General features: G+C 40.1%; 3 protein-coding genes across 5 annotated transcripts; 2 read left to right on the plus strand and 1 right to left on the minus strand.

Moving 5' to 3' along the window:
- Window positions 1-19,641: 19,641 nt before the first annotated feature.
- On the plus strand, window positions 19,642-53,178 carry SLC9A2 (solute carrier family 9 member A2). Its single transcript, XM_080603646.1, has 12 exons — window positions 19,642-19,948; window positions 25,483-25,946; window positions 31,269-31,519; window positions 38,352-38,569; window positions 39,852-40,054; window positions 41,788-41,877; window positions 43,305-43,375; window positions 44,868-45,029; window positions 45,655-45,751; window positions 46,962-47,093; window positions 48,992-49,085; window positions 50,881-53,178. The coding sequence occupies exons 1-12, from the start codon at window positions 19,657-19,659 to the stop codon at window positions 51,249-51,251; spliced, it is 2,445 nt and encodes an 814-aa protein (XP_080459772.1). The 5' UTR covers window positions 19,642-19,656; the 3' UTR covers window positions 51,252-53,178.
- A 1,133-nt stretch (window positions 53,179-54,311) lies between these two features.
- TMEM182 (transmembrane protein 182) lies at window positions 54,312-103,549 on the plus strand. 3 transcript variants are annotated; one of them, XM_080603659.1, is made up of 5 exons: window positions 54,312-57,216; window positions 79,262-79,361; window positions 81,239-81,337; window positions 90,011-90,148; window positions 102,046-103,549. In XM_080603659.1, the coding sequence occupies exons 1-5, from the start codon at window positions 57,136-57,138 to the stop codon at window positions 102,267-102,269; spliced, it is 642 nt and encodes a 213-aa protein (XP_080459785.1). In that variant the 5' UTR covers window positions 54,312-57,135; the 3' UTR covers window positions 102,270-103,549. The 3 variants fall into 3 exon arrangements, with proteins under 3 accessions (XP_080459785.1, XP_080459786.1, XP_080459784.1); XM_080603660.1 differs by lacking the exon at window positions 54,312-57,216 and adding an exon at window positions 77,615-77,629; XM_080603658.1 differs by lacking the exon at window positions 54,312-57,216 and adding an exon at window positions 78,498-78,842.
- Window positions 57,444-68,302, minus strand: MFSD9 (major facilitator superfamily domain containing 9). Its single transcript, XM_080603654.1, has 6 exons — window positions 67,283-68,302; window positions 64,362-64,449; window positions 62,938-62,981; window positions 61,533-61,662; window positions 61,024-61,233; window positions 57,444-60,506 (listed from the first exon to the last, which is right to left on the minus strand). Exons 1-6 carry the CDS (start codon window positions 67,367-67,369, stop codon window positions 59,716-59,718), a joined length of 1,350 nt encoding a protein of 449 aa, XP_080459780.1. The 5' UTR covers window positions 67,370-68,302; the 3' UTR covers window positions 57,444-59,715.
- Window positions 103,550-144,179: the final 40,630 nt, after the last annotated feature.

Genomic DNA, 144,179 nt, shown 5'->3' on the forward strand with positions numbered 1-144,179 from the left:
AAACTCTGTGTGAGATGAGGAAGACTAATGGAATGACTGGAGTGACATGGAAAGGGACTAGACGCATTATGAAATTGCAGTTTTGTCAGGGTATTTTTGAAAGGAATGCTTAAAACTGCCTACCATATTCTCTATTAAATGCCATAAAAGCTGTTGAGTATTTATATAGCTACACATAGTAAGTAGGGAGCAAAGGATTCAGCTTGCAGTGGCCATTTATATTAGAACTGGAGAAAAATTATTAAGTCTTTCTAAAATACAAATAAAGCTAGTGCACAAGTGGAGTCACAACTCCCACTTTTGGTTCATTCCTAATCTTTCCTCTTAAGAAACCAGTGAGCCAGAACTGCAGAGAGTGTGAAGCCACAGAGCATCCAGCAGTTAATAGAGCTGTCCCTACTTCTGTAGTCTGTCCCCCAAACTTGTTAAGTCTATTTTTGGTTTGCTTTCCTAGCAATTAGAAAGTAGGACTGGAAGAAAATTTCTTTCTGTGCCATTAGTCACTGTTAATGGGCATGCTGGCCATTAGCCAAGAAACCATGCTGCAGATGCATGTATAAAATATGCTCTAGTATATAAAGTTGCACTGCTTATTTCTTTTCACGGGCATTTCATACTTGTGAAAAAAAAGGATTGTCTTCAAAGAAGCAGATTACTTATGTTTTAAATGACAATAACTACAGTAATATTTCATTACAGGCAACTTATTCTGTGCCTATAGACTCACAGACCTGGTCCATAAAGAAAACCAAACTTGTTTAGGGCATGAGTTGAAACCCACTACTGCCTTGTAAGTGCTTGTGTGTGGGCATTCCTAAGCTCCAACCTGGGTCGCATCCAGGAAATTTGTGCTGGTAAATTTACAAAGGTAAGTCAATTCAATCCAAGATCTCCCTTTTCAGACTGGTACAGCTCTATTTACTCAGGAATTTAAATTGTGCTTTGATTTAAGGTGAGCTGACACAAGAAACTCATGCCCAGAAGGTGAGGTATCAGTATTCAAAATCCAGAGAACAGAGACTGAGGGAGTTAAAACTTTTTTCCTTGGGGCAGGAGGATAGTACAGAACATCTGAGTTTGACAAAGGGATAATAGTAATGAAAAAAATGTACCTTGTACAGAAGAGATAAAGTAAAAAGACACACTTGAACAGAACTTGCTAATCAATAAGAAAAAGAAGAAAATAATAAGAACAGTGATAATGGGGAAATAACAGCAAAAGCAACAACAGTTGAACAAAATATTAGAGAAAGAAGGAGAGAGTTTCCAAGGTCAATAGTACATTATAAGCAGTTGACAATACTTTCATATTTATTACATGGCACAATTAGCTGTTGGATCCTGTTATTCTTGCTGCAGCTGTTACTCCTCAACTAATATCCTAGGCAAGTAGGAACTTGTAATAAAAGGAGAATCTGTTCCGTATAGAGCTTACAATTAAAGAAACAACAGCAAGGGGTGCGTGGACGATCAAGGCATGACAGCAGAGGGCAAGGAGTGCCCAAGCTGTGACCTCTCTCAATTTTCAGAAATATTTCTGAACAGAGTGCACTGGAAGAAGACACCACTGTGCTCCTTCTCGCATGGGAAATGGTGCCCGCTGGAAATTTCTGCAATTGTGTAATCCTGGCTACCGTTTTTTGTAGAGCACCTGTGGAAGCAAAGTGCTGGCTGCATAATGACACCAGCAAACAGGACTGACAAAGATGCTGTGAAAGGATTTACAAGTGGTTCAGGTGTCATGCTAGGGGAGGACATCACTGAAGAAATGCTGAAACAGGTGGAATAATTTGCTTCATAGCATAGTTGGGAACTAAAGGAGCAGGACTGCTTTGATCAAGGACGGAGAAGAAAAGCTGTAATAGGTGGAAAATAAAGAGTGCCCTGATGGGATCTTTGGATGCAGTGATTTACGGTATGGACAGAAAAGTGCTATGCATGTGGATCTAGTGAGCAGGCCAGCTTAAAAGACAAAAGTAAGTTAGGGTGTGTCTAGAGCAATTAAGGAAGGTTAGATGAGATTCAGAAAAGTAGGCTAAGGTTTCAGGCTGGAGAGACTAGCAGAGAAGTAACTGATCATTTTCAGCACAAAAATGATATCTTTATTTATATTATGAGTAAGATAGTCAGAAACAGAGTTTAAAGAGCATGAGAGGTATTTGCAAGTGAAATAAACAAATTGCTATTGCTAAAATAGTTGGCTTTTAACTAACAGAAGATGAAAATAATTGTGAAGGGATTCTTATTTTCTTGCTGGTACGTGGGTTTTGAGGCTTGACATTTTCAGGGTTTTTCCTCTAGCATCAGACCCTGAAGCTCACTTCTTATTGTCACATATGAATGGAAACTACTGTTTAAAAACCTGTGTGAGACTCTAGAAAATATATAAAATATTTCTAATCTTCCTTTCTTCATAGCTACCTTTTCTAATTTTCTATCTACGTGTATGGATAGAACTCAAACATTAAGAGTGGAAAAACAGATTACCTTATCTTTATATTTTGTTTGCTTTTTAGGTAGGACAATTACGTTATTGTTTTGTCAAACTCACCTTAAAATGAAAGGTGTAAGGTAACATGAGTAATATTCTGAACCAGTTTAGAGGACTGGAAATCTACTGAGCTAAGTTTTATTTATTTCCTTTTGAGAATCTGTCTTCATGTTAACCACAAGTGAAACCCCTTTTTCTTTTCTGCTCTGGTTTCACAGGTGTGAATTTTCACAAGTTATTAATAGTTCTTGTTTATTCCTAGTCCATCCTTCCCCCAGAACAATTACATTTTCTACTACTTTTTGATCACAAGAAATGAGACAATCAAACTGAACATTATCCCTGACTTCTTTCCCACCATCCTTCTTGCAGGAGGAAGCTAGGCAAAAAGAAATGCCTGTCAAGAACAGCCACAGTGAACTGGGGCACAGATAGCACTCACTCACAACATCACTTTTCACTTGCAAACACAGGTGGGGTTTAGACCCATTTAGTGTTCGATGTTTTCCCATCAGACACTTATTCTGCTAAATGCAAAATTGTCATAACAGAAGTTTGAAGTCAAAAGTTTTTTGGTTTTTTTTTGCTGGCATGTATGTCAGGTACTAAATTAGATTCATTAGTAGGTACTGGACCTAACGCCATTTGCTCCTTGCTTTGCTGTTTTATTGGCAGTGATAAGGAGCGAAAACAGTGAGTTAGGCACAGATGTCAAAATAACATTTATTTTATTTTTTATTTTTTATTTTTTATTTTTTATTTTTTTGAAGATATCTTGAAATAAAACCTTTAGCCTTCTAGCTAGCTTTATTCATACCTTTCATTAAGGGTAAACTTCCTATCACAGAAGCTTGCACTGTGTGAGTAAAAAAACCAAAACCAAAACACTATAAACACAAGTCAGCTGCCCAAACATATTCAGCTTCAATTTTACACAATGATGAATACTGAGAACACTTGCACTGGAGCAGTGTCTTCCAGATGCTGCGTGCACACAAGCCACAGATAGCTCAGAGGCAGGGCATCCTGAGAATTATGCTGATGTTAAAAGCCCTTGTGAAAGGTGGAGAAATCTGCACAAAGCCAATCAGCCGTGTGTGCATGTCATACAGGAACAGTGCCAGGAACCAAGCATGAGACCCTGATGCTATGTCTACCTTTACTTCCCTTAGGTTCCATGTTACTGAAACATACAGAAAAGAACAAAAGAACAGGGTGAAGCTGTCCCTGCAGCTTTTCCTACTGAAATAAAAAAAAAAAAAAAAGAAAAAAAAAGAAAAAAAGAGGATCAATCTGAAATGGCATAATTTATGCACTGCCTGAAGATATGACCTGCTGTTTACAAATATTCAGCATCCTAAAAAACATCGTACAATTGTGTCATATTCAAAATCTATGTATAAAATATATGTAACATAAAGAAGATGCAATTCTTCACTGATTTTCCCCAGTATATTTGCAGTTGTTCCTTTCCAAAAACTACATATATTCTGCATGTTTTCCATAGTGAGAAAAAATTGGTAAACTGAAGGGGCTTGTAAGGAGTGAATATATGGTGGGAAATATACTTTTTCCTTTGAAGCTGGAACAGAAACTCTTGGAAGTTGTTTCTCCTTCACTAGTTTGGACCAGTGAGGAAGGGAGGCTGTGGGTGTTTGGCACAGATGTTAGACCAAGGACACGTCTCTTCAGCTTTCTATGCCTCAGTTGTCTCACATGTAAAATAGTGATGAAGACACTCAGGAATAAGTCATACACAGGTACCTCAAGTCATTGGAGCTGCTAGGTTTGGCACAGAAGACACAGGAGCCCTCTGCTCTCTGGATCAGCATCTGGAGGCCAGAGAGGCCCCTTGGGGCACTTTTATGGCAGCCGGACTGCACCCCTGGGGATGGAGTCTGTAGGCAGCCAACAGCTCAGATCAGTTGAATAAATGTGAACAACTGCCTTGCAGTGATCTGACAAGTAATTTAGACTCCACCAGCTCCAGTGGGAGCTCAGACACCTACCCTACATGTAGACATTTTAACGGTGAACATCTAAACACAGCTGTCTGCATCTGAAGTGGAAATCCGATGTCCCGATCCTTTAAGCAATTTTGACATGAATGAATTTAAACGAAAAGCACCTTTTCAAAGCCAGGCATTATGACTGCTTTAGCTTTGAGGTGAATCTTCTTTTCCTGCTCAAAAAACTAAGGTATTTCTGCTTGTACACAAAAAAGGTAATATATTTTTATCAGTGTCTCACTGTGAACAACTCCTCTATTTTGTTCATTTCTAAAGGAGTCTGTCTGCAGATGTATTTGGCTCAATCTGCTGTAATGGGTTTAGCAATAGGAAACTGCAAGGCTCACGTTACGGCTGGCTCAAAGGGACCCTTTGGCTTGAATTCCTCTTAATGATAAATATCCCCAAATCTTTCCTCATCATTTCCATAATTATGAAAACATAGATCCAAGTGAAGGTGTTACTGCTGACAAATTTGTTAATCAAGCCACAGCAATTTGAATTTCAGGAATTTTTCTCTTATATTCTTCCCTGGTGCAAAAATGCGTGATACTGATCTAACAAGAGCTGCAGAGCAGATATAACAGCCAGTGCCAAGACCAGATTTGCAGGTCTTGTTCGTAGGTAATGAAGAGAAAGATAGATGTAGTGACAAAGCTCAAAATATCACTGAAATCAAGTTTGCATTAATTATGTCAAGTTCCAAAGCTCAAAAGAAACTTTTTTTTCACTCTTTTCATCATTTTCCTCTTTATTATTATTTTTGATTTGTTTTTTTTTTCAACCTCACACTGTGTATAAATTTTCCCATACCTGTCTCTAAAGGGTAAGCTAAAACTCTGCCAGATGAGAGCGTTAATTGTCCTGCTTTATCTGCTGGAAAAGGCATGCTTTCACCAAAGAGGAAAAGAGCGGCAGTGACCTCTGTTGATGGAATTAAGCAATGTATTTAAAGAGAAAAAAAGAAAAGAAAAAAAAAAAAAGGAAAGGAAAGGAAAGGTGACACATTTAAAACTTGTGCTAGGATTAAATAATGCCAAAAGTAAAGGGTGTAAAGGGGTATGGTGGCCAAGTTGCACATGAAAAAGAATATTTCCCAACACACCCTGAAGTCATATTCCTTCTCAGGATGGTTACCTTTTAAAAACAATTTTTAGACAATTAGTTTCTTTTCAGTTTGGAATTAAAAACTCTCCTCGCTATTGGCATAAAAGAGAGGACTTAACACACTAGGAGGGGTGTTTTTTTTTTCAAGGGTTATATTACATTCCAGTAGTTTGCATCACCAAAAGGAAAACACCATGACTGTATGTGTTACGTGACCTGAATTTAGTGACCGGCTCACTGTGCCAGCCCAGCTCACCGGATTCTTGAAGTTTTGAGGCAAAGAAGCTTTCCAGTTGGCCGGCAGCCTGTTTCAGAGAGAATTGTCTAGGAACTGTCATGCCCTTATGGCCAAGAATTTGGAACATGTCTTTATCTGCTAGTTCTGATCCAGGAAAATAATTAAACACAAAAATACCCACAAGGATCTGAACCTTAATGCTTAACTTCAAGGTTGGGAGTAGTCTCAGTAAACCAAAGCATACAAGAATTGATCCTGTAAAACTAAAGTTGTTGAAATTAGTAAGAAAACTTCCATTAAGAGCTAATTAGCTTGTGGAAATCAGGGTATTGCGTGCTTATTTTTTTAGTCATGGGCTTTGCTAAGAACTACTCAGTGTTAAACAGAGACATAAATGAGGAGGATCAAGTTTTTGTATTGCAAAAGTTATTTTGTGCTTCCATGCTGACTAGTACACAATTGGAAACCATGCTGTTTGGCTTTTCCAGGGACTACAGTAATACAGATTTTGTATTTTCCCCCTATACGCAGTGTTCTGGCAGTTCTGACAATGATCAAAAATCTGGGAGTTTTCTCAGTTCAGGTATTTTAATTTCTTAGTGCCTCTACTGCAGCCTGAGAAGTTTTATTTTTAGTGTACTTTTCAGAACCAGTGCTCTCCCTCTGATCCTAAAATGTCCTTCTCACAAGAGACAAATTCATATTGATAATGACACTTTAATAGTAAGACGATCCATTATGGTATCTTCATTCAGGCCTTGTAAAGAATAATTTCTGCAAATGTAGGGAGGACTTTGTGCTGTCAGGAACCGAGGAAGTATTGATGCAACTTCCATATATAATTAACCATCGTGGCAAAGACCTTTACAGACTCCTGGGGAATTATGTCTTTATCTTTTGCTCTGCATAAGTCTGACAATATTTATTTTTTTTTTTGTGGTGAGCAATCAGGATGGGAAACACAACCAGATGGTGGCTTGGATCAATGATTTCTTTGACTCAATATTTTTAGCATCCTGCAAAGACCTCTACATGTAAGAGTTCTCCAGTTACCCACTCACTCCTATAAATATACCCCAAGACTCTATTCCTGGAAGAGTTTATACATTAAGTAAACTAATTCTATATTGGAATAGCATATTAGAACCATTCTATATAAAGAATAGTTATTTTCTGCTAAATTTACCTTGAGATAGGATACTTTTTAAATTTTTTTAGGCTGCTTGACATGATTCCAAAATTAACATTTATGATATTTTATATAGCTGTAACTTACACTGAAGGCTGAAACCACTCATACTCTGATTTCTGTGCTAAGGCTGAGCCCCAGTACCACATCTTTTAACGTAGCTACCTCAACTATGTTTTAGGTAGGTTAGGTAGACTAAAAAGGAATTTAAATATTGTCATTTTTCTACTGTTCATTCTTATTACCCAGCATTTAGGCTTTATAATTTAGGGTTTTTTTCTTTGGTTGTGGGTTGTTTGTTTGGTTATTTTTCCCCCAGTTTACTCTTTCAGTATGTTTATGTACAAGTTCCTGAGTGGTTGCTTATATACCATTCTTCAGAGGCCAGCTCTTCTGGCTTATCTTGTAGAAAAGAAAGGAAAAAGTCAACAGTCATCTTTTTTTACTTCTGGAAAAGTATCTTTTTTCATACAATTATAACTCAAACTGTTTGACAGGAATTTGCTCAAAGTTAAAGAATATCTTTGGATGAAGATTAAAAATGGAAAATTACATCTTCAGAGATGTACTTTTCTTTAAATTACTAGTATGTGAAAACTGTTTTGGAACTTTAATTGCTGCTACATACTTCCTACAAAATAAACTTTGCAATAAACCTTGGCTGGTCCTTATCTATAACCAAAAATCTCCACACTGGCAATAGTGTAATGTAGGGCGAAATCATGTTTGGATTTGGTATATTTGCCACTGGATTCAACAAGGCAAGGTTTCCAGTTTCCAACAGCCCCAAACTTCTTCTCCTTTTTGAACATAGAGATTATCTCTATCCTGCAATAATTGCTAGTTGGGTAAATTGCTTGATTTTTTACAGTGAGGAGAATTACATACTTTCTGGTTTTGGCTTCACACAGAAATATTTGGGCATGATTTCTCAGAGTAAACTGGACAGTCCAAAACCAGAGTTTGAGTGACCTCCTGAGTTAGAAGCCAGCTTCTCTGCTTAATGCCAGCTCTAAACCCTAACAATTATGCCTCTTTCCAAAAACTGCATCTGAACCTGCCATTTTTTACCATTGTGATTTTGGCAATTTGCTTCTCTCTGCTCATGCTGTTTCGAAAAGTTCCAGGTGGGACGAACCTGAGGTTTAAATCCATGAGAGAAGGCTTCCTTAAAAGCTACAGTAGCAACCACGGCAAAGCTGATACATAAAATATCTTCTAATCACTAAGTCACAGATGGTTGAGGTCGGAAGGGACCTCTGGAGGTCATCTGTTCCAACCCCTTAACTGTGGCTCTTTTCCCCTCTTGTGAGTAGTCTCTTGGAGAGGACTTGGGCAAAGTACACAGCTACATCTCCTCTTAGCAATGACCAAAACTCATATTTCTTCCCAATGCTGTAGGAAAAAAGCTATAAAAAGTGGTACTTGCAGTGAAGAATGAGGGAAGAGGCACCTTATTTAGCTTGGCCTTTGATTGTAATACCTGCAGCAGGAAAGATAATGATTTGAAGTCCACCACATCTGGCTTCAGACATGTCAACCCTGGTCTCCTTTCAATCTCAGATGTAAGAGTTAGCATCTAGGGGCAGTGTTTTATGGGCCTGTACTGGGATGCAATAAGCAGACCCTTTTGAAGAGCCTGCTGCTCTCCAGGAGCTCTAAATAGAGCCCAGGATGACAAGCTGGGACATAGATGCCATTGCTAAAAGACAGGTGAGCCACATGGAAAATAAAATTATGACTATGTTTTCCCGATGAGTTGAAGAGGTTTTAATGGATTTTTGTCTTTCCATAATCAGCATCTGTACACATTTTCTGTGATGCTAGGGCCGGACATGTAAGTAGTTGTTAAAAGCATGTTAATACTTGCTGTTGTGTCTTGTACACAGATACTTGAATTACCTCTGAAAATGCAAGTTCCAGAGCAGCTGTATCAACGTCTGTATTATGGGCCCTGTGTTCATGCCCATCTAAGAAGCCCAGCTATTTTGCCCTAGGAACTTATCTGTCAACATGTGAATTGTCCTGAGCTAGTCTGGGAATCCCTCTGCCAGGGCTGCAACACATGCAGGATCAAAAATTGTAGTCCCTTGCTGCTGGACTTCATGTGGGCTCAAATTTTAAGTTTTAACTTCTGCAATAGAAAACACAGGTCAGACTGATTTTACTTTCCTCCCTGAGGTTTTTCAGATCACTAGCTGCTCTGGTTTATTTCAAACACTGTGGGATGGTTTTTGCTACCATTACAGGACTGGCACCACTGTGCTTGTCTAGATGAGAAGCAAACTGCTTATGTGACAAATTTCCTTCCCCACAAGGCAAGCCAAGGTTGATTGCACAGAAGAGATATGCAGCCTCTGTTCCTCCCTTTGGAACTGCTATTATCATTTTTATGGGATTTTCCAAGCTACCTGAAAATGGAGAACTAGTGGAGAATTAGGTTTATTTATCTTTGTGTATTAACAGTTAATAACCCTTTTGCCAAAATTACCATTAGAAATTTCACTAATTCCGTTTTTTTTGTTTGTTTGTTTGCTTTTTTTTTTTTTTTTTGGCATTACATTCCTTCCTCAGGAGCTGTAAATGGAATGTCAGTTAGGAGAAGTTAAAAAAAAAGGCAATAATTAGTGACCATGAACATAATTGCTCCACCTTTTTTTCCATGAGGTAATGTTCCAAGAAAGACTGTTGCACAACAAAGCAGTCAGAACCAGGGTCAAATACAAGGAAATGGACATAACCTTCTCAATAAAGTAACACTGTCTTGACATGGCTCCTCTGAGCGCATTTATTTGTTGTAAGCATTGTAAGGCACCATTCTTTTGCACACTCCTGTTTTACTTATTAAAACAATGACTATGACTGAGATTTCCTTAAAAACACAAGGGATTTCATCACGCACATGCCGTTACCTTTAGGACAGCCAGGAAACTCAAGATCCACAAGAAATCAGTATTTCGCTTTACACAATTATATATATAAGCATAGTTTAAAAGCTTTATATAAAAACCCCTAATTCTTCCAAAATACATTTGTTCATACTGAAGTCTAATATTATCCTGTCTTAGCTGACAAAGTACTTGTCCTGTTCTCTAGATGCTCATACTTTTGAGACTACGCTCTGGGAAAGATCATGCTACTGTATTTTAGGTTTTGTTCTAAGTTCACTCTCCAACTGACTTTTACTAGAAGCGGGCCAGGTCTATACTCCAGCCCATGGTTAGATTTTTTTTTATTTTTTTTTCCTGTGCAGCCTTTTCTCTGATTAAAAGGTATGCTCACATTTTGATCCTCATATGTAATTGTGGGATCGAATCCTACTGCTTTTTTTTTTTTTTTTTTTTTACCTTGCAAATGCTTGGGATTAAGTCAGGAACTTTGACATTTAAGTGTCTATACACAACTAAATATTTTAAAAATACAACGCGAGATTCCAGTTGCAATATCATCATTCATGAAGAAAGGGAGGAATCATTTAAAATGTAGGAGTGCCAATTAGAGCTAATTATATGGAGGATGTATATGACAAAATTTTACACACATACTGTAAAGATATATATATTTATGTAAAATATCTATATGTAAAATGAAAAAAGTCTGGCTGCTACATCACGCAGAAGCAGTGAACTTGTTCTATACCTGACTATAATTAGCATGCCTGTAAGATCACACCCAGAGTATAGGTAGATACAGAGGGTATGAGAGCCCAGGTGATACTGATGATGACCAAAAGATCTTGACCACTGAGGACATGACAAAAACTTATTCTGAAAAAAAGTTTCATCATATCTTTCCAGTGTTATGTTACATGTTTTGCATTTCACTGGTTCATTAAATGTCACTGAAGTTAACTGAAGTTATTTCTCTGATACAAAAGAAGTTTGACATCTTCCTCATGGTTCCAGTATGCCCAGCTCATTCCTACAACAACCAGCAAATACTAGTTAACTACATTTTCAACTCATATGAAAGCTTTCTTATGATGTGCCTGCATTTTCTATTCCTGAAAGTTCCTGCATACCTTTCCCCCCCCAAATGTCATTAAAATTCTTTGAAAAGTTTCATAATATTACTAACTTGTCCTATTAATATTTTATTTTATTTTGTTTTATTTTATTTTATTTTATTTTATTTTATTTTATTTTATTTTATTTTATTTTATTTTATTTTATTTTATTTTATTTTATTTTATTTTATTTTATTTTATTTTATTTTAATTTAATTTAATTTAATTTAATTTAATTTTTATTAATATTTTTATTTTTTATTTGGAAAACTCTGATCATGATAATATTTTACATTTTTCTTTACATTTTTTTTGAAAGCATGGGTTTCAACCATGTCATCTCAGAGTTCAAGAAAAAGCTCTTTATATATTAAAAAAAGGAAAGAAAATTTTGATGCTTGGCTGCTGCTGGCTCTATCTCTAATCACTGAAACCATGAGTATTTTCGTCTGAGGACCTGTTACGCCCAAGTATTGATGCAGTTACACCTGGCACAGACAAAAGCACTAAAGTCGGGTCTGCAGGTTGGGGATGGTTTTCTTTGCAGAAACTGGTGGAACAGCTTGCTGCTCCTGAACTTCCTCCTGCCTCTCCCCACTGCGTCTGCAGGACCCTGCCTTCCCCCTAGCTGCTTAGTCCCTTCCCTGAGCTTGCCAGCTTTTTGATTGTTCGGTGTTTCTACCATTTAGTGATGTGAAACCAAAGGTTTTATTTTAACTCTCACAGTCCCAGCATCTATGTTCTCACCCAAACACTTCATCCTTATGCAGCAATGTGAAGGGTAGACATTTCCATGATATTTCTTCTTCATTGTGCTAATGATATTGTCCCTCTACCTTTTCAAAGAATTCATTCTGTTAAGGTGTCCTCCCGTTCCTGGGTGATCATCAACACAAAGCTAATATTCCAATGCAATTTCCACTTGACCTTGGAACAATGCTAAACTGGACTAATTTTTATTTTTTATTTTTTGAAAGCAAGGCACATATAACAATCTGTGTAAAATTTAAAGCCAAACTTCCACCAAGTCATGTGGAAAACCTATGCTCACACCAGCTGTCTGCTGGTCATAAAACCAATCAGCTGAGATCAACAGTTAAAGGTTCTGCAAGAGTTTATTAACCCTCTGCAATGAAAACACAGTGAGATGAGAGTTGAAAGAAATGCCTAATTAACTTCAATGAGTAGAATGGGTAAAAAGAAATAAGAAGTGAAGAAAATTGGAGAGAGATAAACAGGGCATAAACTTAAGCCACTGAAAAAAGAAGTAAGAATTCGTTAACTCTTGAAATGTGCGTATTTCTGAACCCCAAAAGAAAATTATGCATATTGTAAACAAAATATCATCTACTATAGGTTTCTGCTTTTCCTGAGAAAGAGGCTGAGGTATAAAGTGACCCTGGAAAGCTGATTACAGTGTGATGTTCTGTAAGGCACTCTGGTAGATGTTTCTCAACTCTTCCGAAGATCTCAGGCTTCTAATAAAAATACTTATCAAGGGCCTAAATTTAACCTATACACAACAGCTCATGTCAGTGGAGGTGGAAACAGACTTTAGGCTGTGCTTATGAGCTGGGTGGCAGCAGACAGAAGAAAGCTTCTGGGCCAGAGGAAATGGTCGTTATGGGTGAGTCTGGGAGTAAGGAGACAGTTGATTTGATTCAGGACAGACCACACCTTGGACATAGTTTTGCTTGCTACAGAACTGCTTAATAAACATGGTAATTTTTTTTTTCCCCTAATATTTTTTCTTCAGGTGAAAAACAAAACAAAACAAAAAAAAACAAAACAACAACTCTGCATTTTTGAAAGAAGCATTAATTCACACGCTTGGGCCATCAACCTGGTGGCAAAAAGCAAGTAGGAAATGCAGCTTAGCAGATATCTTCCTCAGACTCTAGGATAGAGTCAACCTTCACCTTGCCCTGTGCAAACAGAGATTGGCCTCTATGCTTTAAAGGTTGCCAGAGTTATAAATGTAAGCTATAAGTACTCAAGGAAGAATCTCCTCAGTCACCAAATCCAACACTCGAACTCACAGGAAAACATTAAAAATACATATTTAAAGCTGTATCAAATTCTGCTTTCCAAGAAAAACTCTCGCTGTTGGTTATGATGCCATCGTATGACTGAAACTGGAGGCACTTTCATTGTCATTTTTTTTTTCTCCAAGAAGTTTAACATTTAAACCAGTACTTCTGTACTCATGGCAGTGACAGGTACTAGGCTCGAGAAAAGTGCCTGTTTTTGACACCCAGCGTGGGGACACAGCCTCAGAAATCATTCAACGACCAAGTGTCCTGTTGCAGAATGAGCTAAAGAGGGAATTTACAGTTTAAACATTAAACCTGTTGTTTAGCTATTAAACAATGAAATTGTTCTAATCCCTTAGGGATGGAGACCAGCCTGTCATCTCTGGTTTTGGGTTTCCAGCAAGTGTGCCCAACAACGTAATTTTCCAGTGATACCAAGGTCACCTAGAACACAAGTAATGAAAGAAATGAAAAACCGTACAAATCTCTGCACAGGTCATCTCAATTTTGCCTGTGTTATCATGAACAGAATGAGTACACTTTTCTTTCAAAGAACTGGAAAAAAATTACTTCACAGGTTATTATCCCTCTTGGGTTTTAAGAGTCCCTCTGGAGCTAGAAACATCACTATTACTTAGCCCTCCTGCAATAGCTGATGGTGGGTCCCCTGTTTGGAATGACATTTAATTCTGATGCCCTGCAGCACTGCAAAACTCTCTCTATTTGGCATGAGGCATGAAGTGCTCTCTCAGAGCTTCCTGGCTGAACCTGCTAGAGGTGCTTACTCATGGCAGCCAGAAACCATGAGTACCTAAAAGCCAGCTGGGGAAGGCCTTAGGAGAAGTCTTTAGGAGGGTGTTCAGAGGGGTGTAAATGCCCTGACACCAGATTTGCTCTGCCCCTGGGGAGGTGGTTGCCCATAACCCACAAAGGATGCAGTATGATGCTCGATCAGGGCTTCATGCAAGGAGCCCTGGTACTGCGGCTTGCAGTGCAGCCCCAGGAGACCCTGGAGACTCAGCTTGGCTGCGGGCTGCTTTTGAAGATTAAAAAAGATAGCTCTGCTCCTTCCTGCATGCTCCCCGCCTGAAACCACATAGGCTGCTAGTGCTTTCACTCCCCAGCCTCTGGCAAATTAGGCAGCTGCTGGCACCCGTGCCCTTTCTCAATCTTTTCCTCTTTAAATTTGAGGTTGTGCAGACACAATTGTTAATGCCGTAAGGGCATTAAAGCGGCTTACCAAAGTTCAGACCCACACATCCAACCTGCTGTCATTAAAGTGACTATCTGGGGAAAGCACAGCACCTTGGTGGACCTGGTTTATGGGGATGGTTGCCAAGCAGCCCTGGAAAAGTCTGTGGAAAAACACACCCTCAATGGGCTATTGATTTCATAAAATAAATCACTTGATAGCCGAGATATGCTTTTGCTAATTAATGGATTTAGAGACAGAGTTACATGGTCAAGGCCCTGATGGGGCAGCCGTAATAAAAAGAGTCTCACCTCTAGAAGAAGAGAGATTTCAAGAAATGTTTGCTATAATGACTGTGCAGATGTGTTGCCAATGCCCCTCCTCAAAGCAAACAACTCTCGGTCAAGCACGTTTGTGTTTTATAATCCTCAGATTTCCATTGAAACTATTTCTAAATCAGTAAAAAAGTCTCCCTCACCTCTTTGGTGTTTGTTTTCCCATAACTCTCTGAACATCTCAGTTACATGTATCACAGGCACATCTTTTCTGTACATACTGTGGTTCCCATGCAGCTGCAGGTGTCAAAAAAATCTCCCTTTATACCTGAAGTAACCCAAAAACCTCTTTCTTTGTTCTTATGCTAATACTGTCAATTTTTACAAATCTATTTTAGTAACACACTAATGCATTTTAGAAAAATGTTTAAACCTCTTGTACTATATTTTGGGGAAAATTGGAGAAAATCTTTCTATCTCTTTTAGAGAAATGGCTAAGAAGGATGAAATGTACACCTTTCTTCTGAACCAGTAACATGGATTTATAATATGGTTATGTGTACTGTCAGAGAAATCTTAGTAGGAAGCAACCTCAAAGTTCCTTTTTACATAGTTCATTTTAATATTTTTGTCCAAATAATGTCAACAGCAGCATGTCTTTTTTTTTTTTTTCTTTTAATATTTTCAATCAGCTGAAAATGTCTGTCAAATTAAAACAGCAATGAAAATTAAGGACAAATATTTATTAATATATTTATGATTTCCCCACAGTCATTTTAACTTTTTGAACACACTTGGAGAGCACCTATAATGTAGTTCCTAGGAGAAACACTTGTTGAAATAGTCACAGTAGTATTTTCCAGAAATGTTTCCTTGATACCAAAGAAAGATCAGAAAATAAGTATGGAGATATGATTACAGACAGTGTGATTTTAGGAAGTCCCTAAAAATGGAGTCAAGTTTATGATAAGGTGAAAAATCTCAATTTATCAAATAGTCTTTATTTTCTTTTCATTGTGAAAGCAGTTTTGACAGTGGCAATAAAGATAGGCCTTTTCCTACCATATAGATAAAGCCGGATTAATATTAACAGATGACGTACAACCCTATAACTCAAAGCCGTATCTACAATGAAAAAGTCCCAACACCAACTGCATGCAGCAAAAGTAAAACCAAACTCTCATAATCCAGACCGGTTCGAAGCACCCGTATGAGCTACCTGAACTGCTGCAAACCTGTGGGGTGTGACCCCCAAGACCTCTTTCCCAAACAGCACATTGAGTAAGGAGCCCGAGCAGCTCCTTGCTCTGGTGGTAATTTATAGTAGTAATCAATATATGGACCGCAAGGTAAACAGAGTGAATTATCTGAGTTACTGTCTCGATGTATAAAATAGCTTGCCCTTTGTCACGTGAAATGCTGTTAGCACCGTATCTGCTGAAACACACAATGCCCGTGAGTAGAATTAGAGATGAAAGTACACACGGGCACAGATGGCACAGCCCGACGTGGGCAATGAAGCATTGGTGGGTGTACTGTGGGATACAGCGTGGCTCAGCTGCAGGCAGGCGAGGGCAGCGTTACGTGTTTTCTCTTTGTGCTATCCCTGAAATGGTGCGGAGCGACCCGACACAAAATTGTTCTGGAGCAGGAGCGGATGCATTGAGCTGTCAGGGGCAGAGCCATGACGAGACACCGCGGCGCCGGGGACACACCTTCACATCTCCTCTGCCGCTCTCCCTGGCCAAGGGGGCCTGCTCCTGCCCTCCCCGGGCTGCTTTGAGCCTCGGGGACATTGTTCCCCATGCAGTGATGTCCCCAGTCATTGCTCCCAGGAGGAGCTGCCTGGCTGGGCACAGCACAAGTGGTGGTGGAGGGGTGTGAAGCCGCACGCCCCACACTGATGCTGCTGTCTCATATGACCAGGGTGAAGCAGAGATAAAAGGAACACTATACCCCACCCTGCTCTCTCAGGCAGATCTGTGCCCTGATTTAAAGATCATTCATTGGTGGTAAAGCCCTTCAGCATCTATGGGACCTGACAGGGAACCGAGCTTCAGGCTGGTGGCAATGAAAAAAGCATGTGCTGCAAATGCTGAAACTCCACAAGATCCTCAGCATCTTGCACTATACTGGGCTCCACTGCATCCATTTCGACAAGCTCCAAAGTCAAATATTCCCTGCTCTACCATGTTATGCAGTAGAGGCAATCCCCATTCCAGTGTCAGATATCCTCATCTGCACAATTTATCTGCAAAATAGGTCATTTATTTTGGTGTAACAGTAAACAGTAGCAACTCTAGTAATCGCTCTCCACCCCAGTTTTCTTCACTGTCCCTGTCTTTTGAGGTCTGTGTCAATGTATTTACAATTTCCCTTCTTACTACTGCAATGTAAGTCACCAGTGTCAGGATTAATGATGTCTTTCCCTTGCTTGATTTTTCTTCCCATTTACCAGCTTCTCATTTTCATGATATTTTTATTATTAATAGTAATAATATAATAATAATAAAATGGTCTGGTACCCACACCAGTGTCAGAGCTAGAAAGATTCCTGTGTTGTGTGCCCTTTTGATTTTGGAGAGGGGACAAGTGGTGGCAAACATGTGGTCGGTGCCCTGGGAAAGTGCCCATATTCCTGAGTCTGGGATAAACTGTGACTAAAGGAACCAAAACAGTGCCCTGCCTCTGCTGGCACACAGCAGCCAGTCTCTGTCATCCCTCACTGCCTGTGACAGCAGCAATGAAGAACATTTTCCAGGAGAAGGGCTCTTCCATCAGCTCTGTGTGCTTCAGCACTTTCCCACCCAATGGCTCCTTCTTTCCCCTCTTGTGGCAAATTGAAAATGCTCAGCCTAGTGTTCAGAGGGGAAATATGAAGTGATTTTAGACAAAAGGGTGGATGGGAGAATATTTGAATGATTACGCTTACAATTACACTGTCAGCTTGCTCTTGCCAATGCTTTCTCATTGACATTATTGTCCAGCGTAATATCCTGAAGGCACAGGTCAGATAACTAGAGAGCTCTGTAATGTTCTTAGGACAGCAGCTATTTTAAAGTTATGATTTACAGTCTGATCTGCATGTGAGAGAGAATGCCATCTCCTTCACCCAGAGGCTTGACTTCTTATGGGTGGTCTTCTGCCAGGGTCCAGGAGATTCAAGAACTAGATATATTCTTTCTTTCTTTTTCTTTCTTTCTTTCTTTCTTTCTTTCTTTCTTTCTTTCTTTCTTTCTTTCTTTCTTTCTTTCTTTCTTTCTTTCTTTCTTTCTTTCTTTCTTTCTTTCTTTCTTTCTTTCTTTCCTTTTTTCTTTTTTTCTTTTTTTCTTTTTTTCTTTTTTTCTTTTTCTATATAAAGGAAATGTCCTCAGAATTGGTAATATCCATTTCCCTCATTTCAAGGAATATAATAAAACAAAGAAAACTGCTTGTGAAGATACCCCATGCAGCTAGAGGGCTAGATGGTGTGTACCCTGGTTAGAACTTCAGATGTGTTCTCCTCGCTGCCTTGCACATAAACCAAAGAAAAAATTTTAATTGGCATCATGTTTAAGAATTTGTCATTAAAGTCATAGGTGTAGTGACCTGTTTTCAGGTTATGGGGTAAATGACAGCTACAGATACTCAGCTAATTGATTCAGAGCTTTAGCTTTAACTCCCTATAGAAACAACAGCCACTGGCTACTTTTAGCCATTTGGGGAACAAAAAGAAATGTCTCATTGCTGGCTTTTGGTTTATTTGAGGTCAAGAAAGATATGCTTTTCCATAAAGGTGTGCAGAGTGGCATGCCATAAAGATTTTATTAGTTTGAGCTTTGGAATACCGTATTACTCATAAGTGCTGAAGTTGTGAGTAAACCACGACCGTGATTCTATTGTTGCAGGAAAAATGGAAAGCTGGTGCTCAGCATTAGGCGAAGGAATACCAGCCTTGCTGAAACGTGTGACACATTTCCAGTGCCTTCTGCAGGAACAGCATTTTGCCAGTGACATGTTCAGTATCGACAACACACACGTATATATATATATATATGTATTTATACACATATGTATATATATGTGTAAACACATTTATACTGCGTGTTGTCAAATGTCTAATGGGGGCAACATGAAGATAACATACATTCATATATAGTATATGTTATATACAATATAGAATGTATATACGTATATACGTACCTCATGTATTATATTGCTATATACTATATAAAATGTATATAGGTATATATATACCTACACATCTACATATTTATACAGAGTATGTTCTTCAAACTCTAAATTAACAGAATTTAACTCTTAATTTGCAGGAACAGAATGTCTTCTCTTATGCATTTAGCAGAAGCCCCTTTCCTGCATTTGATAATGGCAATAAATACACACATGTATATATATATATGTATGTATTTATGCACATACATATATGCGTATATGCATAAACATAGTTATACTGCATGTTGCCATATGTCTGATGGGGCAACATGCAGATAACTTGTATGTTCATATATATAATATGTTATACATTATATGTTATATATGTTATATAGAATGTATATATGTATACACGTAGGTGCATGTGTATATATGTATACATTTATACAGGTACATTTATACAGAGAACGTTCTTTTAACTCCAAATTAACGGAATTTAACTCTTAATTTGCCGGAACAGAATGTCTCCCCTGATGTGTTTGGCAGAAGCCCTTTTCCTGTAGTTGATAACGGCGATCTATAGGCATACGGGCTCACACGTGCGTGTATTTATAGAGATGCACATTGACACAGAGCGACTTCTGTGCACGTACGGCTAAAATACACTCGCTGGTGTGCGTGGAGGTGCACGCACACCGACCTAGGCGCGCACCCACAGGTGCCTGCAGCGCGTCGCCCCCCTACCCCCGGCTCCCCGCCTGCCGTTCCCCCCGTGCGGGGCCCGCCGGCGCGCAGGGGGCGGCGCGGGGGGGAGCGGAGCCGGGTGCCGGGGCTCGCCCAGTGCCCGGCAGGAGGCGGAGCCGGCGGGGCGGCGGCGGCGGCAGGTGCCGGCGGCGGGATGGTGGCGGCGGCGGGGCCGTAGGGCAGCGGCGGCGGGGCCGGGAGCGGGGCGGCGGGGGGCGCCATGGGAGGGGGCGGCGGGGCCGGAGACCCCCCGAGCCGCTGCGGGCCGCGGCTGCTGCTGCGGCTGGTGCCGGTGCTGGCGGTGCTGGCGGCGGCGGGGGCGGCGGAGGCGAGCGCGGTCGCGGGGAGCCCGGCGCCCGACGGCACGGTGATGGGCGCCGGCACCCCGCCGAGCCCCGGCGGCACCGCCTCCGAGGAGACGCGGCTGCACGTCTTCACCCTGGACTACCCCCACGTGCAGATCCCCTTCGAGATCACCCTCTGGATCCTGCTGGCGTCCCTCGCCAAGATCGGTGAGCCCCCCCCCCCCCCCAACCCCCCTCACCACTACCCCATCCCTTTTCCCCTTCCCTCTTTCCCCGGGGGTCCCGGGGCTGGCGATGCTCCCGCGGCATGGACATCCCGGCGTGACTCGGTGGTGACAGCCGGAGGGACTGGGCTTGGAAAAAGGGTCGCGGAGAAGGGCGATGCCCCCCCGGCCCCGAAAGCAGCGGGGCCGGGAGTTCACTCAGCCCCTTCCTGCCTCGGTCGTCCCCGCTGTCATTTGAGCGCTTTCTCTTAAAATAACGCCGGCTATAATGACAGCTTCCTAACAGAACAACAGATCGATGGAAAGCAAATATTTATGAGGAAGCCTTCTCGTTGCGCTTTCCCACCGTTCACTCATGTCCCGTGAAAGATGAAAAATGCGGCGCCGAATGAGTGAGAAAGGCCACTTATTCCCTCATGTGGAAATTATTTGTATTGCATAGTGTGACTGTTTTGTGAGGTTTATATAGCATGTTTTTAATGAACTTTCTATGGCCCGGGCAGAAGAATAAGTGCAATATACTAATGTGAAGAATGTCAGGTAGAGGCATCCTACAGAGCTATGTAAAAATCAGTAAAACTATAAATGATAAACTCTGTGTCTTCTTAACAAGAAGATAGCCTTAACGTCAGGGATAAAGCTGGGGGAGCCAAATAAAAAGGTGTGCTCTTACTCTGGGTATTTAAATCAGAAGCCAGACCTGGCAGCACAGATTTCAGTAAAAGCTCCAATCATACTCACTTTGATGAAACAGTTTGATACAACTTAAAACTTTGACTTCTGCCTGTGGCATTTAAATGGACTGTGTCACGTTATTTACGTATTGCAAGACAGGTAATTGAAATTCTGAAAAACCAAAAATTTGTGCTTACCTCCAGCACCCAGTTAGTGTTGAAATTGGAGGCCCGATCCCTTACCCCAGTAACTTGCTGTAGCTTCATTACTTTCCGCAGATTTATTATATGCTGCATCCGTTAAGGTTGCATGTATCTTAATTCATCAAATAGGCTTGTTTAGCCTTGAGTATGTAATTAGGCATTTGCAGAATCAGGTTGTAGTTCAAATATGATCCTATCAAACATATCATGAACTGTTATAGCCAGAAAATACAGAGTTCGGTACAGAACTAATCTCAGCCGATTAAGTACTGCAAAATTGCTCTGGCTTCTGAGTCTAGATACAGCAAGAACTCTTGAATAATCTAAGACTAATGACAAAAGTTTATGTTTTATTAAAGATTACAGGCAATCCATTTGAAATATGTAAACACATACAATAATATATAGATTCTGCAGGACTGTGTACATTATAATTGTCATGATATTTTGCTAGTGTATAGGCATCTAAAAAGTAAAAAAAAAGGAGACTTGGCTACTTTTATTTCCCAGCTGACTGCAGTGAAATAAATATGCAGAGAGCATAAGTGAGGAGAAATGCCTATAATTTAAAAATGTTTTCATTTATACCAAATGAAAACCGATGTGGCTAATCGAGGGTGTTATCCTTGCTGTTACGAGTGTGCACTAAGCAATGAGGGCTGGATCCAAGGGAGGCCCTAGGTGTGGCAGCACTTGGCTCCACCACACCTACCTGCAGGGGCCCTGACTCCGGGACAGGAATTAGGAACATCCAGTTCTTGCTGCCGGAGCTCCTTTTGCACTCCCTTATCCAGCCACTGCATCGGGTCACTACACCTGCCCAGCGCAGACTCTCATCACTCCTAAGCCACATTCCCATAATGTTAATTTTGCACTCGCTTGTGTCCTCTTTGATAGGTAGCCCAGACAGCAGAGTTCTCTAACCACTGAGACACAGCAATGTTGGCTCTGCCACATCCTACTGTGTTTCTAGGATTGGGCCATTTCAGTTCAATGGGATGGAGAGGAGTTTCTCAGCCCATCTCTCTGAGCCTGTGAGAGAGGCTGCTCTCCCTTAGATTCCTTTCTCCAGCATTTCCTGCTGGGCAGCACAGGCATCTCACCCGTGTCATGCCACCTTGAGACTCACGCACTGCCCAGGAAACTTAGGTGCTTAATCTGGCATCGCAAATTCCTTTCTGGGGCTAGGCACTGAGCGCTTACGCATGGCACTGCTGAACAGCAAACCTTTATGAGCAGAGCCCTAAGTTCTTCTCAGCTACAAGGAGCTCAGAAGATATGGCCAAATTTAATAACAGCTCTCACGGTGTGTGTAGGATCCCAAAGACAACTGTATCGCAGCACCTGCTTGGTGCCTAGTTGGAGCCTTTTTGAACAAATGTGATTTTGCAGAAGAGCAGTTTCATCGAAGCAGAAAGTTTCCAAGATGTGCTTATTGTTACAGATCTGAAAGGTTTTTCAGATCCTGTCACTGCAGACTACGTTTAGAGAGAGCACAAAACGTAGCATGAGAAAGGAAAACTTGAAGTTGTCAGGCAGAACTTAAGTTTTGATGAAGTACATTTTCACAAAGAAGTTAGGAACAGTCTGTGTATATTCCAAGATAAAACAAGAGCACATTTTGAAATGTAAGAACTTGCCTTGAACAGAATTGCTAATTTCTGGCTACTTCTAGTTATTTATTATCTTGCGTGGTGATACCACAAATGAGGTATGTTACTAACATGCCAATGGACTCCACCGGTGCTTTAGGTGGTATCCAGTGCACCCCAAGCATGCTGTGGTGCCTAGGCAGTGAGGCTCGTCTGCTTACTTCCCAGTTTTGCTGAATTCCTATGCCTCTAAACTTACAGAATGTTCTCTAACTCATCCAGATTCCCATTGCTCCGTTTAATCACAAATACATGATTAGAAGTGCTGCTTCTGGGAACCGAGCTGATATCCTTCCAACACTTCTTTCCTGAAAAAAGGTTTAAACTGTTCAGCACCTGAACTCAGAGTGCCCTTGGAAAACTCACACATAATCATAAGTACATGTCTCAATAGCATTTTCAGCATCAGAAAGCATTGGATTTCACCCAAGAAGTGGGAAACCAGGGCTCTAAGGACTTCCATTTTGAAGAATATTGAACTTGCACTTTAGGCAATGCCCAATGGCCTGAGGGCAAACATCTTCCATGCTTCCACTGCATAGTCAGGAGTCCAAAAACAAACAGGGTCAGAGGAGGAGAAAGTAGCTATGGTCCTGGGTTCAGCGTAAAGGGCCACATAGTCATGTGCTGCTGGGGATCTGCTCCCAGGACACTGCGGGCAACATGGCTGTGGATCTGTCAGAGCAGGGAAGATGTCCCTCATCCTGCAGGACAGCTGTGCCTGAGTTGGTGTGCACTGGATGCCATCTCCTGGCTATCTGCCCGTAAGTGTGGACCACAGCTTGTTCCTGAGATCACCTGTGAATGCCTTTCACGGAGGCAGGTAGTCTTTTAGGAGTTTTGATGTGGCTTACATGGATAAAAAGCACATTTAACATAGTTAAATATAGTAAACATAAGGAGCCCTTATGTTATCTTCAAGGATGAGGTAAAGTCCCAAAAGCTCTGAGAAGACATGAGCTTTCCAAACAGTGACTTGTAAAGGAAAAAAAAAAAAAAAGTTATATTCATAATAGACATTTCATTGCCTTTGTGTTAGAAGTGGCTGGGAGTTTTTTGTTTGTTTGTTTTTCATTGAAAGCAGTATTTATACAAATTCTCTTCTTTTCAATTTTTATTTAGAAAATTATTGAAGATACTTTTAGAAGACTTTTAAAAACTTTTCTTCTAGCAAAACCTACTTAGCCAGGAGAAACTTCAATCACTGCAATAGAAATTTTGGCATCCTGCCACTGCAGAAACTAAGGCAAACCATAAAATGTTTAAGTGGAAGTAGCTGAAAGGTGAAGAGTCAAGTGTCCAGAAGGCAATTCTTGTGTCTCCAGGGTCATTACCTATTCTGCCCATGCAATAGATTGGATATTGGTGATTCCTGTTTCGAGGAACAATAGTGAATTTGGCAGTCCTTCTGACACATCACATAGGCTATGTTTCTAATTTTTAAAAACTGTATTCATCCAGAGAGGAAAAAAAAAAAAAAAAAAGAAGTTTGAGTTGCTCATTTTTAAAAGTAGCTTTAACAGTTATTGAATATGTAAGTAAAATTCTGTAGATTAAAACAGCTCCCCCCTTAGTCCTTCTTAACCATTTGTTTTTCCTAACTATAAACTCAGGCTTTTTTTTTTTTTTTTTTTTTTTTAACCTGGAAAAAATCTATGATGAGAGGGGAATTAACAAAATCAGTGTCACAAGATACAGAAACCTGGAACTGGTAAACTAGATGTGAACTATTCCAAGTTTGCACTAATTTAACTGTTTCGACTACAGGTGTGATTTTTACTGAAATAGTTTTACTGAAATAGATGCCCGTTATTACCACACCCAGTGTTTCCGTGCAGCTCTCATTTAAAATAATTTAAATGCTTTTTAGTTAGGCAAGAATTGTAGGATCTTGTGGGTGTGGATAGTTTTCTATATAATTATGTGGGCCAAATATAGATAAGGAGGAGCCTGGAAAAGATTGGTATCGCCAGGACCTGGAATGTGACCTTGGTGCATACAGTTGGCCATTCCATTAGATTGGCCAAAGTAAGTTCCTTTGGAACATCTCCCATTCATCACACACACACACACACACACACACACACACACACAAATAAATAAAAAAATCACCTCTACAGTAATCAACTTCTAAAAGTAATCAGAATCTTTAAATCAAAACTGTTTGGCTTTGAGAATTTTAGTGAGCTATGGAACAGTCAGTCTTTAAGTCGTCATTCAGAATTTTTTAATTCTTTTTGTTTTTTTTTTTTGTTTGTTTCAGTACTCTGCACAGTCTGCTTATGAGAGACTCTTGACACTACCATAATTCATATAACAGAGAAGAATGAGTATAATAGTACAGGTTGCAATTTATTGTTACTTCATGAAAAACACATGTTTTTTTTTTGTGTGTGTGAAATTAATTTGAAGGCTCCACTAAAATTAGAAGAATGTGTCTTGGAGTGCTCCTCATGGTCTCTAATGAAGTGACCGTGGGTGAGTGAATGCAGGTCAAATGTGCTAGTTCCCCTAGCTTTGAGACCCTAAAACACACCTAAAAATAAAATGAGTGTGTTTCTTAAGCTACTTTGTGAAGCTGTGCATGGAGGAAGGTGTGGTTACTTTGATTTTTTTTTTTTTTCTCTCAGATGTAATTTGCCCTGTAAAAGTCTTTGGATCATATTTCTGGGGTATTCCACTTTATGTAAAAAACAAACAAACAAACAAAAAAAAAACAGTTTCACAAACAGGGCAATAGTTGTTCTGTTAGCTTGAAAATCTAGCTATTAAATTGATTCTCCACCAAATTAACTGAATTAACTGCTGTAGCTCACAAATTTACATTCACCTGTTGTAGTGGTCCATTTCAGTCTTTGCAATGAAAATGTACTTGCCCTGCAATTGCTGTTTGTTTACTATAGAGACTAAGATAACAGAATCCAGAATAGTCTTGGATTCTGTGCAAACAATTATTTCACTTTCTTGTGTTTGAATTTCCTTTGAAGGCTTTCATCTTTACCACAAGTTGCCCTCAATAGTACCTGAAAGCTGCCTCCTTATTCTGGTTGGATTGCTTCTTGGTGGCATTATTTTTGGAGCGGAGGAGAAGTCCCCACCTGTAATGAGCAGTGATGTTTTCTTCTTATATCTTTTACCACCGATTGTACTCGACGCTGGATATTTTATGCCAACTCGTCTTTTCTTTGAGAACTTCGGTACTATATTCTGGTATGCCGTGGTAGGCACACTCTGGAATGCCATTGGCATTGGGATTTCACTTTATGGAATTTGCCAAATCAGTGCATTTGGTTTGACTGATATCACATTGCTGCAGAATTTGCTCTTTGGCAGCCTCATTTCAGCTGTGGATCCTGTGGCAGTGCTAGCTGTTTTTGAAAATATTCATGTCAATGAGCAGCTTTACATCCTGGTGTTTGGAGAGTCATTGCTGAACGATGCTATAACTGTGGTAAGTTACTCGATAAATGATGAGTTGATAAAAATGATAAATGATTGTTTGCATGTCACTGTGTTATATCTCCTTGTATGTGTGTGGTTATTGCAGTTTGCTAAAACAGGGAAGTCAGTAAGTGCTAATGCATTTATGTAATTCTCTAAACTTTATGTTTAGAAACTATAATAGCCTAACTACAGCAGAGCAACACGTAATGGTAGCATATTTGCTCAAGTGATTTTACTACCTGACCTCTTTAGTTTCTGTATCTTTTAATTCTGTTACTTCCGTAATCCTAAACTGGAGGATTTCCTCAACTGCAGAAATGTCGTTGGATGGGAGAGGGAAAAGGGCCAATGTGGAGTGTCCCTGCAAGTTCGCAGGGAGAACAGGCCAGTCACTGAGCTACCACAGGCACAGGATCCACTTGATGCTAGGCATTTGCATGTGCCTGTCCAGTTGGAACTGCACTGAGACCACCTACATTTCTCCCAGGCTACAGATGAGATAGGACAGCCACCCGGAGGTAGCCGTTTCTAATCATTAACTAGCTGAACTGGGTTTGTGGTGCTGACCTGAAGACAGCAATCTGCAAATTCCGCTAACACCCCCAATGCCCCTCGTTTGTACCTGATGACACCATGTCTGGAACATTACTTCCATTTAGTCATGCCTAACTTGAAACCCTGCCCATGTTAACTATGTCCTGGCATACTTTCTGTTTTCTAAGCAATGGAAATCCATATTTATTTTTTTTTATATTCCAGAAGGATCATGAATGTACATGAATTGGGTCTGCACCATCCCTGTCTCTGTCACTGGCATCTTATCTGCTGTCCCACTCCATGCAGAACTGTCCTTTGGTTTTCTTCCTCTCTAGGACTTTGCCTCATCTGCTTAACACATGCATTTCTCAAATATTTAATCTGAGCCTTGATACCAATTGTTTCTTGTGTGCCCATACTGTTTTGTTCTCCTAGGCTTCATGTTTTACCTGACTCTGCTGCTATCCAGTCAGCTGAATCACATCCCCTTGCATGGCCTTGCCTTAGAGCCTAACTTTTTGCATTAGCTTACAGCTGAAACTACCTGTTCTGACTAATCTGTTACCTAAAGCAGTCGTGGAAAACAGTGGGTGTAAATACCATGTTTCAAATAACTTGGCAGTTTAGCCATGGTTGTGTCTTGTCGACATTCACTCTTAATGACCACTCATGCAAGGGAATTCTTTCCATATTATTATTATTTAAGGGGAAAAAGGGCTACTTTTATGTTAATATAAAGGTTTTTCTTCTTGATTTTTTTTCCAGCTGAAATTGCTTTTTCTAATCACAAAATCAATCACCTTTCCACTGGAGCAGCAGTTAATCCAGTTTTGCTAGCAAAACACTGCATCCTGATGGCGGATGTATTTGTGTGTGACATGGCAGATTACTTCAAGGCACCGTTTTTATAGGCACTGGCATGGCAATTAAATAACCATGATTTGCAGCTTTCCTGTAGACATCATTATAGCCTTCTTTAGGGTCCTTTCTCACGCACTGCCTTCCCAAACACCCCAGCACGGGGGGAGCTACTCTGAGGAGCCTGTAGGGCCAACTGAGCATATGGCACTGGCCATACATATATTCATGAGGGAGTGAGAGGGATTTGGAGTGTGTTTGGTCTTACTTCCCAGCTATTATTTGGAGGTGGTACTTGGCAGCAGACCAGGTGGTTTCCGCATGCTAAGCACTGGTCTGCTAATGGCTCCCTGTTATGGTTTTGCACACCTGCAATCATGTGCTTAGACTTAAAACATGACCTAGGCCATCGCATGAGTTCTCTGTGGGGTGTGCTTAGTGGACTTTGCCTCCTGTCCCCACGGAAGTGCTGCCAGAGTAGTTCTTGCTGCAGTGTGGTCAGGGTAGCATGGGTGCCTTCAGTGGGATGTGGGGATGGGGTGGGAGGGATGTTGAAGTCGGGCTGGCCATCAATGTGGACTGCCCAATTCCTGCCTGCAGACACCAGCCACTAAACCACAAAAGTACCACAAAACCCAGGGGCTACACAGGCACGCAGTGCAGTACAGTGTGACTTCAGTAACCATGCTTTCTAAATACTTTAAGCCCTTCTTCCTGCTAACCTGCTTGCACTGCCAGGCTGTTCCTAATAAAAGCTTTTCTTTTGTTAGGAATCTCAGCTCTGCTGTGCTTCTCAGATGATCTTGCATTCCTGATAGGTTTCATGATAGGCCTGTGCATTTGGATGATCCATTTATCCTGCTGGTGGGATTTCTGAGCTTGAATTTGGCTGAAGGCAATGTTTGCCAGTCAGCTGTAGTGCTTCTCATTCGGGGTTGGTGCTTTACCAGCCTCCTGGGTCAGTGACAACTACCATGATAATACTAAACAGCAAGATCACAAATGAAGCAGAGTGTTAGCAGTTCAAATTTCAGTCCTGGGCTTAAAATCACAGAGACGGAGCTAGTGTCATTGCAATAATATTATTCCCTTGTTAGAAAACATTGCAGAAGTACTCTGTATTCTGCCTCTACTGAAAACATTATTTTAGAGTGCTTTAGAGTAATTTCAGAATTAAAAACTAATAACTGAGAACTGATGAAAATAAGCAATTAGCGTCTAGGAGGAGCAGAGATGCTCTGAGACATGATTAAGAAAGGAGACGTGATTAAGAAAAGATTGGTGACTGATATTATTTGTTGCAACCTTCAGCGAGTTCAGCTAAAGGATGTTGAGTAAATGCAAATCTTGAACTTGAAAAAAACCGGTTCTCATACCAAAAGCATTGCAAAATGTGTCTAGTGTTGCTGTTGTTTAACTCACCTGAAAGCTTAAAGAGAGCTGTAAAACTGAACTACCTGTAGAGTAAAAGGGAACTGAACCTGATTATGATCTCATGTACAGTAGTGCAGATAAAGAACAATAAGAACAAGATTGAAATTGTATTTGTGACATTCCATAGTGCTAGCTGCTGCTTCTAGCACGGCAGTCTGGTTTTGAACCATGAACATTGCTTTTCTTCCTTCAAATAACTTCTGGCAACAGACTCAAGATTTGTAGGGATATCTGATGGAACCAGGCTCCGTTCGATTTGCAGTGTGAGTACTTTGCTGTGAAGATGAGGTGATGTTGCATGAGGAGGTCACAATTACATGCTTCTTTACAAGTGGCTCTCAGTGGCCTTACCTCAGAGACTTGCCATACATATACATATATTTATATAGTTTTGAAAATGTAAAACAATTTGACACCACTTAAAGAAAATAGTCATCTTCCATAATACATACGAAGGGACTATTCTACAAGGTCAAATTCTGTAAATGTCTTGAAGAATAACGCAACCCTGGGTCACAAGTCACAAATACCAAGAAATGGCTTAAGGAAACTCCTCTCCTTGCTTGACACAAAACAGCAGTATTTTTTCTTCAGCCTGTGATTTGGAGAGCCCTGGGAGTCTGTGGACTGGAGGGTCTTTTTTTTTTTTTTTTTTGGGTGAAAAATAAAGGCACAGCTATTGTCAGGAGGCTTGATTCTGTTATGCTTTTCTCCATGGAAATTCATAAGGTCCACAAATCAAAACAGGTTGAAAATTACAGGAGCATATGCCATTACTTTCCTGTCCTGCACGGGACACAGTAGCAAGGAACAGGGCAAAAAAAGGCTGGTAGTCTGCCTCAGAGCAGCAAGGTGAATGGGTTTGCCGAGGTGAAAAATGACACTTCTTACCATGTGGACTCATCGTGAGGGTATCGTTCTTAGGAAATGAACAGTTTGTGCTCCTGCTCTTGCCCTTTTTGTTGCTTTGTAATGAAAATCAGAAATTACCGGTGACCCTGCTATGTTTGATTTAACCTTCTTTTTTTTCATGCTTGCACTGGAATATATATTTTTTTCTTTTCTTTTTCAGTTCTTTCCTTTCACTTAGCCTAAAGGACCCCTAATAGCCCATGTCTTCGCATTAGTCTTTAGTGAGGACTTTTACCTGTGTAAGACCTCTCAAATTTTGGCCAAGAAGAGCTGTACAACTTTCTTTCTGTCATGTGAGAGAGAACAAGACTGCAAAGGTGACAAATCCCTCCCAGTATTCAAATACCTACATTGTTGGCACAATGCAAGTACTGATAAAACATTGTTCTCTCAAATAGCATTTCTGATAGAGAAACCTGTCTGGTCTACTAAGAAGCCCAGAAAGAAAGCAGAGGTTTAACTCCTATAAACTGTCCAAGCTGCCTGGCCTGGTGTTTGTTATGACCAAGGTGGCTTAAACTGTGACCCCAGTTTACACTTCTGGCTTAGATGCATTCTGTAATAGGAGTAGGACCAAGCTTTGGGCTGGACAAGGAGACCACATAGCCATCATGGTATCGCATGGCTGGGAGCACACATACAATGATTCTGCAAGAGGGGAGACCGTTTAATATTTCTTTAGGAGTGACTGATTCCGTTGTTGTCTTTTAAGTAGTAATTAGCATACTGAATGTTAGAGAAATTTGGACTTTATATCATTCTGTTTCCTGCGTAGAACAAAAAAGATTTCTGGCCAAGAAAATATAAAAATCTCATTGACCTCATTTGTTTAGGAGGACTGTTGTAAAAACTTTGAAAACGAAACTGGGCAAATAACATGTTAAGAGGTGTTCTAATGGAAATTAAATCCAAATATCTAGAAATAATCTCAAATTTGAAAAGTCTTTAAATCATTGGATTCCTAACAGTTAGAAGAGAAAGACCACTTCATGGATATGCTATGTTTCTTGTAATCTTTGGGGTGGTCAGAGTCCATCTCCCCCATGCCAGACAGATCTATGGTCTAATTCAGTGCTGCAGCTCTTGGTGTCCTATGTAGCTCAAACGCGGTTGAAAATAACATGAATTTTCACCAATTATGAAGCTGTATTTTTTCCTTCTCCTTTTTTATTTCTTTGCTTCTGGGGAAAATCTGAAATAGCCATTTGAGGGGAAATTAGAAGATCTGCAAATGAATGAGTTTAAAGAAAATTTAGGTGGAGCTTTGGACAGGTCTTTGAATCAGCCTGGTAAGGAGTCCAATCATGACTATGCTCCTGGCCTGCAGAATGATGTCAGTTGAGACATTGCAGTCTTTTGTCTCCATTTGCAAAAATGGGAATAATTATATTTACCCTTCTTTGTATATCTCCCTGATATTTGTGGAGGACAAGTAATATGTCAGAAGTAAACAGCAGCATATCTCAAAAGTGTGTTCAAGATAGATAGAGAAATACAAAGTCCAGCATTGAATCAGAGGAGCATGATAACACAAAAGGAAATTAAGAAGAATTCAGAAACATGATGTGCTTTTTTCTTTTTCTCATAGGTCCTGTACAATTTGTTCAAGTCTTTCTGCCAGATGCGCACAATTAAGGTTATTGATGTATTCGCTGGAATTGCTAACTTCTTTATAGTGGGGATCGGTGGAGTATTGATTGGAATCCTTTTGGGATTTGTAGCAGCCTTTACCACCCGTTTCACCCATAAAATCCGAGTGATTGAGCCACTCTTTGTCTTCCTGTACAGTTACTTGTCATATATAACAGCTGAAATGTTTCATCTCTCGGGCATCATGGCGTAAGTACCCCAACCTTCAACCTATAGCACCCAAATAAGAATGCCAAAGGGAACTGCAGAGAGGACCAGATTTTTCAAACTCTGCCATATGGCCTCATTCCACTGTGCATGGCAGCAAAGCTGGCTTGAGGATTTCCGGCCTCTCCCCTCCTGCTTCCATCCCATTGTCTCAGCTTGCCACCACACCAGCTGTGTCACTAAAACTGCCCGTGGCATCACACCATAAACCATATCTTTGAAACGTTCCAAGTTAAAAATAATCCCTTGTATTTTTGGTGGGGTTATTCATAACCCAGATCGGTTGGTGACCCAAGTCCTCATATGACCCTGCCACCAGTCACAAAGGCATGGCTCAGGGGTGGCACAGAGTGACGTGGGGGCAGCAGTGGCCGGCAGGGAGTGGGAGTGGTGGCTGAGAACCTCATGAGCTGGCTTCGCTGCTGATGCCAATGTATTGTGAAACTGCATCTTCACACAGTCATGTGAGCAGCCAGTAAATGCCATTCAACGAAGACAATGCATGTATCATCTAGGCAAACTCCTGCTGGATTACAAGTACAGTAAGGATTGGATGAATGTAGGATTTGCAGAATCTAGTCCTATGGTAGTATAACACCTTAGTTTAATATATTCATACATGTGCCTGTGTATTACAAGGCTGTCTGCGTACATCATTATGTACAAAAAATATTATTCTTCCCACTGCTAACACACAAAAATATTTTCCCTCCCTGGGTTTTCACTCCTGGGCTTCAGTAAAGATAGAGTACGGACTCTCACTTGGTGCTGTTTATACTTTAGCAACCTCAACTTTAGAAAGAGCCTTTATGACACCTGATATACGGTTTTCTTTGGTTCCAAGTAATATTTTTAAAGGCTGACCTTCCTTAATGACTTTGTATTGTTCTAGTGGCAAATGTGAGTCATTCAGGCATTAGAAGCATAGCTTTTTTTGAAAGCTCATATGTTACTTCTGAGTACCACTGATACTTGATAATACCTCATTTGATGATTATGGTTTAAGAAAGTGAAGATAGGTTTGATATTGTAGTCCTGTCAGTATAAGGTTTTCTGGGGCCAGGAAGCAATTTACAAGGAAACTCGTAGCTGATGATTTCAGTAGTATAAAAATAGAAATACGCCATGAAACGAGAAGGGTTAGTACTTTAATATAAGTAAAGATGTAAAGATTACATGGGTTTCTTTCTCTGATATGAGCCTAAATAAAGTAACATATGCATCCACTTTGACCGAGTTCATAAATGAGCCATCTCTTTCCCTAGCTTCTATTCATAGCATTTGTGTGGTTTCTAGTTTCCTCCACTTCTTAAGTCAAATGTCCTTGACATCCTATGATCAGATACTTAAAGGGCTTCTAAACTAAAAATGTGTGGCTAAACTGTGCATGGAAAAAAAAATGTATCAGTGTGCATGAAAATACTGAATTGGACATTCTGCATCCAGGATAAAATGGAAAGAGCACCATGGGTCTGCTGGTGGGTAAGTGGAACTGGTGTATGCCAGTGCCTGGAACCAGCACAACATTGCTTCACATGGCACAAGGAAACTATTTGTTTTTATTCTATTCTATTCTTTTATTTTATTTTTATAATGGCATCGTCTGAGTGGGTGCAAAACAGTAGAGGATTTGAGGATTATTTTGAGGATTATTTTGTTTGTTTGTTTGTTTCCCTCCAACAACACAACAGAAAACAAGTTACCTTTAAAATGTCCTATATGCGTTTTGACTCTGTATTTGTATCTGAGCTGTATTTGTATCAGCTGAGGGAGCTGGATACCTCAGTGGCACAGGTGGGAAGGAGGAGGGCTCTCTGCAGAGGTGTAGACTCTCTGCTATCATGAGACATATAGCATGCCCCCACCCTGCAGGGGGGCCTTACAGCTCCTGTAATCCCCACATCACCTTGGAGTAAATCTTACCTCACGCTCTTTGCATTTCGTTAGGCTCCGAGCTAGGGAGAATCTCTTGCCCTGTGTCAGAGCACAGTATGCACCAGTACCGAGCCCCTTGCCACGTTTTGCAGCAAGTGATTCATGTCACGATGACTCTGTTCTGACTTCAAAGGCAGCCCTGCTCTGAGCAAGCAGCTGGATCAAATGACCTTGGGGTGCCCCTCACAACCCAGCTCGTTCAGTCGTTACATGATTCTGTGGCCATTTGCAGTTCAGCTCACAGGGAAAGGTCCATATTTGCTTGAGTCTGCTGAACTATTGATTCCCTCTTCCTTCATAACCAGGTTCTTAAAGATACTCCACAAAGCCTTGCAGGTACACACTGTGCCACACTTCAGGCACAGGACATAAGCAGGAACGTGCAGTGTTATTGCATTAATAAGATTTTTGCATAAATATTATGACACACAGACTGCCTCCTTTCTGTGCAAGTAGAAATTTGCTGCCAAAGGAGCAGAGGGGAGTAAGAGGTGCCCTCTTGTCCCTCCCCTGATAAGTCTGTGTATTCACCCTGGGGACAAATGATTCGTGAAGCATCCATGTGAAAACCCTGCACTGGGTTACTCAGCTGAAATAGCTCTGGGACTGAATCACCCTGCCAGCTGCTGTGTGAAAGTCCTCTCCAGAAGGAGAGGAAGGAGGTCCTCCTGTAATTAGAGCCTGGCTTGCGTCAGATTCACGGGTGTGAAAAATACAGATGTGAATCTGAATGTTATCTGCTTGGTTCCATTTGTAATTATAATACTGCATTTGCTGCTTTTGCTGCTTCTAATTTCTTATAAAGGCTGTGAAGCAGCAGAACTTTTTTTTTCTTTTTTTTTTTTACTTTTTTTTTTTTGCAACAGTGAATTAGCAGTCTGAAAGGAACAAACATTGAAACTACTGTAAATTTAGTAGGTCAAGGAAACATGAGGATTGAACCCAGTGGCCTAGTTTATTTCAGTCATGACAGAAACTCTACTGTTTGTGCAGGAGAATTTCTATTCTTCAGAGGCACAGAAAGCTGCAGGTTAATTGCAATTAACTGTTTTTTCCCTCCTTTTCTTGACGAAGGCAACTACTTCAGGTCACAGAAATGGAAGCTAGAAGTAATGTGTGAGGATAAGAAATGTAAAATAAAACATACCTAAGCTTTTCATTTGATCAAGATGACAGTAAAAATTTAGTCTATGAAAAACATCTTATAGTGATCTACATAAAATCTTAATAAAAATTTAAAGGATTTGCTTTTATATTGAATCTTAAAGGATTTGATTTTATATTGTATTCTAACACTCTTATCTCCATACCATTTTCAAATTGAAGAGACTTCAATTGGATTTTTTTTTCTAATGTAGATAAATATTCTGAAGAGATACCAGATTCATAAAATAAACAATGATTTGCAGTGGAATAGCATTTATCTGAAGAATAAGAGTGAATCAGCTCAGCTGATGACACTAATTGGATGAATGCAAAATGTGACTGAAAAGGATATTTTATATAGGAGTGTAGTCCCTTTAAATTCTTGTGGTGGTTAAACATGATAGGTGTTTTAAATTACACCTTGTAAAGATCACGATTAATCTGGTGGCAGATTCTTATCAGACATCTATTTACAGTGTCTCCATTACCTCAGGATCCAAAAACAAACTGTGTCCGGTGTATGCTTCCCTACTCCCCAAGCTACAGGGCTTTCCTAAATTACTATAATCACAAAAACTATTTATTTTAAGAGGGTAATAAATAGCACTGAGTGTTTCATTTTGTCTTTGAGGCAGACCTGACAGCCGTAATGCGTCAGGCAGTAAGCTGCAGCTTTGAGACCCTGAAAAGACCGTGTGTCTATAAGGGTCTGTTTTGCAGCCTGCCCATGGCATTCTTACTAGATTGCCCTTTCTGCCCCTGCATTTGCACCAGTGCCGTCTCTGCTGTGTGTACAATCGATTGGAGGTGGTGAGGATGTGACTGAATTGCTATACCTGGGCAGATAAGCTGTGCCTTCACAGGAGAGCTGTCATGGGCCGTGACATAACCTGAGATATCTGTAGGTCTATCAGTGCAGTCTGTGGCTTGACAACAGCTGATTTGACCCTGAATATGAGAGTTCTGGAGAGTGAATGTGATAAGTAGAATTGAGACCCTTCTTCACGTATACTTTAGAGGTTGGTCATTTGTAAACTGAAGAACCTGGCAATGTTTGCCAGCTCCCAGGCTTGGGTGTGTGTCCTGGCCAAGTCATCACTCCATGTCAGGACAAAATCATTCATGGCCCAGTTCCTCTCCCACTTTCTTCCTGAGATGTGCAGGCATGTGTAATGTGGGATCTCTGACAAGTCCCTAGTTTGGGTAACTGTAAAATCAGAACGAGGAGGAGTCTGTGCTGGCAAAAAATCAGGGCCTCGGTTGTCCTAGTCATGCTTAAACTAGAAATGTTACGTAAACAACTGAAAGTTGCAAGGAGGAAGGTTGCATACTCATGAAATCTGCATCGTTTCATTTGTGCTGGATCCCATAGTAGCCATGACGAAATCTGCTTCCCAGAGAGCACACTAGTCTTGGGCCACAGAGGATCTCTCTGTTCAAGACCATGGTGAAATCAGCTGACAATGAGAGATAGCTGACCGTTATGTTCGTACTAAATGCAGGTGAGGACCTGGGACAGTTTTTATCAAGCTTTCCTTCTACTCAGTCTTGAGGTTTGGTTAGGGGTGGAGCTAGTCCTTGGATAGAAATGGCCATTTTGTATTGTGCAGACTGGATCTGCCTCTGTATCACCGAGTGTAGTTGTACAGAAATCTAGAGCGAAGGCCAAGTTAGGTGCACTGTTCTTTTAACACCTATCCACTTACCTTTCTAAGCCACTACAAGCAACTGTCCCCACATCAGACCCTCTTCCCTGGCTTTTATTCACCCTGATATGCCTGCACTGTTCAGCAGAGGTAAGAGGAGTAGTCTGTGCCCTCTCCCAGTGATGTCCCAGGTTCACATGGCAGACCTAATGCTTCCCAGTCACTTTTGGGGCTGTGGACTTGTTGGTTGGGTCAGAGATCTAGAACTACATATCATATTGTGGTCATTGTCCTCCAAAACGGGTCATGTTGGCTCCACATAAGAGAAAGAAACTTCTGGACAAAACTAACTTTAATTAAGTTATTTAATTAAAGAAATGTTTTCCGAGTCTACCAGCCTCAACTACAGCCTCAGTCTCTGTTAGGGACAACCTCTTGCAAAATTTTAAGAAAGTTTTTATTCTGAGGTCCTTTTGAAGTTACTACTAATTCTGATATTAAAAAAAATAATAATAATGAATCCCTTCTTTTAGAAGAAAGAATCTAGACATGTTTATTCCAGTCAGTAGGCTTGTTCTGAGTTTTCCCTCTGCCTTCTTTTCCATTTGCACTTACAGTCAGGGACAACTGAGTTGTTCAGAGATGGGACTCTCAGCTTGCAGTGAGAACGCAGAATTAGATTTTCTTCACTGGAATATGCATGAGACTTGAGGAAACATTCCTCAGCTTCTTTCCAAGGAGGGTCTGGAAAACTTTTGATCTTCTTCCTTCATGAGAGAGAGCAATGTGGACATTTCAGTAGGAGGAGATATACCCTGTGTTGGCAAATAGTGTTTATAAACTGAAAGCTGGTGGTACTGGGGCAAGTAACCATGGGATAAGTCCTCGTGGGCTATATTCAGAAAAGCAACATAAATACACCTCTCCCTCACTCTTTAGGTTTAGTCTATATCATTTGACTCAGAATCAATGCATGGTTGTGTATAATATTGTTTTTAACTGGGAAATCAAAAAAGACATGGCTGCAGGGAGGGAAGACATGCTTTTGCCTTAGGTAAAAGAACTAAGAACGACAGCTGTTTCTCAACTCATCTTGCACTGGTTGCCCACCTTGATGATTATTAGGCAATTCAGACTGTGCTTCCCTACTCCGAGGCACCACTTAGAGGTTATCTTCTAGCTAGAACTGCTAAACATCTTTAAGTCTGAAGACTTTGCAGCTGAATAGTCTCAGCCATCCCTGCACTGTGGGGATACATCACCATCCTGAGCAAATGACGTACAGCCAGTAATGCCATTCTTTGCTTTGCTCTTCCTGCTAATTAAGAGTCTGCATTTACTAACAGGCCTAGAGGAAGGACCTGTAGACATAGTAAGCCCTGTCTGTTCTCTCACATATCAGTAGAGATGTGCATTTCATTCATTTGTGAGTGCTTTATATGTGCAACAGCACCAGCATGATTTCTGGTTGTGTTTTTTACTTCTGAAACCGTGGTCAGCTCTGTGCATACACAAAACAAGCAGAGTCCTAGAGTGGAGGAGAAGTTTTCTGTAGCTTACTGCTTGCTGCTTACTTTGCCAGGAAAGAGGAGCTGGCTACTGTCACTGCCGTTGCAGGGGGAATGGTTTGGTGGGGAAACTACTTATGGGAAGGGAGTAAAGTCCAGCCCCAGGGCCTACAGTTTCCATCCTGTCTGTTGATGTCTGAAGGACATCTGTCTGATGCCCTTCAGCAGCAATAGGAGCAGCAGTCCCAGTTCTCTAGGGCTGCGCTTGGCTCTCCTCAGCTCTGCCTCTCTTAAAATACACAGTTTGAGTGACCTTGCACAGATCACATGGATTTAGTATGTGAAAAAACTCTCCATATACTGATGTCTTCTCAGAAAACTTCCCACTGTGGGGAAAAAAAAAATCCCATGCCCCAAGCTGGAGGTTCACTGAGTCCATAACTTTGACATTTAGTGGTGGTAGAATAAGTTGTGCTTTGCACTTTAAAGAGGACTATGGAAAAGTGGATAGTATTCTGTAGAAATGAGAGAGGGTAGAAGAAATCATACCAATGATACAGGATTATGTTTGCCTTTCAGGATTACATCTTGTGCCATGACCATGAATAAATATGTGGAGGAAAACGTTTCCCAGAAATCCTATACAACGATAAAGTATTTTATGAAGATGTTGAGCAGTGTCAGTGAGACCTTAATCTTCATTTTCATGGGAGTGTCCACAGTTGGGAAGAACCATGAGTGGAACTGGGCCTTCGTTAGCTTCACCCTCCTTTTCTGTTTAATATGGAGGGCACTGGGTAAGCAAGTCTCAGACTGCACGTCGTGTTCTTTAAAAGAGAAAACTCCTACCACTTTTCCTCTAGCAGAAAATGCCAAAATTTAGGCAGAGTCCCATCAGCTTGTGGAATTGTCTTCTTATTTATAATGTTTTCTAGATCTCGGGGTCAGCTTCCACCTTTTCCCAGAACAGAACCTAAACATCAGTTTGGTCTTGATCTTGCCTGTCTGAAGGCAGAAGCAGTAGGCGTGGTAATCGGAGTACATATATCTAATTACACATTTATTTACAAATAAACTATTTTTACTTAAAAGGATGATCAGTTCTGCAACAATAAAAAGATTTTGTTTTTGTTTTAATGCTTACTAGGCTTGTGTTTTTCCCCATCATTGACGTTAATAGCATCAAAACAAGAAATGCTATATTGGTAGTGCTGTTCAGGCATATGATGTGAGGAAAGTGCTTGACCCTGCTGCGTTTGCAGTATTAGCTCTTTTTCATTTACCTTGATACCAAAGTAGATGTCAGGTTCATAGGTCTTCAATCTCATTTTGCTTTGGCCCATCTGTGCATACGAGCAGTTCCTGTTCTGGACTGCCTACTCACTCCTGCTTCTAGCTCCCAAGTCTCCCTTCACTGCGCAGATATGGACTATTTTCCCTCCACTACATGTAACCGCACAATTAATACCTTATACTGAAAACCATCCTGACTGCCCCTCAGCTCAGGGCCCTTAGGCTTGCTCCCTTCACCTGCCTTTATGCCTTTACTCCAGCCTGCCCCATGTCTGGAGCCTGTGCCTTTGGTACACCCCCATTCACTGATATCTTCTCGTTCCATCCCCAGTCCTCCATCTTTTCTGCCTATTACAGTAAAATTAAGAGATTGACTAGGATTTTGCAGAATTCAAAGCACAGATTTGACAAGGCAATGTGTTCCAAAGCACTTTAAATCCCATTTGAAAATATAATTTAGGTGTCTCAGTCTATACTGACACAAGAATTATTGCTACTTTAGAGGGGCATAGTGGCTGTCTCATGGCTATCAATTAGGTGCTTCAGGTCCTAAATCCAGCTGACCTGAGGTGGATATGTTTAAGACAATGCTCCTTGGGAATTAAAAATTTTTCCTCTTTGGTGTTTTCGAGCTGCTATATAACTTCTAATTTCATCTATAATGAGTAAGGAAGAAGCAAATAAAGGTGTTTCAAAACAAATATTAGTATTGTGGGGGATTTCCATGCAATTTTAATTTCCCTTTTTTATTTTTCTCTTCTTTGTATTTCCATTTTTTTTCTTCAGGTGTTTTTGTTCTGACTCAGATCATTAATGTGTTCCGGACAATTCCTCTCACTTTTAAGGACCAATTTATTATTGCTTATGGTGGCCTCCGAGGAGCTATTTGTTTTTCACTTGTGTTTCTGCTTCCTTCTACTGTGTTCCCCAGGAAGAAGTTGTTCATCACTGCCGTTATTGTGGTGATATTCTTTACTGTTTTCATTCAGGTAACGCCTTTCCTCTTCTGGATCTTTTCCTTCTCAAATATGTTGCAAATAAGAAGTGGGTAGAAAAACAGGTGTCTTAAATTACTGGAAGGAACATACTTGAAGGAACATACTTCTGTATTGCTCCATGGTCATACTTACAAAAAAATATGCTATGCAGTCAGCAGACAGGTAGCAAAAGTATGCCAGATATTAAGTACTTATGCGAACATGTAAGTAGCATTAAGCATTTAAAACCCTATGAGGTTGTAGGGGGGGAGGGGGACGAGCTGCTACACAGGAGATTGTTAGCGTAACTGTTAATTAAACTGAGGTTTAGACTGGCCTTTGAAGGATTGTAAAGTGAATGAGGAAGGAGCTGGCAATTCCTCCTCTATAGGGAAATAGAAGCACAGGGCCTCTGAGGGTCTCTAGTCCAGCCCCATGCCCACAACAGGGCCACCTGCAAGAGCTCGATCAGGTTGCTCAGGGTGATGGCCAGTTGGGTTCTGAGTATCTGCATGGAGATCCCCCAGCCTCTCTGGGTACCTGCTCCAGGGTTCGACCATCCTGGACAGATGAGGCTGATGAGATGGAACTCCTCAAAGGATGGTTCCTGGCGATGGTTTTGTTTAATATTCTTGTTATTGACCATGACATAGGAGCTTTTTGGTGCTATGGTTTTTGATGACAGACCTCGGAAGGTGACAGCCTTATGAGGTAGCAACTAGGAAAAGGAGAGCGAATAGGGACCAATATGATAGAAATAGAATGAAATTTAACAGGAGTAAGTGCAAATGTGTTCTTGCAAGGACTTTCTTCCTAAGGAGTTCTCTTATGAAATGGGGACCTTTCATTCTGAATTAAAAAATAGGGAAAAAGACATAGGTGTACTGATTGATAATGGGGTGGGGTTTAAGCCACCAATGCAATACGTACAGAAGAAAGGCAAATGTGATCTCAAGACATACTGAGACAGGTATTTCCAGGAGAAAACAATGTCATGTTCTAGACTGATCATGGGGCTGGTAAGCCTGTCGTGTGAAAGGAGACCAGAATGTCTTGGCCTCAGCAAAATGAAGGAGAAGAGGGAATGTAATTACTGTTTATATCAGGGAGTGAACACCAGAGAAGGAGGAACACTGTTCAAGCCAAAAAGACAATGTTGGCACAAGAACAAAGTGGTACAAAGTGACCATGATGTAATTAAGAAGCTGCTTTCTAATTATCAGAACAATGAGGTTCAGGAGGAGTGTTCCAGAATGAGCAATGGGGCAAAGAAACCTAACTACTTTTGAGATAAAGCTTGATTCATTTATGAATAGAAATACATGACATGGTTGTCTAGGATAGTAGGAACTGATCTCAACACCATTAGATTCATTTCTCTCTCCTGTGTCAGTGTGCCTATACAAATAAACAATGATGAAAATTCTTCCACAAATAATGGTTCAAAATCATTATATCATTTAGGGGTAGCCAAAACATTTGTTCTTTCTCTAAGAATAGTATAACATGGATACATATTTACCAAAAATCTTGGTGTCATGGGTCTGGTCTATAGCCATTCAATAGCAATTTTAGTGCTAACTGTTGAGACATATTTGCGTAACTGAGTTAAGAAAATTTTTGGAGCTAAAAAAGCTATCCACAGCCATTTTCACTGCTCTGACAGAGATGCAGAAGACCAAAAGGCTTTGTTTTTCCTTTATGTTTATGGAAAAACACAGAAATATTTGCTGTTTTCTTCACAGGGAATAACAATTCGTCCACTGGTGGAGTTTCTTGATGTCAAAAGGTCAAATAAAAAGCAGCCTGCTGTCAGTGAAGAAATTTATAACAGGGTATGTTGTATCTTCAGTGTTACAGATGAAACTTTCATATAGATAAAATTGCTGGTGGCTTTCAGTATGAGAGATTTAACATACAGTATTACAGAGATACATACTCTAAGATTTCTTTTCTAAAGCTGTTTTAAGCACAATAATTGTAAAGCGTATACTTAAATTCTGATCATTATAAAAATTATCATTGTTATGTATCATTATTTGGGAATCTTCACCTTGTTTTGTTACTTGTTGAGGTAAGTTATCCTCTTGTAATTTGTTTCTCTTAGGAGATGTGTTATTTTAGAACTTGACTACATTAGGAAACCTTTGGCAATTTAATTACATTACATTGTGTTTGAGTTAGTCCAATTAAACACATGTAAACTTCTTCTAAAGACACATTTAAACTTCCTTAACTCTCACATCATCAACCCCTCACTGGATTTGTATTTAGTATGTGTATGTCTAATTATTGTGGCTCATTAGCTGTGCATGTTCTTGAATGTATTTCTCCTTACAGCATACCTGTGGTAGGTGGTTTTAAATTCCAAATTGAGGAATAATAAGGGTGACATTCAGTAGAGAACTGAATCTAGGCAACTAAAAGTCAGTACTTCTAGAACTTATGCTTTGGACATATCTATCAGGATTTCCCTCTGAATTTTATAGACCCCCTCCTATGGTACTTGAATCAAGAGCAAAGCTGCTTGTGAGCCACCTCTGGGGATCCAGTGAAATCTTAGATGGACTGGTTCGTCCTTTTGTAATTGGTAATAGAGTAAGGAAGAGCGTGGTTCCAATACTGGGGGCTCAGGATATTTTGAGGTGAAGTTGGACCACAGTCCTCTGAAAAAGGAGCTCAGGACCCGGTGCTGGCTATTGTAGCTCTATTCTGTGCATACAGAAGGGGCAGTGCTGGCACGGGGACCTGCTGCCCATTCCGGCTGTCTCCTCCACAAAGTCATACCTGGCTCACTGTGAAGCCTGGGGGAGTCCCTGGAGAATGCCCAGGCATAGCCCCAACTGGTTACAGAACATAAAAGAAATGAAAATATAGGAAAAATAAATTGCCTCCAGATTTAGGTAGGCGATCAGCAAGATTGACATGGAGATTGGCAGCTGAATTCTGTCCTTCTGGGGCTGTGAACTGATGGAGCTCCAGGGGGGGAGAACAGAAACCAGCTCCAAGTTCATGCTGCCCTCCCTGGCATTTGAATGGAGGCAAGGACGGACCCCTTTCAATATCCATAAGCCAAGCCTGCACTTGTTTGTTTAGACTGCCTTTAGTTAACATTATTTAGTTGCATTTAGTTAAAGTCAAGCACCATCCTGAATTCTGAGTAAGCTTTTCTGTTTTGAAGTAAGTTGAAAAATAGTAATATCTAAGTGCAAGCTAAATTATGTCTATAAGTTTATGTAATGATCCAACATTTCTCCTTTAGTTCTTCGATCATGTGAAGACGGGAATTGAAGATGTGTGTGGACACTGGGGTCACAACTTTTGGAGAGATAAGTAAGAATGGCATTTAAAACTCTTTGTTATACAGGGGAGACTAAACTGGCTCTGCAGCAACAAATAAAGGATGTTGGGCATCAGATTTCATTTTCAGCATTTTATTCTTGAAAGCGGGTGGTTGTTTTTAGAATGTGTGGGTTACAAAGAGAAGGCAGAAAAGCAATGTCTTTTTAACTAAACCACAAGCAAACAGGACAAAATCTCCAGCTGGGAAAAAGCACAGCCCTCTGATCCCAGGGTAAAGTATTCTACCTTCTGAGGGTGAGTGTAATCTCCCTATTTCTGACAGTTTCAGAGCATTTCCTGTGTGTCTGCTGAGCTTTTCATCCCGAGCTGGCTTTCCTGCTCAGGATGCTGCTGCAAATTGTATGCCTCTGTGGTGTTAAGTGCGGTGTTAGTTCCCTAGCTGATGAGAAACAAACAAAAGCTTTGGGACTTCCTCTAGGAAGATCAAGGCACTGGCTGGCATGAGGTGCATGAGAGATCTTAATGGCAGACAGCTCCACATTTCCTGATGGTATTATTTAGGACTTAGTGTCAGTTAAGAAGATTACCACTGGCAATACCTGAATCATTCGTGTGTTCAGTTTAGCTGCTGAATCATCATCATCATCATTTGTTTGGATCTAACTCTCTTTTCGCGGAAGTACATTCTTTTTCACCCAAATCCTTCAGCCCCAAAGCATGGGCATTGCTCACCCACCTTCTAGTCACTGCTCCAATAAGAAATTAAGTGTTTTGTACCGAGGAAGGAGCATCAGTGGGAGAGGCTGAGAAGATCCCTCTCCAAATGATTAGAGGGCATGACAGAGGATGTGTTCCTGAAAGATGGATAACATGGGTACAACTCTTTTTTACTCAGCCTGGTTCTCCTCCAATCTTTGTGAGATCTTTAACCAACAGATTATGGAGCAAAGGAGAGTCCCACCTCTTTGTGACCTTCAGAAAGACTTCTGACTGAAATTCAAGAATAATTTCAGAATGACTGGAGGGCAGAATATTTTCTGACAAACAAAGTCACCCTGGCTCTAATCAATGTTTTTTCACTAAGCATCCAAGAGAGTTGTGGTTGCTTTAGAGAAAAGGAGAACTTCTGAAGTTTTACAAGAGCAAGCTAAAATTTCAAAGGAAAAAGCAGTGGGTGCAAATGTAGACCTTTTATTTGTTATTACAGTAAATATTTAATGTTCCCTTTGTCTCAGTGAAAATGGAGAATTAGAAACAATATTGTCCAATAACACATAGTACCTAAAAGTCAAATGTTGCTGCCAGAGACATGTGCTTTAACAGATGAACCAAAACATAGGTTAATACTATCTGAAGCAAAGATGAACTTGACCCTTGATTATGTGTTATCCAGCCCTAAGTTCTTAATCTGCATGTATTCCATGGGAATAAACTTCACAATTGCTTTAGCTACAGTATAGCAGCTTTCCTCAGCTATGCATAGTTGAAATTAACTGTTTGGGTTGGTTTTCCTCTCATACAGGTTTAAAAAGTTTGACAATAAATACCTGCGAAGACTTCTCATCCGGGAGAACCAGCCCAAATCCAGCATTGTTTCTTTGTACAAGAAGCTGGAAATAAAGCATGCCATCGAGATGGCCGAGAGTGGAATGATCAGCAAAGTCCCATCGTCGGTGTCTCTCAGGTAAGCCAGCTAGGCCAGCGTGGCTGAGCATTGCGGTGGGGTCGTGTAATGTATTTCACAGTCCATAGGCAAGATAATCACTTTAACTTAGGGCACTTTGTGTCCACAAACAGTAAGCAGACGTGAAACCGGAGCGTTTCACTTGCAGCTCACATAAAAAGTACTCAGTGAGCCTCAATCTTCCAGAGCGTGTAGTTTTACAAGGGCAGCTGCATGCAGCTCACAGGGAACGTTGATTTGCTGCCTAGAACTGAGCTGGATTTAAACCAGTGCCTGCACATCTGCTACAAGGAGCTACAAGGGAAGCCTGAGGGACATTTTGAAAAGTGTCTTAGTCGAATTTACTAAATTGTGAAAGCAATACCAAGTTTTGGAGAGTGGGTTTTGAGCCTTAGCACTTGACTCAAATGAGATCAAGGTTTCATTCTTACCTGCTACATTTTTACCTCTTCCTCAGTTGTTTTAAAATGCTGTTTCCAACTCTAGCAAAGAAAATAGTTCAAATATAATTTCCAATTGTAAAAATAAATATTCTTTTCCTCTCTTTCTCTTCCATGTATTTTCTTTTTTTTTTTGTGTGTGTGTGTGTGTTTTTGTTTGTTTGTTTGTTTTTATTCTGCCACAGTGAATATCATGAAGGAAAAATAAAACCATTGTCTCCCACTGAAATGGAAAACATGCGGGAAATTCTAACAAAGAATCTCTACCAAATACGACATCGAGTAAGAATAAAGCTTTGCATACTTAAATACCCCACTACTTTTTGAATATACTTATTACCTTCCTGCTTTTTCAGTCTTCCTTTTGTACACTCCATTTACGGTACTGTCAGCTCAGGTGCTAATGAAATATTAGAAGACTGTTGTGCAGTGAATTTGTACCTCTTGGTCTTGGGTTCACCTTTGAGCAGGGTTTGCTCCTGAAGCTTTAATGCACCATGAAGCAGGCTCCCCAGGGCAGTGGTCACAGCACCGAGCCTGCTGGAGTTCAAGCAGTGTTTGGACACTGCTTTCAGACATAGGGTTTGATTCAGGTAGTGCTGTGTGGAGCCAGGATTTGGACTTGATGGTCCTTGTGGGTCCCTTCCAGCTTGGGATATCCTATGGTTCTATGACATCTTTGGGCCAGCACAGCATCTGCTGTACTATAGCTTAATAATTAATCCTGTTATTTACTTCTGTTGTCTGTTAATCTGCTGTCATATGTAGAGCAACATATTCGTGATCCTTTATGCAAATTGCTTACTTGATCTTAGACTACTGATAAAGCTTCATGTTTTTCTCATATTACCTGCAATATACTTCCATTACTTAGAAAGGATCATAGGTGCAAATTCAATCCAACCTTGTCCCACTTCTATTAGTATTTTGGTCACTTCATGATATGGGATTTGGTTTCCCATTTGCCTCCAGTTGTGAAGTTGTTTGTATTAAGAACAGAGGTGATGAGCTGGAAAAACAGTGAAATAAAAGCAAAAGGACATTTCACATTTACCCTCCTATGGCTAAGTAGTTTGAATGTCTGCGCCCTTGGAAAACATTCAAAAGTGGAGCTTGCTTCAACTTGCTGGAGGTAAAAATGACTTCCCTCTAAGTGACTCATGTTACCACTTTCAAATGTGCATCCTCCATTGACATTGACTGAGCTAGTACAACGTGGGGGTAAACACTGTATTAAGTCAGCTTTCTGCAATTTCTGTTTCATTACAAATAGCAGGCTTAAAAAACAAGCAGCTGCTCACGAAGCCTCTGACTAAAAAAATGCCAGCATAATTATTGTCCTTGTTCTTAATCATCTTTAATATGATTTTATTTGCAAGGATTTATGGTGGTTATTAAAATATTAAAGCAAAAATCCTATTTTGTACTATTCATATAGCTCAACATTTGACATTGCTTTTTTCAGAATGTAACCGCTGCTTTTCTGTTTCAGACAATGTCATATAACCGACATAGCCTGGCTGCAGATGCAAATGAGAAGCAGGCCAAAGAAATTCTTATCCGTCGCCGGCACAGCCTTAGGGAGAGCCTAAGGAAAACTAACAGCCTGTCAAGAGAAAGACCGGTACTTGCATTTTCGTTGATTTATAGAAAACAACTCTCAGTAGCTAAATGCCACGCAGAACGAAATCTGAAATGCAGAAAAAATAAATCCCAAATCTGAAAGACAACAGCACATATAATGTCACACTTACACCCTCAGTTGTGCACTTGGGCCCCTTAGTTTGCATTGATCCCTTCAGAAAACCTTCAGTGCTGTGGAATATGAGTGGGATGTGCTGCTATGTTTTTATCTCAGAGGAGCTGAGCAGGTTCCATACACAGCATACTTCTATGGCATGGTCAGAATTCTCTGTCAGCATTTTGATGAAGAGTGGATGATCGAGGTAGAAAATGACTTTGGGACAGTCAAACTACTTACAGTATGCTCCAAAATATGGGAAAGAGGAGAACTTTTGGTCAAGTTTGACAGGGGGAGCACTCCATTTGAAAACTGTCATCATCTCCTTAGAATTCTTAAAAAGTGGTAAGGACTTCAGGTTTTGACACAGGATGGGAAAAACCCCTCCATCTGCAAGAAATGGCATGTCATGTTGACATTTGACTCTGAACCAATCCTTTTATGCCATCATTGTAAACTTCAGACCTTCCAAACAGAGCAACAATAGAGAAGCTGATACTCCCATTTTAGCTAGGAGGGAAATTAACCACCTTATAAACATGTATTTTCATGTTACAAGAACACTTAGCGACTTCATTGATACATTTGTCCTTCAGCTACTGAGGCTGCTGATAATGATGTCTACAATAAGTGCTGCATCCCATTTGTGATCATTACCTGGGTGACCTGTGGCATTAGTTATAGCAATAAGTCCGTTTCTGAATGATCTTTGTGTTGTTGTTCTCAACCACAGTAACGTATGTTGATTTTTTAGAAGGAATACTGAAGACACTTAGCAGGACTGAGTCATTTTTGGGCAGGGAGAAAGATGATGTCTGACAACTTTTTAAAATGCACAGGCTGTTATTTTAAAAATAATTATCCTTGAATAAATCCACCACACAATGAAGTGTTATCTGTAACTTTGTGCCCGGTGCACGTGGCCAGACTACAGAAGTGGTCCTGAGAAGCACAAAAATATCAAAAGATGAAAAATGTCTCATGGAAAGTAGATTTTCCTTACACACTCCCTTTGAGCGTGCAATGATGAGTGATGCAGGCAGGGGAGAGCTGGTAGATTATAAAGGTTTTAAACAGGTCTTCATATACAAACGAGAGAAAGGATACCCTTGAGAAATCTCTGACTTTTTAAAAATCACCCTGTCCTGGAAAGTACCTCGTATGCTCCAGGAAGTGTTTGCCAGAGTATGCCAGAGGTGTGCTCTGCACCCAGGGACTTTAGAGCTTAGTCTTGGGAAAACAAGGCTTTTATGCCCTGCACTGGTAAATGGTCACACTGGTGCCTAACTTCCTCGTCAACTAGTGTGACTAGTCAACTGTAAAAGTCATTTATATGTATAAGGTGTTTGCAGGATCAGAATACAGATTACTTCTTGTGCCCAAGCTTCAGTCTCAAGCTAATTTTCGTAGCTGACTAATAAGGTTCCAGACTGGAATTGCATAAAATGATGCTTTGCCTTCCTCTGAAAAACGTGTACAGGTAAGGTTGAGGTTAGAGAGCATATATTTATTAACTCTGATCTCAGAGGGCATAGCACTAGGCTTTGCTTTGATTAAGCTGCTTGAGAATACCCAGTCCTTACCTTAGTTAGCACAGACCTCAACCAGCAGTAAGTGTTAATTGAGTGTGGAGTAAAAGATCACGTATTAGCTAATCCCAAACTACTCTCTAGCCCTTTAGCTACCTAAGTCTGTTCAAGCCTCGGTTGTTTATCTTAACATACACTATGGAGGTACTTCAGTCTGCTGTAACTTAATATTTCCTTTATTTCTTTACACAGGCTGCTGCTGCAAATACAAAAAGATTTCTTTCACTTCCTAAAAACACTAAACTACCAGAGAAACTACGTGTAAGAAATAAAACATCTTCCAGAGGTAATGGAAATTTTTCTGCTCTCTTACTGTGCTGCACTCATCTTGCCTACATAGAAGGAAAGCTTTTCCAGGGACGATGTAAGGAAGTCAGCATGTTAATATTGAAATAAACTTTAACTGCTTCATGTGCAAGTGCTTTCATTCTAGAGTTAATACCTTCATAAAATATTTGTAGGTGCTGGATATTTAGCAGGGGTCTTAGAGCATTAAAAGTGATGGGTTCTAAAGCAGGTATTTTAGTGTGGAGAAATACCTCAACAAGCAGTCTTGTGGGGCTTTCTCAGTTCAAATGCTGTAGCAGCATGGTCCTCACAGTGCATCTCCTCATGTGAGCAAGCAGTAGCCTGAGACACTTGCACCAGAAACTCTGTTCATTGCTTATTCTCCAAATCTTTATTCAATAATATACAGATCTCTCTCTTGGATTGTGACCCTATGTGGTTTCCTTTCTTACTGGGGTCAGAGCAGACGACAGTGCCCTGAGAACCAAACCAGCGAGGAAAATGAGGACATGAGGTCTGATTTATAGATCTCATGAAGAACTTCTCAAAAGTCTGTGGTGTGCAACCTAAATGTTTATTTATTTATTTATTTTTATGCCTGAACTCACAAGTGGTTCACTTTAGAGTTCTTGAATTCTAAAAAAAATTAAGAAAAAAAAAAAATCTGGAGGAAGGCAACAATTTGATGTGAAAACTTAGCCAACTCTATACATTACTTTTATTTGCATTACCATGCTTATACCATGCTCAGGAACGTTCCCTTTCATGCCAAGCAATCATCAGGATCTCTAGTTGAGAAGTTTAAATCTCTACATATTCACTAAAATTTCTGAACAACACCCCAGCCCAATTAGTCTCCCACTCTTCCAAATTAATTTAGCAATAGACCACGTCTTTGTCTCTTGTTAATTACATCTTTGCCCTCCTGAATGTAAGATGCGTTTTATTCTATAGCTATGTCTACAGAGGTCACCTACTGTCACCTAGAATTAGATATTAAAGAGGAAAAATGCCTCCAGATTATTCAATTGTCAAAAATATATATCATATGACATATTTAGGAGAAGAAGAGCCTACAAACACAGTATGATGAAGACCTTCCTTGATATAAAATTATCTGGGTGAATGGACAATTATATGGTGATATATTTTCTTGACCTCTTCCTCACCTTTTTAAAAGAAATAACATGTAGTTTACTAATGGAAGTTGCTCTTATGACAGTTGCATAATATGCAATTCTTTGCTTTGATTCATTTAAAACATTATATCTGACGTGAGCCTAAGAACAAATCTGAGTCATTCATAAACGATTGTTAAAATGATTACCAAATGACTGAAGTGCGCAAGTTTGATGAAGATGTTCGTTAATTAAAAAGAAGTCTGCTGGGGAAAATATATTGCACATGCACACACCCAAAATGTTTCCAGCTGAGCTTACCTGATAGTTATCATTTAAGAGTATTCCCCGAATAGTTATGCCAGCTTTCCCTTGGCCATTTTCTACCTTGCTGTGAAGGGATGAAGGAGTCTGTGGCACTTGCAAGCTGTGAGATTTGCCCTGTATTTTTTCTTTGATATCTTATATTTAGGCATATTAAGAATGGGATGTTTCCTCCCAGCTGGTCATTGCCCTTGGGAGATCCTTTGCTTGGTGGAACATTGATGTTACTTTTCCAAAGTCAAGTTTCTAGAGTCCCTGTACGTGCAGTGCCCTGGAAATGCCTCTTATGGGATGTGAGGGTGAGAGTATCTCGTTTCTGTGCCAAATTTTAATTTTGTTTTCAATCAACAGTGGGTGACAGCAGTGACTCTGAAATGGATGCCACTACCACGGTGCTCAATTTAAGACCCAGAGCAGGGAAAATCTTGAGAGAACAGAGATTGAGGCAGCAGCGGCCACCATCTGAGTTAAGGATGGAGTGGAAGAATGAAGTCGATGGGAGCCAGAACGGACGAGGAGAGCAGCAGGAGCCAGGCAGCCTGCCTCAGCCATCCATTGGGTTCAGGCAGCCACTGCTGACGAGACCAAGATTTGGCACTTTGAGCAGGGAAGATTTGACTGCAGACCATGGGTCGGCAAGACCTACACCACCACCACGATTGGTTAGGCAGGCGTCACAAGGGGAAAGACAGAGAAATAAGCCTGAGAACCAGCCGTATTGAACACAGCAGAAACTGAACTATTGGTAATAAGCAGTGGGCATATCAAGTTAGGATTCTAAACTCTCTGATCAGACAGCGGGATCCATTAAAGAGAAGAGAAACCTTAATGTGGATCTAAGCATTTCCATTTGGACAAAGTCAACGCCATTAACTAAGTGAAAGGAATACTGGAGCAATTGCAAAACTGAGGACATTAAAAAAAAAATCTCTTTTATAAATAACTTATGGCAATGCTTTAATTACATTATATCCACTATTAAAATAGGATGGAAATGTGCCTTATCACATCATCTCCTGTGGAACCAAGTCATGCAAGTTCAATACCCAGCTATCCATAAAAAAATCATGAAAGTCCAGTGATGAAGGGGTTCTTTACAAAAACCTATATCATTTCAGGTTTTATTTATGATCAAATAATACTTGTTTTAACCAGAGCTTTAATATGAGTAACACTGAAAATTGCACAATGCACCTATCATATAGACTTCGTAAGAAGAATAAATATATTCCTGGAGCCCAGTTTGTTGGAAGAGCTGTGATGTGCAAAAAGAGGAAGAAGAGAAGGAGCAAGCTGTTGGAGCAGAATTGCACAGTTTATAGAGAGAAGCTGCAACAGAGACGAGGCCTGAATAGCTTGAATTTTTACTTTTTTTTTTTTTAATTTTTGGCAATATGTAGCCTTTGAATGGTACTGCGAATCACCAAGGGAAATCTGAATTCTCACTGAAATCTGAACCTTGATTCTGACTAATGTCAACATGACTAGAGCACTTAATAGGACACCAGAAGCCCTAAAAAGAGACTTCAAGTAGATAAAAAATGTTACTGTTCAAAATTGCTTTTCGCACCTTAGCTTTTCCATGGCAGTGCAAACACAGCAGTAGAACAGTTGTAGAGCACTGCACATAGACAAAACCAGCAGTGCCCTGTTTGAGTTTTGGGACCACTGAGGTTCAAGAAAGCTCCTTCAGTCATGCTTGTGAACCTGGTCAACTCATTTTAATTTTGTTTCTTTATCTGTAAAGGGGGAATGATTATCTTTTCTTTGGGCTGTGCACTCCAAGGAACAAAAATGTTCCTTCTCGTACAGTAAAAGTAGGACCTGGAAAAAAATAGCTCTGGAATCAGTTGCAGTCACTGTGCACCTTACTAATACCCATAGAAATGCAGACTTTCTTCACCCCAGCATAAATGGCTGTCATCTGAGCGCCTATGAGAAGGGAGGGTGCATTAAAATAAATGATACTTAATAGCTCTCAGGAATTTGCACTTTCTGTCCCACTTTATCTTAAGTTTTGAGCTTGCTTCAGCACAGATACACATTTCAGCACAATGCAAAAATCATTTTCATTCTTCTTGTTACAAGATTCATAACTTTCAGTTAAGAATGTACACTGTGAAATCATAACTTCTCTTTTTTCGTTAGCACATTTCTAAATCTGTGGGCAATAAGATTCACTTTTTTATTTAAGCTCGTTTTGAAATAACTATTAAAAATCAAATTTGCTTTTAAAATCACAGGGTAGATTTCTTTCAAAGGTTTGTAGGCCGGGATGGTAAATGAGTTTTATAAATAGGGATAATGACTTTCCTTCACTTAAGCTTTTCCAAAATATTCATTTCATGTATGTATTTAAAATGTCAAACCTGCCTGAACTCTCTTATTGTCACGTCTTTTAATCTTTTCCTCTGTTCAGGCTATGTAATCTCTGCTGTTTGTCAAATGCAAATTTTAAGCTGCAGAGAGATGGCTAGGTGAACCCTAGAAATCTCAGTCAGCTGTTCATGGCTATTTTCAAAAAACGATTTTTGTGGAAGGCAATATTTGTCTACCCTTTAATGATCATCTCTTGTTTGGAAATAAAACTGGGTTCTAAGAAAGCTAGTAAGCTTTAAAAATAAATTTGAATGTCTTTCTACAGGAAAATGTTTCAGCTGTAAAACTGCCAGCAAATACTGTCACTACATTACTGAGATCATGATTAAATAAGAAGCCTTAAGTTTGGATTTCAGTTCTGAAACTTCTCTGCAGATGGGACTGTTTAGACTAGGTGTTTTATAGCAGGCCCATCTGAAATCTGACCAAATAAATAAATGCAAAATGTTGCACATCGACACTTAGTTTACTCCCTGTGGAGCTTTCTCCTTCACGTGCTGGTAATGACCAGGTAATTGGCTTATGTCTGGGGAAAGATGTCATGTTTAAAAAAAAAATGTTTGTTGGTTTTATTGGCATAATTTTAAATAATGAATGCAGGTTTCAGGAACCTGACAGCCTTGCCTGTGTTGTCCATTAGTACAGCACCTGCTTAGATCATTGGTACTTGAACTGGGTTCCCCACTGTAAAAACACAAAGGTAGAGGTTGTTCTTAGGAAATATGGTCTTAACCTGTTGGCGCTTCAAGACACACCAGCACTTTGTTGTCTTTTCAAAGCACTTCGAGAACTTCAGAAGAGGAGCATCGAGGTAAACCTCCAGCATGGTTACACTGCAATGCGGAATCACATCTCCTGGGACTCTGGCTCCTTCCAAGTGCTGCCTCCCTCTCCCTCTCCTGGTCCTCCCACCTCCTCCAGGCTCTTTCTTTTCTGGTGCTGCTAGGACAGACCTCGTCACCTCTGGGAACTGCTTCCCTGGGTGGTCTTTTCAGTAGCAAAGACAGCTGCAGGTGACACAGGCTATGTCCCAGGTAGCCCCCTCATTCAACTCATACTCTGGTTTGGGTCTGAAGTTTGTCTCTCTTTTATTTTTCTTCTTGTTTTTCTCTCCTGCAAAGGGTAAACAAGTTCAGCAGCACTTTTGCCTCTTCCTCGAGTGCCCATCTAGCTTCAGCTTGCGGAAGAGACCTTTCTTAATGTTGTATCAAAGAAAGCTTGTCTGCTAAAGAACGAGAAGCCCAATAAATCTGTCCTCGAGCACCATCTGATGGAGAATAATGTGTATTGACTGGGGACACGCTTTTCACTTCAGAAAACCACATCTCCAGCATTGACTGGGAAACTTGCCAAATCCACACTTTTCGTTGTTGTTGTTGTTTGTTTCCAGATGGACTCCCCAGTGCTCGCTGTAGTATCAATATTTTACTGCCTTGGTAAATGCCCAGCTGTCCAAATTTAGGGATAAGACAGTAGAAAATATATGTTACACTGTGAATTAGGGTTCTCTGAGAGTTTCTTTTCCCCTTCAGCTTCCAAGGCCTGTAAAATTGAAAGCAAATAGGATAAGAAAGTAGGTATAGCAAGGGCTACAGTGTAGATAGACATCCAGTTATCTGTTTAAGCATATATTTGGAAGAGAAAACAAGAATAATTTGCTATAAGAGACCAAATTTTAAGGGACGTACTGCTTGGTATTCGGGTGTAATTCAAGACCCACTGAAATGACAGGTGTTTAACAGAAGATAACCCTGCGGCATAACAATTTAGAAACTTAAGAATATCATTCTCTGTTGAAGCCACATAGAAATCACATAGGGGAACAAACTGAGTTGAAAACTTGGCCAAAATAACATGCATGCTGTTCTGAATAGTACCTTGGGGTCTCTGGAAGTAAATACATTGCACTCTGCACCAGCTTTTTCAAGAGATGCCAAATCCATCAGTTCCAGACACCAGAAACCTTTTAAGGCTGACACTGCAAGAAGTGCTTCAGCTGGTCACCATTTCCAGAATTGTCTAGGTTCTGCCAACATCCCCAGCTCCTGAAGAGATGAAGGATTTTGAAATTGGTTGGAGGCATGCTTGTACCGCAAGACTTTTTGGTCCTATAAAACTATGATTGTGACTATGCTTAAAACACAGCATCTGCAACACACAGTGCCAGCCAGGCCAACAGTAGAGGCCTGGAGGCACAGCGCAGAAAACAAGATGCAGGAGGTATCAAGTCCAAGCAGGAGAATGAGGATCTGCCTTAGGACCCACTAGAGGGAAGTCATGAACTACCTAACTCACCTTATTCAGGTGCTATTTAAACCCTGAAGAGAAAGAAGGACTAATAGCCTTTTTTTATTTTTTTTTTCTCCCTGACTTTAGCACACCTTAAACTAACTTGTACGTTATAGATAAAGCTGCAGCTGTGCCTGACAAGGTCACTTATGTGAACCACCATGTGGAAGATGTCTTAAGACTTTCAAGTCAATAGGTTTCATCTCCCTCTTGGCTTATTTATTAGATGGCAAGATAAATGGGGAGATATTTTATTTTTTAATAAAAATATACATTACAGCTTAATTCTCCTCTTGACATTTGAAGGGTATCTCAGCATTTGGGAGTTAATCAGATTTGGGGTTGAAAACTGCACTGTGCCGCTTGAGAATTTTCTCCACCAGAATTCCTTCTGCAGGTGCTGGACAGGTATTCTCATAGGACAACACACTGGGGTATTGGGTTAGCATTGTTTCTCCATGCAGTCAAACCCTGATACAATTCCGGTACAGCACTGACAAGCTTTGGAAACCTTTTTATCCTGCGACATTTGATACCTGGGACTAATATTGCAGGAGGAAAATAATAGTTACACTGGTTGATCTGGTGAGTCTCACTGTTTCATGATCTGGAATGTGCTGAGGTTCACATTGGTGTTGTGTGAGTTGCAACAGCACCCTAGTTGCCAAAGGTTTTGTTTCAAGAAGTAATTTTTAGCCACAGAAAGGTAAAAATGTTTTAAATACCCCAGCTTATTTATTTTTCATATTAGTGCTATCACCTTGTTTAATAGACTTGACAGAATGAAAGAGCAGCTCCAGTTGCAAAGCATTTCTCAAAAATAGCTCTTTGATGCTAACATTGGATTAAAAATAACTAAATATTTAGCTTCTTTTCTAAGTTGGCCTCAGAGATTTTCAAGACTTCCCTTTAAAACAAGCTCCATTAACTATTTCATTTTTATGAGAAAAAGGTCTGAGAATAAATTTATTTTGAGTGGAGGTCAAAGTCCAGGCCATAATAAACTTCCTTACAAGATTCATGATGATCTCTTTGTGAGTCTTCAAAATTATAGCAACAATGGCACAGTTTCAGTTTCCAAATCCCAAAGTGCCAAGCTATAAAGCATCACTTACCCAGGTATACTCCACAGCACCCATAACTGAAGGGGGGAGAAGGGGGAAGTGGCAGTGCTTGAACATATCCACAGTGGTTGCAATCTGCTTTACTTCAGTGAAATTAAGAAGTGCTTGAAGTGACCAGCAAGCCAATAGACAAGCAAAACTTGTCATGGTCTGTAGCTGCATTATCTGGTCCTCAGGAAACATGTTCTCAGAAAATGAGAATGGTACAGACCTCTGTGGTGGGTCTGTGCTGAGTAAATTCAGAGTAAAAAGATCACACACACACACACAAAACAACCAAAAAACAAAATGGAAAAAAATAAATATGCAGAACTGATAGATTTATAAAATATCTGTTGGAATGTATAGAGCATAAACGAACAAGGAATAAATCCTACATTTATTTAATCGTTTAAAAGCAACAAAATGAGTACCTATCATACACTACCAGTTGTTTTACAGAAGAAATACTGCACAGTATATGCAGATTCTTTAGCATTAGCTGATCATAAAGGTCTATGTTAAAAAAGTGAAAATTTCAAAAGAAAAAAAAAAACTGCCTACAAGCCCAAGAAAACTAACCCAAAGCAAAAAAAAAAATTCTCACTTTGCAGTCATTTGCACGTTGAAACTTTTTTTTCCACTTTCATCCATGTTTAGATCTGTTTTGTTATCTTCAGATGCCACAACTGGATTAAAGAAACTGCTGAGTAATTCAGTAAAGCCCAGTAGAACGTAGTTAAAAATAGCTGCAACTGCTCCTCCCTCAGCTTAAAAGGGGGAATCACATCTTCTTCTCTCCTTGGACATCATTTACTCATCACTTGCTGCTTACATGGCCATGGCAACACATGAGGGATGCAAACATGATCTCCACACACTAGGAACAGTAGCTTTAAGCATTACCATCCAACTGGTATTTTTTTTTTTTATTTTCATTTCTTTCTTCTTTTTCATTCACTGTCAGGCCACTTGGTTGGCTCCTTTGCCTTTTACATGAAAAGTAGACAGACTCAAATGATTATTTTAAGGAACAGCTAGTCCATATAGAAAAAAAATTTGCACTTCTTTAACATTAACTTGACCATTTCTTTTTCATGCTATAGTTTCAGCAGAGAGGAAAAAACACAGTGACAAAATGATAAAAGTGGAACATAATTTCATTTTATTACTATTTCTTAAAAAAAAAAAAAAAGAAAAAAGTACAACTTTTCTGTAACTGAGGCTTTTCAAGAAGAAGTGTTCGTATGGCACTTCTGAAATCATTTTGGCCTACTAGTAAAAAAAAAAAAAATCCTTCCATAACACCAGTTGTAACATCCCTGAGATCACAGCTTTCCAAAGATTTCTGAATGAAAATATTTAATTTCATTTTTATTTAGTGTATATGGAGACCTATTTTTCAAAACAATATTAATCAAAAATATTTTATCATTGTGGAAAGCACATTTTTTACTCATGTATAAAAAACAGTGAAACTGAAGCTTTTATAGGCAGAAAAGCAATATTCTGTCAGCTGTACAGTATAAACTGAATTTTATGGTGTTTACAGAATTTAGCTTTAAACAGTGCAGCAACTCTAGAAGGGTAAATATTATCTGTTACCTAGCATAACCAATAAGCATAGTAAAAATTACAAAGTATTTCAAATACATTCATTTGTTAGGTCCCATCTTCCCTCCCTTTTTTCCTTTAACCTATGCTGTACTTGCAAATCAGAAATTGCTGACTTACAGAAGAGTGGTTTTAGGTAAAAATAAATACTGAAAAATTTATTTAAGACATGGAAAGAAAGAGGATAGGAAATCGAGGGTGAGAATGTTTTGAAGCATCTATCAAGCAAGACAAGGGAAGATAACACACTTGAAAATGCCTCAAGGTCCTAGGGTAAATTAAACACAGATAATTACAATAAGTAATTTTGAGGATAGTTACTGACATCATAGCAGTAATGTAATAAGACACTTATTGTGTCAATATATACAATTAAAAACTCAGAGCTTCCTCTATATATTCTCATGGTCGTGTCACTGGAATGACTGAGGTTTCAGAAAGGACTTAAATGGCAGCAGGCACTGTAAAAGAAAATATAAAGTGCAAAACACTGAGATTCTCCTAAAGTAGCAACATATTTGCACAGATGTATTCAAGGGAATAACGTGTATTTTTTAAATCAAAAAATAAAAATTCTATGTAGTAGACTTTGTCCTTTCATCAAGTAATGCTAGGAAAAGCACATGGAACATTATCAGTGCAAAATACTTTTTTTGTATATGTTTCAGATTAAATATAAACAGTGGTGACTGGTAAGCAATACAGGCTCGAACAACAAATAGCACAAGAGAGCACTACAACTCTCACTGTAGCTCTGAGAGTAAGCTCTCATTACTTAAGAAGTTCAGACAAATAAGACCAAAATACAAACAAATTGACACTTTTTGTTTTGCCACTAAAATGTCACCTATGACTCCGGTAATGAGAGAGAATGCATTAATCCAAAGCCATCTTAGAATTACTGTTGGTTGCTCTGGCAGACCTTTAACAGTCATTCAAAAGACTTGAGAAGAAAATTTATTCTTAAAACGAAGGTAGAAAACCCGCACTGGAAGTATTAAAAAATAATTTACGACAAAGTTGCTCAGTAGAAGTCAGCACTAAACAGAAACTACCAGTTCAAGGTTCAATAAAGCTTAGGTTTGGTCTCAGTTTCCATCTGAATGTCCTCATGTTATTCTAAAATCGTCCAATTTAGGCTTGCTAATACACAAAGTTAACGTATACCCAATTCTGTTACCTGGGAGAGACTAGAAAACAGGGCCCGGATAGCTACCCTAAGGTGTCTAATCATGCTGCACAAGTTTTGTAGACAAAGTATGCTTAACGAAATCATATGAGCAAATATCGTATTAATGAAGCTATTGTCACAGCAGACAAATGGAAGCAGGCCACAGCATAAGAAAATAAGGCTAACGAGTTATAATGTAAATTCCAATTAAATAATAAAAATTCTTTTCTGATTAAATAATACAAATCAACTTCCATCTGCACCTTTTAAAGTCAGTCTAAATACTGTTTCAAATGTTAGCTACAAACAGGATTTGTGTACTTCAAGTCACCCTTTTTCCCTCCAGAAAGGTTAAAAGTCCACAAAAAAAAATCCCAGCCCATACTGTATAGTAGTATCTGTCCCTCTCAGCAGAGTTCTAGTGGTACCAGTTCAAAAATATATCAGTCCTGCAGCAGACATTTATATGTTTTTGTCTCCAACTAGTTTGTTACGTGTTGTCCATGTGAACATAACATGCCCTCATAGAAGATCCCGTTACTGCTGTACAGGTCTGGTAGGTGTAAGCATCACCCCAGGTTGATCCATTACGTCTTCTGTGAGATACACCCATACAATCCAAATTTGCAGCTACTGATTTTTTAACTTAACATTTCCACTGCTACAATATTTCTGTTTGTTTACATTCATTATCAGAATAGCTACCAAAGCCAATCCAACCGCTACGCTTGGAGGGCCACAAGGACTGAACTCCTGAGCAATTCCAGAAAGGAGCGGGGCAATTATACGTCCCACTGATGTCACAGACTGTCCAACACCCAGGAGCGTACCACTGGCCTCATTCCCACCGATGGTCAGTTCAAGATCAATGATGCAAGTACGACCTATAGTAGTTGAAAAGGCTAAGAAGGTAGAAGACAAAATGACCATCCACATGCTAAGCGCTGATGCATACAGGAGAATCAACGTGCAGGTAAAAGTGCTGGAGTGCAACAGAAGTCTGTAAGTGTTGTGCTGATACAGTCTTGTTATTGGTCCAAGCAGACAACCAGCCAGGACTCCGAGCGAACTGCTATAGCTCATTAGGTATCCAGAGAACAAGGGTTTCACCCCAAATCTCTCCTCCAAGGCCAGACTAAAATTACTATGGTACAGCAGTATAGTAACAGACATCAGTAACCGCACCAAAAATATATCCCACAAGTCAGAACATGCAATTCCTTTAATCCTCTTCAGCACTTTCACAATTTGGACCCACGGAGACTGGAAAGGACTATCACTTGCCACAGTTCCATTAGTTACTGATTTCAACTGCAGGTCACAATTTGGTTTTGCTGTGATGCTGTCTGTCCTTTTCTTCCCTTGTTTTTGTTTCCTATTGCCGGTGTTTTCTTCACTCCAGGGTAGCATCCAGACAAGACCTAAATAGATCAAAAAATTAGTTGATTTTATTCAATAGCATTAATGGTAAGTTTACTGTTAGTGTAAAAAATAAATTTAAAAAAATGACTTCAACAATCATTTCACTTTAAAAAATTACAAAGATTACCGGTATTATTCACAGTTCAGTTTTAAATATGGTGAAAGCAAGGAATGAAAACACAAACACTGAGATGACACCCTCACAACATATTAATCTAAAGACTGAAGCCAAAATTCTGATTTCCAGTTGTCATCTTTGGGCACATACAAAATTTTCATTCCAGTGTCTGACTATAAAAGCAATGTACACAATGTAATGGAGAAGCAACTGGAAGTTAACTGTTTCAAAATTCCTGCTCTTCCACACAGGCTCAAATTCAAAGGGTACTATTAATATACAGAACATGTGTGCCATAAATAATAAAAGCCACCGTGAATTCCAGGTGTTACAAATGACAAAAATATACAAGAGTAGGGAGTGAAGGAACACAAAATGCAAAATGTGACAAAACTTACCAGCATTCAGAAGGAAGATAGAAGCACAGATGAAAGAAGTTTGATAAAAGCCATCTTTCAACTCTGTAAGGTAGCCACCAACAACAGGTCCCAGAATGAAGCCCACACTGGAGGCTGCATTGAACCGTCCCATTACTAAAGGGCGGTCTCTCTCAGAAACCAAATCAGAAAGCAGGGCTTTAGAGATGGAGAGCGTGTGTTTGAAAATACCTGCAACATATTATTAAAAAAATGTGTATAGCTTAAACCAAAAGATTAAAAATTCCAGATGCTATATGAAGAATCAATATTAAAAAATCTGTATGATTAGTATGTTTAATATTCCACAAACAAAAAGTTCTTCTCAAAATCGTGAGAATGAATTTGTAGAGGTGTTTCCATTAGCAGGGTTCAGCTGGTGCTGTTGGATGATGCTGTGTAGTTATCCACATGCCACCACTTCTCTAGTAGCAATTCTTATGCTGAAAGTACAGAGAATTTAAATTGCAAAATGCCAAGTGCTTACTCACCTACAGGGACTCTAGAAATGGCAAACAGGTACACAGTGGTAGACATTCCAAGAATGAAGTAACCCAGTGCACTGAGAAGAATACAAGCAAGCAGGGAATACCGTCTTCCTACTATATCACTCCAGCAGCCCTACAAAAAAGAAGGAATTTAAGAACATTTTATAACATTTAACTAGGTACAATGCACAATCAGTATGTCTAAATTAAACTGAGAAAAGAATTAAAAGGACTGTCAGTGAACGCTTAATAAGCTTATTACACAAGTTTCCTACGTGCTTGAAGTCTGAAAGTGACAAGCAGAGTTCTGCCCTGCCGGCAGTGCAGCTGCTGAAACTATGCTTCTATTTAATATTATGTATAAAGCTTTAAAAAATATATTCTTCTTTTTAAAAATACAATCCTGCAATAAACACCCTCAAATACTATTGATGGTGGCCCTCTGAAAATGTCATCACAACCAACCACAAATATTTGGTTGCAACAATGGTTGCTGTGGAGTAGACACTTGCTGAGCATCCTAAAACAAATGGTCTTAGGTAGGAGTTTGTCACCTGAGAGTGGACAAGTAGGAATTATGAGAAAGTCAAACAGTGAACTTATACATAGTATATTTATAAATCAGCTAGTTTCCAAACAGGAAGTAGGTCTGTAAGAATGTAGGTACTGGTCTTGCAGTTCAAAGAAAATGCCACAAAATTACAGAAGTGAGTTATCCCAGGTGGCCTGCATAACAAACTCTGAAACACTTTTTCATAAGATGCTCAAAATCTGCTCTCTTGAGAGCTATAAGGTACCAGGGTAATAATATTAAAGGTGTTCCTGGTTAAATGCAGGTATCTAAGGTATTGATAGGTAAAGTGTGAATTCATGAAGTTTGGGCTTGACAAGCCTTAGAACTTTTTTTTCTGTCAGGATGTAAGAAAAAACAAGAAAAAAAAACGCAAACAAAAACTAAACAGAGCTCAAAGACACACTGCATGAGTATAGGCCATATGACAGATTACAAGACACTGCTTATGAAGCAGGGAAAGCAAGCTCTAGATAACAGGATTATGAAAAGCTGACTCATGAGACTACTTTTTTAGAAAGGCTACTGCACTGAAGAAAACTGCTTTACTAACATCAACGTTGGAGACAACCCTGTGTGACTGACACCAAATCTGAATTCTAGCTTTGGTCTAAAGACTTCATTCTATTTAGAAATGTTCTGAAGGATCTAGGTATTTGCTTTAAGTGAAACAAAAAGGCAAAAAACACATGGTACCTTCAAACCAAAAATGCTTACATGAACACTATAAACATTTTCAAAATTTCAAGAAATGTTATTATTAACCTAATTCTCTTTTTTTTCCCATAAAATCCATAGAAATACCAATGTACTTTAAAAAGCAGTGTTAGAACTCACCACAAATGTGCTGGAAAATAGCTGCATTATACCATAGAGAGATCCTAGAACAAACAAGTAAAATACCAACAGGAAAAATTATTATTATTATTATGTTATGAAAAGTGAACAAAATCTTAGATGAGGAAACATGAGAAAGATTCTAGGAATAATTTACTGAAAGAAGAGGGAACGGAACAAACCAATGATGAAGTTTAGACTGCAAGGGAAATAGTTTCAGGAGTAAAAAAGTAAAGCAACTGCTGATCAAACTTACACAGCTATGTAATGTAGAAGGATGTTGCTTTGCATGGCGTATTAAGCAAAAGAGATCTTGGCATTTATAACTCCTTTCTCAGAATCAGGAGAGGATTTCATTACTGGAAGGCTGTAATTACTTTCCACTTGGCACTTCAACCTATTCCACACCATAGAAGCCCTGAAGAAACCACAGACCCTACTCTTTCATTTTAGAGGCTGAGTTTAGCGCAGTTAGTGACAGAAGAGAAGCAGCAAAGAAAAGCACAGAGAAACATTTGCCAAATTCTTTCTTTTACAAGAATACATCTCAAAATCTATTTTTTTTAAGTTTAAATCAAAGCAGACTGTTGAAATGCAAACGTATTTTTGATAAACTGCTGCTTAAAATAATATTGCCACCTCAGAGCAGAACTAAATTATTTCACAAAAAGTGCTTTCATCCAAAATAAAAAATCAAGGTAATAAAAAAAAATTAATAACAAAACCCAAGTCAACCACACATGGCAATGAAGAATATCACACTTGTATCATAGCAAACCATAAACAGTATCATAATATATAAATAAGAACCTCAGAACCATGGAACTTCATCTTACCAGTTAATTTGTAAGATACAACTCCAAAATTTCAGAATTTACTCGTTAATATTACTTAAAGATGATAAATATTTTTTTTGCCAAAAGGCACCTGCAAGGAATTTAATCAAATGGGAAGCAATCAAGAGCACTGGAAAGCTTGGGAGAACCAGCTGTAGAAGTACTGTTTGGAAAGCCTGCAAATAACAATAAAAATAAAAGCTACAGCTCTGGATCCCAGAATTGCTGAGCTGTGAATTCTTGGATGCTGGAAAAGCACCTGTATTATTATTATTATTATTATTATATGTACAGTATATGTATTATTATTATTATAATACCAAGTATTATTGCAAGACCTTCCTTCTTCTTGCCAATAATGCACTTTCCCAGGCAAATGCTTTAGGCTACTGACAGGATGTGAGGTTGGACGGGTCTCTGGATCTAACGCAGCATGGTTTTCCTTACATTTTTATTTGGAATTTGTCATTACTTTTTATCATGCTACTAGCAAGGAAGAATTACACTTCAATGTCCAATTTGCAGGAAAGCATATTCCAGTTCATATTATCTTATTCTTTGGTAAATCAGTTGACTACTGCAACTCACCTATTATTCCAGCAACTGTAGGACTTGCTCCTAGAGATTTGATATGAAGGTTCATTAAAGGAACAACCATACTCACACCAAACAAATCCTGAAAAGAAGGCAGGAAAAGTTTTAGGAACTGATCACTTCTACGAAGATGGTAGCAACCTGGCTTAACAACAGTCAGTCAGTAATTCAAAAGTTTTAAATGATTTCTGCATCAGTACAAGATTAAAAGAAAAGTCTTCATGGCTAATGTAGTATGTTGTAACCTCTGCAGCATACCCTGTATGTACAGAATTATAAACACAGAAGCTGAAAGATAAAGGATTGCCTCACACAGTAGTGAAAACTACAAAAACATCAGTACATTCCCCCCTCCAGATACAAACATTCTGAAGATACATATATAAACATTGCATTTGAATATATATTAAGGGAATACTTGCCTGTTTAACAAAAAAGTACTTGGCGCTAGTAGTTTAAATTCAAAGTGGTCTGTCATTTCAGTCGCCTAAATACTTTTTACTTGCGCAGAGGGAGTGTATTTAGAAAATCTACAGTACTTTAACTCTGAACCAGGATGGGGCAGAAGCTAAGATAGATCTGAGCCTACCCAAATACTGTCTTTCTGTATAACTGAAGAAGTATAAAGGCAGAAACATGAAAAAAAACACATAGAGCAAAGCATAAGTAGAAAACTTCTTGTAAGAGGAGGGCAAAGGACATTGCCCATCCTGAACAGTACAAGGATTTCCTACTCAGTCCTTTTGACTTTTTATCTTTTGTTAAGCTAACCACATTAACCCAGTAGTGCTTTCACTATACGCTGCTGGTACAAGTCTTTTATCAGAGCTGAAGCTTACAAAGGAGAGCTACTGAAGCAAGATCACCTTTTATCACTGACTGCTGAAGCTGAAGTAGACTAGTTGTTCATAGTATGCCCACAGTCAGAATAACTGCAACAACGCATGCCACTGAGTAAATTCAAACAGTCTAAGTCTCTTATGATGATTGAAAATAAGACTTAGAAAGTTAAAATGGCCCACATGACCTACAAACATCATCAGTAAAACAGTAACAGGGCTCAAAAAGCTATTCCAAGCACTGGTTTATAGAATCATAGAAAAACAGAATAATCCCCTTGGAAGGGACCTCAGGAGGTTTCTAGTCCAGTCCCCAGCAGAGCCAGCTCTGAAGTCAGACCTGGTAACTCAAGGCTTTAACCAGTCATGCCTTGAAAACTTGAGGTTCTGACTGCGTACAGGACCTGTGTCCCTCTTACTCTTGCCATGCACTACCCCGTGGAGTCCTGCTCCATCTTCTTGTATCTCCTTGCTGACACAGGAAAGGCTGCTGCCAGGTTCCTCCTCAGCCTCTTCTCACGGTGCAAGTGCTCCACCTCTCCAGCCACCCTGGTGGCCCAGGAAGCTCCCTCCGACCTGGACACAGTATTTCAGATGCATTCTCACAAGTGCTGAGTGAACTAACATCACTTCTTTGTTCACACAGCCCAGGATGCTGTTGACTGCCTGTCTACCAGGGCACACTACTAGCTTATATTCAGCTCACTCCCCACCAGGGCCTTATCAGAAGAGCTACTCCCCTGTCTGTATATTTGGAAGGGGTTGTTTCCTGCCAAGAACAAGACTTAGCAGTTGTCCTCATTCGGTTTCATAAGGCTACTGTCAGCTCATCCATCCAACCCACCTAGTTCCCCCCTGGATGGCACCCCTGCCTTAAACTGCACCCCCTACTTAGATGTCATCTGCAAACACGAAGAGACTGCAGTCTGCCACCTTGCTGAGGTCAGGGATAAAGATGTTAAAGAGTCTGGGTCTCAGAATGCATCCTGGTAGTACTCGACTTGTCGTAGGCACGCAGGTCGGGCAAGACCCATTGAACGCTATTCTTTAATAGGCAGTTATTTTGTCATTTCGCATATAATTTATCATGTCAAATGACAACATTGCATTTGCTTGGTTACAGGAAACTTGCATAACAGGTAACAGCTCTTTATTATACTTCACCACACCCTACACCATTAAAATTATACTCATTTTTTGCTTGGTTGCAGTGTGTACTCAAACCTTCGTGTCAGCAAGGTATTACTGAGAAGGTATTAAGAAGCAGCGTGTGTTATAATGCACTTTTGCTTGGAATATTAGTTCCAGGACTAAAACCAGGTAGATTGTTTCTACTGCCTGGGCTAAAGGTAAATAACAGAGTATAGCTACATTTCACAGTGCAAATTTGTACCAATGTTGTATTCATTTTCCATGTTACCCCCTTTAATTTTAAATTAAATTGTCCTGTTTCCCAAGGCTTGTAAACTACAGAAAGCAAATCTGTTTTTCCACTGTGACTTTTCTTTAAAAAACAGATGGTTTTTGAGTTCATAATAAGCACTAGTAGTTCAAGGAAGCAAAGAACTGTTTTGATATACGTACAACAAGACTAAATTTTAATGGTGATACGCTATTCTGTTGCATTCGCTGGATGCAACCCATACCAAGCCAGGCCATATGACTGATCACAGCGGAGAAACATCCCAGCTGCTGCAGACCGCTGCTTCAGCAAGCGTTCACACTCCAGAAAGCAGCTAAGCCATGCACCTTGAACGTGGCAACCTCGTCTGCAGCGCAAGGGGGGCACCCAACACCAGCTCAGGCCCTGCCGCAGGCTCGGTGGGAGCACCGGGGGTTTTGACCGGGTGCCCGAGGAAAGAGAAAGGGAGACAGAAAACCAATTTCTGATTAACCTCAGGCTTTGCAGCGCCTCCCAAGCACCTGAAGGACCCTAACGGAGAAGCGCCCTCTGCCACCACCAGCGCCGCCCCTCCGGCGGCAGACCCGGCAGAGGGCCCCAGAGCCGCGGGGCGGGGAGGGCTTCATTTCCCCTCGCCCGGCGCAGCCACCCGCCGCCCCACGGCCGCCGCTTACCAGGAAGCCCACCGCGTAAAGGCACCGCACGAAGCGGGCGGACGCCGCCGGGCCAGCCGCAGCTCCCCGGCCTCCATCTTCCTCCATGGGGCCGGCGGCTGCCCGGCGCCCCGCAGCGGCCGCGATGGGCGTGCGCAGTGCCGCCGGGGCGGCCGCAAAATGGCGGCGCGGAGGGGTCAGTCAGGGCAGTCCTCCGAGTGCCGTCGTGTAAACCTCGGCGGTTTTTTATTTCTTATTTTAGCGAGGGTATTTGTGTTTCCTCTCCTCCAAGCGAGGAATCAGGGTTCCTTCAGTTTTTGGAGGGAGTCCCGGCCTTCCTCTCGTCACCTGCAGGAATTTGCCCTTTCTGCCTCTCTCTGCGTGTTTGTAGAGAGTTTCGCAACGTGTCAGTGTCGCCCCAGCAAAGTAGAAACGCCTTGATAGGGAGGGGGAGAGGAGGAGATATTTCTTTGGAGATGACTTTTAATTTCTGCCTTTGGAGGCAGAAGTATGCCCCAGCAGCATGGTGATGGTCCCCGGCACAGTCCTGCTGGCCGCTGTAGGAAGACAGCTTTTAAACTTGTTTGCCTCGGGTTCTGCCTCCCTCACGTGGAAGTGTCCCTGTTCTACTACCACTGCTGGTGTTTGGCTCTCACAGGGTTAAATCTGCTTGCTTCACGTGTTTCTGATGGCAAAGTGCTTTCCTGCCATGCGACATGCAAAACTGGCTGGAGGTTGTAGTGCAGCCAAGGGAGGTGGTCATCCTAGTTTCTTTTTAGGGTGTATCTAGTTGTGCTGCATTTCTCCTAAAGTCAGAGATACATAAAATTCTGGACCAGTACCCTATTTCAGAAGTATTTTCATCCAAAGAAGTAAAACAACATTCTTAAATCTCTGAGAAGCATAGATGGAAGTGGTTATCACGTGCAAAATATTGTTATATTGGAGGCGGCAGAGATTGTATAGCTGCTGATCTACAAAAGGGGCACAGTTTTAAATGTTAAAAAAATAAATAAAGAATACTGATTTATGAAACAGGACATCTTAAAATTTGTTTTTCATTAGTAGTAAGAACAAAAAAGTTCATAAAAGTTTGAGAACGTCAGTTATTATTTAATTAATGGGATAACTTCACCTCTGTCTTCATGCTTAAAGAAGAAATAAATACCACAGGGCTGAGGGTCTTCAACAGAGTTAGTTCACGAAACAGGAGAAGGGAATGTCATTTTTCTCGTGATTCTGAAGAACTAAGCTACCAAAAAAAAAAAAAAAAAAAGCTGGAAAGCAAGAAATATTCTTAAATATGCAGCTTATTTATAAGATACCAAAAAGGATAGCCTAGTGTATGCATAGGGACAAAGATGCTATCAGTATCTCAAATAACTCGGTTGTTTAATATCCCAGTGGCAGTAATATTTTATAGTTGGCTTAACCAGTGCTCTCTATTAATTTAGCTCTCTAAGGCTATTCATTTACTTTGAATAACAAGGCCTCTCAGAATAATGATTCTTTTAAAATTTTGGATGTAGCATTGATGGGGATCACGGTTACATACAGTTGCTCTGAAGTGAAACAAAATGATTAGAGGATATTGAAATATTAGAATATCATGGGAATTGACACTACACTGTGTCTGCTCAATATTTCACTAATTTTGGTCATTTTAACTTTGATAGAAGAAATGGAAAAAGCCTGAAGGCTTTTTAAGGAAAAATATTAAAGAGGTGGATGATTACAAGATGTTGCAAGGATTTAGATAATATTCCTGGGTTATAAGACAGATCATGTCTTGTCCTAACACCAAGCCCAACTGAAAATTTTGAGATTCTGTCTAAATGTCAGTCTCTGCTACAAGTCTCAGAAGGCAGAGTTAGCAATTCTGCATTATTTTCAGATTTGGAATATCCAAACAATCATAATGGGGACAAAATATTGTTGGCAGCCATGAATTCCTTGACATTAAGAACTGTTTCTTGGTTTTGCGTACTATTTTCAGCTATCCCCATGCAGAATGGCTCGTAAAGCTGACAAAACCCAGTTTTTGGTTGCTTCAATAGCATTTTCAGTGCCAACTGTTCACGGAGAAAAACAAACAAACAAAAACACACACACACACAAAAAAAACAAACAACATGCAAACTTGATCAGGTTATTTATATATATATATGCATCTGTATATTTTTACATCATGTGTAAGGAAAGGGCATTAATGTATAATAACATGGTGAAGATTTCTGTTGCCTTTGAATTGAAGGTAGATGGTTCCCACTACCTCAGAACATCCCATTCATGTTCCGTCATTTCAATTACAATATTTAAGATAAAGGCTCCCAAATAAAGAATGGCATGACTGATAAGGGACTTGACTAGCACAGAATTAAAGGAATAAAATATAATGACCATTTATCACAATCTTAAGGAAAATAGAAACAGTCTAATGTGATATCTTTTGAGGGCAGAATTACATAGTTGGTTGATACTGCCAATGTTATACACTTATATTGCTGTAACGTATTTGTCTTTTTACTGGATTTTTTTTTGATTAAAACAGTAGAACAATACATGCTCAGAAATGGCCATCAGCATGTGGATTCAGAATTTTTCGATACCCCTCCAGACTGTAATTGTGAATGAAGAATCTTCTCTGAGGAAGAGGTGCATCTAGATGGGTCCGCTCATTTCTTACCCTTTTTTCATGACTTGGAAGAAACTATAGTATCAAAATTATTAATATTATGGGCAACACAGTGACCAGGAAAATTGTGCGTACCACTGGTACAATACAATCTGAGTACTCAGCTTTCATGATATTTTAGTGTTCTAAATATAAAGACAGCTATAAACAAAGCATGAGGGCCACGCTAAGGGGGTGCATATCTCTGTTGTAGCAGCCAGTGATTATGAAATAAACTTGGTAGTCATATTAAATAATCAGGAAGAATAAGTTTTTATTACTGTTCTGTAACCAAAAGAAGCTAACTCCATCTTCTGATAATAAATAGGGGAATCTCAAGTAAAAAAGCAGAAAACTTTATTCCTTCTGTATCCGTTTTTTCGATATGAATACTAATGCAACTTTCTGTCTAGTTCCGCTGTTGTAATTGAAGGACAATGTTCAATAATGGGAAAGGGTCCAAAAAAAGAGCCTTTAATGGCAGAAAGAAAATATCTTACCATGTCAGGTTGTCAGATATCTGACCCTCCTAAGGCTCGCGTCCTGAACTGTTCTTGCCTCAGATTATGTATGGGAGAAGTAATCCAGGGAGGATGTCTGAGGTTCAGTTTGCTAATAAGGAGAAGGGATGAGGGATCTGCAACCCTTTATTAAACACATCTCCTGTGGCAAATGCTCGGTGTCACCTGCTGAGGAAGGGGTTGAAGCAGTCAGCACCTCTCCTTCTTCAGCCAACTCTGAGGAAGGCTATGTGTGCTCCATGCCAAGACAAAGTGAAAGCTCTGATGGAAATCATCTTCCGAAATTTAACAAAGTTGTGAAAAAGATCCTTTCATTCCTTCAACAAGGGAGAAAATTTTAAACCTTATAAATTCTCAAATACAGTTCTTAAAGCCATTTTGTAAGACAGATCTAAGACAACTACAGAAATTTATTGCAGTAAATGGAACATATTCGTGAATTTCAGCATTACAAATGGGAAAGGTCAAGACCCCCAAATGTACCATTTGTCATCAAGTTTAGCAAATCTAACAATGACTTATTTCATTCTGGTTTACAGTTTCAAATCATTAGGGTAACATCTAACAGTCATTTCAACTTTTCATATACAAATTAGGCCCAGTAGAAAGAGTTACAATCCAGTGGTCCAGAACTTTTTAAGAGGAACTGTAAAAGAACTTGAATTTGGAAGCTGCTGATAATATTAAAAGCATATAAAGTGTAATCTTTCTGAAAAGATCTGCAGATTTAAGGAATATGGAAAGAAATCTTTTAATTGACTCCTACCTCAAAGCTATAAATGCTGGTGGGCAAGACAGAGTGACTTAAAAAGCATTTCTAAAAATCCTGTTAAAGGAATAAATTGTTTCAGCCATTGGGCCTCTTTCTCCCCTTCTGCAGTTTTCTGTGGCAGCACAACTAAGACTGCATAGCTTTCCATGTTTCTTTCAGTTAATGATTAACAGATAAAATATATACGTCAGGTTTAGACGCCATTGATCCTGCTGTAATGCAGAGGATAGGCCAGACAAGTCCTTTTGACTCCAGTCCATTTCCCACACCCGCATTTCCTGTCATACTACAATAATCACCGCATCCCAGCCTGTAGATGCTGGAAGAGTACAGAAAGGTCTGAAGTCTGGTTCCTCAGGCTTCCTGAGTAAAATCCTAAAAGATGTACCAAAAAGCATCTGTGCAGTACATGGGAAGAATTAGTGCCTCAGACTGAGTTTCATAACAGCTTTCTGCTGTGAAAGGACCCATATAAGACAGCAATGGAAATGCTGAAGAGAGGTGCAGCTCTTAATTTCTGACCATTTCTGAATTGCAAGCACATAACTGTTTCCATGGGAAACTTCCTCGAACACCTCCTAAAATTAAGCAACTTATTTATGTGAAAAATGCACACAGGGGTGAGGTATTCCATTAAAACACTGCAGGAAACAATAATGGTATTTCCCCTGCTTTCCTATTCATTTAAGAAAATTTAAGAGCACTCAGGTGTGAGTGGGGAACCCAGGTGCATCTTCATGTACCTGGAGTGCTAAAGTCTGGAGCACAGAGAAGATACGTGGCAGAGTCCAAAGAAGTTACACACCCTGCAGTTCATCTAGGTGGCTGCAAGTCTGGCGCATGTTCCTGCAGGTGCAGGTTGCACCAGATTGTGCAAACAGAAGTGAGAGGGAGAGGCTGTGTTTTTCATTACCTCCCACACAGTAAATAAGCAACGTGTATGATATAATACCTGGATACATTAAAATGTGTAGATGTAATGGATCATAAGATGGTTCTTGTTGGTGCATTAGAGAGTTCCTGTTGAAGCTATAGCTGGGATAAGGGCTTCTTCTGTCCTTGGGCCATCATTTCTTCATGAGCTATACTACATACCAGCATAGCAGTGCTGCAGAATGAATGACTTGGTGATGTCTGTATTCAGAATGGCCTGATTTTATCCATGTGTAGAGAACTTATACTCTCTACAGTCTCTCCTCAAGATTTACGTGATCCAAAAATGTGCCCTTGCCACAAAGTAGGCTAATGATATTTTGGCCTGCATTAGGAGGCATGTTGCCAACTGCTTGAGGGAGGTGATTCTTCCCTTCTACTCAGCAGTGATGAGGCCACACATGAAGAACTGTTTTCAGTTCTGGACATCCCAGTACAAGAGAGACATGGACATACTGGAAAGAGTCCAACAAAGGACCACAAAAATAATGAAAGGACTGGAGCACCTCTCCTATGAGGCTGAGAGAGTGGGGACTGCTCAGCCTGGAGAAGAGAAGGCTAGGGGAGATCTCATCAATATTACAGACCTGTCAGTCCAACCTCGGTGCCAGGAAAGGTCATGGAGAAGATCCCCTCATCGCATACCACAGGATGACCAAGCGATCAGACGCAGTCAGCATGGACTTATGAAAGTCAGTTCCTGTCTGACTAACCTGATCTCCTTCTATGACAAGATGACCAGATTAGTGGACTAAAGAAAGGCTGTGGATGTTGTTTTCCTGGACTTTAGCAAGGCATTCAATACTGTTTCCCACAGCCTTCTCCTGGAGAAAATGTCTGCTTATGGCTTGGGTGGATGTACAGTTCATTGGGCAAAAAACTGTCTAGATGGCGAGGCTCAAAGAGTCATTATGAGTGGAGTTTAATCCAGTTGGTGGCCGATCACCAGTGGCATTCACCAGGGCTCAGTATTGGGACCAGTTTTGTTTAACATTTTTATCAGTGATCTGGATGAGGGGATTAAGCGCACCCTCAGTAAGTTCACAGATCACACCAAGTTGGGTGGGACTGTTGATCTGCTTGAGGGTAGGAAAGCTCTGTGGAGGGGCCTGGATAGGCTAGATAAATGGGCCAAGTCCAAGCACATGACATTCAGCAAGGGCAGGTGTGAGGTCCTATACCTATGTTGTAACAACCCCATGCAGCCGTCTAGGCTTGGGGAAGAGTGGCTGGAAAGTTGCCCAGCAGAAAAGGACCTGGGGCTGTTGGTCAGCAGCCATTTGAACATGAACCAACAGCACGTCCAGGTGGCCAAGAAGACCAATGGTATCCTGGCCACTATCAGAAATAGTGTGGGCAGCAGGATGAGGGATGCGATTATGGCCTTGTACATTGCACTGGTGAGACTACACCTCAAGAACTGTGTTCAGTTTTGGGCTCCTCACTATAAGAAAGGATTTCGAGTTGCTCCAGCATGTGCAGAGAAGAGCAATGAATCCAGTGAAGAGACAAGAAAACAAGACTTACGAGGAGTGCCTAAGGGAACTGGGGCTATTTAGTCTGTAGAAGAGGAGGATGAAGGGAGACCTCATCACTCTCTACGACTACCTAAAAGGAAATTGCAGCAACGAGGATGTCAGTCTCCTTTCTCAGGTGACAAGTGATAGGATGTGGGGAAATGTCCTCAAGTTGCACCAGGGAAGGTTTAGATTGGATATCAGGAAGAGTTTCATCATGGGAAAGTGGTTAGGCATCAGAACAGGTTGCCCAGGGAGTTGGTAGAGTTGCCATCCCTGGAGATATTTAAGAGACATGGATGTGGCACTTAGGGACATGATTTAGTAGTGAACTTTGTAGTGTGGGCTTGATCTTAAATGTCTTTTCCAAACTAAATGATTCTGTGATTGTATATAAATACCAGAAGGGAGGGTACAAAGAAGGCAGAGCCAGGCCCTTTTCAGTGAATTCAGGGAATTGAACTTCTAGGGTGTAATTCATTGCATGTTGAAGTAGGCATACAAAAATAGATCAGATGGACGGTGCCCTAAAAGTGCCTATATAACTGTAAAGGAAACCTGAGGTGACTGGCTTAATTGGAGGCAGCTACAGTGCAGCTGTCTAGTGTTAGGTAAGATGAATCCCAGCCAAGGATTTAATGGACAAGGTGTACTATACTCTATATGTCTGCCCAGCACACTGCTGACAAATGATCTTGTAGGTGCAATGGATAACATACTACCCAGCTGGGGAGGATGGCCTGGATGAGGATCTGAATCAGTGGGTGAGGTATTTTATCGATGTTCAAAACGTTTTTTCTCCAGCGGCAAATGGGCAACGAGGTCTCAGAAGGACTCAGCTCTGAGCCAGCTGCAGAAATTGTTTCTTGGTGTGTAGTGAGACATGCAGCCAGTTCTAACAGGCTGTTTTTAGATCATGGACATATCTGCCAGCACAGATAAGGAGCTGCCTGCCAATTCCAAACATATACACACGACATTTACTCAATCACACACAAACATAAACAAGCAAATAAACAACCTCCCCCTCCCATAAACTAATCAAGCTTTTTCTCCTTCAGATGGAAAAGGAAGAAAGAAACAGCCTGCTATTGTTTCGTTTTGTTTTTAATTCTTTTCTATTTTTAAATATGAGGAGGGGCTCAGATAGTATATTGATGCTGGAGCCATTTAGATACATAAATAAACAAAAATATGCAGATATGGGAGTTAGTTTAGCCTTATCTGCAAAAGAAAAATAAACAGAAATATAATCATAAAACTTTTGCCAGCTTTGTTAAATGAGATTGGAATGCATCCATTATATGAGGGCCTTCAATCTTCACACTATGAATCAACAAAATCAATGGATGTTGGGCATAATTGGCCAAATTGATTGTATGTTAAAACAGATTTAATTACATCATTGTCATTATAGTAGGGATAAATCTGGCTATGTCTTTAACGTGTCAGTCTTTCTGTAGAAATTTAGGAGTTTGGGAAGTAATTGGAGAGTGACCGTGTTTAAGAATCAGATTAATGATTGTTTTGATTTGATAAGCCTGGCCCTATTTTTACTGCCTTGAAACTTTCTCTGTTCTGTTGAGGAACCTTCAGAATTTAATTTAAATTAATTGATGAAAAAGTGCCCTGGAACTTTCAGTGAGCATTCAAGTAGTGGAAAAAAAGTGATTTTTTATGATGACATAACAGATCTAAATCTGTCTTCTGATTCATTCCAGACATAGTTGGGCATAATACCGGAGATGTTAGAGTATTTAGAAGATAGTGCTGCCAGAGAATGTACCATAAATACAAAAGAGAATAATTAAATTAGATCATCTCAGGAAGAACATTCTACTCGAAGACCAGAATGCATGTACAGAATGCATGTCAGCGATTCAGGTGTCATTTGAATTCAGTGAAACTTCATACAAACTGATTTCAGTGAAGCTAGTCCTGAGAGTAAGTTACTCTCATGCAGAAATAGGTTCACAGAGTCACTGATTTATTTATTTATTTATTTATTTGTCTGACCTGAAGCCACCTGGAGGCAGCTGGGTGCAATAAGAATAAACCAACCATTTTATTTCTTTTATTATATGTGGTTCGGTGGCTGAGTCAGGAGACTGGAGTCCTCTTTTCACTTCAGATGTAACACTGAAAAAGGCATTTTGCCATTGTGTGCCACAGTTTCCTTATTCACGGGTACCAATAGCAGTGCATAACAATTTTGAAAAGAACTTTAAGATTTGCAGATTAAAGCACAAGAGTGAAAAGCCTGTTTATTATTTTCATTGTCAGAAGTCACCAAATTCAGGTTGTAGTGAGTTTTTCAGTACTTATACAAAGCCTTGCCTAATTGGTATTTTGGGGGTTAAAAATAATGTCATGTAACACTCAAAAATATAGTTTTCAAGATGAGCCAAATGGCATTATGTTGAACAGCACATCTGAAGTAATTCATTATTTTTTTTGCTCTTTTTTTTTTTTTTAAATGGATATCCTGAAAAACTGTGACATTGATTATGTTTTATTGATTTTGTTTATGTTGTGAGTGTCTACATCTCTGGCTTTCACTGAATAAAATTTCATAAGCTTTGGGCAAATCTTTTGTAAGGCCACCATACAGCAGCAAAATTGTTGGGAACTCCTACCTGCAGAGTGGGATTCAGTTCCAGAGTAAGACCTTGAAATTCATGTCTCCATGTGAAATAGAGATCTGTGCTGCTGTTAAAGTCAATGGAGGTCTAGTTAAAACAGGCAGCAGTACCTCCAGAATAACCTGACCAACTAGTGGAGACTGGTTTCAGTCATCTAAACAGAGGTATCTAGCATCAGTTTTAGGTGATGTGAACTTGGCCTGTAGCAGTCATTTAAGAAAAGAGTGGATCTCCTCTAAGTCCTTTGTCATCCCTCTTTGCCAAATGTAGATGTATTAGACATGCTGGAGTATCCAGTGGCACTGCTAGGGATTGGTAGGGAATGATGGCAAGGCAGCTGTATGCCTCTCTCCAGGCTTCATTTAGTCACCCTCACGTATACTCCTAGTGCCTTTTCAGGTGGTAGAAGGTACCTAAGACCCCTGTGTGGTGCTAGCAAATGTAGTTAAAGCCAGGAGACAAACAGTGCCCTCTAGAGTGGCAGCTGAAAGCCAGCAGGATCCCCTGAGAACTAGCTGGAGCTACCCTTTGCATTTACTAGATCTGTATCGATTATAATGGAAGGACATCTAGTTCACATGAAGTTGTCTAAATTTGAACAGGTTAGTTCTGAGCTGAATCTGACTTTTTCTATTTCTTCTATTTTGACTGGACATTATTCTAACTAGCAAGTAATGATTTTCTAAAATATGCTCTAAAATATGCTTCATTTCCTGTTATAACACATTCTATGTTCTTTTTCTGAATACTTTTTTGCTTATTGTTCTTTAATAGCATACTCTCCAAAGATCACCTTCAAGTATAGCAAAATGAACTGCACCAGTGTCTGCCAGGGAAAGAAAACATGACACAAAGAGTCTGTTTGACTGGAGGTTCGTTTACTGTTCCGCACTGAAACTGGGCAGTGCAGAAGGGCCAACAAATATCAGAAATGCTTGTGTATTAAGATAGTATAGTATCAAGTTTGAACAAAATATGAATTGTAATATGCAAATAAGGCATTAGGCAGATAATATAGTGTTATGAAAATACTCAGGACACATCTCTGCTTCATCTGTCTGGAAATGAGAACAGGTGGAAACAGTCTTTTCTGTTACCCTCTGTGAGCATGCTGCAGTACTGTCCAAGTAGGCATTGGCAGTAGGAATTCCGGTACGGAGAGCTAAATCTGTTGAATAAAATTTTGCAACAAGTTCTTTCTGGGGTAAATTGACTTCATCTTTCTCTTGGTCACAGCACTTCCCAGCGCAAGAAAGCAGTAGAGGATTATTTACTCCAGTGACAGATAACACCAGTGGAATTTTATTGGGTAAGGACTGCAAGATCTGATGCATGGTACAAACTCAACAGATCTCTACAGGAGGAAGCCCTGTAATTCACTGGAGATGGCAGGGAAGGCTTGCTTGGCATTACAAGAATTTTTGGAAAAGCCTTTTTCTTATGCAGTGAATCATTGGAATTTAAATGTGCTACCTGATCACCTTCCAAAATGTCCAAGGAACACAGATGGGGAAGTCTCTTCTTTTTAAAAAAGTTTGATATTTCTATACCAGGTGCTTGGTTGGTGTGGTGCAGGAATTGGTTTCACTTTTTCATTTTTAGGACTTTCTTCTTGGTTTTATTTGCATGCATTTGTGAGATATGCAAATAAATTGAATGGGAACAAATAAAGCAGTTAAATGCTTAGTGTCATTAAAGCTATTACTTTACAGGTAAGATGCAAATTTGTAAAGCTAAGTGTATTTGCAGTAAAGGTCAGGACTTTCCAAAGGCATCTGTGTGATTTGGCTGCCGTATTTTCAGAGTTCCATAAAGAAACAAACAAATGCAAACTTCATAAAGTGATTTATAGTAACTTTCAAAGTGTTGTTCATATATCCTTCCCTGGTAGTAGCCAGGCAAGTTTTCACCACCAATTCTGAACTTTGTAAGTCCTTACTGCTACTCTGGGCTCTGTAACACAGTTCACGTGGACTGCCAGAGCCATTGCAGCTCCACCTCCATCTCCCCTGATTTTGATGTACCAGCTGCAATAATATTTCAAGTCAATCCCTGATTAGTTATGGGAAGGTCAGCTATTTCTGACTGGCCTCGCCCAGACAGAGAAACAGAATGAAGCTCTGCCATCAGTGTCCTAAAATAGATGGCCCTTTTCATCTGTCAGTCTTGAGTCAGCCACATGGAACACAAATTAGGAGACACAAATTAGCTCACAGGGCATTGGGAAACACAGGGAGAAAGTCAAGCAAGGAGGAGCTTCTTCAGACATGAGCTGTATTCTCCAAACTTTCTAGTCACTCGCACAATAATTTTCTTTAGTTTACTATTTCTTCTTAAGTAATTTTAAAAAATACTTGCTTTTTTTTAAGATAACTTTGATAATGAAACTGAGTGTAGGAATATTTTTTGGAGGTTTCTTTGCAGCTCTAGGGGTTTTGCTTTTTTTGGTGGCGTTTGGAACTGATTATTGGCTTCTTGCTACAGAAATAGGAAAATGTTCAAAAGCACCTGAGGATGTTGGGGTTAGTATGGATTTTTATTTATAATGGGAATTATATATTGGTTGTTTCATGGGTGTATTTATTTTGTAAAAAAATTACTTCTGTAGGAACTTTTGATCATGTTCATTTTGACCTTCTGGAGGTCTGCTGCTTCAAAATAGGGCTACTTCAAAACCGTTTTTAAGCAGTTATTATCAACTCCAAAAATAATTTGTCTTTTGTGATACTACTTTTGTGATATAATAGTCTTTCAAAGGAACTGTAACTGTATAGATATACTATAGCTAACCTATATTCTGACAGTCTACAGTTTATTGTGATGGTGTTATTTTTTACTTAAACATTTAATTTCACGTGAACTTGATTTTTTCAGGTAGCTGAAAAAGGGTATGATAATAGCTTTTTATTTATTTATTTATTTTTATTTTTTATTTCCATAGGGAGAGAAGGCCACTTTCCATCATGAAGGTTTCTTCTGGAGGTGCTGGTTTAGTGGAAAAGTAGGAGAACATAACTCCAGCATGTGGAAGTTCTGGTACAGTAAGTAACTCTTTTCCTTTGTTGTTATCTACAGTAGCTTGATTTCAAAGCTGTTTTTTTTTTTTCTGTTGTTGTTGTTCTTGATATTTTATTTTTTTTTGAGTGATTGTGAATCACTCAGTTTCATTTGGCTTCTTTGTTTCTTCAGCAGTCTTTAAATAAATTCAAAAGTGACAAACACTTTTGTAATTTGTACTAAAGGAATCCCCAGGACAAAAACATACATGTTTAAATATCAGTCTATTCTTGAAGTGTTATGTTACTCTTCTCCTTTGTTACTCTTCTCCTATGAAGACAGGCTGAGAGAGCTGGGGCTGTTCAGCCTGAAGAAGAGAAGGCTCAAGGATGACCTTATTGCAGCTTTTCAGTACCTAAAGGACACTTGTAGAAAAGATGGAGAACAACTTTTTGCTCAGGCGGACAATGACAGGGCATGGGGGAATGGTTTTAAACTAAAAGAGGGGAGATTTAGATTAGATGTTAGGAGGAAATTCTTCCCTCAGAGGGTGGTGAGGCCCTGGCACAGGTTGCCCAGAGAAGCTGTGGATGCCCCATCCCTGGAGGTGTTCAAGGCCGGGCAGGATGGGACTTTGAGCAACCTGGTCTAGCAGAAGGTGTCCCTACCAATGGCAAGGGGTCTGGAACTGGGTGATCTTTAAGGTCCCTTCCAACCCAAACTGCTCTGTGATTCTAGGATATAGTTCTATGTTATACCTGACCTGTTAAGTCTGAGTCCATTCTTATCAGGACAGTCTTTTGCTTTGTGTTGTTAACAGATTGTTTATGTCTGTAACATTGGAAAAAGAGCCTTGTGGTTAGGATGGTCTGTGAGTTTTTGCCTGCACTATTTCTCCAGCTAGTTCTACGAGTAGCTTAAGGAAGACATGAGCAATTCCATGGTGAGAATAGTGTCGTACACATCCTCTCCAGAAAAATCCCTCTTCTAATTGCGTGGATGACCTGTTTTCTTTCACTACATGCCAGGATTCTGGAAGATAGTGAGTTTTTTGCCAGCACATTTTCCAGTGAAGAAGAAACTGAGCAAAACTTCTACTGTGTTTGACCCTACTCGTGATATACAAAGCTCCTTCTCCTTATCGCAAGATTTCCACAATTCTTGTGAAAAGCAGGTGCCATCATACCATTTTGACTTCGATATCCATATTTTTCTAAATATGTTGCTTGGTCTTAGGTGGCAAATGTAATATTCACTGTAATTTCCCCTTGTTCTTTATCTGGATAATTCTGCAGTCAGGAATATGAAATCTGAATGTGATTTAAACTATAGAAAGCCTTTACCCTTTGCAAAGAAGAAGGTCATCACCATCACCTTTTTACAGGCATTTAATAAAAAGGGTGAAATAACACTTCTCTGGAGATATTGATTCCATAGAATGAACTCATAGTTGTTGAGACTGTAAAATTTCTGAAGATGCTCGGTATTTGTCATTATCTTTTCACAAGAGAAAAATTAATTTCCTGTTTTTGTTGTTGTTTTATTTGCTCGTTTGTTTGTTTTGGTGGGATATGCAGTAATGAGACAGAAATAATTAACCTTCACAAGAGAAAAGAACATATTCATATAAAAGCATACATAGGCATTGCATATAAATTGCAGTGTACCAGATCCTGCTCTCAAGAGAGGCTTCTTTACTGTTCCCGTAGTACAAATCTGAGCTGCCATTTAAGGAATATCCTTGGCTGGATATCAAGGCTGGTATCTCTTACCAACGCAAAATCCACTGTAGGGCTACTGCCTGGGAAGGAACCTGGAATCTTGACCTATGAAACTCAGTTTACCTATTTGAAAAACAGGCATAAAATATTTTATTTCTAAGGCATGATAATATTAATCTTTTTCTCTCTTTTTCTTTTAGCCAACCAGTCACCTTCTAAGAACTGTACACATGCTTACCTCTCACCATTTCCTCATATCCGAGATGAACACAACTCAACCTCCTATGACTCTGCAGTCAGTAAGTAATTTTTTGGCTGCAAATGGATACAATGCCTATAGTTTCAAGAAAACAATTTGGATGCTTCAGTACAAAACAGCATTATCACTCCAAACAGTTTAATTTATAGAGTTTTGGTGTTTCATACTTCTCATACTTTTACAACATGCATATTTAAGACACTATTTAGCAAAGCACTTAAATGAATGCGTAGCTTTAAGTATGATGGCAGAATGGAAATCATTTCTAAAAACAGAAACATTTCTTTTTAGTGCTTTATTTTTTTTTTTTTCCTACAGAAAAAGTGTCTTCCTTGGGCTGAATGTATTAAACAAATACTTCTCATATATCCCAATTAAACTGTTTCTTGTTAAATAAATAACCACATGTGGAATTATATTGTATTTTTACTTTATGAGAAGGGAAAAGAGGGGCCTTGATACTGTCTAAGTTTATTCAACTAACTCAGATATACTGCACCAAGTGCTGGAGGTGCCAGCTTCTCTCCACTGACACTATAGGAAGCTGCAGCACTAAAATTACCCTGAACAGTGCGTGCCATACATGAATAATGTAGACCAAGAGTGTGGCAATGTGCAATCTTGTTTTGTAAATTAAGTTCTTTTTGAAAAAATATGTATGTTCTATAATATTTCAAAATACTTGATATCTTAAACTGAGATATTAACACCGAGAAACTATAGTGTAGTAACAGACATACATATGTATATGTAAAATACACAGAATCGAAAACCTTATACTTGAATAATGCCTGGAAAGCTCTGTTTTTACTACTCCACTTAAAAAATTGGTCACATTTCATCAGATCAAGGGCTTTATGCAAATGTATTTGAAAATATTGCTTCTGATGCCTATTTCATATGACTTTTTAAATAACCTGTGATATGTGGATGCTGCATGTCTCTGAGCCTGCTGACTTAATGACTTAAGTGATCCCTGAAGCTGTAATTATACCTTTGCTGACTTTGAAGTGTCTTCAGAATCCATGTTTTATGCTACAGACATGAAAAAGAAGTTGGACTGGTAACAGTTCTGTTAATCTTCAGAAATTATGAACTGTTTGTCCAGGAAGAATTCATACCTCATCCTTCAGAGTCAGAGATCTAATCTGTAACTTCGAAGCACATCTAGAACAGTTTATCTTTCCATTTGAAAGTGACGAGTCATCTGCTCCTAATAATCTAGACAGAGTTTGTATTCCACCATTCACTCATACATTCACAAAAGATCTTCAAATCATATTGCATGATTACACAGAAATGGACAAACAAAGAATAAAGAAAGGAGAAGGAATATCATCAAAAGTTTAATTAATTTCAGTTAATGTTTGCCAAAAGAACCACTGCTCAAATATAATTTTCCTATCTATATTTTATATTACAAGATTAAAAATAGACAGAACTGTACTATAGATGCTGGCCCAGGTAGAGTATATTCAGAGCCATTCCTGCTGTATAAATAGATACAGTTGGATTGCTTTGGAGCTCATTAAAACTGGAGAATTTTTTTTTTTTTTAATGCCACCAGTTCATTTTCAGCATCTAGAGCAGGTATACTTGTTCAAGAATCTTCCACAACTTATTATTAAGAAGGTTATATCATCATCTCTTCTGTTAGTTCAAAATTCATTCCTCTTCTATTGTACTTTGACAGTCCTGCCTGTGATATTTGGCAAACAGGCTTTTAAAACCTCACTGAATCTGCATTTACTAAATTAAGAAATACTAGAAAGTTGTTTTCTTTGATTCACAGTGGAGGAAATGCTTCTCTGAATTAGTCAGTGGAGAAAGCCCTCCATCTGATTTCATGCAAAAAAAAAAATTATATATATATTTTGTCAGCTATTTGTACATCCACTTGGCTGTATCTAATACTTTCTGTCAACAAAACATAGAACAAAAGGGCACTACTGAAAGATTAGGATTCTTGTTCCTTTTTTTGCTTCTGCTACTGTATCTTGATACAATATTTCCTTTTTCATGTCTTATAGTCTTCTCAAAACATTCACTTTGGGGGATAAAAAAAAAATCCACCACTCTTGGTCTTTTCAGAAAGATTTTTCACCAAGTTTTTCGTGAGACCCCCAAGTCTTATTTTAATTAGGAATGGATAAGAAATACTATGTCATCTGAAAAATAGTTTGCTGAAAAATAAACAGTTGAATAAAAAGCTTTAAACTTCATTAGAGAAATCAGGTGTATATGCACAACACAATTTTCTAAAAATCTCTAGCTTCATGTTAACAGAACTGTTACTTTCTGAACAAACAAAGGCATGCACCTTCTTTTACGAACAGTTCGGCTTAAGAGAATATGAGAACTTGTCAGAGCGGATTGGATTTAATTACAGACACTAGTGAAAATACAACTGTGGTTTGTAGTTGGAGTGCCATGTTACCATCCAGTTAGGATAGCTCAGGCAAAAATCAGTTTCCTGAGGACTATAAAATCTCTGATGATTTTTGAGTGGAGTGACTGAACCAAGTCCTCTGTTGACATAACTCCTTTGGCTTTAGTATCAGTAAGAATTTGCTTCAGAGTTTTTCTGGGCCATGGCCATAATTCAAAAAAGGTTTGATCTATCCTTTATTTATATTTTTTCATGTGTTGATTTTAAAGTGTTTGATAGTTCCCAAAAACCTCAAAATCTGAAGACCTTGAAGTTTATTAGTGTGTTAATCTGCTTTACACAAAAGGCCTGGTTCATCCTCCTGTGGAAACCTAGACTATGAGTTCTTGCTGTGAAGAGTTGTAGCCTTAGATGGAAATGTGAAGACAGAAAAGCCTACAGTGGTGCTTACATTGGGGATTCAAATGCATGTTTTATTGTCTCAGATTTCCTTTCATCGTTACTGTCAGATACATGATCAGCTTGGAAGGGTGAGATGGTACTGTTTTGAAATTGCAGCTTTCTGTATCTTAATCACAAGTATTATGGCTTTGTTCATTCATTGTTTTTGTTAAGCATTTTGGTGGATCACCTACCTGCAGTGTAAAGTGCAGTCTACAGCTCTGCTAGCCATCATTTATAGTTATGCACTTAAATAATTTTGCAGGCCATGTCATTTATCTTAACCTGAAATAGACATCTAAATGAAGTCAGGGAAGCCTGACTCTAGTGACTTTCTGTGATGTTACAATGTTTTATAGTGACAGCTATTACAATGTGCAGCTATTAAGAGGACAGACAGCACCTCATTGTGTCACCAGCAGATTCATTTATATGATGATTCACAAACATATGTGCAACAGACTACAAGCTAGGTATAATAATTAAAAAAAAAATAGCCCATAGAGTAAAAGTACCAGAAGAGTGACCTTTTATTTATTTTATTCTAAATATTTTATTCTAAAATAAGCATACTTATATATACATTTTTATAATTATAATTATATTAAATAATAATTCATTGCAAGCTAGATTAATTCATGGTATCGCATCACATTACTTAACATTGATATTCAAGGGCTATCATACTTTTATAAAACTCTTTTACTGTACAAAGTCCTTACTCATACAAATAGTCCCATATTGCAACAGTGAGATAATTCCTAAGAAAAAGAAGTATAGGATCTATCACTTAGTCAAGTCATCAATTAAAAAAAAAAAAAAAAAAGTTTATTTGGAAATATGCAGTAGTTTCTTAACTGTTGTAAATTGCCCCAGCACCTTTTGAGGTTAAATTGGAAGCAATTTAATGGGGCTGCACTGACACATCAGTTTAATACTCTGATTTGTAGCTGCTAGTACTTTTTTTCCTGACCATTTGTATCTTATTTTGTCCAGTACTGGGCACATTGCCAACATTTGAAGTAGTGCCTAATATAATGTGGAATACAGAATGTTTATAGGACTGAAGAGAAGTTCTGGTTCAGCAACTGTTACATCTAAATTGGTGTGATCAAATTTATTGGCAGGTTTGTTGCTGGGCTGAAATTAACCTAAAGTAATCTAGGAAATATCAGCAATGAAATCTGAAAATAATAACTGTATAGTGAGATGCTAGAATTAGCCTATTTTTAGGGCAAAAAATGCTGTTATGTAATACGGTCACATAATTGCCCATGAGAGGTTGTAATACAGTACATTTACTAAGGGAGAACTCCCCAGCCACTAAGCAGTGATAAAGCAAGAAGTATTTAAAAAAGCAATGTATTCATAATGTGAATATTGTATTTATTTTACTGTTAAGGTTATTTGAAAAAAAAAAAGATTATTACTACTAAGGGATAATAAAGGTTACTGAGTGAAACTGATAAAAGTTTTGCAAGGTTTATTGTGTTGCTAGATGTGTCTCAGGTGCTGCTGCTGAGAGCTGTGATCACATTTGCAGTTGTTTATCTGCAGAGAAGATACTTCAGATATAGAACAGTTCAGGCACTTTACCTTTCATCATATTTTATATTGGGAGTGACATTTTGATACCTCTTGTCAAAATCGTTTTGATATCACTTACATTAAATAGAGAGGTAAAAAAGATATTCTGAAATGCACTATTTAGCCAAATCACAGGAAAGGTTCACTTTAGGACCTGAGTTTGTGGGTGAAAATTCACGACAACTTTTCCAAGTCATTTTAATGATTCTTTGTAATGTTTATGAATCACTGTACTCACACACGCTTCAAAAAGATTTTCAGCTTTGTAGGACTTAATAATTCTTGTTCGATATTAAGTGATTGTTTTTTTGTTGGTGGTGGTGGGTTTTTTTTGTTTGTTTTTGTAGGCCATAGGAAATGTATGAGCCAAGTCTTTTACATGGCTAAGATTTTGAAGGACTTGAAGTTGGCAAGGGCAATAAAATATGTGGTGTGGTTTCATGAGTTTGGTGTTAACATCTCTAGTTTTAGATGGGTGTTACATTGTATCCTTAGCTAACCTGTTCCTGAATAGCCCATTATGGAGGTTTTGAGGTGTGCATTGCTACTACATAAAAAGTGTGTCTTTTAGGTGACATAATTGTGTAACCATGTCAAATATATTATTACTTATTTTCCATATCATGCACCAGTAACATCTTAAAACATGAAACTCTGGTGTCAGTTTCTAAACAGGTTTGGGATCTACTATACAAGAAAATGGGGCTTTCGGTACTTTTCAGCGACTTATTCAAAATTCAGTCCCTTACTTAAAATGTGATACTTCAGCTACTTTTCAAATGATGCAGAAGTCTCCAGAGGAATCTAAGTTAGTTAGTTAATCTAAGTTTCTCTTTTGGGAGAAAAGCAGGTGGAAAGGCAAAATCACAGGTCACGCAATTTGAAAGGAATATAATTCAGCTGCAATATTCTCATGGTATATAGACTGAGTGGTGCAGAGCTCAAAGACAAGCATTCTGGCTGTACTCCTGTTTTTCCTCTAAGTACTATTTTATTTTTAGGCCTGCCTGTCACTACCAAAACAAATGTTGTACCCTGATGAAGGGATGGCTTACCAAGACAAGTTACAGAACCCTCTGTTTAGCACTCTTGCAACATAGAGCAATGATATCTAAGGTTAACACTGCAGATAGGTTTACCTCAGACTCTGCAGTAGTGCTTGTACTTTATTTCTTCCACTGCAGGAAATACTTGGAATAACGCAAGTACTTGAGGTAGCTAATTCTGACATATCTGTGAGGTTCATTTACTTAGCGCCTGCTGCCTTTGAAGAGGCAAGGGTGTTCCTTGTTTGGACCAGAACATCTTATGAACTTGCTTCAATGGGACTTGAAATGGTGCAAACTTCTCTTAACATCTTGTGTACGTACACTGAACCACAGCTGAAACAGACTGCTTGGATCACAGTGTCATCCCTTTTCATGGGTTATAAAGAAGCATAATTCAAAGCAGCATCTTCTGTTGTTTTTTATCTGTCAAAGTTCTCCTCAATCCTAGAGCAGCAGAGTCTTTGACTTAAGAATTTCATCCTTAGGTAGGTTTATTTCAACCACCTCTCTTGTGTTCATCTGTTGATGCCAGCTAAGCTAGTGACTGCAATAGGGCTGCACTATAATTTTGAATGGTTAGCTCCACAGGAAGTGATCTTGCCCATCTAAACAGAGAAGGTAGGAGATGTGGTCTGGGTAAAAATGGTCTGAATATGAAATAAGTGAAGTCTTCTCTGTAGAAGAATGGTTGCATTTTAATTCCATTATTAAATAAAAAGTCTAGATGCTCTTAGGGTGTTTACTTGGACTTGTGCCACAAATGGCCTTAATGACTTCCTGTCTTGTAGATTAGAAGGGGTAAGCATTTGCGTGAAAAGTCACAAATTTGAGAGCACTGAAGGCTTTTTACCTGTCTTCTCTATTTTCTAATTGAAGTTTAATGATGGAGTTAGCTAGATAAACAAGTATTAGGATCATCAGAATATCTCCATGATTGTCTAGAGAAAATAATTATGTATAGAGGAATACAGTGGAAGCTTATTTCAGGTGATAGGTAAGTCAAATCAGTATTTCACATATAATGCATAAAACAGTTATGCTGTTGGAGCAGAGAAACAAATTTTCTCTTGTATAGTCACAGAGAGGTTTAAACAGATTTTCATCAGGTACATTTGTACTCCATTTATGTTTAGTTTTCAGGAATACTTGAGGAAATCAAGCTTTTCTGGTAAAAGTTCACTAAAAGCCATCTTCAAAGTTCCTGTATAAAGAATATATAATGAAGCTGCACACTAATTTCATAATGCTGGAGAAGCTTGTGTCCTCATCCATTCAGAAAATAGATACACTGCTATATAATTTCAGTGACTGACCATAATGATATTGAAGTAAGTTTTTTCAAGGTCCATTTTGGCCAATGTGTCCTATTATGTAGCATGACTTTGAAGTACCTTGGGCCATCCATGTAAAGGAGTTGGGTGGTTATAGGCTGATTTAGCAGTATTAGGTTTTAAATGAGGAAGTAATGTCCCATGGACTTGGGGACTGCGATGAAGCTTAGCAAAGTAGACCCATGAGTAAAATAATATGAAATTGCTTCAAATACCCAAGACCGAAGGACTTGAGAGATTTACCTTTCTAGGTCTCCATTCACTGTCCATTTGCATTAAGTGAATCATTTAACAATGTGTTTAACTTTAAACAGGTGCCTCAATCCCGTAAGAATTAGAGTACTTAAAGCAGAACACACACTTAACTGATTTGCTGAACCACAGCCTTATCTTTTACCTACTATTTTCATATTTATTTGTTTATGTGGAAGGAAACCTTGTATTGGATATGAACCAAAACACAGTTTTAGCCCTTCTGCCAACTACTTTCAGACACATTCATCTTCCCTGTGCCCAAATCTGCTGATCATTGTGGCAGAAAATTATGTCTGTGAATCTTTGCCTGGATTAAAAAGGTTGTTATTTAAAAAGTGTGTCTAATGTGATGTGGTGAATGTGATCTAGCTAATACATTTACAGGGCTGAGGTAGGCAAGATGATGTGTACTTTAACATGAGTTAAGCTGGTCAAGTTGAAAACCATAAATTTTTGAAACACATTAGTAGGAAACACAAACTGATAATGTCTAGTGCACCTTCAGTCTTTAGATGAGAGCAAACCAGAATTATTCCAGAATAGCTGGCTTTCGCAGCCTGAATGGATTTGAAACTTTCAGGAGTTGAACCAGTATAATAGTTGCTTAGCTGTGTTTTGCTATAACAGTAAGTAGGTGCTGTCAAATGATAAGTGGCAGTTTCTTTTGTGACTCACTTTTTCTGACATGCCAGCTGGCTTATATGCTTTCTCTCAGTTGGGTGGAAATGTTTTTCACTGACTGAATTGTCAGTGCTTCAAGATTTTCAGATCTGACGATGGAGATCTTTGCAACTCATAATTTTACTAATGGGTTGTGTTAATGTACCAATTTTTAAATTCATGGGAGAAATTTATGTCACTCTTGTAGCATTTGTAAAATGATGACTTTGTTAAATGGATGTGCAATTAACCAGCTAAAAAATAATTGTTAGAAAGACTCTTTTGGCCAGAGTATGTCACAAAACTCTCGGCTCATTTATCACCAGCTGCATCCATTAATTCAGCACTGTTTGGCACTGTCTAACAGGGACTTCTGAAACATCACATTTTAAATTTAATAAAATACAGAGAGCATTAGAGCAGGAATAGGCTGGTTTTAAAAAAAATGTTTTTCAGTTTACATTTTTGAGTTGCACTTCTTTCCTGCTTAAATTTCCTTGTATTGAATATGACTATATGTAAGGAGAATTATCCACTAGTCAATTATAGAGAACTTAAAGATTGCTTTTGGTGAGAGGTTCTGACCACTAACAATGTCAAAATGTTAGAATTCTCTGCTTCTCCCAGTCAATTTTGGTAAAAAAATAATCCAGTCAGTCCAGTCATTTACTCCAAAATATCATTGCTACAGCTTTGGTGCACCATTTTCTAAAGTGCATAAATTTGCTATGTTGCAAGTCACTGTCTAAATATTAAGCATATGGATTTCATTCATGGTAACTTACATCTTATTTTCCATGATCGTTGGATAAGAACTGTGGTCCAAACCTACTTTGATCCACATGATATATAATGTGCATACACAATGGAATGAATGTTTGGTTTGTTAATAAGGAAAGTGAAAAGAGAAGAGGAAAGGAAAAAGTTTTGTTAGCCAAATATGTCACTTGTTTAAGTTCTAAAAAGTGTTGTGTGCTTTTTTCCTTCTTCCCTTTCTGCAGTTTATCGAGGTTTCTGGACAGTTCTTATGCTCCTGGGAGTGCTCACTATTGTGGTGGCTAGTTTCTTCATCATCTGTGCAGCTCCTTTTGCCAGCCACGTTCTGTACAAAGCAGGAGGAGGCTTTTACATCATTGCTGGTGGGTATACTGTTTGCTCAGTCAATTAAAGCTGTTAGAATAGAAAAGATACAAGGTATTTCACCCCATTTTCTGTGACAAAAAAAATAAATTATATTAATCATGGGTAAAAGAAAGAAAAAGTGCATGTCTCTGTCCTTTGGCTTTTGGAGCGCCTGCCTTGGCGACAATTCTTTCCACAGTTATATAGTCATGAAGCCATTCAAAAAGCTACCATTTGATTAAGATAGAAACAACAACAAAAAAAGTCTAGGACCATTCATGGAATCACTTTGCAATTTCAAACTAATTATTTAGCAGGAAAAGGAATGCATATTTAGGGATGCTGCCTTGAAGGACTCTCAAGGGCTTTAGCTAAGAAGAGTTTTTTTAATCAGTGGCACAAAAGCAATGAAGATGGTAATGGTAGACTCTAAAGAAGTTGCAAGGCACAGCACATTCACATGACAAGAATAGGAGACATTTTTTGTATGTGATTGGAACGCACAAAATAGTTGTCAAATATGAGTAAGTGGAAGCTCTAAACCTCTGTGAATGAAACATAGTTAATAACTGAATTACCTCTTTCCTCATAACCCACATCCTCATTTAGGTTGGAAAAGACCACCAAGATCATCTAGTCCAACATTTAACCTACTACTGACAAGTCCACCACTAAATCATGCTACTAAGTTCTATGCGTTTCTTGAAGACCTCCAGGGATGGTGACTCAACCACTTCCCTGGGTAGCATATTTCAGTGCTACACAACCCCTTCAGTAAAGAAATTTCTCCTGATATCCAACCTAAACCTGCCCTGGTGCAACTTGATGCCATTTTCCCTCACTTTATCACTTTGCGCTTGGGAGAAGAGCCCGATCCCCACCTTACTATCACCTCCTTTGAGGTAATTGTACAGTACAATAAGGTCTCTCCTAAGCTTTCTTTTCTCTAAGCTAGACAACCCCAGCTGCCTCAGCCGCTCCTCATAAGACTTGTTCTCTAGACCCTTCACCAGCTTCATTGCCTTAACGGCTGAATATGAGTTATATATATTCTAATATGTAGGATGCATCCTTCCAGGATTCAGCTGATTTGACCAGCTTTCTGGGACACTCCTCTATTAATCTTGAAGAGTCTGGGAAGATGTGTAAGATAACAGTTGTGTAGGATGTAAATGATAATATGTGCTCAATCACCATTCTAAACTGTATACAGTCTTGTGAGAGTCAGTTCTAAGAGCAGCATTGTGCTATGGAGCAGAGCACCCATGCCAGAATCAAAAGGCCCAGGCACTCTTTCTCCTTCTATTATTGATCTGCTGATCTTGCTTATCCACTTTACCTTGGAACTCTGCATACACAGACTAATAATGATCATAATTTACTTGTAAAGGACCTTCAGTGAAGTGTGGGAAGTATTTTATATTATTGTTGGAAAAACTCCTGAATACTTGCATTTGCTCCATTGAGGATTACTCCTCCCCAGTTTTAAAAGACATGAAAAAAGTATTCATAATCTGTTGGAAATTCTAAGGTTTTTCTGGTACTGAGTTGCAGATTAAAAGCCCATGTAAATCATGCTCTTTTCCTGCATTTGTAATCTGTAAAAATCTCTGCTGTCTCTAGAAAGTGGCAGAAACTGTTTGGGAGGAAATGGGAAAGCACCAGGAACTAGCAGGGAGACCTCTGAAGTAAAGTGTGTTTTTTCCACTATGGGTCACTTCATCCACCCTAATTTAGGCAAGTGAAGGTTAGATCCCCAAGTCTGGGCTAGTCACCCTTGGCTTCCCTAAGAGGCCTGCTGGAAGCAATAACATTAATTAACAGTCAAAATGTTAGGTAAGAAGTCCCCAGCTGGCAATTCATTTCATCTTGAAGGAGGGGCTTAAGATGGCTCACATGAATGCTCTATAGAATCATAGAAACATCTAGATTGGAAAAGACCTTCAAGATCACCAACTATCAATCTGACCTACTGAGTCCCATCACTAAACCATGTCCCTTAGTGCCACATCCATGTGTTTCTTATACACCTCCAGGGATGTGGACTCCACCACTTATCTGGGCAGCCTGTTCCTATATTTGACAACTCCCTCTGTGAAGAAATTCTTCCTAGTGTCCAATACTTCCCCTGGCACAACTTATGTCACGTAAGAAATGACATACCTCTGTGCCTGGCAAGATTATGGAAAAGATCCTCCTGGAAGCAATGTCAAGACACATGCAAAACAAAGAGGTGATCCAAGACAGCCATCATGGCTTCACCAAGGACAAATAGTGCCTGACCAGTCTGGTGGCTTTCTATGGTGGAGTGACTGCATCAGTTGACAAGGGAAGACCGATCAATGTCATCTACCTGGACTTCTGCAAGTTCTTTGACACGGTCCCACATGACATCCTGATCTCCAAATTGGAGAGAGATGAATTTGATGGGTGGACCATTCAATGGATAAGGAATAGGCTTGACAGTCACACTCAAAGAGTGGTGGTCAATGGATCTATGTCCAAGTGGAGGCTGGTGACAAGTGGTGTACCTCAGGGGTCTGTCCTGAGACCAGTACAGTTATAGAACAGAATCATAGAATATCCCGAGTTGGAAGGGACCCACAAGGATCATCAAATCCAACTCCTGCCTCCACACAGGTCTACCCAAAAATTCTAAGAGCATAGTCCAAATGCTTCTTAAACTCCGACAGGCTTGGTGCTGTGAGTACGTCCCTGGGGAGTGTGTTCTAGTGCGCGACCACCCTCTCAGAGAAGAATCTTTTCTGATATCCAGCCCGAACCTTCCCTGTCACAGCTTGACACCATTCCCTCAGGTCCTGTCGCTGGTCACTAAAGAGAACAGATTGGTGCCTACCCCTTCATTCCCCTCCGTGAGGAATCTGTAGACTGTGATAAGGTCTCCCCTCAGCCTCCTCTTTTCCAGGCTGAACAGACCAAGTGACCTCAGCCGCTCCTCCTATGTCTTCCCCTCCAGGCCCTTCACCATCTTTGTAGCTCTGTTTAATATCTTCATCAACAACACAGATAGTGTGATCGAGTGCACCCTCAGTAAACTTGCAAATGACAACAAGCTGAGTGGTGCAGTTGATACAACAAAAGGAAGGGATGCCATCCAAATGGACCTGGACAGGCTTGAGAAGTGGGTCCACATGAACCTAATGAGGTTCAACAAGTCCAACTGCAAGGTGCTGCAGCTGGGTCGGGGCAATCCCGGACATGAGTACAGACTAGGAGAAGTAATTGAGACCAGCCCTGTAGAGAAGGACCTGGGGGTCCTGGCGGATGAAAGGCTTGACATGAGTTGGCAGTACACACTTGCAGCCCAGAAGGAAAACTGGGCTGCAACACCAGAGGAGCGGCCTGCAGGGAGAGGGAGGTGATTGTCCCTCTCTACTCAGCCCTTGTGAGGCTCCACTTGGAGTACTGCGTCCAGGTCTGGAGCCCCCAACACAAGAAGGATGTGGAGCTGTTAGAATGGGTCCAGAGGAGGGCCACAAAGATGATCAAGAGGCTGGAGCACCTCTCCTTCAAAGACAGGCTGAGAGAGCTGGGGCTGTTCAGCTTACAGAAGAGAAGGCTCCGGGGTGACCTCATTGCAACTTTTCAGTACTTGATGGGGATTTATAAAAAAAAATGGAGAGCAACTCTTTGCTCAGTCAGATATTGACAGGATGAGGGGGAATGGTTTTAAACTAAAAGAGGGGAGATTTAGATAGGAGGTTAGGAGGAAATTTTTCACTCAGAGGGTGGTGAGACACTGGAACAGGTTGCCCAGAGAGGTTGTGGATGTCCCATCCCTGGAGGTGTTCAAGACCAGGTTAGATGAGGCCCTGAGCAACCTGATCTAGTGGGTAGTGTCCCTGCCTGTGGCAGGGGGTTGGAACTAGGTGATCCTTGAGGTCCCTTCCAACCCAAACCATTCTGTGATTCTATGACTGAAGGTCTCTCTACCAGCACCACTAGTCCCCATGTGGATGAACTGAAAGAGTTCCCCTCACATCCGATAAAGAATGGAGATTCTCCTTAATCTTTTGCTGTTGATATATTTATAAAAGCATTTTATTGTCCTTTACTGCGCTAGCCAAACTGAATTCCAGCTGTGCTTTGGCCCTTCTAATTTTCTCCCACAACTTGACATTTGGGAGAGCATCTATACCTCTCTTTCCTTTACTGAGGGAATCTGGACTATTTTTAGATTCTTGAAGTTAAGTCATTGTTATTAACCCTGTATATGACCTTGGGCCTGTCTCTTTGCCCCTCTCACCCTTTGAACCTATATAGCAGATGTTCTTCAAGGGAAATCCTGACTTTTACTAAGCATATACTTAGTATCTTTCAGCTTCAGCACTGTTCTCAACCACAACTTCAGAGCAGGGCTGTGTTATTTTATATGTTACCATTTTTGTTGTTGAAAATGAAGGATATTTAGAAAAATCCTGCTGTGATTTCTCAAAAGGAAGTGGTTGTAACAGAATACTGGACCCTGCAGCCAGTAGGCTAGCACAAGACACTTTGGCTTGGTTGTGGGGACAGAGTTCCTGACTGAGGATCTATCATCAGGAACTATTCTGACTGAGGAACTGCATCTACTCCCAATCACACCAGTAGAGCTGAGCTGCTCGAGGAAGGTACTTACTGTAAATATCATCATGCTGTTCAACACTTCAGATCACTCACAAAACCAAAACCAGAAGCTCTTCTCACAAGTCAGTGTACCCACACAGCCCATGTGTCCATGCTATCTCGCTGCCAAGGTGCAAGTGGCAGTTATACTAGGGAGAATATTAGGCTTCTGAGAAAGAAGTCAGTCACCATAGTTTTTCTGTAGAAGTCTGAAAGCAGAAGATAGGAAGATCAGTCATTTTCCTACTTTTGTACTTTAAAGAAGAATGCTAGATGAATCAATTTTAATACCCACTATTGGATTGTATTGTTTTGCAACCTTAAGTGACAAACTAGGTAGCAGTTAAAAACTTTGCCTCAAATGAAGAAAAAGCTTGTAGTATAATCTGTTGTCCTATCTTAGGGTTCAGAAAGCAGGTGAAGAGGTTATTGTAAATGAGATTCAAGTCAACTATTTAGCCATCCTAAAGGTGTGTTTTGTCTAAACCTGGACTTGTCCAAAGCATTTGAAACTGTCCTGCACAACATCCCTGTCTCTAAATTAGAAAGAGATGGATTTGGTGTTGTTCAGGACTAAGTTAGATGAAGCTCTGAGCAACCTGGTCTAGTGGGTGGCATCCCTGCCTATGGCAGGGGGGTTGGAATTAGATGATCTTTAAGGTTCCTTCCAACCCAAGCCATTCTACGATTCTATGACTGAAGGTCTTTCTGCCAGCACCACTAGTCCCCATGTGGATGAACTGGAAGAGGTTATACTCCAAGGGCCAAGGGAGCCTCAGCAGGTTCTCCAGAGCATCCCAGATCTGAGCCCCAGAAAATCAGCAAATGTGCCTAAAGAGCAATTCTGATGTCTGGTCTGTGGCAGGGTCACACACCTGCCTTTTGCTCATCCCAATATTTAAGAAAGATTGGACTAACTGATCTTAGAGCTCTTTTCCAACCTGAATGATATTATGATTCTGTGATTCTAAAGGCTTCAAGCTTCTCCTCTTGAGTGGTGCCTCTGAAGTACTACAAATGGAGAGGCAGACACAATTATTAGTATCTGTGGCAGCTTATTGACCAGCAATTTTCCGTATTAAGCTTTCAAGTTTCACCCAAGTTTACAGGTGAAACATGTGCTATGCCTGTGGGGAAAAAGTGCCTATCAGTTTAACAATACCACAGTCAATGAGTTGAGCAGTCTCTTTGCAAGCTCACCTCCATGTCTTCAGCCTCAGAGGACGGAACAAGAGCAGCTACAGTAGCGCAAACTGTAAGAAGCCCTATAATTTCTTCAAATGTCATAGGAAAAGAAGGGGAAACTGCCATAAAATAATCACTTAGGGCAACCTTCAATAAAATTCAGATTATCCCGGGCCTGTTCTTGCAAGATGTCTGGATGTTAGTTAAAACTTTCATTTTGTACTGATGTCAGGCAAGCAAGACCTCACGATGTGCACAGAGCATTACAGAATCACACCCTTGTGAAGACGCAAGATTAGAAATATGACTTCTGCTTCCTGCCAAAGGAGTGAAAAAGCTGATATTTTAATTCTAGCTCCTAGATGAGGACAAAATCTGTCTTCAGAGATGTGTGTGCCAACTACCATAACTCTAAAGTGGGATCCTCTGCAAATACTTTAGAGTTGAATGTAAACCATACTTTTTAAAGTAAAGGTCACAAGAGGCCAAGGTAGGTGGAAGTAACTATAATAAGGACAAGGACAGAAAAATGCAATTGAAAAAAATAGGTATACACAGACGTGCAAGTTTTCCTCAAGTGAGAGAAAGAGTTCTAAACTTTTAGGCAGAAGCAAAAAGCTCACATCATTCTTTCTAAGACCTTTTGTCTTCATGTCTGCATAGTAAAAGACTCGTGCCATAAACAGCCATTCACCATTGACAAGTGAAAGGCATTTCTACGTGGGAAGAATAAGTACTAAAGGCCAGCAAACTGCCTCTTGAATTCATAGACATTTCTAAAGGTTCTGTATTCTTTTTCCTCTGCAATATGCACAAGTATTTGTTTGAAAGAAATTCAAAAGAATAAATGCAAAAGACAGAAAAGAGTGACCTCAGAGAAGTCCATGTCTTATCACATTGCACAGAGCTGTGTATCAAACATGTGTGTTCTTAAAAAAATGCAAAATGGAAAAAAAAGAAAGAAAAAGGAGGAGGAGGGAAGTATTTATTTGTCTTAATCTCTCTCAGACATACTTCATGTTCTAGAAATAATTTCCCCCATCATTCCTGATTCATGCAACTGCTGTTTTATTTTATAGTCACTAAAAGGCAAGGGCAAATGGACATCCGCATGCTATGAAAAAGGTCTAAATGCTGAAAATGTAGAAATACATCATAGTATACATTGTTCCTAAAAATATCTGCTTCATGAAATTGTGGAGGTTTTTTTTTTAATCTCAGTGATTTTGCCTGGAAGCTTGGCCATGGGAGTTCATGACATTCATGATAGATAGTAAGTACAAGAGTGCAGAAACAGATTTCCTTGAATAAATATATATTCATTTTAGCATATTCTCCTTCATAATGAATAGGGTTTCCTATTACAGTTATAATGGATGGTTTCTCAACTCTATTGCTGTGACTAATATTTTGAAGGAAAGAGACAAGCTGGTGAGGCAAACTTGTCGATGCAGAAGTAGGATGGAATAGCAGTAGTTATATAAATAGAAGGATTCTCCCTGTTGCCTTCAACAAGCAGTACAAACTTTATTTAAGAAAATACTCTCCAGCAATAAAACGCCTAACTCTCATCTCTGCATTTACATGGTCATTGCCAATGTTTGTGAGTTACCAGTATTTCAGTGACTCTACTAGATTCTTCAGAATCAAGTCTAAATCTTGTGACTGGGGGTGATGTAAAGACATATTAATTTTTAACTTTTTGCAATAAATGATTTTTCTTCAAAAATACTCTATTATCTACACATAAACTGAGGCAGGCAGAAAGAGGAGGCTCAGGGGGGATCTCATCAATGTGTATAAATACCTGAAGGGAGGGTGCAATGAAGACTGAGCCCGGATCTTCTCACTGGTGCCCAGTGGCAGGACAAGAGGTCACAAATAGAAACACAGGAAGTTCTGTCTAAACATAAGGAGACACTTCTTACTGTGAGGGTGACAGAGCCCTGGCACAGGTTGCCCAGCGAGGCTGTGGGGTCTCCTCCTTGGAGGCCTTCAAAAGCCACCTGGAGATGGGCCTGGGCAGCCTGCGCTGGGTGGCCCTGCTGGGGCAGGGCTTGGGCCTGGTGGCCTCCAGAGGGCCTCAGCCATCCTGTGTTGCTGTGATTCTGTGATTTTGGAGTGGTTTTTTTTTTTGGGAGCTACTTTAAAACACTTAAGCAGACCACAATAGACAACTGTTTAGTAAAATTTTGTTATGTCTTCAATCAGATGACTTTACTTTGGTTTAAAGTATGCTCCAGTGAATGGTAATCCACCACCAAGTATAAATAACAAAAACAGAATGTTGCAGTGTAGAAGTAGGATAGAAGTAGTGTAGATGTATGCACAAGGTAGCAGGATGGAGAGGCAGAAGACGGATAGATGTGTGTTTATTAGCAACTCTGCTTATGTTAAGCAAATTTGCCTTGGCTTTGAGGAGCAAAACTCCTTTGAAAGCCAGAACAAAACGTGAATACTTAGAACCTCTGAATATCAGATTTTTTTTTTCTATGCTTCATTTTTCTTTCTACAAAACAGCTTTTGATCTACATTTTTGTAAACAGCATATAAAGTTCTGACTGTAAATTGACGTCCATTGCAGTTCATAATATGTAGTCCAAATTAATATCTTGTGGTCTGTAAAAAATAACTCGCATATTATATGCATCTGAATCTTACATGCTACCCAGTCCACTGAACAAAGTGTTCTGTTCTTGATACTGCTTTTCTTTCAAACCTTTCTTGAACAGCTAGCATCTCACTGTTTTATTAAAAAGAGACAATGCAAACAGGCATGAAGTTATATCCTCTGAAAAGAAACATAATTCTTTTAGACTCTAACAACCAGATAAATATTCAAGGCATAGTAACCATTCATTAAGCTCATAACTTGCCTTTGAATCGGGTGTTTTGATGCAATCAGTGTTGATGCCAGGAGGAAAAACCCTTTAAGTCAAAGAGACTTGCACATGTGCTTAAATTTAAGCACAACCTGAAGTGCTTAATGGATAGGAAGGAACCAATGCCTCTGGCCCTAAACATCAAACATTTTCAGCAGATGCATTAGTGATAATAGAAGTATATGATCTGCTTCCCTGCTCTCACTACTGCTTCTAATGTACTCTAACATCTCAGGAAACAAGACCAAACAGACAAAACAGAAGATCAGCGTGTGAAAAAATGTTTCTCTATTTTCCTTTTTCTCTATGTTACCATTTACAACATAGAGGAGACTCAGTATACTACCCTGTAAGTGCTTAACTCCCACGAAATCATAACTCTGTGAAAATTAGAAAAGATGGGCATTAACAAATGGAATCCTATTGGACCAGTGGGACTTGGCCAGTTTTTACTTAGTCTGATTCTGCTGCTCAGAACATTTCTTGAACACTCTGAACAGCATACCTACTAATTAGCCTCCATTAGCAGGTAGTCAGAACCCTTAAATACTCTTTTTAGTGCCTTAATTAACTAAGAAGGTTTACATGTTCTTCCTTCCTTTTTCTTCTGTTTTAAAGATGGACATTTATCTCTGCTTGACATACATTTCTTCTGCGAAATTTCCATACCCAAGAATTTGACAAAGGCCGAAGTTAGCAGCTTGCTGTGATATCACCTGATGGATTTTAACTTAGCTGGAGTTGTTTTACCACTCACAGAACTGGCTTGCTATTTTGCGCCTACATGGAGCTGGCTCTAGTTTAACTAACTAGACGTTGCTTCAGACTGCCTGAGGAGCAAGGGGTGCCCATTTTGAAATTAAAGCACCTCTGAAAGACTCCTGCTTTAATGCTTCTGACTAACTGGGCTGTTTAGCTTTGTGTCTGCCCGGCGTGCCTGCTGGAGGTCAAAAGCATTCCAGATGTGCAAGGCCTGGTTATACTTACCTGCTGATATAGTAAGGGAATATACACCACTACTTTCTGTAATTATTATTCTTCTGGATTAAGATTGCTCTATTGTAGAGAATAAAATAAATAGAAGACTTTGGACATTTCAAATTAAACAGTCACAACCATCCGATGAGGTAAATTCCAATGTTCATATGGATTTTACCATGTTATCGATGTATCTTTCCAAATATTTGTGTTGGTTCTAATTTTTCCATGTTGCCTACATTATCTGTTATCATTATACCTTCTGTTACAGGAATCTTCTGCTCAATTTGACTTATATTTGGAGATTCTTCAATTTAATTTCTTATTTTGTTTATATCTGGCCCCGAGGTGATCCTTCTCTCTGATTGTTTCACCATCTGTGTGTTTAATACAATTGCAGCACTAAATTCCATCAAAACTGAGTTTTGCTTAGGTGAAATATTTTCAAATTTGAATTTATGTCTTTTAGAGTTTAGTTTTTGTTTTGTTTTGTTTTAATAACTTCGTTAGGAATTCAAGCCTGCACAAAAAATGTAATCCTGGAAGTATATTAGTATATTTCATAGACAGGAAATTCTTTGGGATTTTCAGTCACTTTTTGATTATGCCTCAGGTTAACCACTTCAGTTCATTTTTCTGGCTGGCTTCAAAAGGTGGTGTTCATAAACATTGAGTTGTGAGCTTTCACCTGTCAGATGTTCAGGATATCCAGAATGTAAACCTATTACATTCTGACAATAAAGCAACAACAAGAATGTCAACAGGTCACCAATGTAAATTGCTGCAGCTAACCTGTCTGACTTTGCTCAAAGCAAATGAGAGAATGATGATAGGAGTCGTTCCCTGGTAAGTGGATAGCAATGGCAGGGCAAGGAGGTGGTGAGGCAGCATCTCAGCATGGGGATAAGGAAAGGCAACCATGAAAGAGTACCAGGACAGCTGGATCTGGAGGCAAATACCTCTCCATGAGTACTTACACAGAGCATTTGTGGGTTTTGTCATTTTTGTTCAAGGTGGCATTGTAAATATTTAGAGACCTCAAATATCTTTGACTTGTACTCTGCTGCCCTACAGCCTGTAGGTTCAAGTTTGGCAATAAGTGTTCCCAGAAGTATTTCACTGGCTTATGGTTTTAACGAGGTACCTAAGCATCATGGCAGGAAAACATAGGTGGTGTCCCCCTAATATCTTAGTGTTGGAATAGATAACCCTGCTGCTTGTAACTGTGCTATGACAGCTGGAGCTCAGGGAGCATGTGGGTACAGGATGGAGCATGCAAAAAATTCAGACTTGTGCCCTCAGCTTTCCAGTGGATTTTCTGCTAGAGCATCTGTGCTGCAGGCTTGCATTTCTTAAGTGTTCCTCTTACTAAAATAAAGAGGAACATTCCTCTAAACTAAAATAAATTATTAGGCATGCGACTGATACTTAGGAAAGCACTTTATTCTTATATCTCCTTCTGGTGTATAGTAACAAAGAGATTAACAAAGTTTGTAAGGACATGTGCTCCCATTGCTATCATGTGTAAACAATCCAAAGACCTTTCAGAGGAGTGGTTGGGAAAATGCTGTGAATTATGTGGTGGATTAATTCCAGGAAACTGTTCTGCACAATCTGAGGTTAATACTAATAGCCTGCTTCATAGTAGTTAATACTAATAGCCTGCAACTTCTTTTATAATGTGGAAGATTTGAATGGAACACATTTGAATTTGTCTGCAAAATACTTGAGTAGAATACTCTGAATATTCTAAACCATGCCCTTTTCATTAAGGAAAAAAAAAAAGCAAAATGTAGAGAGGTGAAGACAATAGAAAGATTTCCCACCCCTTCCTCCTTTTCATACCTCATCCAGAAGTCTGTGATAGAAACAGCATCAGAGTTTGGGAAGTAAATGTAGAATTTGTTTTCTAGATCATCCTATCATATCTCCCCTTTCTTCCTCCCCTGGCCACTGAATTCAAAACAGTGAATTTTGTCCCTAAAAACACCCGTGTTTCGGTCTGCCCACCAAAAATAGATATATCCTTTGTCATGGGAATATGACTTTCAGGCAAAACAGAAGCAAGGTGGAGACAGAGCTTGTCAGAGAAAGCCAAAGACAAAAAATATCCAGTGATCACTGACTGTGCCTTGCAGAGGGGGCCACAAGTGTGGATGTGTTTCTAGGTATTACTGTATAACCGCTAAGTGCACCCAGTGTTTGTCTCACACTGTCATTAAAACCTTATGTTTCTTTTCCAGGTGTCTTGTTCTCACTGGTAGTCGTGATGTATGTGATCTGGGTCCAGGCGGTGGCTGATCTGGAAAACTACACAAACATGAAAAAATTGGATTGCCCAGACTTTGCTGTTTATGTACGCTATGGCTGGTCTTTTATGCTGGCTCCAATAGGAGTATTTTTTGCATTATTAGCAGGAATGCTATTCTTGTTGGTAGGGCGTGCTATTTATTTACGCTCAGACTAGTCATATACTGAAGGGAATACAGGAAACCTAGTGAAACTTCATGACACAATTTTATACATTATTACTGTTATGGCAATCCTAAGTATGCAGGCACACTTCTGGAGTTTCTTCTGTTATTTGTTGAAGGCTGATGGACACAAAATTCAATACAGGAAGAAACCACCCTTAGTCCTAGCTAGTTGCTTTTAATTCTTTAGAAAGTACACACGTGGTTCTCCATAGTGTACTACTAGCAGCATTTTTGCAGTTTTGCAAACAGAGGAAGGCAAAAATATTCTGCAACTGAAAGCCCAATGTGAAATGGGCCAAATCAACATTTTATACATTTCTTAACATGTATCTTGTGCTTCTGCTTGTAGAGAACAGTAAAAGATGGAGGGAAAACAAACATTCAAATACAGTAATTTAATCTACCTCCTCTCCTGTTTTCCACTACTTGCCTCAGCTTCGATACAAGCAAACTTATCTGCACTTTATAAAAATAGAGTGCAGTTGTTCATGCAGAGTCCATGGGAAGAGGGTAAGAGAGAAGACAATTACAGTAAACAGCGATTTGGTGCTAGTCTGTACATGTAAAACCTTAACTACTTCTGTTACATGTTTCTCCTTTCTGTATGCATTTGAAAGCTGTATACTTCTATATTCTGAAATCTTTGTTTTTTTTGCATGATTGTGTAGGCCAAAATACCATATTTTATTCACTAGTTAAAGTTATGCCAAAACTGTACTTTGAATTACTGCTTTAATATTTTAATCAAGTTTTAACCCTTTTATTTTGAATGGAATAATTGGCTCCTCCTCCCTGAAACATTTTCTTGGTTGTGTCAAATGCCTTTTTTTTTTTTAATCATAAAAAGGTTTATTATGAAGATAATACCTACGACATGTAAATGTATGTTTAATGTAGCCATCATTTTTCTTAAATATTAAAAATCTACATTATAGACCAAATCCATCCTCGCTACTAGTCATCCCAGGGAAATCAATGAGACTAGCAAATAAAGCAGGGGAGGAGGATTTGGTTCTGTTTTGTAGGAGTGGCTGGTTCTTGAGGTGTGTTTGTGTGTGTGTCTGTGCGTGTAAGATGGGGTGAGGATGGGGCTGTATGCATGATATGGAAAAGATGGTGTGGAGTTTTAACAATGGGGAAACTTGGTTTGTCTGGCATTGGGCCCAAGCTGAAATTAAATCCATCTGAGAGTGTGTTCATTTTCACTTTGTAACTCAATGCAGAGTAGTTTGAGACTGATGGGGAAAAATAAAGACTGCATGTTGGTTTCCTCTTGTTCGTAATGCTTAATTCCACAGCTGTTATGAATACTAAAAGCATCACTAAAAGGCAGGAAAGGAGTGCCCACCTAGAAGATGTGGTAGGCTAGATTGGATGCTGCTTCCATTTCAGGAGCTTTTGTGATTGGAAGATTTCCAGCCTTCCCTGCTACTTATTTATTTTTCCATCATCAAGATTAGCATTATACAATACAGAACAGGAAGATGACAAGGGCAGGGGGTAGAGGAGTATGGGGCTATGATGTTTGGAATAATTACCAAATCATAAAAATATTTTTATTGGCAGCTAACATGGTGTTTTTAATTACTGTGTCAGAGAGTATGATGGGTGAATTTTAACCAAATATTCATAAACTTATATGTGAACTCCATATAAATGATAGCCATCCGGAGAACATTAGGGTTACACAATAATGCCCTTGGTTAATCAGGAAATGCTGAAATTAACCCTGCCCCTTGTGCATATGGTATTATATTCCTGCCCGTAATTACACAATCACATACTGTTTCTCAAATAATACAATCTGTGGTATTTACCCCCTTTACAGTCTAGGATACTCACTGGTAATTGGGGAGGTAAATTCAATAATCAGCAGTCATTCGACTAGGTACCCCTCCCAAACCCTGTCTGGCTCTCTGCGGGGGAGAGTCCTTCTCCACAAGAGCTTGGAGGGGGCAATACGCTTGAGCCACTTTCTTGCAACTTTTAGAAGCTGGAGGAATCGAGAGGTGCCTCAGAGCTGGACTTCTTCCAGGAACCTAACCATGTGCGCAGCAGCAACTAATAAACTCTGCAAGGAATGAGCCAAAGGCTCCTGTGGAGCCCTTAATTCAGCCCATGTGCATCTTCAGAACTCTCTCCATTATGCAGCTAAATTAGCTACCCTCCTATGTGCAAGGCAACCTCTCTTGGAGGCAACCTAAATTAGCTATACTCCTATGTGCAAGACAACCTCTCTTGGAGGCAACCCTCTGGGTCAGACTGCGGGCATAATGGCTGTTGCAGATCCAAGGAGTTTCCTTAAAAACTTCAGGAAGCCTTTCGACATCGGTAGAAATTGCTTAACTATGAATATTCTTCACTCTGACTTACTCTGTTGATTTGCTTTAACTGGATACCACCTTTTTCTCCTAATGGCAGAGCTGATAGTTGGGTTCCTTCTGAAGTGATGTGGACAGGTTGCATGCTCACACCAGGACATAGCTATAGCTGAGCACAAAATGTGGAGCTGTTGTGCACCAGGGCATTGTGTTGAGCGTGATGGGGAGTCATTTACATATAAATATTACCTAAAAGCATAGTCTAACTCTTGTTCTTCTGATTTCATTAAAATCTATGTGCAAAGGAATGGGTTTGTCAGAGCTGTGGGAAGACAGGCCAGCGAGAGAGGCTCGTTCCATGGCATTCTTCCAGATATCCTTTTGTCCAGAAAAATCCTTGGCGGCGATGCAGGGATTTTTGTGATTAAAGCTGGGTAAAAGATTGCAAAGGGGATTAAATACTCTAATCATGATATTCAGTGAAATTGGTCAAAGAACTCTATACCTCACAAACCTATAGGGCACAGGGGTTGTTTTTTAGTTGTCTGGCTGGCTCAACAGCCTGTGGTCAAATTGAAAGAAAAGAAATTTTTTTAAGTCACATGTTTGGAAAAGTGATGCTAAAAGGAACAGGTAAGAAACATTTTTGTGCAAATGTGGCGAGAACAGTGACTGCCCACCAAAGGGGCAGTAAAAAAATAAGAGTATGGGGGCAAGAAAGGAGCATGAGCGTCCCTCCGCACTGTCCTCTGCCAGCCCGCTGTGCAGCTGTTGTGGATTCCTGATGGACGTGCTGAAACGATGTGGCAAAGGCAGCTGCCGACAAAAACAGATGGAAAAGGATTTGGCCCTGCTTTATCCTTGTTAATCATTGGGGTGGCTGCTGGAAGTTCCACTGGAGCCGACCTTGATGAAATGTGTGGTCATTTATTGATGTTTATGTTAGTGAGCTAAAGCAATGTTCTCCTTTGAGGAAATGCAAAGTAAAGCCTGCTCTATTTCTCCGCAGGATATCTAGCTGCTGCTGCAGCTGCATCAGTTCCCTGCAGCGTGCTAGTAAACTGCTAGTAGGACAATTGTAAGTAGCGCCTGTATCGCTGTCCCCATTCTTGCAAAATCCTAACTGGCTACCAAATATGTTGTGTTTACTACCTTTTAAGAAGTCAAATTGATCCTGATAAATGAACTATCTACCTTTTGGTGAAGCAGCTGGGTTTTCCTCTGGCTCTCCTGTTCCTATCTGTACCTTTGGAAGTGTGATTTCCAGGCAGTGAAGACTAGATAAAGTAAGAAATTCTGCTGTGTTAACTTAGAGTAAATCTGGATTGATGCTGCTGAAGTTTGTGGAGATGCTGAAATTGAAAACAGAAGCCAGTCATCTATAATCAATCATCTATAATCAAAAGTGTCAGGAGGGTTGAAGAATCACAAGTATTTACAGTACCACTTTTTCCTCCATGTGTCTTACTCATGTTACTAGTTAAAATGGTCTACCCAGTCCAAAATGTTTATCATCTACCCAGGAGACACACTGACAACAGGAATCTGGAGAGCCACTTGGCATGAAGGTGAGAAGGAGAGGAGGACCGGCAGTATCTCCTGTGTTAGACACCTCCATACTCTGCACCTGATTTTTCCCTGCATCTCTAAGATGGTCCTCACAGAGTGCTGCCGGGCTCTGTGGTTTGCTGTGAGCTTAAGGGGAATGCCTGGAACAGAAGTCACCCCAGGTTATTTGCTGTAGGTCTGTTCCTAAAAACTGTCAAGAATGCATTAGGTACAAACCAAGGGGATCCCATACACGTGGAAGCTGCCTTTCACGCTGGGATGCAGCCACTCTAAACTGGGTATCAGCAATGGGATTTTCTCAGTACCATCAAGGCAATGATACTTTACACTTGGCACATTGTGCCCCCCAGCCTGGTCCCTGGGTTCCCAGGGAGACATTCTCTGAAATGACTTGCACGTGATTCAGGTTTTAAGCTGGTTAAGAAAAAGACCTCAAATTAATCCATCTCTAAGATGGAAACACATTTAAGACAGCAAGAAACCCAGAAAGATAATGAAAAACGTTCCCCCCTCCTTTCCTATACCACATCAGATTGACTTATCCTCTGTTATGTGGCTTTACTTTGAAACAGATCACTCTCATTGCAACACGTTTAATGCTGCCAGCCACCACATGCTTATTTGGCAGCTATTTAAAGCTCAGATCATATTACTCTGTCGCAGTGCTAGGCACCCATGTTCCAACTGGTATACAACTGATCTAAAGAGAAATCAGCTTCAGGTTTTGTTCTCTGAAATTAAATGTGACGCCGTGATCTCTGTGATCCTTTTTCCCACTTTCCTCCTTTCTCCTTTTTTTTTTTTTTTTTTTTTTTTCTCTTTGTATGCATTATTACTTTTTGGAACAGCATTTTGCTAGCACCACAGGGGAAATTCAGTTAGGTTGTCAGCCTGATACAGTGTATTATCAGACACGTTAGCTTTTCCTCCTCTTACATTTGCTTAAGAGCTTATAAACCACAGAGAATAAAAAGTGCTAAATAGAATGAAATGACCTGTCAAGGGTAGATATCATATTTATGAATGACTTAAGAAAATTCTGCCAGTTCCAGGCACTCCAGTCTCACTGACTGTCTGTGCTATCTTGAAATTTGGCCTCTTTCTTTTTTCCCCAAGTAACATGCTTTGGTGGTCACTGATCTTTGATCATTACTTCTTGAAAAGGACTAATTTTGTCTTTTCATAATCAGTCCAGGATGAGATATTGTAGCAGGAGAGGATGCTGTTATTACATTCAAAATAGATTTGAATCCTGCTCTTAATATGAGTCTAAACCTTGAATTTTACAAAACATTGAACAAAGTCAAGACAAGTGACTCACGGGAAGAATTAACCAATAAATACTTTACATTGCAGGAAATGTAATTATTTTTATTATTGGAGAATAGGAGAATTTTCCATAGGAAACAGAGTGACTGATCTCTAACCCAGGTCACTGTTAACCCTGATAGATTAAATTGAGGAGCTGGGGTGATCAGCTTGCATTTAACCTCTCTCAGGAAATACAGGGTAGTGCTACACCCAGAAGCACCAGTGATTCCTATTGATCAGGAAATTGAAGTTTTGGATGTAATCCTTCAGTGATTCCTTTTTATTTTTTTATTTTTTCTGAAGTTCTATCCTCTCTTCTTCCTCCCCCAACAATTTCAGGCCTTAAAGCTTTACCCTGAACTTGAATAGCAACTTCTATTGCTAGTCAAGGCAATGGAAAGAGCATATTCGTGTACATTCCTGGACTAGTGTGAAGGTTATTCCATAACTTGTTTCTTCAGGATGTGCACCACATAATCCAATACAAAAGCATGTCATTCATCCTTCCCTGAGGAGCAGGCTTTATGGAGGGGAGCACCGCATCCTTCAGAGCGCTGGTGTGCTGCTGCCATGCACACAGCAGCACCGGACGTGCCTGGGGCTGGAAGAAAAGCCTGCACCACTACATGAGTTTCTCCAGGACCCACACAGGCATCCAGACATAGGAGGATGTGGGCATACCTGGTTGGGTTCAGAACTGGACGTGGTATGGGTAAGATGTGACTCTGCAGTTAGACTGATATGGTTTGTGACTCTGCAGTTAGACTGATATGATTGTACAGAAGCTGTGCAGTTTCATGTTTCGTTGGAAGATATTTCTGATGGACTGCTAATTCGCTGTGTCTACAGAGAGTGCAGTCCACAGGAGGCATCTGCTTCCTGTCACTGTCAGGAAAAACTCTCTAGCCTGCTCAGGAAAAAAAAAAAAATCAAAAAACAGCTCTTATAAGCTGAGATTTTTCAGCCCTAATGAAAACCTAGCTGTACCTTATTGTGGGAACAGTCCCACAGAAGTCAGCGTCACAGGGCAATGACGTACATGCTCAAAGACAGGATGGTGACAGCTGGTTCTAGTACATGAGACCCTCTTATAACTCTAACCTGTGATTCACCCAATAGGAAAATATTTGGATAACCTTTCTGCAGTAAGAAGAATTAATTCGTAATTCAGATGTATTGGAGTGCTAAGTAATTATATTCCTATTATTAATTGCTATAAAAAGGCATGTCTGACATTTTTTTCTGTGCAAGTAAAGAACCCCACCAAATTCTGTGCATATTTCAATGGCAGTGAAATACCCTTCAGATTGCCCTTGGTAATCTGTGCCCGTGTCTCTGCTGCTCCAGTGAAATGAGCACATCCCTTGAAGACTGTGCATGAATCAGCTATGGGCTCTTTAATTTAATAAGGAGCCTCTGCACTCAGAGAGGGAAGAAATTCCTGAACTAGAGAGACCAAAGTAGAAGCCCTGGTTAGAAGTGAATGCCCTGCACCTTGGTATCTGAAACTTTGATCATTAGCGCGTTTGGGTTATTTGGTCATGTGCTTGCTCCACTATGAGCACACACACAGTCATTGCCTGTACATTCAGACAGAAGGAAACCCTCAGATGCAAGAGTGTTTAAAAACCACTCAATAATGGAAAAAGACAGGGCCTCAAGAGAGCGATTTAACGAAAAGCCCCCTGCCTGCCTTTGCAGATTCTGCTGGTGAGTGATGTGGAAGGTGTCCTTTTCAGTGGGAACAGGGCACTAGCAGCGTGTGAGCCCCTGAACTACGTGTTCCTCCAGCCTAAGACCAACAGCTGGCAAAAAACAAGTGGTTTAGCTCGAAAGGAAACGCAGGTAACAGCCTTGCACCCTGTGCTGCAAGCAGGGTGGGTGGATGGACACCCGGCCAGCCGATGCCCCCGCCGGGGCCGGGGATGAGGCGAGCAGCCGGGGCGGCCGGGGGCTGCAAGGCGGCCGGTGGCCACCGGGGGGCTTCATTTCCCCTCGCAAGGACTCAGCCGGGAGATGCTTCCCCAGAAACGGCGAGCCCGGCTTCCCTCCTCCTCCTCCCCTCGCTTTTAGGGCAAGCTTTCCTCACTGAAAGGCGTCTCGGCCCCCCTGTTTATTCCTGGCGCAAGCCGGCCCCAGACGTTGGCTTAAAACCCCTCTACGAAATCCTATTCCTGAGGTACTGCTCTTTTTTTTTTTTTTTTTTTTACTTTTTTCCTATAAAAGGGTTCTTCAACAATTTATTGCTTAAATAATTAACTGTGAGAGCAATGCATATTATTAATAATAATACTTTTTTTTTTTAACACTTTTATTCATTCACAGATCTCCAAGTGCTTTTCAAATGAGGCCACCACAATTAACCCTGTTGAACCGCTGCTGCGAAGACTTTCCAGGCATGCTCATAACCACAGCTGCTGTGCCTCAGCTGGGCACTCGGTCCCCATTTCCAACACTTTTAAGCCAAGGCTGGAGCCAAAAGCAAAACAGCGGGAAGCCCCCGTATTAGACAAGGTTTTCGGTCTCAGGAGCTGCCGCCTCCTCGAAGGGAGGAAGAAAATCGTCTGGAAGCATTTGGAAACTGCCCTGCTGTGGTCGAAACAGTTGGGGATCACTGAAGAGCTGAAATGAGGGGAGGCAGCAGTTGGCAAGAGCTGGGAGAGGCGGCAGGGAGAGGGAGAGCAGAGTTTCTGAAGTAACACGCAGCCTAGAGAGCTGTCACAGGTTTGAGATCGGCTCCTGTCCTTCCTCGGAGAAAAACGTTCCCAGTGATCTGGAAGAGCGAGGGGGCTAACGGAGGCCTCCAATTTTAGAAATGTCTCTCGTCTCCATAATCCCTCAATTTTTATAACATTTTCTAGGTATGACATTATACAAACTGCGTTAACTGACAAATCCGCCGTTTGCATTAGATTTAAGTGGCTTCCCTCCCATCACTCCTCACTGTTAAAAATACATTACAGAAATTACTATCCTGCCTAGGAAAATGTGTGATGACTCCGGTGTCTGTCGTTTATTTCTAAAACATTTTGGCACTTTTCCTGCCAGGTTGTCTTCTCCCTTCAGCTTTGAGTGAGGGAAGGGAAAGTGCAGAGGTAGGGCCAGATTTTTCCATTTCCCTGGTTATTGCATGCATGCCTTGCAGCCCCCACTGCAGGCATGGCAGGAGCTAAGTGCAGGGCAGGAGCAGTAAAATCCTGGGGAGGAAAGGCGAATAGCACAGAGAAGCCACACTTCAGGCTGCCATAAGAGCGGCTGTATCGAAGATACTGCCTAGGATCTTGTCTCCCTGCAGCGGCCAATATTTACAGAGAGACTATCAGCAAACAGCAAGCGTAACATGACCTTTCCTGGTGAGCTTCTGCAAAGGGGACAGGTCCATCCCTGCTTTCACCTCCTTGCTACGTGGGCTGAATTTGGCCCTCAGTATCCACACAAACCCTATGATATCCTCTGCTCCTCTCTCCCGCAGCCCGCTGGCTGCTACGCCAGCGCCGCTTCTGAGGGGCTGCTCACGCGAGGCATTTCTAACCATTAATCACGCCGCAGAGATCCGCTTTCCCCCTGATAAGAGCCCGGCTCAATCTGGAAGGAGAGGAGGAGAATCAATCTGCCTGATTGCCGTAGACCCTTCATTTTGCACTCCACAGCCCCTTGCCAAGTGGAGCAGCGGGGGAGTCTCGGCTCGATCGGCTCGGTTGCTCCCGGCAGGTGTCACTATGGAATGGCAAAATGCAATCCCAGGGCTGGCAGAGCGGCTGCCGGAGCCCGGCTGCAGGCAGCGCTTCCACCGACACGGCCTCGGAAGGAGCACGCCGCTATGTCCAGGAAAGTTTCCCGATTACGGCTGGAGCAGAGGTGCTGCCGTCCTCCGCTTTCCTCCTGTTTGCCCCTCCACTGTGACAACCACGATAACGGGTCGGGGGAGTTTTCCGATTTTTTTTTTTTTTAAATATTGCTTGGCAGTGAGCGAAGAAACACCCTTCTTCATGGATCACTGCCTTGTGTAGTAACACGGCACGATGACATGTAAAGTTTCCAGAACTGTTGGTAATTACTGATAAGCCCAGCTCAGCTCTCAGTTACATACAAAGCTGGGTAAACAATGAGAGGAAAAAATTAATTAGAGCCCATGTTTGCTAAAGCTGGCTAGCGATTCCATCTGATCACGTTCCTGCTCCTCTTATTCCCTTTGCACAAACATTTGGGTGGTCAGGTTTTGCTGGTGCCTAGGTGCGCAGGAGGAGCTTTTGTCTGTGCAAATAGTGCATCTCCCTTAGGGCATGGGCCCTTCTGGTGAGTGCTCGCCCATGCCCTTGTGTTTGCAGCTGGGAAGGTGTTTGGGGAGGCAGAGGGTACATGGTCGCCTCTCTGAAGCTATATCAGGAATCTCCACATCATCAGGAGCAACAGGGGAAGAAGGAAGAGAGGAAAACTGGGCATGGGAGACAATGGGAAGGATGCTCATCCGGAGAAATTTCACACGTTTTGGCCCCAGAGTACTCTTGTGCTATGTGTCTTCTGTGACAGCACAGCTTACTTGAAGAGGCAGAGAGGAATTCAGAAAGCTCCTCTTCGGCATGTTCTGGATGCATTGACTCAGATTGCCTCACTGGGAACGCTGGACAGATCAAGATCTTAGAGGTTTGTCCCAGCCAAATTGTAAGGCTTGATGAATATTACACAGCAGCTTGAACACTGCATGAGCTGCTTGTCTCTGCTCGCTTTTTCATCAGGGACTCAAACAAATACTGGCTATTCCAGGTGTCAGAGGGTTTTGCAGATCGTGTTCTCCTTCCTGACTGATTTGAACCCTCTCAGTATGGTATGTCTGATTTACTAACATCAAAGCTAGCCCAATCTTGAGAAGGTGGTCAGAGCAGATGACCCCCAAATGTCCCTTCCAACTAAAATAACTCCGCAATTCTATGACTCTGGGGTGCCATTTACTTATACATGTCCTTGAGCAGTGCCCTCATATTTTCTGCATATCATTTACCAGTTTTATACAGTGGCAATGCTTGTTCTTCTGCCCTGCCATCCTCTGAGCTCTAGATCTCCACGCTGGAAGGCTGAATGTGACATCTCCTTAACTGATTATGAATCTGGTGTGTGTCTTTCCCTCTCCTTCAGCCTGGGAGGACCTCACATGACTGCAGATAAAAACCACGCCTGCTCAAGGGAGAACAGGGAAAGTGCTTCAGTGCCTTCAGCATCATTTCCTGCTATGCACCTTTCCCTAAAGTGCTCCCTCAGAGTCAGTGCCTCAGTGATTTCTTCAGAATCAGCCCCAAAGCACAGAAAGCAGGTCCAGCTACCATGGGACAGAGGCAAATCCAAATTTACCATCAGAAATCACGAGGAAGATGCAAGGCCAAACATACCATGAGACTTCACCATGAGTCATATAGCTGAAGTATGAATACAACAGGTCAAATCCACTAGGAGAACTCAAGTGTCCTCAGACATTGACTGCAAAGTAGGAAAAAAAAATGTATCAGGGACAATGCAGTTCTTTTGGAAACAGCTTGCAGAGAGCACCAAATTGGCTTGATGCTTTGTTGGCAATGAACAATTTGGTGAGTCCTGGCATCTGCTTAGGCTCATGAGTTCTTTCTCCTCTTGTGAAGAAACACTTGGCAGATGGATCCATAAAATCCTGCTCTTATGTGCATCCCTTTTATTGGTGTTGTTCATGTTCAGGGTGTGTTTTATGGGGTGCTGGGAAAGGCTTAGATCAAAGCTAATGTGATTTATCCATGATACTTGCAGCAAGAAGAAGAGTTCAAAAGATAGGAAATCATATATGAAGAAAATCAGGCCTCACATCTCATTTCCTGTACTTTATGCAGAGCTGGGGCCACAAAAAGAAGGGTTCTGGTGAGAGGCCTGGTACTGAGCCCTGCTTTCTCCCACTAGCACATTGGGCAACATGCACCCCATCTAACCCTGTGGGGTCTACCCTTGGGCCTCCAACCATGGCCCTGACAGACTGCTTCTATCACAAACTATGACTGTGTGAGTATAATTAATTAAATTCTCCCATTTCCCTATTTGAGCTACTGTTAGGAAAAAAAAAATCATCCCTTTGCTCTAATTTTTGTTTATTCTGAACACAGTTGCTGGATGTAAGCCATTCTAATTAAACTGCAAAGTTCTTTTGTAGAGAGCTCAGATGTTGCTGAAATCGATGTTAAGCGTTACACAAGTCTGTATCATTTGCAGTGATCTTTCTAAATTCCACTGGCATACAGAAGGAGTAGCAGGGAACAAAAAGAGAAAGAGAAAAAAAAAAAAGCCCTCAGATATATTTACTGTTGCACTTCAGCTGTCCCCAGGGTCTTCATGGAATTTGCAAAACCAGGACCACAATCTGACGCAGGGCGTCAGCTGGCAAATGTAGGTGGTACTAGGGAGTTGGATAAAGATTCATTTAGATATTCACCAGGGGAGAAGAAAACTTCCTTCCATACCCAGCACAGCCCTTGCAAATCAGGGCTTGAATTCACTATCATAGAGAGAGCAACTGCTCTGCAAGTTGTTGACCACGTGTAGGTCATGGAGGTGATACTGCTTTAACCTACAGAGTTGTACTGGATGTCCAGCAGAAGACCCTGAGACACTTTGCTTGTGGTGCGGGAGGGTCTGGGACATCAGCCAACCGAGCTGCATACACTTGCTCATACTCAATTAGCAAGTTCAGGCTGCGTATGTAATCCACACTGCCTACAGTGCCAAGCAGCCAGTTGCCCTTAGCAGCTAATAATATAGAACGGCAAAGTACAGTTAATTAAGTAGGTACAATGTATTCCATAGTATGTTCCCTACATACAAAATAGCGTGCAATTTTCTGGTAGCAATGTAGGACATTGCTCTGAGAGTCGTCCCTTGTAGTCCTGGTCTCAGGTGCTGATTCCTTCCCCCATGCTGTGTACAGGACCTTGGCCTGTACCAGGGGCCACAGAGCCATGACTGGCATCAAAAATGTTCAGTCTTCTTTTGGACTAACGTCTTGCTGGTCTCGGGGTCTTGACTAGCCATGGTCTTTATCTGGCTACTTTTGCTATAGCTTGCTTTCTTAACTAGGATCCCAAAGATTTGCAAACATTGTTTGCTGTTGGAAACTAAGAGTATGGAGGGCAGGGGACAGGTCAAGAAAGGTCCATTTTGTAGGCTGCCATCTGGATTTCTGTAGAAGTTTCATGCCCATTGCATGAACTCTTCCCCACCAGTGTTCATTCAATACACTGAAACCTTACGCAGTAGTCTAACGCAGAGATTCAGCATCAGCTTCGGTCGTTCACAGAGGCAGAGAGCTATGACTTATATGTACAAAGGATTTAGGGAGAATGCTTTGCAAATACAAAGGGGCTTGTTTTAGATGCTGCCACTGAGTCTCCTTTCAAAGAAAAACATGTTTCTCAGACTGGGCATCATGTTGTTTGAAGGCAGATTTGTGGTAACTGCATTATTAGTTACAGGATGAAGAGGGATGCAGTGAAACTTTATAAGGACACTAAAAATCAGTGAAGAAAAAAGAAAACCAAAAAATATTTATGAATGATTGAGCGTAATCTGGGCACTACTGTATGAATGAAACCTTGCTATCTCCTCTTTCTCTGCTTCCTACAGTGAGATTTTGGCAGGATCTGCCATTGTTTGGGTCAAAGTGAAATATCTGTTCCATTTCGAGGAGGAATTAAATATTTTTACAGCACATCTTATTCAAAGCATTATTCTTGGGATGCAAAGAAAGCTTTGTTACTGCACAGTAAATGAGACATAAGTCCACTGAAATAAGCTTAGACAAGTCTAAGCAGAGACCAGAAAACAGTACCACATGTTTCTTTTAAAAAGAAAAATATCCAACAACAAAAAACAACAACAAACAAACCAAACAACAAAAACGCTGGAAAAGACAGTGAAAGATAAAGATGCATTTGAATGATCTGGTAATTATATGTATACCGAGAGCCATTCATTTGTCTATCTATTCTTCTTTTGCCAGCATTGGCGAGCAAGCAGAAACTAGATTCTTCCAACCTTCTCTGTCATTTGCTGCTTCTTTCATCTGCCTTCCAGGTTCAAAATCAAACACTTAGCTCTCCCTCTTCTATGGAGATTTGCAAGGTTTTTGTTGTATTTCTGTACTCAAGCTGACTTCCAGTTCACATGGCAATAGACCGGACCAATACGAGATGTTAAATGATTAGTCTGGAAGACTGAATTATTATTTTCAGGAGAAAACAGAAGGTCATGAATCCTGCATGCTAGGAATGCCACTTGTAGTGATGAGGATGGTGGCTAGGTGTTAGGGAGGGCTGAGGGAAATGTGATGGACACAGCCTTGTTTACTTCTTTACCATTAATATAAAGACAATTGCCCCATGCATACATTTCAGACATACAAGAAGGCTCCTGTCTGCCCCTAACACCCTACAGTTTGACTTAAAATAAAGCACAACAGCAATTAAGAGGGAAAAGAGCAAGAAGTTGGAGAGTACCAATAAGATCTCACAGAAAGTAAGTGCTTACATGTGCAATTGGGTATTCCAAGCCATTTTAGAGTGGAGCTATGTGAGTAAATGTTTCTTTAGTTCAATGCTCAAACTGAAGGAAAAAAAAAAAAAAAGCATTCATTTGGGGTTGATCTGAAACAAAATTTTATTGGCTTTCTTGGCAAAATGAAAAAAAAATAGAAAAATTGGTTTGGTGTTGAAGTCAAAGTTAATAGTTTATTTAGTTGTGGGAATTCAAATGCTTATTGAGTACATTTTTGATTTCAAGAAGTTTAAAAATAATCACTGTTGAACAAAAGCTTGAAATATTATGAAAACATGGCATAATTTCTCTTTATTGGATTTTTTTTTCCAGTTAAAATATTGGCCCAATCAAGCCAAAGTCAGGAACAATGGCCTGATATGTTTTCCTAGTACATAATGACACTAGTCCTCCCTGTCCTTCAACCTTGTTTTCACAGGATAGTGCATTTCTTAGAAGAATTGTTGGAAACAACTTCTGAGGAAAATGATGATATGATTTTTAAATGAGGATTTTTAACTCACTTCTGTTGGAGAAGAAGGACAAAACTCTAAACCTATTCCTCTGTTACAAAGCTAAAATTAACAAGAAAATATTACAGGGAAGCTATTCTGTAGGATTTTTTTCAAGGTAATATGCAAATAAGGCTTGACAAATGAAAAAAATAGTTATTCTTGAACAGTGCATCAAAACTGCTACTGGTAAATTAACAATTACCAGTCCTAACAAATAAAACAGAATAAAATAATGTGGTGCCAGAGTATTCAGGTAAGTATCACGGATTTGCACTGGTGTTATTCAGTTATCATTTCTGCAGCAAATTGGTACCAAACATGGATGTGCTGAGCCACTCCAGGGTTCTGTATGGGGCTGAAGACAGGTAAGGTTGATGTCTGATTGCACTGGTTGCCCAGGTGTCAGCCTGGAGAATGAAGCTCCCAAGGCTGAAATCACCCATTTTTACTCGTTAAGAAAAAGCTGATGTGTCTTTGTGGGCTGGTGTTTTGAGTTCTCTCTTCTTCCTGTAATAGCTCAAAGATTAAAGAAAGAACAGAGGCTGTTTTTCAGGATCCTGAAGATGACCCATCACATGGGCTTTGCGAGAGGTGCTTGGCAAAGGAACGGGTTTCGTCCAGGATTTAGTGACTGTTTTGTTTACTTGCAAGTTCCTGACTTCCAACCCCCATTTTTCCTTATTGTAAAAATGCTATCTTTCTTATATATACTGTCCACTCATTATTGGTCCTTTTCTCTCTCAAGAAGTGTTATATTTTTGCACATCATACTTGAAAATTATTGAGTGTGTTACTTCTTCTTACATTATCTGAGTAATATAGAGCAAGAAGAAGAGAAAAGTTGTCCAACAAAACTGTTGTTCCCACACCACCTCTCACCATCAGCTAAAAGGGAATGGTGCTGCCAAACAGGTTGGAGGCTGAGCCCTACTTGGCCAACCTGGTGCATTTGATGCAGGGGACCTCTGCTGGGATTTGGAAAGGGAAACGTGGGCTTGCTGAGGACTCTCTCAGCTTCTTCTCATGTGGACTTGGCACTAGAGCACAGGTGGTTATTTATGGCTCTGAGCCCTAAGCAGCTATTTGAAAGGAAGACACCTTGATCCAGTTAGGTTACAGAAAATAATGGGCGCTATACATGTACTTTGATGCATTTGCTTTTCTTTTGATTTGGCTGAAAGCCTCCTGCTCTCTGTCTTTCCTCTTCTTACAGTCATTTCCCTTTTTTCTCCTTCCATCCCCATTTCAGACAGAGAATTTATGAATTATAGCCAGGCCCCAGCACAGCCATTGATCTGAAGGGGAGCAGGTTTCTGCCCATATGGGTTTGTCCTTCGGGTGCTACTGAAACATTCAGACAATTCATTTATTTTGTATTAAAACTTTACTAAGGGCAGCCAATCTTATTTTTATGTTTTTCTCCTCCAGAAAATGGAAAGAAACAGACCCACCAAGATGTATTCATAGGGCAATTAATAATGATAAAAATAACATCATCATTGTCATTAACGACTACAGTCTGATACTTTTTTTCAGGCAATAGATCACCTTATCGTGACTTCTGTGGGTATGTATGCAAGAAAAAATGCTTCTTATGGTGTATAAAGAAATGGAAACCTGTTTATTTATGACTGGATAAGAGTGAGCTGCCTCATTAATGTGGTATAAAATGGGTATAATTCAGCATCCCATACAATCCTCTGTGACGTGTTGACAGGTGCTGTCATGCACTATCACTCTTAGGTTATTGCACTCTAATAGACTACAATTATAGCTCATTTAATATGATATGACAGTGGGAAAGCATGTATGAGGTTACAAGCAGTTACACTCACAAAACAAGCTAGTAGTAATGGTTGCTGCTACAGGTCAATATTGCAGGGGGCAAACCCCCTTTCCAACATCACAGGGCCCAGATCTCTGCAAATACAGTTGTGGTGGTTTCACATCAATAGGCAGCTAAGCACCACCATGCTATTCTTTTCTCTCATTTCCCTTCCTCAGAAAAACAGGGGGGGAGAAAATACAATTAAAGAAAAGCTTGTGGGTTGAGATAAGGACAGGAAGATCACTCCTTGATTACTGTCACAGGCTAAACAGACTTGGCTTGGGGAAGACTAATGGAATTTATTGTCAATTAGTAACAGATAACAGCAGTGAAAACTAAAAGCAAACTAGAAACATCTTTCCCCTCCATCTACCCTCTTCTACCCCCCCATCCCCCCCATCCCTGTCCCCAGTAGCACAGGGGTGCAGGGAATGGGGTTGCGGTCAGTCCCTAAAGCTTAATCTCTGCTGCTCCTTCACGGTCCCTCCCTGCCCCTGCTCCCCGTGGGGTCCCTCCCACGGGATGCCGTCCTTCCCGAACTGATCCTGCAGGGGCTGCCCACAGGCAGAAGCTCTTCAAGAACTGCTCCCACACGGCTCCGTACCACGGGGTCCATCCCCCAGGAGCAAACTGCTCCAGCACGGGTCCCCCACGGGCGGCAGCTCCCCCCAGACCCCCTGCTCCTGCGTGGGCTCCTCTCCACGGGCTGCAGCTCCGGCCCGGGGCCTGCTCCTGCGGGGGCTCTCCATGGGCCGCAGCCTCCTCCAGGCCACATCCACCTGCTCCACCGGGGGCTCCTCCACGGGCTGCAGCGTGGAGATCTGCTCCGTGTGGGACCCATGGGCTGCAGGGGACAGCCAGGCAGTGGGTTCCTTTTGGAGTTGTCTGGAGCTGGCTCTTATCTGACATGGGGCAGCTGCTGGACCCTTCTCACAGAGGCCACCCCATAGCGCACAAGCCCCCTTCCCAAAACCTTGTCATGTAAGCCTATACAACAGGCCTTGTACATAAAGCTCTTCCAATAACACATTTGTGTTTAGCCTTTACCTCACATTCCCTCCTCTTCTTCCCTGAAATACCAATATTACTGTCTTTGGTTGCATCCCCCCATGTCACTCCAACAGTTGAAACCGCAGCAGGAGTGGAGTAGGCTGTACAAAAGGCCACAGTTGAGAGTAACACAAGATTTCCAACAGCTGGCAGCCCACTACCTCGTCTCATACAGAGGGCTAGGCATCCTTCCTGGGGCCTGCTGTGCTACCACCAAGGCAGGCTGCCTAGTCTACCCACTGGGCAGGGTTGTGCATAGCATGCACCAGTAGCGTTTTCCTGTAGTATGAGAGTGGGCCCCATGCTTTGGTTTCACTCATTTAAGGAGAAAACTGCAGAACTGATGCTGAGCAGAAACATTTTTACCAGTTAAAAAAAAAAAAAAGTCCCGTCAGGGAGATTGCATGGAGGTTGAATGTTTCTCAATGGCACTCACCACCCAGGCGTTGCAGAGTTTTGTCAGAGAGAGATTCACGCTGCAGCCATGTAGGTGGTATTACAAGCCAAAAAGATATCAGGCAGTCTATGTTTTTGTTTGAATGCTGTACTGAAGAGAGTGGCTTTTCTACTTCCTTCTTAAAACCTGTTTCAACTATTGTTTTAAGTGCTCAGGTTATATATATATGTGTATATATATGCATATATGTATATGTATATATATGTATGTATATGTGTATACATGTGTGTATATATATATACACACATATATATCTATGCTTGCATGCTGAGCAACTACAGGACATTCTCCTTCTGGGAGTTGCCACCCACTTAAATTCAAGGGTGGTAATATAAAAGCCTAGGAGCTGATTCTGTGTGACGTTTCTGGAAAGCCAGCTTTCTGGCCTGTGCAGCCATAGTGCCTTCACAGCTGGGTTACGCCAGATGGCTCAGGATGCCCCTCACCAGTTCACGCACACACAGAGCTGGAGTAATGCTCCTCAGCTCCTCAGTGATGAAATACCTCCTTTGCATTACAAAGAGGATTTCAGCTTCTTCACTGAAACTGTCCCCCGTCATAAGCAATCATATGCTTGGCATACCTACTGCAAAAGCAAGAACACTGCTTACTTTGCTCCTTATAAACACCAAGGACTCAGCCTGCTGTTTTGGGCCACCTTCCTCCCTCCATGCCTTAGCAGACTCCTTTCTCCTTAATCGTTGAGGTTTCCCTGCCACACCTTTCCAAACCTCCATCCCCTTGATGGCCTCCACTTGCCTGCACTGGCTCCTGACATGGGCTCAGCGAAGAGGAAACGAAGTAACTTCCAGGTCAGGTCCTACCTCTTTTGTGGCCCAGCTGCTCCTCCTCTTTAAGCAGGACGTACTTCTTTTTGGCCAGCTTTGTGTGCCTGACAAGCCGGGGTATTAATGTCCAGGGGAGACACCTGTGCATACTTCAGATTGCTAGTCTCAGCTAGTTGCTCTGCCCTGTGGAGTTGCCCAAAAGTTGCATCTTCACATAAAAACCCTGTTAAACCAACTGCACTCTCCAGTTAATAAGAAGACCTCAGTGCTACTGAAAACATCACAAATATGCTCCTCTGTTAAAAAAAAAAAAAAGATAGATAATTATTTTGCATCTTTTTATGCTATTCTATGCTTCCATTTCAAAGGAAGAATTGAATTAATACAGAATAATGGTGTGCTGGAGAGGAAATCCAAAGTGTCTTTCACATCACTGTTTTGGTGCAGGGCTCTGAGAAGCTCCTGTTGCTGTTTGGGGCAGAACTCCCTATGAACAGCAGTGGCACTTGGGATCCTCATTCTCTGATTCCTTCTGATAATCTCCCATTTAAGGTCACTGTTGTCTTTAAATTGTCCTACAATAAAGACAAAATTGTGAATATCAAGGTAAACATGAATACTTTGTTTAATATCTCATTGGCATTTGGAAATAAATTAAACTAAACGATATATAAATATTTGGAGCACATTCATTAGTAATGAACGCTTTTTAGAAAAGTTGATCTCATGTCACTGCTATCACCTTTTCTTCATTGTTGTGACCAATCTCAAAGCAGCTAACACTTTTTATTTATAAAAGTAGTAAAATTCAAAAGCCTGCTTTAGTACGCCAGTAATGTCATGTTGTTAACGCCTATTAAGAAAGGGCAAATGCTAATATTGTCACAGCAAAATTAACTCTGCTATCCTGCAGGTTGAACGCTACAAACAGTAGCACCTATATGCATCCAGCAATGACTATTGCTGGCATGAAGACTGAGGTTGGAGGTGCACAAAGTAGAAGCCTTCACTTCTGAATTATTTTTTTTTTCTTTTCCTGTTTGGCATGAAAATCTCCCTCTTTAAATTCAAGGACAGCTTGATCACTGGTTCTGTTCCTTCCTTCCTTCCTTCCTTCCTTCCTTCCTTCCTTCCTTCCTTCCTTCCTTCCTTCCTTCCTTCCTTCCTTCCTTCCTTCCTTCCTTCCTTCCTTCCTTCCTTCCTTCCTTCCTTCCTTCCTTCCTTCCTTCCTTCCTTCCTTCCTTCCTTCCTTCCTTCCTTCCTTCCTTCCTTCCTTCCTTCCTTCCTTCCTTCCTTCCTTCCTTCCTTCCTTCCTTCCTTCCTTCCTTCCTTCCTTCCTTCCTTCCTTCCTTCCTTCCTTCCTTCCCTTCCTTCTTTCATTCCCTTCCTTCCCTCCCTCTCTCCCTTCCTCCCTCTCTTCCCCCCTCCCTCCTTCCCTCCTTCCTTTTTCCCATCCCCTTCTCCCTTCCACTCTCCTTTCCTCTTCCACCTTCTCCTTCTGTTTTCCCTTCCCCTTCCCCTTCCCCTTCCTTTCCACTTCTGCTTCACCTTCTCCCTTCCCCATCTCCTTTCCCTTTCCCCTTCATGTCATCATTTGTTTTTTTCTCTCCTCCAGCTATTTTCAAGATAAATTCTATCCTTGCAAATTCATAACTGACAGGGCTGACAACTAGAATATTTACTGGAAAAAACAGGAATGCACAGCAAGACTTCATGATTCTCTCTCTCATATGTATTTCTTTATAGGGTGCACTCTGCAGTATTTGGTGCATGTGTCAGCGGAGATGAAAAGATACTTTACAGAGAAACTGCAATCTATTTCCAATGACATTACTATAGCACAAAATGTAATACTATGAATGACAGTCACTCAGATTTCCATAAATGCAGCTCCTCTATAGCTGAAACTCTTAAGTGATTTTTATTTCTAATGTCACCCTTGGAGGCTCTGAAATGTCATCCTCATTTTCTTTAGAATAATTATATTTAATTTTGGGGTTTGGTCTATCAGATCTCTATAAACTTGTTTCATCAGTTAACACTACTGATTTGTCAGAAAAACAGCCAAGAAACAATGATTATCCTATTTCACTTCTATACCATGCAGTTATTCTTTAATTGTTAAAATGTTGTTGGCAGGGGAGGAAAAGGGAACACATGTTTTATGAGTCTTTCTCAGTGAACACAACAGTCTAGCCTTTGTCTGCATGGTGTGGTTGGCCATTTGAACCTTGCGTCGCACGAAGACCTGAATACTTCCCAGTCAAAAAGGAGAAGTTTCCACAGTGAGAGCACAGTAGCCTTATAAATCCGAAGTGTGAGTGTAGGGGGGATGCTAGATTTAGGGAGTTTTATTTAGAAGCAAGTTATGCAGAGTTTTAAAATGGAATCAGTGAAGCAAAATCAACCTTCCAAGTCCATTTCGGGCTTTCTTTTTATTATTTTTCCCTTTGGACATAAAACGCTTCAAATAAAAGTTCTATTAATAAAGCTCTAACCACAGATTAAATATTTCTGCTGACATTATTTGACTGATAACATCAATTTCAAAGTTCAAATTTTAATAAGGTATTACAAAGCATAGGAAGAAACAAGCTAATCAAGCCAAGTTTCATATTTCCCTTCTTTGTATAAAATGATAAGTGAATTTAAAGCTATGCTTTGTCTTTTTAATATCTGCTAAATATGGATGAATTACTGAATATATATTTATTCTTAGCCTCATTTGAAGGCAAATATTTACAAGGCTTTTCTCTTGTAATCTGATTTTAATATCTCAACTGAAAATGATTCATAACATGTGGCTTCAAATACCCTGTAGTTAAAGAGGCCAAAAATTAATTAGCTGATTCTAGTGAGGGTTTCTTGGAACTGACCTTGAAAGAAAAACAACAACAACAACAACAACAAAAACCTCAACCAGTACTCTTTATCAGATCATTGTACATTGTTGTTGCTTATGCAAAGAATTTCAGTAGTAAATAACAGAGACTGGCAATAACTTGCATCTGATCCTTGGTGCTGATGTGTGTGTTCATCCTTTGGTTTTCTGTGGCTCTTCTAGTAGGGCCTTGGGCCCAAGTATCTTCAGTCCTTTTGGCATTGCTATGTGAACCGGGTTAGTAAGTGTTATGCAAGCAGTGGAAAGCACCTCCTCTTAATCCATATCCAAATTAAATTGTAGTGAGTGTGAAAATGCTCAGAGGTCCTTATTTCCTTATTTTCTTTGTCTCTCTCTCTATTTATTTATTTATTTGTTCCATCTTATAAATATACTCAGGAAGCCATCTGGGAACAGAAATACTCACTAAGTACCGCTGACCTGAAACGCAAGTGTCTTTGTGAAGTCAATTTCTCTCCTTCCTTTGAAAGACAATCTTGCTGATGCTGACTGCTAAAAATAAGGACGCAAAATCTTTTCCAGCATCTGGAGTTTTCTGTGCTTTAATCCGTTCATTTCCTTATGTATTGTTATATAGGTATTTCTGTGCACACTCTGATTAATGTACAAATACATATTTTACCCTGTAGGATTAGAGTCAAATGGGCCTGATTCTCTACTTCCTTGCATCTTTCATCGTTAGCTGTACGTGTAGGTACAGCCCCTTAAAGAACTGTCATTATATAAGGAGCTTTAAGGAATTAGATTAACTCTTGCTTTGCTACTTTACAAATTGTATCAATTTAATATTGTGATTTGAAAGCAAATCTTTCCTCTGCTATTTTTTTTTAGTCTTTTCAGCTTTTCTAGAAACCTGAGTTGAGGGTTATCTTCTGTCCCATTAAGGTAACTTTTCTTCCAAAGGGTACCATATAGTCCAAAACTTCCTTGGGGCAAGAGTATTCCTGTAAGTGTATAGAGGTATGTGTGCAGGTATGTGTTATTTCCTGTGCTTAAGTGCCAGCCGTAAAAGTCCAGATAAGCAGTCTAACACCCCTTCCACAAATCACCTCAGAAACCTCCTCTTCAACTCCTGTCATGATTGGGAGACATTCAAACGTTCAAATTAGGAGGATATGTTGACTGCCTACATTTTTTTATTTTATTTTTTATTTTTAATGTGTGTGCACTTTGGGCTCATTCAGCTTTTCAGTAAAACACAAATTTGCTTTGATTACTTCCTTTTTCCTCCCCTCCTAGGAAACTGGGTGACATGGTAGGTGTGGTGTCTTTGGTTACTACAGCCACATTATTTTAATAAAGCTGTGATAGTAGGTGCTCCCTAAATCCTGCATTAGGGTTTAAACCTGTATAATCTGTGTATTTCTGATACCCCCACTCACATATTAGGTTGGCATTAATCATCCTTAAAAGAATCAAATAGTAAAAAATATTTGACAGTATTTCTCCAGTGCTGATGAGCCTGGGTTTGTCATAAAAAAGGTCTCAATGATCATCTGACTCTGGCAGCAATCTGGCGTTAGAATACTGATTCACCTATAATTTAGATAAATGCAAATTAGGTCATGAAGTCTTTCAGGATTTTCTTTTATTTTATTTTTCACAGAAAGGAAAATGGAGCACGATTTGTATACTTAACCAACCGGGAGTGTAGCCTCAGCTCTAGAGTTTGGGTTTTCTCAGTGATGTAGCCTCTGCTTTGGTTTTGATAACATTAATCCATTAAAAAATAAATTAGTGGAACAGCATGCATGGAATTTACTCAATACTAAGAGTAAAGTATGAGAACCACAAACGCGCATATGTACTCCAAGTGCTTGATCTGCAGGCTGGTAAGCACACGGGCCCAGGAATGCAAGGCTACTGATGAAGCTGAGGTGATGTGCACACTCCTGGTATTTCTTCCAGTGTGTTGTGTATTTTGTGTGTGTGTGTGTGTGTACTACAATTAAAAAAATCTTGATTTATTCATGAGCAGTCTTTTGTATGAGGCTTGAAAGTTTAGGTTGCATCTGTGGGACTTTGCTAGTTCAGTGTCGTCCAGTGTTCCACTATCATTCCCAAAGTAATGCATTTAACAGAAATTTTTCTGGCAATGATGGAGAAAGTCAACAACTTGCTGGTGCCCCTGACTGAAGGTTTTGTATTTCAAGAAACATGAGGGATTATAAAACCACACTTCACACTTTGGATCAAGTTGCCTCTAACAGGAGTAATTGCATCTTTATCAGTGAATGGGTTTACTTGAAGTACTTGCTCTTCCTTCCACAAAGTTAGCTTTTTCTTGGTATAATTGGTAACTTTTAATCTTTTCTTAATCAAAACAATTTCTGAAAATACAAGCTATATTTTGCTTGAGAATGAAGTTGAGAAACAGCTTTAGGAAATCTCATAAGGTTAGTTGAAGGAGGTACAGTCTGCTGTTTAAAAGCTTCTAGTGTATACAGCTCTGTATCTTACATTTTATCAGTGTGATGTGATCTAACAGCCACAGGAAAGACGGAATATCCTGAGTAACCAGTGATTGCTACAGGGCAGCATGATTTGGCAGAACCCTACTTGCAATTGCTGATCTTGAGCTGAGGAAATACAGATGGAAAAAAAATGCAAATTTTTTTTTGCCTTGCCTTTTTTTTTTTTTTGAAAAACGTCAGGCAGTGCTTGAGAAGTTTGGCTTCCTGATTTTTCATTTCCGCTGCTTTTACAAAAACAAAGGAAGTAATGTGAGTGACCCGCTCTATGTACATATTATCTGTGGTTTTGGTATAGACTCCTCATTATAGTAGCCACATCCTTCCCTTCTCATAATAGCTCCTTTGCTCTCATCTATAGTGCCACTGCTTATTTCCTCTCTCTTCATTATCTCATGTAGTGGACTTAACCAAGATCCTTTCCTTCCTTACATACATCCAGCTGGCCTACTGTGGTGGTTTTACCCTGCTGGGCAGCTGAGCTCCATCATAGCCACTCTCTCACTCCTCCTCCTCAAAGGGGAGTGGAGAAGAGAGGGAGAAAATACGATGGAAAAGGGCTCAAAAGTTGAGGTAAGGACAGGGAGATCACTCAACGATTACTTTCATGGGCAAAACAGACTCAACATGACGAGATTAATATACTTTATTGCCTATCACTAGCAGGTTAGAACAGTGAGAAACTAGTATCAAACTAAAAACACCTTCCCCATCATCCACCCTCTTCTACCTCCATCCCCCGAGTGGTGCAAAGGAACGGGGAATGGGGGCTGAGGTCAGTCCCTAACACCTCATCTCCGCCGCTCCCTCACGGTCCCTCTCTGCCCCTGCTCCACGTGGGGTCCCTCCCATGGGATGCCGTCCTTCCCAAACTGAGCCTGCGGGGGCTGCCCACAGGCAGCAGCTCTTCAAGCACTGCTCCCACAGGGCTCCGTACCACGGGGTCCATCCCCCAGGAGCAAACTGCTCCAGCACGGGTCCCCCACGGGTGGGCGGCAGCTCCCCCCAGACCCCCTGCTCCTGCGTGGGCTCCTCTCCACGGGCTGCAGCTCCGGCCCGGGGCCTGCTCCTGCGGGGGCTCTCCATGGGCCGCAGCCTCCTCCAGGCCACATCCACCTGCTCCACCGGGGGCTCCTCCACGGGCTGCAGCGTGGAGATCTGCTCCGTGTGGGACCCATGGGCTGCAGGGGGACAGCCTGCTCCACCAGGGGCCTCTGCACAGGCCGCAGGGGAACTGCTGCTGTGTGCCTGGAGCACCTCCTGCCCTCCTGCTGCACTGACCTTGGGGTCTGCAGGGCTGCTTCTCTTACATTGTCTCTCTCTCAGCTCTCCCAGCTGCTGTTGCACAGCAGGTTTTTTCCCTTTCTTCAACCTGCTCTCCCAGAGGCCTAACCAGAGTCGCAAACTGGCTCGGCTCTGGCCAGCAGCAGATCCCTTTTGGAGCCATCTGGAGCTGTATCTGATCTGACATGGGGCAGCTGCTGGGCTCTGCTCACAGAGGCCACCAGCACAGTACCCCTGCTACCCAAACTGTGCCACCTAAGCCCAATACACCTTGTCGGGGCACACAATAAAAAAGTGTGTACTGTGGGAATACCAGAGATCTTTCTGTGATCTTTGACAAATATTTTGCTGGCATTTGCTGCTATGTAGTTACCTTTTCCATAATAGCACACCCCTGCCTACTTCCATTACAACCATCATAAAAAAAATAAAGTCTTTATATGCAATGCTTTGAAGATCAAGTTTAGATCCTAAAAATGTAGACACAATGGTTTAGATGTTTTGACAAACATAGCTCCAGGGAGCTATCTAAATACACTCCTGAATTACTGTATCAAGCTAGGGAACTTACATAAAGTCTCTGCTGGTTTACGGTTTCTTGAATGCTGCTAGTCATTGGGTATTAGTAAGTTATGCTACAGAGTTTACAGCAAAGCATATACACTCCATGGCCTGTTATAGCCATAATCCATATTTTAATGCTTTATGTCAGGCATCCCTGCTGCCCTCTAACCATTCTTTAATAATAAGACAAAAGTGATATTTTAGGGTAACAGTTAATAAATAATGTGACTTATCCAATCACACCTTTCACTAAAATATTATTATCTTTTGACAGGTTCATTACTGTAGAGACATCGGGGACTGATGAAACATTGTCTAATTCTACCACTAGTACATTTTCTGTAGTTGTCTTTTTTTTAATTTAATTCTCTTACTCTGAAAGCATACTGTCCATTGCAATTATCGAATGAGCATTTAATCTAGCATAACTAAGGCATTTTAATCTTTTCTTATGGAAAAACGATTAAATGGTCATAACATTGCTATGATATGCACTCATCTACTCCTTAGAGAATCAAAGTTTTCTCCTTTCTGATAACCAATTCTCAAGTAAGATTTTACCTTTAGTGAAGTGCGTTGGCTTCCTGCGCAAGGAGAGGACTGTTATTTTGTCATGGTACTGCAGAGTCAGAAAAACAATTTGAGGTTGTCTATCCCTTCAGGTAGGATTGTCTCTGGGCAAATTCTGCATAGTCCAGTGTATTTTGCTGGGTAACTGTTTTTTTTTTTTTGTTTTTTTGTTTTTTTTTTAAATATTACTTCTTAAATCAGAGATGGATGAACAGCACAAACCCGAAATATAACAGATTGAAACAAAGAAAAAAGCAATGGCAAGTATGCCAAAAAACACTTCCTGCATAGTGATGTGATCACATTTCAAGAAATCTATTTCTTGCAGTACAGGGTGTCCCTTTTGTCTGACATTACATGTACAAATTTAATGGGAAGTGAAATTGAAATACACAAACATACATGCACAAAATAAAATACTGGTTTTCAAGTTTGCCTGCAAAATTTGGCTGGAAGCAGTACACATTCCTCCCAAAAAGATGACTGAATAAGAAACTCAAATTAATCACCCCAGAACAAAACAGAAGTTCTCAACCTGTTTTCTTACTGAGATCCAGGTTGTGTCTCTCTAGGACAGCAGTCCCTGGGGACAACATGGAAAGGGACAGTAAATTCATTGCTCTTTCAGAACATGTTGTGAGCTCCGAATTCCCTTGGAGAAAGTTTATCAGATATCAGAGATCCACAGAGCTCTGCTTCAAATCAAGTCATAGAGTTTAAAAAAGATTTTAATAAGGGGTAGATGATTCAAAAAGAAAGCTAAATTTATTGGATAGATTAATCACTCACTCCAGTCCCTCAGCCAGCTGTTTTTTAATGGCTTATTATTTTGCTCTTAAATAACTAAATTTGTACACATTAGAATAAAAGATTAAATGTGATTCCTAACCTACCCACATAATAAACAAAAACTTGTCTTTAGTCACTGTCATTACATAGAAATATGTCATACCTCTAAATTCAAGGCATGCATGCTGGCATGCATGTATATCCTGGAACATTTTTTAGCACATACTAAGACTATGACTTGAACAAGTTGACAGTTGTCACCATTCAGTAATACTTCATCCCAGGCAAGGATGGGATATGGCTTAGACCTTCACTCCCACCTGCCCCCAGGAAAATAAAATTGTCTCAAAAAAAAAAAAAAAGGCCTAATTTTACAGATTTTTGTATGGTTATTATGGTTATTGTAAACAGGACAAAATGTTACTGCAGTGCCTCATAATCTCCCATATCATTTGGGAGTTCTTTTGAAGATCTCTTTGCTAACTCCCCTTCTTTCTGCTTCATGATCTTCATACCTCTCATGGAGTCAAGATGTTGCACTGTGAGAGCCTCCAGCTTTATTAAATCATGGTGTAGGTATCCCAGGTGCTAATGGCCAATGTGAGACAAATAAATGGTCTAGAAGGAGATCTGTTGTACATTTAGTGAACAACACTATTGCAAGTGGCAACTGACTCCAACACAAGAGCATCACTAGAGATAACGATGCTCCAAAATCCAGAAGAGTTAGGAATGGGCAAATTGCATGAGCACCTACCTCTTGGAAAGTGTTTTTGATTTTCTCCCCTAACTTCTTAATTTTGAGTTTTGGACAACAAAGATCTATTGGAAGGTGCTTCACCAGCGCATTTCCTACCATGCTAATAAATAAATAAATAAATAAATCCTGTTTACCATTGAAGGGTTCGTCCAACATGTCTTTTCCAAGCTAATTACTAGCAAAACTATTAGTGCTTTTTTGTGAGGGCAGCTGCATGGAGAAACTGTCTAAAATTTAGTTTATGCAACAGCTGTAGAGAAGTTCTTCTTTAATTTAAAGGCAAACAGTCTTGGTCATATTCTTCCATGCTGAAGATGCATACAAGATGTGGCAGACTTTTGTTTGGTTTTGAACCTGCTAAGATATTAGGGGTTTGTGAGTTCAATTCAGACATAAAGATTACAGTACTTGCAAGCTACTAGAAAAAGATCAAAACAAGGAAATGAAAAACCACCAAAGTCATGTCACAGAGGAGCAAAACTTTGTAGGCTTGGCAATTTACTACGGTATTAGTTCATGCTTTTGATCTTTTAAAGAAAAGGATTGATGACATTTAAAATTATCAGGGAAAACATGTATTAATTTTGTAATAACTGAGTTCTTAAAACCTGAAATGATTATCAAATATGCAATAATTGCCCATATTTTTGCTCTCACTGACAATATCCTCAGAGAATGCATTTTAGATCAATGTTGCAGATTTAAACGGGATGAGGTCTCTCACTTCCTGAGTTATCTAGGAATAATTCAGGAACGGGAAAACTTGTGCTGAAACAAGACAAGGCCCTCTCTACCCCCTCAGCTGTAGTAAGGTGAACGTCCTGAGTGTCTTCTTTCTTAACGTGGAATAACCTTGGTTTGGGATATGTGGCTGGGAAAAGTGTTCACAGTGTTGGGTCATACAATTAGGCCACACCTGGGGAACATACCTCCTGGTCTTGGGCACTGGAGGGCAGGACTGCAGCTACACCTTGCCCAAAAATGTGGCAGAGAACCAGCATCTCTGACTTGCTGGATGGTGGAGATCATTTCCCCATTTTTCTCCATCCTCCTTCTCCTGGTTATCAGTGGTCTTGATCTTTCTTTCATGCCTGTGATCAAAGGAAAGGTGAAAGATTATTTTCTCATTATTTGAGCTGGCTATTCATGAGAAAATGCTGAAACAAGGCTGTGACTCATCCACATAGCCCTCCACAATTTCTCCCTCCAGTTAGGAAATCATTTTAAAAGGGAGGATGCATTGACTGGCTCTATCCTTCTATACAAAACTAGCCAAGGATGTGGTGCATAAAGACTTCTTTTTTTTTTTTTTCCCCAACTCAGGAGCATGCTTTTGAAGAAAATATGCTGCTTGGCTCTTCTTAACAACTTGTTTCACATCATAGTGGTGTCTCAGAGTGTGTGAAACCGATCTTTTTGGTTTAAAGTAAACCAGGAGATATGCTCCAGGAATGGACCTAGTCTGCTCTATGTCCTAATGGGTTTTGAAAGCCCAGGCTTGGGCAAGTACCATCCTGAAGCAAGCCCTCTGTTACATGTGTACTGTAAATTTCAGTATTCTGCACCATGTTTTGCATTACAGATCTGCTTTACCCACTCATATGGATATGGACAGGCCCCAGGGATCTTTGCTTAGATTTCCTGAGGATTTGTGCTTACCTCAGTTGTGATGATTGTTGACTGTCGTTGACTGTCACTGATTTGTGCTTAAATAAGCAGAGCTGCAACTCCCAAATAGCATTGTGAACTGACATTACCATTGCTCTTATTAGTATTGCACGCTAATAGTATAACCTTAGCTGCTCACAATGCCTTCTGGGGTTCTGTTTTTGTCTAAAACAGTTCCTTTAATGACTTTGTGCTCACATTGTACACGTGATACCATTAGCATGTGTCTCATATGACATATTCAGCTGCAATTTTCACATTTCCAATTTCATATATTTCCACAACATTCATGAGGCCTTTTCAAACTTCCACATCTTCATCTCCACAGGTTTAAAGGGAGGAAGGGATCATTATGACATTAATGTTGTTTCTTGACCGTAGGGTTTCATCAGCACTTCTTGTCTGTCACAAGTCCAAAATAACGGCAATGATTTGCTTAAGTCATAACTAGGTCAATGACAAATGAAGACTTATGTTTCTTTACCACAGGTGAAATCAGAGTCTTTATCAAAGCTCTGCTAATTCCTTTTTTTAATTTTTTAATAATTTTTTTGCTGTGTACTGTACTTTGCCCTTCACCAATTATTTGTTCATCTTCTTTGCTTCTTCCCATGTTTGACTCCATACATGATTTGAAAGTTCTTGTGTGGATGTTCTACAAAACCTACTTCTGCCTGCCTTCTCCACTCTTCCTTCTGCCTCTCCCACTTAAATATTTCCCTAAATCACTTCCTTCTTTCCCCCTTCTCATTGAGTTCTTCTTAAGATTATTCACTTGGAAAGCACTATGCATAGGAGAATTCATGCAGCAAAACAAAGATTATTGGCTTCCCTTTGAATCACAAAGCATTCATTATGTTTATTTGGAATTGGCTGGAAAAATGTTCAACTTAAATGCTATGTGTTAAATATGCTGATTCATTCAAACTCAAACTTTCCAAAATCCTTATATGTTATTTTGAAACATTGTGTTCTGACCTTCTCTGGGTAAAAATCCCCATTTCTAGGCCAAAATAACTGATTGCTTTGTAAGCTAGACTAATTATACTATAAACTTTTGTGAAAGTCTGAGATGTAAAGGAAATATTTTAACTGCTTTGAGACAATTTTTTTGCCCTGATTCTTAATGTGGGAAAAATTTCAAAATGCTGACATTTGTCCCAGCTTGAGGATGAAAAAAATAGAAATCTAGAAATATTTTGCTTAGCAATAAAGCCATATGGTTAAGAGGAGCAAAATGCACATATGGCAACAAGATCATCTCCTGTAATTCAGCCCATTAGTGCAAGAAATTTGTTCAGACAGGTATGGAGTTTGAGTCTCATTTGTGCTACTGCCACCTCATTCTTATCTGTCTATGAAAAAGGCCCCAAAATACTAACTGTAACTATAGCATATGCTACCACTACAAGGTGTCACAGTCTTCTCGCTTCCTTACACCAAATTAGACTATAGTGCATGTATGTAATTTATATGTATTTGTTAAAAAGTTGAGTCTCTCTTTTTGATTTTCTTTGTTCTGAAATGAAACAAATGTAAAAAAGCCATATGAGGGTATTTTTACACCAACACAGAATGAAAATCAAAATAATCTCAAACTTTTTTTTTTACTTTTTTTTTTTTTTTTCTCGAATGTCTTCCTTTCTCCTAAATTAGGAGTGGAGGTTATTTCCCATTAGGCTGTATCCTACTACCTCCCTTTCATTCCTGCTATCATGAAGATCACTCTGCAAACCATAGCAGAGAGAACCTCCATGACAGTTCCCAAACCTTTCCTCTTTGGGCCTGTTGTGGATTTATACAGCTTTAAGAGTGATTGAGTGGCTGTAGCCTCATTAATTCCTGTTCTTGCTACTGCGCTGCAGTCCTGGCCAGACAAATACCACCTAGCTGCTCGGGAGTGTTGTGGCTGGAAAGCATTGGAGCTTTGCACGTGACTTTGAGGGTATACAATTCCAAAAGACTACCTTTAACACAACCTGGTAAAGGGATTTCCTTGGTGCAAGAGGAGGGACATTGTGCATATTTCCATTTTCCTACTAGACAATTTCTGTTTTGAATATTTCTTAATGAGCAGAGTTGATCCCACTGGATGTGGAGAGTTCATGATGAAGCATAAATACCACTGTAGATTAATGTGCTTACTTTCAAAGAGTTGTCCAGTAAGAGTGGTCACTAAAACAAGCAAATGACATTAAATTATGTTTATATATCTAGCCTCTCCTGGCTTGGAGGACATTTCAGTAGCTTCATCATCATTTCTATGAGTGTTTATTCCAGTTTACTAGAATATGGCTGACTTTTACTTGGACAAGCCTGAAAGCCTTACTAGTTCAACAGCCAGTCAGCTGAGTACTATGCACATGGAAGCTGTGTGGCTGAAGGGCATACCTCTGGTCTGATGAGGGGTCTCGGGTAAATACCTTCACTTCCCTGTGCTTCAGCTCTTTGAATGATACTCTCTGCCTCTCTAAAGTGCTTACAAAGCTGAGTAACATTAAGCAGACCTGATATAAGGTCACAGTCGTTAGAGTTGACCACTTCAGTATTGTTTACCAAAGTATGTTTTCAGGCAAAGTTGTACTGGCTGCTGTTTTGATTTAAATGCTACTTGCTTATATCAGGAAATACTTATCTCCAAGGAAACTCCCATAGATTGTAAATTCTAAATACTCTGTCTTCCAACTTATGCACAGCCAAGTTAAACTGAGCTTTTACTGTTACAAATATAATATTAGCATGTATTAGCTAATTAGCGGAAAAGCCAAGCAGGAGAAGACAGAAGACTTGATAAAGTCAGATATGGAGAGCAAAAGTAGTACATGATTATACCACACACCTCAATAAATATGGTTATCATATAGAAAATATTGAAATTGATAAATTATAGTAAACATCAATAGCAGTTTTAATATGATATTTTTAAGCATCATGGAGTGGCAACTGAATTGGCTGTTAGTTCTAGTGACCGTGTATCTTTGTGTATTTAGATCCAAGGACTAACCTTGCGTCTGACTTTGTACTCCCTATAATAAATTCCCTGTCCATGGCAAAATTAGAGACTGAGCCAAAAATAATATGGCTTCCTAAGCCCTTACTGAGAAAATTCTCTGTCTAACCTAGTCATTTTATTTAAAAAAAAGTAGCTGCAAAAATCAAAACAAAGGCATTTAAACACACTGCCAAATTGGTCCATAGATTTATCTCATTTCCTTTTGTTTGTTATTTATTTTCACATTCAATAGCTTACTATCATTCAGTCTTTGCCCTCAGGTTTGTTTGGGAAAATGGATTAAGAATACTGTCCCAGGAGTAGATTTTACTGTCAAAACCATCAGGATCTGTGTAAATCCATTGCATATGTTTTAGGGGAAAAATTAACAATACTATCTAAGTCTTTTGATAATGTAATAGCTAGCAGGTATGCATAAAGAAGACTAAAAGCAGTATCTGATATTATTCACTGACATTAAATGGCTGTTTAAACTTAAGAAAATGATCCCAAAGTCTGGCTGATTTTAAACACCTAAGTCCACAGGACAACTGAGAGAGTAAGTGAATTTTTTCACTGGATGAGAAGCCTTTTCTGGGCACAAAGCTAGTATGATAAAGTGCATGCATTTTCTGTGGTGACAGAAGATTTTGCCTGGGAGAGATGATGTATATTGCTTGTATTTTCCATATGTTTCTATCTCTGTTTTCACCTTCGTGCAGTGTTTTGCAACCAATAGGTTACTATGTGCTTTAAGATGTCAGAAGGTTGTCTGCAAATGTGCTTGTGAAAAATCTCCTTACCAAAATATTTTCAAATGTGTTTTCCTTGCTGTCAAGCAAGAGAGAGAAAATGACAATAGAAACATTCAATATTTAGCCTAATTTTGATTTTTTTTTTTGTTTTCTGTAAACTAATACCCTTCTGACTAAGAATGTCAAGAAATATTGCCCATGGCCATGATAAGTCACTCTGACAGCATTTATATAACACAGGTCTCTGACTCCTTCTGTAGCCTCTGGACCATGCCAATTCAATGTTACTCTGCTTTCTCCTGTTTTCAGAAAGCATCATCTGTATTTTGGCTTGCTTCCCAGGCAATGTTGTTCCAGAGCAGAGATTTTGACCCTCACTAGAGACAGAGAAATACAAACTAAAAATAATTAAAAAAAAAAAAAGAAAAAAAAAGAGGTAATAAGTAAAACAATGGAGCTGTAGACATGTGAGGAAATTCATATGGCAGACCTTATCATTACTGTGACCTTAATACTTGGGTCAGACTTGCATACCTCCAAACACGTGTATTTGCCTGTGCATGGCCTGTGCTTACCCTTGGCATATTTTGGCTTTGAATACCGAATATTTCTGTCAGATAAAAAGTCTTTGCCAGCTTCCCAGGAATGGTCACTCAGGTTAATGGTAAAGGTGACTATAGCAGTTTATTAGAAGCATTGCAATCAGTCTACCGAATCTAGCCTAGCTAGACTTAGTTTAACCATAAATGTGCCTATATTTTAAAGTGCCTACTTCTGGAAGGACATTTTATCAGGCACTCGGGGAGCTCTTCAGTCAAGCTGTAATGTGCTTGGATTTACTTATCAGGAAACCTAAGCAATACTAGAAAGACAGTTTGGGATTGAGCTGAAAAGTAAATGCTTTCCACCTCAAATTTAAGGACTAAGTTATATAGTCTCTTACAGGCTCAAATTTGTCCCATTTATACCATGAGACAACAGAGAATAAATTAAACCAATGAAAAACATTGACTTAGCAGCCCCTCAGGAAACAAAGGTCAACATAATTAGGGTGAGGTGTGGCCTTGCAATGACATTTCATGGAAGCCATCGCTGATCCCACTACTCAGGAAAACAAGACACAGTATGAAGCATTTTGTTTAAGCTATGAAGGTACTATGTGTATATGTCTCTATTATTTCCATCTCCATCAAGAGAGGCCTGCTGGCACTGCCAGTATTTTGAAGCACATACGTAGAGATCAGAGACTTCCAGGACTTTGCCTTCTCCTTGTATCTATGTCACTAATGTTAGTATTACCAGTATCAAAACTGGTTGGTGTGGAACTGTACAGTAGATGGGCAATCTGAGCAACTCAACCACACACTCTGGGTCTTAACATGTACTTTGGTGCAGGAAGATTGGAATCAGATCAGGACTTTGAATTTCTAATTGCTGGATACTAGTGTGGCATGAAAAGGCATTCAGTGTCCTGTCATTGTTTCTTCATTAGGGAATAGCCTCTTATCTTGAAATGGATTACCAGCAGGAGACTGAATGCTGTGAAATCAGTGCCTTTTATAGGGAAAATGAAGGCCTTTGGTTAAAAGAGAACAAATACACAGTGGAGAATGGGCTGGCCAAAGAGTGTGATAGCCTGAAAAGCACAGTGCTGTTGGTTCTCCTCTTCTCAAGTCATGCTGCCGGCCCTTCATTTTCCACCTCTCCTTTTTATTCATTCCAGTTGTCTAATTCTTCTCTTCCTCAATGTCTTGAGTCAAGCACGACAGTCCCTTTTGCAGCCTTTTGTGTCTGTTGATCGGATGCTGTCATCTCCTTGACTATCCTTATCTGCAACTGAACCCTCCAAACCTGGGCCTCTATACCCTCCTGCTCCACAAACCCCTCACTACCCCTTACCCCGGGCTGTCAGCATAATGAAGGCTTGATTTCAATACTTCCCCTCATTTCTCTGTTCACTGCTCTGCAGGTTAATGCAGATTCCAAACTTCAACAAGCAGCTGTTAAACATGTCATTAACACTGCTTCGGCTGCAAATGAAACTCTGCTATTGGGATTATTCCGGGAGCTATAGTTTTGTGATGAGCTTTGTCAATCACAGCTGACCTGCTGTGTACAGAATGAAACTCAGATTATCTTCTTTCTTCCTCAGACTCTTGTCATTTTTTTCACAAAGAATTACTATTCTACTCCCCGAAAGATTGATTACTTGCACAAATAAGAGAGTCTGAGACATTAATACAAAATTCACAGGCTTTTCTTTATCTCAAACCTGCAACTCCCTCTACATTTCCTCCTGGTAATTATATTAGAATTGTGTACACTAGGAATTGCCATCTGATTATTATGAAACTAGTTTTGTCATGACAAAAATGAGCTTAAGTCTTGTTTTTTTGGAAAATGATCAGTACAGTGCACTGGATGAGAGAGAAGGAGATTAAATCCAACTTGCTTTCATCCATGAATGCTTTCATCTCTTTTTCAAACACAGGAAATGATTACCACTGCTATAAGCTGCAGTTCATATGAGTGAAAAAGGATAAGAAAATATTGAAAATTCTGTAACCAACAGTAGGACATAATATAGGTCCCTGTTACCCACTGAGAGACATGTACTTTATTTTTCTGTACTGGCAAAGTCAAGGGTTTCACATTTTAAGAGTTGCCTTCCACTGAGGTGTCATTAAGTACTGGAGAATATGTTAATTAATTTGCCATTTCTCCAGGTAAGGATTTTCTTTTATGGTAAGAAAGCAAAATATGCTGATTTTTTTCTCTCATATAGCCTTTCCTCATCAGTCACTTAATGAACCTTACCCTTGTTTCTTCCAGTAATTCTGGAATATATGAATTGCCCCAAACTGATCCCAGTATGTCCTTTGTTCATAATACTTGGAGCATATTTGGAATAAAGTAGGAAACATTTAAAATATTCTCACAGGCTGACTTAAGTTCTTCTGTGTCCTATTTTAACACATTGATCTAAACCTTGGTTTGATTTGTTTTTAGTTTTAAAGTTGAGGAAATTGCTTGACCTCTTACAGAGCACTATTTTTCTTTTAGTGGAGCATCAATTCCAATGAGCTATGCCTCTCTTGATATTAAACTCAATATTTGGAATAGGATGAACCTTTGGGCAGGGCATATATTTAAATTTGAGCTCACCTCCTCTAGTACTGCAATCCAGTAAATAAAATCGTTTCAGTAAATAAAACCATTTCAAGTTTCATTGTCCTTGCCCAACAGATTTTCTATTTACAAGGCCTGTTGAGCTTGTGTTGAAAAGTAAGTCCTGGCATCATTTCCTCCGAATCACCATTCAAAGCATTTGGGTTTGTTAAATGGCGTGCCCAAGTCAGTAAGAAATTCAAACTCTCTTAGGCACCTAAGCCAACAGAGCTGCTAAATGTAAGGTCACGTTCAAAACCAGATCATCGGCTCATGAATCATGATCACACTCTGAACAAGCGAAAAAGAAAGACTGAGAGGAGATAGCGTGTGTTCCTGGAAGAGGGAAGGAGGAAGCAAGCAAGCAAGCAGCAAACATAAGGTTTGAATCAATAGGAGAGACCAGGATGATGAAGAGAAAGGGGATAGGGAAACATGGGTGCCTCTTCACCCCTGGAGCTGAACTGCTAATTGTCTTCTCTTTTAACCCCTCTGTCTAGCAGAGAAAGAAAGGGGAAGGAGGTGAAGTGTGGAGTGAGTGACAAAATGCTCACCAAACAAAACCTCACAATTATTAGTAATTGAATATTTCATATTTTGAGTCATTCAAGCTCTGTGAGCCCCAAATAGCACTTTTAAGTATTCAATTTTTTTCTCCATTGACTTTAATTAAGCTTGCCCCAGGCTGGCAGTCCTGATGAACGTGGAAAACGTTTTTTATAAAAGGAGTAAGCTTTCTACCAGTGCAGATTTTTTATTTTATTTTATTTTTTTCTTCCTGAACTCATCCAGCTGTTATTTAAACTCAAACCCTTATTATGTCATCAGGAACAATCTTAGAAATATAAAATACAGATATATTAAACTGCTGCACCATAAATATTTTCCACTTGGTGACTGTGAAAATTACCATATTATTTCCTGATTCAGACATGCCTGATGAAGCCTAGTATTAGTGATAAGTGACTGTACATATAGTAACTTCTGCGCAGGGACTGGCATGAAATGCTTTAATGATAGGATTCACATACATACCTGCATTAATGCACCCGATCTCACATTTCCTGCTTCTCTCATTTAACCAAACCTACAGCCTTAACAGCAAAATGTCCTCACAACCACGGAGTGAGACCACTTGTAAGTAACATTTCCCCTGTATCACAGTGCCACTCTTTTACTGGCATACAATGACTTTATTGTGTCCTCATATTGTCAAGCTCATGGGCTAAATTAACCTTGATGGCAATGCACTGATGTCATGGAAGGCACACAAATCCATGCTAACTGCAATTATCCCCTTATTTATCACTAAAATATGGTTGCTGTGGTAGCTACTTTTTTTTTCCCTGAGATGTTAAATACTCCAGTCTTAAAGCGTGGCCTTTTTCTTAGAGCACATTGAAGTCTTATGGAAGCAGTGGCACAGATACATTGAAAAAGCACTTTCTGTAAGTCAGAGAGTTGGACTTACTGTCTGGATGCTCTGTCAATATTTTTTCCTGTAATAGTTTGACTTCAGTCTTGCTATACTGATTTATACTAGTGGTGAGTTAAGATTTAAAAAGTGAGGTGATCTGACATGCTGATGAAACTACAGTCTTGACAGAGTGAGACTTCAAAGGGGAAATAATCCCTGCAATCATGCAAAGCCAAGTGCAGAGACCAAAGGCAGGCTGTCTTGCAATTCCTGAGACAGTGCCAATCCCAGTACTTGTTAATTAAGTAGGGGGATTGTCTTTGGGGGCTCCTAGAGACCCCACACTCTTGACCCCATGAGGTCAATAGTAGTCAGTGATGTTGTTATACATGCTAGAAAACAAGTCTTCTGAACCTTGAGAACATCCAGGGTCTGTGAAAAAATGGTGATGGCTTCCAAGATGATGGTGGTGGAACCAGCTTATTCTGATGACTGTTCTGTAACAGGCTCTCCAGGTAGGCCCCAACATTTTGCAGCACAGAAGGCTTGTTATGAAGAACTGAATTCCCTCATAGCCTCCAAAATTCTTGTTTTGCCTTGCTTTCTGTTGGGGTAGCTCCTATAACGCCATGGCAAATGAGAAAACTGTAGTTTCCTCCTGAGGTGCTTGAATTTTACATTAAAGCTTATTAGAATAACTCTGCTTCTCTGCTCTTTCCAGTCTCAGTCCATCTGCTGCAGACTTTCAGCTCTTTACTGCTAAGTGGCATGACAAGTCAGCAGCCGGTTCCTTTGGAGCGTAACCTCAAACCAAACTCACTTCATTTGTGACCATATTTGAATAACTTCTTTGTGGGCCTCCAAGGATATGACTGTTTTCTAGCTCTGTATGTCCAAGATTGGACTTGTCCTTGCTAACTTTCAGCAGGACTCTCTTGGCCAGATTTATGCCTGACTATGTCCAGCACTATCTGTGATCATGAAGCACTAACTCCTCCAGCAATTACCAAAGATTTTGTAGTCAAAGCTTTGTTACAATGGGCTAGGCAAATCAGTGGTAGGATACTGTGCTTCCAAAACGTGGGCTACAAAGGCTGACCTAGACAAGATGGCTTTGTGCACAACTTCACACAAGTGCTTCTCATAAGCAGGGTATAGAGTTTGTGTGTGGGGCTTCTGCTATAAATATATCTTGGTGATGATGCTACATTACCAGGATACAATATTAGTAGTAGTACAATGCAGAATCAGCTTTGAGTACGTGTCTGTGCAGCTTATCCATATGAACTAAATTTTGGCTGTATATCAATCTGAGCCAACATGCATATTGTAGTTAACACTAATTAATTTTCACAGGAAGCAGAGTGGTCACAACAAACCTGATTTGGGGCTGCCTTGTTTTGTAGTTGTCTATGCAAGTCTGTGGGTGTTTTGCTCAAGGACGCAGGGTCCTTGATCAAGAAATGCTATAGGTGACTATGAAAGGTAGGAAATTCTCATCTACTATTATCTCTCTCAATATTTTTTTTCTTTTCCATTTTTTTTAAGACTTCATTCACGGAAAGGGGGTTAGTTTATTTCCCACAGTCAAAATAAGAGAAGTGGGTGATCCAAGAGCCCTCCTTGCCACTTTTCTGAAGATTTTGGGAGCCTGAACACCCAGTTTCTCATCTTTGCCAGCCTGTAAACGTCTGAAATAGAGTGGCATAGTCAGCAGCAACTCATCTCCTGTATATTAGGGGGGGGAAGGCCAACATGAGGGTCTGAATTTCTGTTGAGCAGGCAGAATTTAAATGGCCCTGCCCAGGCAGCAGGCAAAAATAGATACAAATATATTCAGTGTGAGAAAAGGTTGTGGTTTTGTTTTGATTTGTTTCTCTTACCCCTGCACCAATTTTGGCTGTATTTGGGGCTACCCCCACTTACAGATCTTATCATACCAAACTTATCAAACACCACATTATTTGACTATTTTTTGTGTCAAAAGGACAACATATTAAAAACAAGTCACAGACAATCCTTTTCCTGTAAAGGTTAGGGATTCTCAATGTACATTCAGAGCCATACACACAAGTGCAAATAAGTCAACTACCACAGCTATTTAATCAGGAGCGTTTGTTGATTTGAGCAGAGCCCCTATGCTGTGAAATGAAAAAAGAAAACCAAATTTTCTTGAGCAATCTTGCTGTTCCTGCTTCAGGTGCTAGGCCATTTCACTAAAGCAGCTCAGACGAGAATGTCATTAGTTCTTAAGCCCCAGGTGAATTTGCCACTGTTCCACATGATTAAGCCAGATAATTGTGTGTTGATAGCGAATGTGGTTGGTGAAATACAATTTCTAGGACCTTCCTAAACAAACACAATGTAGAAGTGAGTCAAAGTGCTGTCATTTCAGTCCTTTGTCACAGGCTTTGCACTTGCAGACATCTCTGGTGAGGACTGGCGAGTAATTCTATGGCATGTCACTGTGCTCTTAAAGGTGACCTGGCTCAGAAAGTGGATCATACATCTTTTGGCATTCGGTTTAAGGGAGGAGGGGGAAAAGGGCCTAGTTACTGTGCCTGTGAACAATGCAGGCTTCCATGTTCAGCATGTTTTAGACTATGCATTCTAGAGATTGCTTTGTCTTCAAATAACTTTGCAATTCCAGACAGTAGCTTCAGAAGTGATTAAAATGCCATGAGTAATGTGCAATTATATGTCCTGAGAAGCAAGCCAGTGAAAACTTTTTAAGGGCTTTTTCAAACAGGATTTCTCTATCAGAGCAATGCAGACCAGTAAGCATGGGGACTGTATCCTGTCTCTGCTGACTTTCTCTGTGACCTTGAGCAGGTAACTTAAATTTTTTGATCCTAAGCTGAGATGAGGCAAGACCTTAGATTTTATTTATTATTATTTTTTTAAGTAGAAATTCAATGGCAGTGCTAGCTTCAGCAACCACAGCGCTCCCTTGTGTTCTCCTAGCCACTTGTTTCTACCAGCATGGATTTGGTGAAGCACAGCTGGGGACTGCCTTGGCTGAAATATTGTCTCTTCTGCCCCAAACAAAGATGTATTTTTTTCAGCATATTCACATCCCTGTTCCTGTCTACCACGTGGCTCACCAAATATTTGCACTGGACTAGTGCAAGTTAAAGAGGTGGAAACAAACATGTTTAGGGGCTGGAAACGGAGAAGAGGAAAACAAGTGGGTTGCTTATATTGGCTCTGCTGCCAAAAAACTGTTGTGATTTTATTTATAACAAAAGAGCTGATAATACTCAGGCTGGCATTAAGGGGACTGTATATTGCAGAAGCATCCTCCCAGATCTTTTTATAAAAGTCACAGTAGAAATGGAGGGCATGAGTGAGCTGATTCTACCCACTTAGCACTGGTCATGAGATGTTCAAAGTGATTAATCCTTAATAAAGGAATTCATATTTACAAAAACAAACATAGAGAAAGGAAGAGACATAATTTGATGAGAAGCTGATTTCCCTGATTTACCTACATTATGTCTTCTAGCTGTGCCAGGTATATCCTCTGGCTTTTAAGCTACATTTTTTTTTCTAGTTACCATATTTCTTGAAAGCTGGCAAAGGTGGAATCATTTCCGGGAAAAAGAAGCCCCTCCAAAACACAGAGTGGGTGTATGAGTATCCTGGAGATGCATGTTATGAGTCCACCAGACATTGCATGGTAACCTTTAAAACAAATGTCATGTTCAAATGTGTATGTGTGTTTGTGTGCATACACATGTCTGTATGTGTCTCATCTGCTAAGCTTTGTTAGTCAAAAAAAAGAAGGAGAATATGAGCAGACAGGGAAAGGATTGGAGGTGTGGGACCAGAAGAAAACCTCCTTACCTTTTTGAGTACTTTAGAAATATTTCTCAGATTATCTTTAACTGTCTCATTTCATTCAATAAGCAGATGTGTATTATGCACAGTCTATAATATTATGTGGCAGTCCCCACAGTGGAAGAGGAAAGAGTTTTTTGTAACGACCTATGGTGCCATTAAATGCTGGCTGGATATTTGTGCAAGCTAATTATTTCCAGTGTGTGTTCTTCACTTTGATGACCATTTTTTTCCCATCCCTTTTCCTACACTTTCCTATAATACATGGATCATGTATCTCCTAAGCGCTGAAGAAGTCCCTTGAAAGACTGTTTCAGCTTCATTTCTTGGTCTGGCTGTT

This window comes from Anser brachyrhynchus (assembly GCF_964034855.1).
Source record: "Anser brachyrhynchus genome assembly, chromosome: 1".
NCBI classification, from domain to species: Eukaryota; Metazoa; Chordata; class Aves; order Anseriformes; family Anatidae; genus Anser; species Anser brachyrhynchus.

What these genes read in the sequence shown, in the direction of transcription:
- SLC9A2 (XM_080603646.1), top strand. Translation starts at nt 19,657, where the DNA reads ATGGGAGGGGGCGGCGGGGCCGGAGACCCCCCGAGCCGCTGCGGGCCG. An exon ending in TGAACGATGCTATAACTGTG is followed by an intron (nt 25,947 to 31,268) that starts GTAAGTTACTCG and finishes TTTTTCTCATAG; the next exon opens with GTCCTGTACAATTTGTTCAA. An exon ending in GCCTGTCAAGAGAAAGACCG is followed by an intron (nt 47,094 to 48,991) that starts GTACTTGCATTT and finishes TTCTTTACACAG; the next exon opens with GCTGCTGCTGCAAATACAAA.
- MFSD9 (XM_080603654.1), bottom strand. Translation starts at nt 67,369, where the DNA reads ATGGAGGAAGATGGAGGCCGGGGAGCTGCGGCTGGCCCGGCGGCGTCC. An exon ending in TTTACGCGGTGGGCTTCCTG is followed by an intron (nt 64,450 to 67,282) that starts GTAAGCGGCGGC and finishes CCTTCTTTTCAG; the next exon opens with GATTTGTTTGGTGTGAGTAT. An exon ending in CATTTCTAGAGTCCCTGTAG is followed by an intron (nt 61,234 to 61,532) that starts GTGAGTAAGCAC and finishes AATATGTTGCAG; the next exon opens with GTATTTTCAAACACACGCTC.
- TMEM182 (XM_080603658.1), top strand. Translation starts at nt 78,702, where the DNA reads ATGAAACTGAGTGTAGGAATATTTTTTGGAGGTTTCTTTGCAGCTCTA. An exon ending in CATGTGGAAGTTCTGGTACA is followed by an intron (nt 79,362 to 81,238) that starts GTAAGTAACTCT and finishes TTTTTCTTTTAG; the next exon opens with CCAACCAGTCACCTTCTAAG. An exon ending in CTCCTATGACTCTGCAGTCA is followed by an intron (nt 81,338 to 90,010) that starts GTAAGTAATTTT and finishes CCCTTTCTGCAG; the next exon opens with TTTATCGAGGTTTCTGGACA.